Source organism: Parasteatoda tepidariorum, chromosome 7 (genome assembly GCF_982258835.1).
Source record: "Parasteatoda tepidariorum strain Cologne lab strain chromosome 7, Ptep-v5.0, whole genome shotgun sequence".
In the NCBI taxonomy this organism is placed as follows: Eukaryota; Metazoa; Arthropoda; class Arachnida; order Araneae; family Theridiidae; genus Parasteatoda; species Parasteatoda tepidariorum.
In genome coordinates, this window is record NC_141761.1 from 46439531 (window position 1) to 46583709 (window position 144179).

The 144179-nt window shown below is 28.6% G+C and overlaps 2 protein-coding genes and 1 long non-coding RNA gene across 3 annotated transcripts; all 3 read left to right on the plus strand.

Annotated features, from left to right (window-relative positions):
- The first annotated feature begins 401 nt into the window (after positions 1-401).
- LOC139426045 (uncharacterized) lies at positions 402-38674 on the plus strand. The gene is made up of 2 exons (XR_011637302.2): positions 402-568; positions 36909-38674. It is a non-coding gene; the product is annotated as an uncharacterized LOC139426045 (long non-coding RNA).
- A 1318-nt stretch (positions 38675-39992) lies between these two features.
- On the plus strand, positions 39993-72536 carry LOC107439813 (uncharacterized). Its single transcript, XM_016052525.5, has 3 exons — positions 39993-42193; positions 67167-67252; positions 70436-72536. The coding sequence occupies exons 1-3, from the start codon at positions 41478-41480 to the stop codon at positions 70660-70662; spliced, it is 1029 nt and encodes a 342-aa protein (XP_015908011.1). The 5' UTR covers positions 39993-41477; the 3' UTR covers positions 70663-72536.
- Positions 72537-80508: 7972 nt separating this feature from the next.
- On the plus strand, positions 80509-110825 carry cert (ceramide transfer protein). The gene is made up of 13 exons (XM_087167813.1): positions 80509-81103; positions 84675-84791; positions 88118-88367; positions 90795-90881; positions 92751-92926; positions 95562-95660; positions 96857-96946; positions 98610-98702; positions 105059-105220; positions 105358-105421; positions 106332-106534; positions 109129-109255; positions 110679-110825. Exons 1-13 carry the CDS (start codon positions 80867-80869, stop codon positions 110804-110806), a joined length of 1833 nt encoding a protein of 610 aa, XP_087023939.1. The 5' UTR covers positions 80509-80866; the 3' UTR covers positions 110807-110825.
- Positions 110826-144179: the final 33354 nt, after the last annotated feature.

Genomic DNA, 144179 nt, shown 5'->3' on the forward strand with positions numbered 1-144179 from the left:
TTTGAATGACTACTAAAATGTTTTCAAAATACCAATTATCGAGTTTTTAAAGCGGGTGAATAAAGGTAATACACGAAGCAATGCGGATTTACTTCGTGGAAATGGCAACAAAAATTCAAAATATCTTAGTTTCTTTCAATTTAAAAGCCTATCTAAGAAGAGGAAGAAAAAAACTATAGCTTAGCTTCATTTTTCACGCTAACATAACTGAACTAAAATGTCTTCTGGAAAAGTAAAGAAAATAAACCTTGAAATGGAGTGTCATATAACTAAAGAATTTTTTTATGTTCTTGAAAATCAAAAAAAATAATAACTTCCGTGGAGAGTTTAAAAGAAAAAGAAAAAAGAAAGAGAGAAAAAAAAATTCAAATTACTCGTCTTTCTTGTGTGCCGCGATGGTCGGAGTTTCACCTGAAGAGTCAAGTTCACATACAACATTTCGTTTCAGTGTATCTCTGGCAACGTCCAAGTGAGCAACTTTCAACCGCTCTTGCTTTCTTTTTTCTTCCATCCGCCAACTTTAACGGAAAACGAACTTGGATATAATATATCGTCTGCTTTTGCAAAGGTAAATTTCTTTTGTTACATTTTTGGGGGAAAATGTTCTTATGAAAAATGAATAATGCTATTTTTTGAAAGAAAAAAAAATTATTAAACGAATTTTGTTTCGAAATTTCAAGTTTTTCTTTAAAAAGAGAAAATAAAGAAGTTTTGAATTTTCGAACTTATTAATTACAATGCAGTTATTGAGCTGTATACTAATCTTTTAAAAATGCATAAAATCTGATAGTTGCTAAAAGAATTTGTAAGATTACCGGAATTATATTTGTACTAAAATATAGAAAAAAAGTAGTTTGAATTTTCTTCATTCATATTCAAAAATTTATCAAAATTGATTTATGTAAGTTAAAGAATTTTCATTGATGAATAACTGTTTCTCTTAGATATAAATAACTGTAAACAAGTGCAAATGGGAAAAATTATTGTTTGAAAAATTTTATCTTTTACGTAATAAAAGACACCGGCCATTCATGCTGTATTCTATAACCATAAATTGTTAAAATGTTAAATATAGTTTTTTTCACCTATTTTGATCTAAATTAATGCAAAATAATAAAAAAAATTATGAAAACTATGTGTAGTAAAAATTCTACTTCAAGATATTTTTTACACTTTATAACATTAAAAAGAAAAAATATAATTCTAGTTTAAATTTTTTATGTAAAATTTAACTTCAGTACTACGGATATTTCTTTACTTAATTTTTTTAAAGTGTTTTTTAAAAGTGATATAAATTATTTTATTTATTTTTACTTTTACTTCAGGGCACATACTACATAAATGGCTAAAATGCTTGAGTGTAATTTACTTTATTTAGTTTAAAACCAACCCAAAATCACTTTAAACATATTGATTTAAATTGCATTTAACAATCTAAAGAATAAACATTCTTCAAAAATTGTGCCAAATCTTTTTATGAGGAATTTTATTTAAAACTGAAAGATTGGTTTAAAATAATAAAAAAAATATATTTAATTGTCAAATTTTGGGAAATTGATTATTATAATTCGAAATAGTTTAAAATTATTGTTCTTAATGCTTCTAAAGTTTAAAGCTCTTACAAGTTTTGAAAGTACATTGCTGCGATTCTTTATTATTCCCTAACATCCAACTACATCACTGTAATTAATTTACAATATTCTATTAGTTCTTTCCTATCATTTCAGTTTATAAAAAATATTTTGTTTTAATATAAAAGCCGGCCTATTTATTTAAGCCGGTCTTTTTTAAGTGGTTTAAACTAAAAAAAAATCCCACCGGTTTCTTTTTTGTTATTGTTTCAGTTTAAATCAGACACCTCACTACAATATACTCTTTTCATATTTATAATTTCCATACATTTATTGCTGATAAAAGTCTACGATTTTAAAGAACATTTATAAATACCTTTCACCAGGGTGTAATTTTAATCAAATAAAATTTCCAATCTAAAAATTTTCTATCAAAATAATAATTTAAACACTTAATTTCTTAAAAGAGTAATTTATTTAAATCTAAGTAAAAAGAAAAGAGTAATTTGTCATGATTTTAAAAAAGTTTGAGTAATAGGTATTAAAATTGAAATTTGTAAAGTAAAAAATGAAATTAAATCTTATTAAGTAAACATATTGTTCAAAACGCATTGTTCTTATTGCTACATAAAAGTCATTCAATTATTAACGCCGTTTGTAATTTTATGCTCAATTATGCATACTTTAAACTCCAAAAAATTATCAAATTAAAACTTTAGTACTTTTTAAGACATGCAAAGTTTGACATTCTTTCAATAATTCTATGCGAATAGAGATTAACAAAAAATTCTAATTTAATAAGAAAAAATAATAAAATAAGTTTCAGTTCAATGTTAAAAAGAATCTTGACTGCCCAGCATAAAAAAAGCCAACATGTTTATAAATGTTTTTATTTTTCCTCCTTTGTTTTAATTTCGATTTAATTTTTTTTACTTTATCATTCTTGGATGTTTAATGAAAAATTATTTCGAAAAAATAATAACAATTTGAATCTTTTTTTTAAAAGAATGTTTTGATGATGAGAGACTATTTATAGTAGTTTTACCTACGCACTGTGGGCCAGAACACCCTGATCTTTGGCCAAAAGTCAAAATTAAATTTTCAACTAAAATATGTGTAGGCAGTTTTAATATCGCCCAAATTAAGTATTCATAATCATTCCAAACATTATAATTTACTTTTCGGACCGACGAGAGTACAATGTAGTGAAAAATATGTTTAAAAAAAAATTTTTTTAATGTAACTTTTAAATTTATAATTCAGTAATATATATAGGAATTTCACCTTACTGTTGCATTTTTATCAGAGTAATTAGTCTGAAATTATAGTACAATTTTTCAATTTGTTGGATTAGTTAATACTCTTGACAAACTTATAGTTTATATATTATCATTTGACATTTTACAATGTTTAATCACTTTCGAAACTTATCTACAAAAAGTTCCACGAGGAAATTAGCTAAACTTTTTTTTGTTGTCTTCTTTGATGTTTTTTCTTTCGAAAAAACCTGCCCCATTTTGCCCATATTGCAAAGGTGGACTAAATATACAGCAAAAATTATGTTTTTTTTTCATGTTTCCGCGTTATTTTGTGATTAATTCGCGTTATTTTCTAATATTATTTCGGAAATATAATTTGCTTTTCATTTTTAATATAAAATTACGAAAATTATTACATTTTTATTGCTATATTTAATTATTTAAACGTACTATATTATTATTATTTATTTATTTATTTTTTTTGCTCGCCATATTTCAGCCGCCATTATTTATTTTTTTTGTTAGTATTTTTAGTGTATTTCAAAATTTCAACTATGAATTCAATTTACCTGCACATGAAAACCGCCAAATTTTGAAACAAATTTTATTGAAATACTAATTTTGGCCACGAAACCTTGGATGCTGGCCCACTGTGCTACGCCAAAAAAAGGTTTTTCATTTATGAAAAATCAAAGAATTGGACTTTTCGTAATTTGTTAAGTTTTTCGTTCTGGAGCTTGAAACAGCGCAAGTTCCTTGATGCACAAATTCTGAAGTCAAATGATTGAAACTCAAAATTGAAAAGAAGTAAAAAAAATAAGACTAATCAAACGTTATTATCAGTACTTCTAAAATCTAAACAGTTTGAGTGATTGATTAAAATTGAAAGAAGAAAAAAAACGATATATCCTACATGTTTTTATTTTTAAAAACATGAATGGTGAAGACAGATTAAGCGTGTAAAGCAAGTATAAGGAAATTTAAATATCCAATTTTCTAATGTCAGAATGATTTGGCGTCAGCCCACCCCCAGTCATTTCCTTTTTGAGTTAAATAATAATACGCCTTTCGATTAATTTCACACTTCACTTTTTATAAAGAATCTTCTTTCCAGAAGGCGTTGTTTGTGGTTTAAACGTGGTAAAAAGTTGTTGATAAGCAGTGATGGGGGTCTTTCTTTTACCAATTAGTTTGAAAGAGGTAACATGATGTATGATGTTTCAAACTTTAAATGAATAAGAAAGAGTAAAGAAATTTGAAAAACAGAAATCACACAAATTGTTAATGCGTTGATAGAAGACAACAAATTCTTCAGTTCACTTTAAAAAAAATAATAAATAAATAAACTCGCTCATAAAAATCAAAATTTTCTTCACTGTGTATCAATTTGTTAGCAACTGCAATATTTTAAATAAAATGAGGCTTATTTACTTTTCTCATATTACATTATTACACAGAATCGTCTCTTATACATTATTACATAGATTCGTCTCTTATACATTATTACATAAATTCGTCTCTTATACATTATTACATAAATTCGTCTCTTATACATTATTACATAGATTCGTCTCTTATACATTATTACATAGATTCGTTTCTTATACATTATTACATAGATTCGTCTCTTATACATTATTACATAGATTCGTCTCTTATACATTATTACATAGATTCATCTCTTATACGTTATTACATAGATTCGTCTCTTATACATTATTACATAAATTCGTCTTCAATACATTAGTTTCATTTATTTGTTTTCTTTTATCATATAACTGATAAAAAGTAAAAATAAAAAGCTTTTAAGGTCTATGAAGATCTATTGCGATTATTATAAAGTACGTTTACATAATTTTTCTTTCAATTAAATCTTCACTTAAAAATGTAAGCTGTTTGTAATACCAAATTAAATTTTTCATTTCTGTTTAATGTAAGTAATTTTTAGAAACAATCATATGTGGGGGAAAAAACACTTTTAATCGCCAATATCTATTAAACTACGTCAACAATACGCAGCTATTTTATTTCAAAACTGGTGTTGAAAAGCCAACCCGATTCTGCGTTCAACTCCACTACCTTGGGATTTTGAACCCAACCCAGAAAACAAGGGATCTCCTAGATCAAGCATTAAAACAAACTAGCCTTCGTAGAGGATTTTTTGATGGAACTAACTCGCATTTGCAATACATAGAAAGGAAAAACGCGAAAACCTCCTACTGTTAGTCCGACGGCAAGAGAGTTCTAACCCATAATCCGTCTACCACTGAGGATATTGCACGTCAGCACTGTGGTTGGTGCGAGTCCAGAACAGAATTCGTACCAACCAGCCACCACTGGGATTCGAACCTGCGTCACCTCAGAGGCGAATACTCTATCCCCTGAAGCATACTAGGTCAATACGCAACCATTTCGTTACCATCGTTGAACAGCTGATCCAGTTTTTAGTTTACGACTACCAATGTTCAACTACTTAGCCTTGTAATTTTGAACCCAATTCAGAAGACAGGGGAGCACCTGGATCAAGTATTGGGAAAAATTTGCCTTCGTGACGGATTTTTTTATGGAACTTACCCACGTCTGTGTTACATATAGAGGAAAACCACGAAAACCTTCCACTGTTAGCCTGACTGCAAGGGGACTCTTATCCATGATACGTCAACCACTGAGGTTATTTTATGTCAGCAATGCTGTTGGTGGGAGCCAGGTGCGGAATTCGCATCGATTACATACGCAATCATTGATGAATTTACTACTAGGCGAGAAATGGGTTTTATAATAATTTATCCTAGTGGCGATTAATTCTTATTGGGTTCTCTGGTATCCCTTATATGGCTATAAGACATATTAGGAAAATGGATATTTCTTATTTCGTCAAAACACTCTCAAGTGATATGCTTTTTCTTATCCGGGAGTCATTTTAAGAGAGATTTCGGTATGTTAATGGATCCTTTACAAAATACTTCATTGTTGAAACTGACCTTTCACAAAATAGTTTATCGTAAAAATTAATCCTTTTCAAAACATTATTTCTCAAAAACGGACCCTTCAGAAAAGTTTTCGTTTGATAAACAGAGTTAATGGCGTCCTTTAATTCATAATTTTAAATCTAAATCTCCTTAAAAGATATGGTTTTTGTATTTTGGTTGCGCAATAATGGGAGAGTATTTGTAATTTTTTATTAATTCATTTATTTTAATAAAGTTATAAAATTATTTGTACGGGTTTTTTTGCCGCACCCCATTTTATATTGTAAAATTTAAAATAATATTTTGTCGCACAAATAGAGCCATCAAAATATTACTAAGATTTTAGATAATTATACAAATATTTAAAATACTAATAAACTATTGGGAACGTAAAGTGTTTGTTTATAAAATATAAATTTATAGTGTAAATTTTCGTTATAAAAGATTAATTTTTGTTAATAAATATAAATTTATTCGAGAGTGTAATGCATGCCTATGAATGAGTTGAATCAAAGTCATATGTTTAAATGAAAATTTATACTTTAATGCTTACATAAAAAAAATATTCTTATTGTTTTTATAAGAGAAATTTTATAAAAAAAAAGTTTATGAAGACCGTCTTTCTAAGAAATATAAAGATAACCAAAGTAAAAAAAATAGATATACCGATCTCTGACATTTAATGCAATACGTTTTTAGTTAAATTTAAAGTTAGTTTAGTTAAATTTAAAGTATGAAGTTAAAATTCATTACTTTTGTTCTGTATTGTTTAAAGTATAAAGTTAAAATTAATTACTTTTGTTCTTTATTGATTAATGCATTTCACTAAAGAGCGATTTTACAGTTTTGTTCCTTACTTCACGCCTAAAATTAATTAATATATTTGTCGAAAAAGCATGTTTTTAAATATGTATTATTAAATATCTTATATTAAAATATATATCTTATTATTAAAAACGAATGCATTAAAATAATTTTATTTCTTTGTTTGTCCCTGTGATTTGCAATCGTCTTAAGACTTAATTGAAAATTAAAGTTTTAAAACTGAAATTTATATTATGAAGGAAACCAAATTTCAAACTAAATTTTACTGAAATATTTTTGAAAATTCAGGCTTTAAAATAAAACTGTAAACGATTTAAAAAAAAACTTACATATTAAATGAAATTTTACTAAGACATCTTTGAAAATTCAAGTTTTAAAACAAGAATTTCTAAACTAATGAAACCCAAATATCAAATGAAATTTTATAAAGAAAGTAAAAGCATCTTTATTGAAAATAAATTTGTTAAATAAAGTAATATAAACGTTATGATCAAAATAAGGACCAAAACTTAAGGACTTCCAGCTTAAATTTTAAAATTTTTAAAAAAATTAAAAAGCAAATTAACATAACTTTTTTTTTACTCTTTAGAAATCAATTTTGTATACTTACATTCCCCTCCAAACTAAATTTAAATCAGCCAGTTTTTTTTCCTTTCCTTTTGTGTTTTGTATGCAGCATATAAGATAACTATAGCGTAAAAATTATAATTGAAAATGGAAAAAGTACTTACTCCTAACACTTGAAATATTTTTTATGCGTAAAACTTATTATCAGTTCAACTTCTGAATTTGAAAACATAAATGTAATTAAGGGGATTTGCGGGCACTTGTAGTATTTACCTTGTATTTAATGGTTAAATTAAAACTTATTTACTATTAACGAGGAAGTAATGCGATTTATTCGTCTCGCAATGAATCGGAGCTGTGCTCTAAATACTATTTGAAACAAAATCTGTCAAATTAGGCATTATCTCTTAAGCCAAATGAAGATACGTACATATGAATAAAATTAATGTCGTACAATATGAATAAAATTAATGTCGCACATATGATTAAAATTAATGTTAATAAAGCACAAATAATTTTACAAAAGCAGGCATACAGTATTTTCGTTTCTGAAGTCATAAACCTTCCTCAATGTCGAAACACAGAATAGCTGTGAACAAGAGAAAACATGGTTTTATTCTATCATTCTTTGTTTTGACACTGAGGAAGGTTCTTGTTATAGAACCGAAACCTGATTCCCTGCCATTATTTGTGCTTTATTCACCAACTCTTTAATTCTTTAGATTTAGTAGTATTTCTGCCACATTAGAGGTTATAATTAATTAATTTAATAATATTAATAATAACAATAAGGTCCCAAAATATATTCAGAGTATTCCGTAATTTCTACCATTACTCTTACATTACTGAAGTCTTCGTAAAGAATGAATTAAAAAAATAACGCCAAAATGGCAAATGGAATTTATAAAACTAAATAACAGTACTGGATGAACAAAAATAGAATTACTGGTCAGTTACAGTTAATAAATACTGGTGAAACAAGAAAAAAGTTGTACAAGACACTAGTGAGACTAATAGTTTTATATAGCAGTGAATGCTGGACAATTAACAAAGCAAACGAAGAGAAACTAATGACTTTCAAGATAAAAATATTAAGAAAATTTTTTTGTGCTGTAAGAGAAAACGGAACCTGGAGAATTCGTTACAACCATGAATTACAATCAAAATACAAAGAAACTAATATAGTAAAAATGATCAAGACTTCTGAAATAAGGTGGCTAGAAAAATTTTTATCGAAGAAAATCCTGTTCAAAAAATAACCTTCCAAACACCAGAGGGAAGAAGAAAAAGAGGAAGACCCAGAACAAGATGGTTAAATAGAGAATTGTTTAAATGACATGGGAGTTAATAGAGGGAGAAATATAGCATCGAATCAATCTGGATGGGGTAAACTGACTGAGACGGCCTCGACCGGTAACCGGCTGTAGTGCTTAAGAAGAAGAAAAAAATTTATAATAAGGGAATTTATAAAACTGAAAAGTATGAAAAGTTATCAAAATACGACGAATTGTTATCAAGGTTGATCAGAATAATGGAGGGACTAAAATCACCCAGAATCAATTTTTTTTGTCCAGTGTCTTGTGGAGCTAGAATGCCGTCATCTTTCGAAAGGTAATGCCTTTCAGCTTCATCCTGAAATCAAAATTTTAAATAAGTAATAATAATTTAAATAAAAAAATTTTACTTTTAATGATTGTAATCCTCATTTGCTATCACATCCATAATATTCTTCAGTGTTTTGGTGCTCTTCTTCTTTTTTCTTTTCACTTTAAATATTCTTTATCTTTTTCGAACTCCAATATTTGGTTTTTCACTATTTTGGCCATTGCAAAAGAAGCCAGATATAGTGAAAAATAGATTTTTATGTTAATGAAAAATGTGCTTTCTTAGGTATGGCAGTTAAAATAATTTAACAAATTGAATATAATTTTTTTTTTTCATTTGCCATTGCTTTTTCGTACGCTTTATGGTTAAATCATTGAAATAATAATGGTTACTTTAAGCCTTATCCCAGTAATTTATCTTACCCAGTAATTGCACTAGTACATATTTAAACCAACAATGCCAGTCCAGAGGTTTCTTTTCATCTTCTACACAAATAAAATTAAATTAAAAATCTTATTAATACAAACTACACTATCCTATAATAACTAATTATTCAAAGACTTTCGTTATTATCGTTCGCACATTTTAATTAACTTTTCATTACTTGGAAAGAAGTTAAACAAGTTTCAAATTTATGTCAGTGTAACTCACATAAGTTAAAGATCTTATTCCCGGCATATAATGCAAGAAAATATTTTTCATCTGACCAAACACCAGAACTGTAATATCACATCTAAATTTAGAAACTCGAAAGAAAAAGAACTACAAGAACTGTGACAAAGTGTTAAAAGAGCTTAATGGCTATAGAATTCTCTTATAATCGTACTCCTTCGAACATTTTTATTTCCACTGATTGTAGAACAGTTTTTGATGAGATCGTGAGGAGTAGCCGGAGGGTTGGCGTGATGGAAGATAAAACGAGAGCGCTGGGTAAGCTTAGGTGGCCCAAAATATGTTTTTCGCATTCTCTCAAGATATCGCGTGATGGTTAAAATAGTCATCTTCTTCACTCCCTTCTTGGAGTTATTATCTTTGAAACAAGAGTAAATTTATTCCCACATGATTAAAGGATTCTCTTAGATTACTTTGCTGGAGCCTATTTTTTGTGCTTCTTTTTTCTTCCTTTTACACACTCTAATCAGCGTAATTACTTTATATATATATATATATATATATCAAAGAAGCTACTACGGGGAGCTTACAACGTACACAGGGGCCTGTTTAGAAGAAAACGGATCCTTCACAAAATATCTTTTCATAAAAACAGACCCTTCACAAATTTGTTTATCTTCATTATTGTTTTGTTTACTGAATAAACCCTTCCCAGGGCAGAAAACAAGAAAGATGGAGGTAAACAAATTCAGTTTTGTCTTCGGCAGACGATTCTTCCATTATTCGTCCGAAATGAATATTCTGCGTTCAGCAGTATAGGCTAAATATCAATTATTTGTATGTTGCATCTCTAATTTAGAAGTATCAATTGCTGTTTATTTTTTAAAATTTAATGTTTTTTAATAATAATTTTCCGTGCTGAGGATAATATTGTATCTATTTACAATTTAAAAGCTCCTTGAAAAAGTTTTTTGAAATAACCGGACCCTATTGCACAAATTCATAAAAGCAGGACCCTGATTGAGTAATTTTTTCACAATTTAACAAAACCCGGACCTTTCACAAAATGTCTGGACAGACCCCTGGTAAAAAAGCTGTTCTGATCTAAGTTACCAAATGGCACGGGGTATACGGGAAATATTTACATTTGGTCTGATAGTTCTCTGACAATACCGGTATTTGGTCTGATAATACTGACAAAGTTAGATAATTGTCTAATTTGCCGAATGCGTTGTAAATAAAGAATGGACCAAAAATTCTTTGCAATTCAAGCAACAAATAATGCATCAATTTTGTAAAATCTCAAAAACGCTAGAAGTTAGAAAACAAAATGCTTTTATCAAATTTTTTGTCGCTGTTTCCACATACGTTTTCAGTATATATAAAATTTTATAAAAAAAAAATTATTCGTTCAATTTAGAAGATAATGAACAGTTTGTTGGTTATTTTATATTTTTAAAAAATATGATACAATATAGTTTTATTCCCAGATTACGAACCCCTTCCCTCCTCAGATGTAAGCTCGTGGTGGTTCTGAAAATGTGAAAAGTTTAATCTAAAATCGTTACATAATTTACGTTACGTGCAAAATATCAGCAACTGAAACGAACTACATCACTAGTAAAATAAAACTGAAACCTTATTAAAAAGCCTCCAAGTATGTCAGACATATGGTTAGCGTTTAATAGAACAACAGATGTTACTGATTCAAACAAAACTTGTCACCTATTTATCCAACCGCATTGCCAAATGGCAGTTTGAATCTATAAAAAGAAAATAAACAAAAAATGTTTAAATTACATGACATAATAGATCATTAAGATTGTCCACGTTTTAAGCTTATTTATATAATTTTTGACCACATTGAATTCATTAATAGTGTTTCAGATTCTCAAGGATGTTTGTCACAAATGCCTTCATATATCTGGCACACCATTCTAATAGTGTTAATTAAATTTCAGATACATTCTATTTTCTAAATGGATAATAGTAGTTCCTAGTTTTTCCTTTTTTTTTTCTTTTGAGATTTGTTTTATATGACCTGTGTTATTCAAACGCTTACGGTTTACAAAATGTTAAATATTTACTTTTTAATACACAAAATTTAATTAACACTAAATTGCCCATGGAAGTCATTTTGACTGCTTTTTAATTTCAATTAGAAAAACAATGATGACACAATTTCTTAGAATTTGGTGACTTTTTGTACAACATATATATTTTTTTTATTAATATTTACTAATAGCTTATTATATAACTGTAAATAATATAAAAAATTGTAAAAATTAATTTTAAACAAATATCTTTACACATTAGTTATTCTTTCACAATTCAGTCACTTTGACTGCTTTTAGGCAATGTAGGTATTTCAGTCTTTCTAGTGTTAAGAAAGAGAAAGCGACTTATTTTTGTTTTAAAATATTTTGACGTTCCATTGTTAATGTTAAATTTCCTTCCATATAATGTGAAAAATTCCAGATCGAATAACAGTATAAAGTACCGGACAAAAAACGTAAAATTCATTTTACCGTAAAATGCATTTTTACCAACAAAAAATATAACATACTTTTTACAGTAATATTTATTTAATTAGAGAGATTACGGTACAGTAATTTTAAGGTAATTATTACCGTAAAAATTACGGTATATCAGATGTTTTGTTCCATAACCAGGGGTCTGTCCAGACATTTTGTGAAAGGTCCGTTTTTCGTGAAATTGTGAAGAAATTACTCACATTCTTTCAACCAGGGTCCGCTTTTATGAATTTGTGCAAATAGGGTTCGTTTTTGCAAAAAAAAAAAAAAAATTTCAAGGAGTTTTTAAATTGTAAAGACATACAAGATTGTGCTCAACACTGTAAAATTATAATTTAAAAAATTAAATTTTAAAAAATAAACAACCATTGCTGCTTTTAAATGAGAGATGCAACTTACAAATATTTGGTATTTAGCCTATACTGCTGAACGCAGAATATTCATTTCGGACAAATAAAGGAAGAATCGTCTGCCGAAGACAAAACTTAATTCGTTTACATCCATCTGTCTTGTTTTCTGCCCTGGAAAGGGTTTATTCGATTAACAAAACAATAATGAAGATAAACAAATTTGTGAAGGGTCCGATTCAAAGAAAAATCATTTTGTGAAGGGTCCGTTTTTAAGTTAAAATATTTTGTGAAGGGTCCGTTTTTAAGTTAAAATATTTTGTGAATTATTATCCAAATTTTTTCTAAACAGACCCCTGATAACATGTTCCGGTAAAAATCGATTTTACGGGGAAAAAGTACCAAGCACCCAGAGTGCTGGTGCTTTTTACAGTAATTTCCTTACAGTGTGCACACCTTTGTCCTTGTAACGGAATTTTAAAATTATTTTGTGATTTTAATAACAATAAATATTAAACATTCATGAAACTATTCATTTATTTTTGTTTCATTTTTTTGTTGTTCCTAATGAGCAATGTCTACTAATATGAATTTACCTCAGTATGCATTACTAGTCAATGTACTACTACATATTTATCTGTATTACTAATTATATATAGAGGGACAATATAGTTGTAAACCATCGCGCTTTTTCCAAAGATTCATCGAATAAAATTTTAATTCCATTTTTTTTTAAAAATTAGGTCAGTATGATAATTGTTTTTTGTTTAATTAACTCCTCCAGAAATTCGATTCAAGTAAAATGTTATTTTATAACCTTATGTTAGTTAATGATAATGTTATATCTTTATTAATATTTGAATTATTAGTATAATTTTTGGTTTTCAAATCTTTGGATAATTTAGCTATTAGTTTCCTTAAAAAAAAAAAAAATTATTTTTTACAAGGAGGCTCCATTCTTTGTTCGCTCCTTTTACCAATCCCCGTATTTGCTTATCATTCTCCTACTTTTTTCTTTAAAAGTCCATATATTCAACAACAACAAAAAAGATAATTTTTTTAAGAAATCATTTATACTTATTATAATTTTATGCACGAAAATGTCGTTATTATATTAATGGTAGCGAAATGAACGATTACCTGAATTTAAAACATAATGAATTGCTCTTGAAAAAGGCATTAAACTTTAGGAATGCAGAGTGTTTGACACAATACGAAGTATTAAGTGAATTTTACTTGTTATCAGTGTATAATAATTACTTTATATCATATTACAGCTCAAATTGGAAACGGTTTTTATATCTCTTTTAAGTATTATATATTTTCAGAAATTTTGTTATGAATGTTAAGATTTATATATGGTAATATCTAACATCTTTTTCTTTTTTAATTTTATTTAGTTATTTTTATGTTACTTTTAACTCAATGTGAAAAGGGAGAGCTTATAAAATTAAAATAAATAAAAATGGTCCGTTCAGCTCATCAAATTTCAAGTTTGTATTTGCTTTCCTGCGGTCTGCAGAGAGGTCCTCGTCGGAATTTTTCCTATATGTTTACCAGCTAATATTTCTCGAACTATCGAACGTTAGTTTTTTTTTTTTTTTTTTTAATTTCTTTGTACGCCCTGTACACTTTTCTGTACGCTTTCATAATCTATATCTTCTAAGTCTTATGTTTTTTGCGTTGCTAAACAAAAGGTAACGTGAAGTGGTAGTAGCGCTTATGATGTCTTAACATAAAGAGATTTTGCACTTATTTTGCCCTTAAACAACCTTAACATTAAACGGGTGTTTGCAATGTAAGTCCTAGATGTTTTTATTTCAGTACTTATGTCAGCATTGTTTTTTTCCTTGACATCATTGTAAATTAGCTCACCATAATGTATTTATTTACATTAAAAGCAGGTATAAACATTAAGAAACAATCTAGATTCCAGGAACTAGAGCACAGGTGGATATACTGAAATACATAGAGAGTTTTATTTTGATGTCTACCCATAAAAGGAAGAAATGATGTAATATGATGCAAAATTTTATTTATCCTCAATGTAAGTAAGATATTAAATTTACACTAGTGGCCTGCGCCCCCTGCTCGCTAACGCTCGCCAAACCCCAAAAATTGCTACGCAATCTTATATGATTTGCTTCGCAAACCACGCTCGCTTCGCTCGCTACTAACTTAGGTACATTGCAAATGCACAAAGTTCTAAGAATTCAAAACAATCATTCAAATCCATATAAAAACTTTTTTTTTATTAAAAAAATTACATCTTTTTAGTAAATACTAAGTCATTAAAATAAATTTGAATTCAAATAAATGACATGTAATTCGTTAAACCTATTAGAAATGTGCTATAGTATAATTCGTGATATAAATCAAAAATCGTCAAATAAATTCGTATTATATAAATTCGTGAAAAAAAGCGCTTTCGACAAAATACTAAAATAGAGATCTATCGACAAAGACTACTCACTTCTGCCTAGCTTAATAGTATGAGATTGCCGCAGCTGATGCTCTCTGGTTATTTCAGTTTCCGGGTTTAAAAGCCCTATATGTTGAGCCACCTCACTAGATTTGGCATGTGACATTTTTAGCGGCAATCATTGGTCGATTCGCCGTGTAAGAGAAATAATAACGTAAACAAAACAAAGCAAACGTTGCCACCGGCGGAAAAGAAATACAGCCAAAATTTGGGAGACACGTAAGAGAATTATATATATTAGATTAAAAATTAACCGCTAATCGCTATTGTCAAATTAATATCAGCATAAATTGCAATTTTTCAAATATCGTTTAAGAGTAAAACTCGAGCATGATAATTATTTCGGTACAAATAAAAACACTTAAACCGGACAGTAATTGCTCTATAAATTAAAGAAACCTAACCAGACAATTACTAAGTATACAGTTATTCAATACAAATTTTTAAAAAAATAAAAAATTGCAATTATTACGCTGCAAATAGAATATGCAAAACGGACAGTTATCGCAGTGTAAATTAAAAAAAAAAAAATTAAAAAAATAAAAACTTGCCCGACGATTACTTTATATTTAGTACAAGTAAAAAAAACTTAATAATTATAGCGGTGCAAATAGAAAACTCAAACATTACGATTGCTACAGTAAAAACAAAAATAAATGAAAATAATTATTTAGGTACAAATAAAAAAAAAACAAAATACATCAGGGGTCTGTTTAGAAGAAATTTGGGTCCGTTAACGGACCCTTCACAAAATATCTTTTCATAAAAACGGACCCTTCACAAGACATTTTAACTTTAAAACGGACCCTTCACAAAATATTTTAACTTTTAATCGGACCCTCCACAAATTTGTTTATTTTCATTATTGTTTTGTTAATCGAATAAACCCTTCCCTGGTAGGGGTTAGGGAATAAAGGCAGATATAAACGAACTAAATTTTGTCTTCGACATTCAGCAGTAAATTCTGCGTTCAGCAGTATAGGCTAAATACCAAATATTTGTATGTTGAATCGCTAATTTAGTAGTTGCATTTGCTGTTTATTTTTTAAAAATTTAATTTTTTTAATTATAACTTTACAGTGTTGAGCATAATCTTGTATGTCTTTACAATTTAAAAACTCCTTTAAAAAGTTTTTTTGCAATAACGGACCCTATTTTCACAAATTCACAAAAGCGGACCCTGGTTGAGCGAATGTGACTTAACGTTTATTTTATATTCACAAATTACGAGTAATTTTTTCACAATTTTACCAAAAACGGACCTTTCACAAAATGTCTGGACAGACCCCTGTACATATTAAGTTCAAAAGAAAAATATTCCTCAGGTTCTTAAGTCATCGGGACAAATACTTGCAATTGAAATACTGAGACCAAAATAATAATCTACAACCGCACATTCAATTTTTGTTAAAAATTTCCAGCAAAACACAACTTTAAGTAAAAACTGACACGAGATTTAAAATAACGAAAGTCAGATAGTATAAAAACATATTAGCTTATAATCGCGAATAATAAAGAACGAACTTACTGGAAAAACACATTATGTTATCTTCAAGTGCTTGGCATTGAGTTTTGTTGACATTTTCTTGTGAAACATAACTACGTGAATAACGCGCACGAGTTTTAAAAATGGTCGAAAGTTTGCTCGTTAGGTAAAAAAAATAGGCATGGAAAGATACCGCTTTATTCTCGCATGTTAAATATTATACAAAATATAATTAGAGAACTCAGTGGAGAGACATGTTAAGTGATTTTTTGGTATTGATTTTTTGTTGACATTTTCTTGTGAAACATAACTTTACGTGAATAACTCGCATAAGTTTTAAAAAAAGGAAAGAAGTTTGTGAGTTTAAACAAATAATTCGCAGGAGTCCCTCCAGACATTTTGTGAAAGGTCCGTTTTTGTAAAATTGTGAAAAAATTGCTCGTAATTTATGAATATAAAATAAACGTTAAGTCACATTCTTTCAACCAGGGTCCGCTTTTGTGAATTTGTGCAAATAGGGTCCGTTATTGCAAAAAAAAACTTTTTCAAGGAGTTTTTAAATTGTAATGACATACAAGATTATGCTCAAACACTGTAAAAATTTAATTTAAAAAATTTATATTTAAAAAAATAAGCAGCAATTGTTGCTATTAAATTAGAGATGCAACATACATATATTTGATATTTAGCCTATGCTGCACAACGCAGAATATTCATTTCGGACGAATAAAGGAAGAAACGTCTGTGGATGACAAAATTTAGTTCGTCTGCCCCCCCCCCCATTCCTGGGAAGGGTTTATTCGATTAACAAAACAATAATGAAGATAGACAAATTTGTGAAGGGTCCGATTAAAAGATAAATTATTTTGTGAAGGGTCCGTTTTTAAGTTAAAATATTTTGTGAAGGGTCCGTTTTTATGAAAAGATATTTTGCGAAGGGTCCGGTAACGGACTCAAAATTTCTTCTAAACAGACCCCTGATTCACATGGAAACATGTCGCTTTATAATTGCTTAATAATGTTGACAGAAATGAAAGAAATGAAAATATTAGTGGAAAAAACATGTTAAGTGATCTTTAAGTGAATTTTGAAAAATCTGCTTTAAAACATATAAAAACATCAGGAAGCTATTTATAAGGCATTATTTTCAATTGAAAACTATTTTAGTAAAAGATTTGGCAGACAAAATTATTGTTCTATTCTTATAGTCGACCTTAACTTCTTCCATCTGAAAAGAGTGTTTTCAAATGGCCACTAAACATGTTCTTCCGCTAAGAATCTTCAAATATGAAGATTGTTCACACTATTTTTGGTAACCTAGAAAAAAAAAAGATTTATATAGGACTTTTAGAAACGTTTATATTTGTAAATGTTTTATTCAATAAAGCACTTTTGGATACCGTTTGATTTTGTTTCCGCTTTCGTGACACTACTTTTCTGTGATCTAATGACGAAATCGAGTCACGAAAGCGTGCACGAAATTTTCTCTTGTTCCAACTCTGTTGTCATCTTAATGTTTATCTTAAAATTTTGTATGTGTGAAATTGCAAACGAATAAAATTTAGTATTCATTTAATTTTTAAATTATTAAAAAAAATTCTAACTCAGCAGGGGTCTGTTTAAAATAAATTTGGGTCCGTTAACGGACCCTTCACAAAATATCTTTTCATAAAAACGGACCCTTCACAAAATATTTTAACTTAAAAACAGACCCTTCACAAAATGATTTTTCTTTTAATCGGACCCTTCACAAATTTGTTTATCGTCATTATTGTTTTGTTTATCGAATGAACCCTTCCCAGGGAAGAAAACAAGAAAGATGGAGGTAAACGAATTAAGTTTTGCCGGACACTTCTTTCATTATTTGTCCGAAATGAATATTCTGCGTTCAGCAGTATAGGCAAAATACCAAATAGCTGTATGTTGCATCTCTAATTTAGAAACAGCAATTGCTGTATATTTTTGAAAATTTAATTTTTTTTATTATAATTTTACAGTGCTGAGCATAATCTTGTATCTATTTACAATTTAAAAACACCTTGAAATTTTTTTTGCACTAACCGAACCCTATTGACACAATTTTTTCACAATTTCACAAAAACCGGACCTTTTACAAAGTGTCTGGACAGACCCCTGACATATATATATTTGAGAATAATAACAGTGCCGAAATAAGAGATCATTGTGACCTCCCAAAAATAGTCATTCAAACGAGAAATTCCTCCTGGAATTTGACATAATTAGACAATCGTCTAATTTGGTGAATGTGGTGAAAAAGGAACTAGAAATCCTTTATGTATTCAACCAATAGATACCCAAATGAAGTCAAGTCTCGAAAAATCAGAAAAATACAAAAATTTGCTTTTAACATCATCTTTTCTTTTTTCTATTCAACTATTCTTTTTTTTTTTTTTTTCATTTACTGTGCTGCTAAAGGCAAGCTTTCTTTTACAAAATTCAAAATAAAGGTTTATATTTATTTTTCCTTTATTCTTAAATTAGTATTTATTATTATTATTACCCTCTCATAAGTAGGCGAGATCGGGGCCAGTTTTGACAAGGGGCTAAAGTGGATTTCTTGAATAACTTTTTAATTTATTAATCAAATATCTCTTCTGTGAGATATCATAAGTTGGCAGCACTGGTGTACACTTCCATACGCAGTTGCATAAACACAATTTTAGTACTTTAGTAGAGATTTGCAAAAGAAGGTTTTTAAGATGCAAAAATAATTTTCAAATTTTTCTTTACTCTTTTATTAACACATTTTATTTTCAGAATTTCAACTGAAATTGATATTAAGTTATAAATGATACTGTTTTTTTACATATTTCAATATTAACTTTTGCTCTGTATGGTTTCAATTAATCAGCATTAGGCATAAGCAAGCATGTGTCTTCATGGTGCTCGTGTAAACACACAGTGGTGGGACTAGTGAAGACATGCTTTACGTAGAATTTTTCAGTTTATAAATAAACAACTTTAATTTTTTTTTTCATTTTTAAATCTAAATTATATTAAATCGATATAAATAAATTGAAACTTCTCAACAACAATGACTCAATAAGAGTTAACGAATTTATGCCAGTCTAGTTTTTTTTTTAAATAAAAAACAGGTGCATTATGTTTGTAGAGTGGGAGTTGATTTGTGTAGTGTGTTTGTAGAGTGGGAGGTTTGGAGATTAATCTGTACAATTCTTACGAGAGGAAGATAGATATAGTTATTCTTATCATGCATCTTTCATTTTTCAAAAAAAAAAAAAAAAAACATATCTCAAATTTTAAGAGAAAAATAGTTATCAAACTACTATCCCCAGTAGTTTTTAGAACTGCATCTCAAAACGTATTTAAAGTTAACATTTCAATTTTTTTTTTGATAAAAAAAAAATCTAAATATTTACTAAATGAAACAAGTAAATGTAAGAGTTTTCGAATACATTGATTTGAATTCAAAATGTCTTTCTTAGTACATGAAATCTACTACAAATTAGTATTTTAATTAATATATGTCAATATTTGTTCTCCAACAAGGCTTAGATTGAAATTAATTTCACTTTGGTTTTAAACATGCCTTTCTGAGTTATGAATGACAAGTTATCAAAAAGCATTTCTGGCTTCAAAAGATCGTTTTACAACATATCTAGTAAAAAGAACTCATATGGGACTATTTTTGGCCCATCAAAAATCCTTTCTGGCTTCAAAAGATCGTTTTACAACATATCTAGTTAAAAGAACTCATATGGGCCTATTTTTGGCCCATCAAAAAGCATTTCTGGCTTCAAAAGATTGTTTTACAACATATCTAGTAAAAAGAACTCAAATGCTTCTGTCTTCTGTGCTTAGAAAAGCCGAGTTATATTTACCCATCTATGTTAAACCATTTTAATTTCTGCATCTGTGGTATTTCGTGCTATTTGTATCGGTGCCCATACTACTTAGATCGATTTAGCAAGTCTATTTATTGCTCAGAAGTCTTATTTAATTACACATTTGCAACTCATGATGCGGATTCATCTCTAGAGCATAGGAGGGAAAAGTTTAGTTCTATCCATTTATCTTAATTTATTGTAACATAAAGGTTTTTAATTAAAGCAGTAACTTTAAAACCTGTATTAATTTCCTGCAAATAGTTCAATATCACTACCACTGATATTGATACAATAATTCTTATTTCAATATAAAATTTGATCAAGAAATGCCGATACGCCATTTATGCTTAGAACAGTAGAGTAATTATGTCCGAATGTGTTAAGTCATTTTAATTTTTAAATATCTCTTCTCATTTGCTATTTTATGCAGTACTACTGATAACGATTTTATATCTTGCACAGTTATATGCAACAAACGCTATGATCAGGGTACAGAACGCTTTTAAAGCGCGATGCAGCGAAGTGCCTTGCAACGACTAGTAGCCAATAAATTGGTAAATCTCAATGAATGGCAATCGACAGTATTTGTTCTGTTAAATACAACAGTAAGTTGTCAGGTAAGGAATAATTAGCCCAGATGATGAAACACCAAATATCTGAAAACGCTACTGTTCCTTTCATTTAGCTGCAAGGTCGTTTCTTTTACGAAGATGTATTCCGTTCATTATCGTTTGGTAAACAGAAATAGCCTTGGGTTGAGTTGTCATTTCGACGCAACCACCTCAAGCAATCAAATCATTTCCTCTTCCCATAGTTTTACTATACTGAATACTGTAAGAGTTCGTAAAAAAAAGAAAGTAAATAACTTAATAAACAGAATATAAATATATGAATGACATTCATCGCGTGACTAGCAAATTTATGTGGGGAATTTTATTTCTCTTTTTTTTTCTTCCCCCGATCAACTTAGTCGACTGAAAAAAATCACTTTCCCTCACTGTGTCTTGTCCATCTGGTATACTTTTTTACTTTTTTTTATTCTTTAATTTGTAGCTCGGTCGTAGAATCGAAAATCTTTTTCCGGTGTCGGCAGGAACATCATCAAGGGGATAGGCGAGGTCAGTGGAAATGTCACTGAACTGCATGAGAGGCTCTAAAAACTGCATACGTGATCGATGCGATATAAAAAATTGTATTTTCTCTGTATTTCAGTCGGAAATTTGTTTTTTCGGGAATCATCCTATTGTCCATCACCGAGAATAATTCTGAAAACAAATTCAATCTTTAAAGTACTGATAAAAGATTCGCTATAAACAATATCAATAATTTTTTTTAGCAAGAATTTTAAAAAAATCAACTGAAAACGATAGTTAAGTTTGAGAAGGCTTATATATTTTTAATTTCGAATCGTAATTAGTTCAATTCAGACTTTTAAACGAACAGCAAGATCAGCTAGAAATCTTTTTTAAGACTTCTAATTTAATCCTCAACAAGTTACCTGAAAAGCATAGTAATTAGAGATATCTTGAAATAATTGATTACCAATTTTTAAATTTGAGAAGGCTTATATATTTTTAATTTCGAATCGTAATTAGTTCAATTCAGACTTTTAAACGAACAGCTAGATCAGCTGGAAGGAAGGCTTTTTTAAGACTTCTAATTTAATCCTCAACAAGTTATCTGAAAAGAATAGTAATTAGAGACATCTTGAAATAATTGATTACCAATTTTAAAGTTATTACATGGATGTAGCCATGGCAAACAAACTATGAAACTAGCCAGGGCCGTACAAATTGTAAAAAGTGTGGAAATGAGTAAAACTGCAAAATTTCCATTTGTCTTCATTACTCTCATTGGCAGTCCATTTTATATAATTTTGTAAGGGTGATCAAAAGTAAATAATAGAAGATAATAAAATAATAGAAGATAATAAGTAAATAATTGATTATTTATTAAGCCTAAATGTAAATGCATATTTCAAAAAGGATTTTTAAAAAATTGTTCGAAAATAATCTCGGTGCAATATTTGAGAACCGCTGCTTTAAGGTATTAAATTTTTTGTTGTAAACGAGAGTTGTTATGAAAAACAACGTTATAAAATTTAAATATAAGAGCAAGAATGGAGCCCTGATACTTTAAACCCTAAGTGTCCAGCTATGAAAGAGAAGTAACCTTTCAAATTAAAAAACAAATATAAAGATGTCTTCAAAATATCTAGCACTCGCAGCTGGGATATTTATTAGTGTCCAATAACATTTCATCTCATAATACCATAATAAATCATAGATTAATTACATTTTATGCTATATCCTTTCTGAGAAAAAACTTAAATTATTACGAATTAGAATTAAAATATTTTTTTTTAATGAAAATTACTCATTTTCGGATAAATATATTTACTACTTTATCACTTTTGATTCTTAATTATTTCTTACGTCACATATCTATGCCTACATATTTGTCTTACATGACTTCAAAATCGCGTGTATTTCTTTAAGTAAATGGGCAACACTTCAGTCATATTTGTGCACTTAACACTAGGTTGCTTGAAGAAAGTCATTTTGACAGCTTTTTAACTGCTTTTTCATTTACAAAAAATGTACAAATAATAATGCATAAATTAATATTTTCTTTCCATGTGAAATAAATTTTTTTATTGTTAATATTTACTAATAACTTCTCATATAACTGTAAATAATATAAAAAATATTAACAATTAATTAAACAAATTTCTTTACGCGTTAGTTATTCTTTCACAATGACTGCTTTGACATTTTGACTGCTTTTGGGCAATACAGGGTTATTCATAATTCCCTTCGCCTGTAAACGCCATTTTTCTTTACTACAACTGGCTTCAGTGGTACATGTTATTGCCATCTACCGGCAACTGTTTAAATTAAAACTTGAATACTTTCGGAATAATTTCATATGTTCGTTTTTGCCATATCCGTCTTCCTTTTTTTACTATAACGCTTCGAAACCCCGGAGAGAATTAGGAATAACCCTGTATATATATATACTAAGTTTCAGTCCTTCTAGTGTTAATAATACATTTGCTTTTAAATTTGAAATATGTGTTAACAACACGTTCTCAATAAATACTTTATATTTATTTAGTAACTTTGATAAAAATAAGTTTATGTCTAATGTTTTCTATTCGAAATACTTTTATACGAACGTTTACGAAATGTATTTATTGTTATTTTTTCATGTACACTAACGCTTTCAACTAATTTAGAATTGAAAAGAAAGATGTAGATTAGATTTGTGAAGCATCAAATTAATTTCAATAAACATTGGTACGTTTTAGTGTGTGTGAGTGTGATTTAAATTTTAATTTTGTGACAACGTAACTTTTCACAGTAGTTTGTTTTGCTTTTAGTTAAAAGATGTTACGATTTATGTATATATATAGTAATCAAATTGGTCACCAAACGTGGCTAGTTCGTTTGTATCAGCCTTGTCTCACCCAATAGTGTTTACAAGACAAGTACTATTTTAAATAATTTCTAATATTAATAGCAAATTAGATTTAAATTAGAATACTTTGTAATCACGCTAAAACTAAATAATTAATCTAAACTATACCTTTTCCATGATTAAGATTAAATAGGTATTAAAACTTTAGCAGCACAGACTTTTGACATTCATTATTATAAAAATATGTTTTTCAGTTATTTTACTTATAATGTTTTTTGCCCGTTATATATTTTAAGATGCAGCTCAGATTTTTTTGATTTTTAACCAGAAATTGCACTTTATGGTTATTCACCTTAACTTTTAAAGAACTGCTTTAAAAACGAAAAAACAGGACAATATTCTTCCAATTTATTAATTTTATTCTCCTTTCAGCAGTGAGCTGTAAATACATCCCATCACTATATTCCATTTCGTAGAACTGTTGTTTCACACGAAGTAAAAATAAGAAATAAACGTAGAACAACTGTTAGACATGCAAAATTAAAATTCACACATAAAACACGTGAGAAAACATCATAGAATAGTGAAGCCCCAGTGAACTATCAATCTAACTTCATGGTTCGTTGGTTTTCTTCGTGGAACTTTTCATTTTCACGCTGCAAACGATTTTTAAGAAGGAAAAAAGAAAAGAAAATTCACATCTTTGTTCATAAAACATGTTTTTGTCTGTCGGGTTTCTTAATTATAAAATAAAAAAATCTCTAAAATTGTTACTTGATCCAGGAGTTCCATCGTCTTGTCTTCTGAATTGGGTTCAAAATTTCAAGGCTACGGAGTTGAACATTAGAAGTCGTGAACCTAAAATTAGGTCTTAATAAACATAAAATTAAGGTCAACGATGGATATAAAATAGAATAAAACAATTCAACTTATAGGCTTCAGTTGAACAAACTAAAATATGCCTTTCACAGCTCGGTCGGTCGTAAGTCTGGCACTTTAAAATCTTGTATATTTTATTATGTTTTCAAGTTAAATTTGCTCGTAATAAAAACGTCTCAAATTTTAATATAACACATCAATTAATAAAAAAAAGAATCAAAATATTCGTAACGTATATATTGAGTTGTAAAGAAAGAGCTTTTTTTCATAATTTCATAACTTATGTAGAGAAAAAGGTGTTTGATTTACGGAAAAGGGGAAAATAGTTATAATTAAGTTTTAGGTAAGCACTGCTACAAAAGAGATGATATTTACGAACTTAAACTGAAATTCGAAAAGAAATTTTAGAATTTTTTGGATATTAACACTATTTTTCATTTTTGGTCATGTATAATAAATTAAATATTCTGGAAAAACATAACAAATTCCACAAAAAGTTAAATTTTGAATACTAACGTTAAATATGTCCTACTATATGGATCTGAGACATCGCACTGCAATAAAAATAACGTGAAAAATCTGCAATTATTAATCAAGTATTCTAGGTGAAAAGGAATCTAGATTCCTTTTCATGGATAAGCGAATTTTATAATTGCGTGCAAATTTTTTTTAAATTCGCTTTAAAAGTTCCCGAGATATGGTGAAATACGCAAAAAATAAAATTAACATTAGGGGGCTCAAACTTTGGACCGCTCACTTGGCTAAACTATGGGGACCATATTTCTCATATTGCGGCTACCTCCCATATTTTGGGTGTCAGAAATCCGAATCCGTGGGGAAAAAATTTATGTTTATTCAGAGAAAGTACGTTTTACTGTCTGATTTCGTTACTTAAAAAATCGTCTTCACTAATTAATTAGCATATTTAAGGTCACCCCCTTGAATAATCAAGATTGAATTCCAAAACGTGAAGATCCGATCATTAAAAGTTATCAAGGTCATTCATCATCGAAAGTTATTCAGGGACGTCCGTTTTTTATTCTGCGCTCTGTACAATGTGGTGCCTGCACAAATTGTATATAATGTAACAGCCTATTTGGTAAGCTAAAATACGAAATTACGATTAAAACTCATAAAACAATAAGCATTTAATTTTAAATTTTATTTTAAAAAATGATTACTGAGCAAAATTATTTATGTTCACTAATAAATCTTAATGTAATTCTAAAGGAAATGTTAAGACGTAAGAAGTATAATCAAACACATTTCTTTTTAGTATGTATATAACTTTCGTAGAAAAAACTTTAGTGCCAACACTGTAAAAATTCTGGATTATTGGCGCGTTCTTCACGGAACGCGCCAACACGATTCAACGCGACGGAACGCGATTCAACCATTTTGTGGCAAAAATTAAATTTTAAAATTCTTTTTTTTCTTCTTCGTTTTGTTCTTGAATCTCCGATTAATAATATATTTTTGCCGTTCATATAATTTCTATTCGGCATTTTGTATTGATTTTATGTACTAAATCGTAATAAGCGAACCAGTATAATTTTATCTCTCTATTTGGCAATTGGTGCTTTCAAACATAACATAACATAACACTAAATCTATTCACACCAAAACAAAACAATAAAAAGGGATAAATTAATCACTTAAACGGATTTGCTTTTAGGGGTTCGATTTAAACAATACATAATTCGTTATATCTAGCCTTAATGTGGCCCACAGAACACTTAAAATCTTTTTTTATACAGTTTTAACTTCAGCCAACAGCATCTCAACAAAGAACAAAAGTGAGCGAAATGGTTCACGTTTCATTAGTATTCGTTCTTCCTCAGCACGTGAGAATTTTGATCTCAGAGCGATTCTGCTGGTTCAAGTTCCTTGGTAGAACGTTTTTGAATGTCAAGGGCGTGGTAATATCGTTCTTTTAACAGGCAGGGCACGATCAATGTTCTTCATTCTATTTTTGTTAATTTTTGGTTACTAATTTATCTTACGGCCTAGTTCTTTGCATAAAAAAGATGTTATAATACTTTCACTCAATTGATAGTCTGATAACAAGATTCACTGCTCATAAGTTCAATGATTGGTTCAAAAAATTACCATCGAAGTTTTATTTTCGTTACTGAAATACACTAAACGATAAGTGATATTTATTATTAACAATTCATTCTGTTGAAATCAAGAGTTGAAAAATAAATTCCTTGCAGAAGGGAAGTAATAGTGGGAGATCTGGAAGTATAATAGGTTCACAGCATATATAGTTCAGAGGTCAGTCCAGACATTTTGAGAAAGGTCCTCTTTTTGTAAAATTGTGAAAAAATTACTCTTAATTTGTGAATATAAAATAAGCTTTAAGTCACATTCTTTCAATCAGGGACCTACTTTTATGAATTTGTGCAAACAGGGTCCTGTTATTGCAAAAATTGCTAAACTGCAAAAATTGCTAATTGCCTGTTATTGTAAAAATTGCTAAAAAACTTTCTTTTTTTTTCTTTCCCTCCAACCGGGAAGGGTTTATTCGATTAACAAAACAATAATGAAGATAAGCAAATTTGTGAAGGGTCCCATAAAAAGATAAATTATTTTGTGAAGGGTCCGATTAAAAGATAAATTATTTTTTGAAGGGTCCGTTTTTATGAAAAGACATTTTGCAGACCCCTGTAGTTTATCTTGCTCTCTATTCTACACAATTTCACTTACAACTCGTTTTATTTACACATAGCTAACAACAGGTCATCATCTGTAGCAATAGAGAATAAAGTTTTGCTGATATGTTAGAGATGAGACGGGCTCAGCCTGGGTCCAGAAAAAAGGTTTCGGGCACTGGTGATCTCAAATTCATGATAAAATTTTCCTAAACTTTTTTACTACTTATAAACAGATTTGTTAAACTTTTAGACTACTTAATAGTTGATTAAACTTTTTTTGAGTATTTTTAACGTTTGGTTGTATTTGTAAAATTTATAATGTTCAAAATTCTTAGCTACCTGCCATTTTTGTTCGGTGCTTTTGCTTTGTGAGGCTAGCGCTAATTATCAAATGACTTTTATATAGTTTCAGATTTTGATTTTCTTTTTTAATTTTTGTTTTAGTCAACTTGGAGTTTCAGTTGGTTCAGTTTTTCTCTTGGCCTTTTCTTTCACAGGAAAAGGTTCAAATTTACCAATTCCCTTGTTTAGACCTCAAAGGTCAAGTGACGAGACAGCAAAATTTGGCATTTTTCCGATGTATTTCTCGGGCTCTGAATAATCCTACATATCTCGGGCTCGGCTCGGATTAAAATTATTCGGGCTTGAACCTCCAAAAGCGAATCCGGTCTCATCCTGTGTCCATATGTCTCCAATAATCGTGTGTGCTGAGATTCTAAAATTTAGACAACAGGTACGGGGGGAAATTTTAACCTACAATCCTAACAAAACCTAAAAAAATTTATAAAAAATTATTTTCAATTACAAAATGTTGAAAATTAGTTTTGGTGACTTTTAAAAATCAAAACCCTTGTTGTTCAAATGAAAAATCCTGAAACTTTCTCCCAATGTGTATTTCATACATTTCCCTTCAAAACGAAACCCCTTATCATTTCTGGTGACAAATATTCTATTTTTGCTTAAATAGTTCATAAAAATAATTTTTTGGGGATTCCCCTCCTATTATTTTTAAATTACTACGTACAAGAATCTATTATGGAGGTAAACTAGTATTTTTTAAAATATGGAGCGCTTTTTCAGCTCTATATTAAAATAACGTCCAGAAATAGTAATAATTCCATGATTTATTACGATTTTTTAATATATGTAGTCATTATAAGTGCTATTTAATTTGCCTCAATATGACAGCGAGTGAAAAAGATTTCTGTTCTTTTTATACGAAAATTATAATATTTTTAAATTATAAAACGTGTACATGGCTTATATAATGATTAGGAGCCTCGTGGATATATATGTCTTGACTAATTTATAAAAATGTTAATAAAAAATAAAATTCATTTCTTGCTTAAAATATTATAATTTTTATTCTTTCTAACTCTCTGCATATTTTTGTGAACACCTTTTTATTAACAAGTTTCTAATTTATTTATTTTTTTCGCGCAGCAAAACAAATTTTAAAAACGTTGAATATACAGAACAGCGGTTTTGATTTTTTATTTTATAATATTTTGAGTTATAGTATTTCAATTATTATTTTTTCCAAACTTTTGTTGTTTTGTACTTTTTTCAGAATTCATATGAACGCTTCAATCCAGTTTTTTGCTTAAAAGGCAGGACTGACCTCATTAACCTCTAAAACTGCAAAAATTCTCTTTGGGGGAAGAAATCCGCCCCCTTCCCTTTTGGGAATTCTTGTTTTAAAAGATCAAAAGCCTCTTTCTTTAACATGTAAAGGAATTTATAGAATAAGAATTATTTGAGTAAAATGGAAGTTTGCGAATAAGCAAAATGCTAATTAGCGTGTTAAAATGTTGTTATAAAACTTTCATGCTTAGAATAAATGAATATTTTTAATAAGGAATGCCAATGATTAATTTTTTATTGGAGAATAAAAATTATACAATAGCCAATTAGCTGAAAGACAACTATACCATCTTCCTTTTAACTGCGAAAGTAAATCCGAAAAGAAAAATATTTAATTACTAGAGTTTTAAAAACTTCCTTGTGTGTAGTTCTTTAATAGTTCTGTTGTTCATCGTTATTTATACCGAAAGCAGTATAAACAATATGCAAAAGGAATTACCTTCAATTGGAATTTGCAATGATTTTACGTTAAAGATACAAAGCTCATTATGATCGAAAAATTAATAATCAGAATACAACTTCAATCTACAAACCGTTTTATAGGTTGATGTTAATTCGACTTAAAAAAAAAAGGATAGTTTTCAATGAACTTAAGATTTGTGAAAGTGATTTAAGAACAAGCTATTCGCTTTTATTTTCTTGGTACATATGACAAGTATTTAGTAACCTTTTGTTTATTCCATGCCCCCGTCCCGTAATTTTAGCCTTTTTTTTTAGGCTAGGTTCCTCTTATTGGTAATTAATTACACTACGTCGAGAAGCTTCCGTTCATGCAGATTTTTTTTACTATTTATAGAAAGGAATAGCTTTAAACTATAAGTACTTCAATGTTTGTATAAAAGGATAAGAAAGCAATCCCATATGCTTTTCTTCTTACTACTTCTCGTTGGTACTTAACAACTTTTTGTTTATTCCATAATTCGGTTATTTTAGCATTTCTTGTTCGTGGGTTTTTGATAACACTCGTGTGATATATACTGAGAACGCAATAAAATATGTATATACTTGCCTATATATACTTCATTGCGCTAAGAAACTAATAAATAATATACAAATTCTATAGAATAGAATACAATACAACCTCTTTCATAGGTTTATGTACATACAATCTATAATAGGTCGGGATAGCCTGGTTGGTGGGACGTTGGGCCCATATCCAAGAAATCATGAGTTTGATCTTCGGCATCCAAAGACTACCCGTGTAGTAAATGGTGACTGGTGCACGCTAAATCTGTCGGATCACAACGTCCACCATGTTCCATTAACAAATCATACCTCTGGGATATTGAAATGTAGATTGATCGCTCTCTGGTTCAGATCAAAATTACGATCTGTGAATGGATTTATGAATGGGTCCATCCTATAAACAGGCTGTAACATGTGTATGTGACTGAAATCATATTCTTGGCCATAGATCGCACCGTTGAAAAACAAGAAACGCACCCTCTGCCTTAAATTCGCTTGGTTACACCAAGTAGACTAGCTAGTATTGACAAGTGGCATTAGAAACAACAACTTAAGAACTATATCTATAATAAAAAAGGGTTACTTTCAATTTTAAGAACTAAATTAAGAGTAGTTAAAATTATTTATTTTTTTCTGAGATTTTTGCTCTGTATTTCATAATTTTATCAGGCAATTTAAGCATTTTCTATTTGTGGACTGGCCCGGTCATCTGTGATCATAAGAAGCATGATCAAGCAGAGTTTCTATGCACTCAAAAAGCAATAAAATGTTGATTAAATGCTTAAGTTGCAAAGTTCGTATTTGAATAGTACATTAATATTTGATTATGAAATTTAAATTTTGCAAAAAATCATTAATGTTTTGGCCATGACGTTTGTGGAATCGCCATTATTGTCTCCTGGTTCCAGAAATCTCCAAACTGCGGTCTACATACCAAAACTGCAGGGTGAAGACGGTGAGAAAAAATTCTAAATATGCTTTTAATCCTCTTTATTTAATTATCACAGGTAAACTGATGGTGGATAATTACTCTATTTGAAAGTATATTTCGATACATGCAAAATACAATGCTAATCACAATTTGAGATGTAACACGCGCGGTATTTTAGATTCTCTATAAATTTTTTCTGACAGGATAATGCCAATACAGTTCTACAATCAATAGTTTTTGATGAGCAGTTGAATAGTATAAAGTTGCCTGTTTTTAGATTTTTGATAAGTATCTTTATTTTTATGCAATTAACGTTAAATGATTTTTTTTAGCGTCATCCAAATCGGTTTTAAGAAGTTTAAGCTGTGACAAAACTAGATTTCCAAATACGAAAAAACGAGTAATTTTAAACAGTTTACTCATCGCATCATTTTATTCTTTAAAATTTTGAGAGAAAATTCATAGAAGTTCTAAAAATTATCAAGCATCATTCCTCCAAATCTAATAAAACGGCCTCTTTATTTTCTACTTATTTTGAGAGGTACTGTGCTGTCTAATAATACTATATCATCGAAAGTTTAGGTACAAAAAAAAATATCAAGAAAGCGCAAATTAAAAATTTAACCTAAAATCCAAGATGGCGAGGGTGGAGGCCTCCTTTTGGATTTTTTTTTTTATCTGTTGGTCCCTTTTTCTTGTAGTTAGTATTTTTGAGTAATTTGAGGATCTCTTCAATTTGTTCTTTCCATCTGGTTTTTTTATCTTTCTATAGCTCTTTACCCTTCTGGTATTCCGTCTAATAAATTTTTTGGCATTTCTTTCCGAGTTCATTCTTAACACATATCCAAACCATTGAATTCCTCTTATTCCTATATTTAAAACAATATCTGGTACCTGATAATAACAATCTTTTTGTTTGTTCCGGTTCAAAGTCCATCCTCAGAAATTGCGCCGAAAATCTACCTTAAAATTTTCCTTTTCCCTATTAAGAAATCTGAATTGCTTTCAGTTAAAGTTCATGTCTCAAATCCACATAACGTAATGGGTCAAATTATAATTTCAGACATAAGAATTTTAAATTTAGATATAATATATCTTGTAGTTTAATGTTTATATATAATGTTATAATCGGAATCCTCAAAATACCTTATGAAATATGCTTATTTTTAAAAAAATCGTAAAAATGAGCTACTTTTCTTAAAATTTAAAAACTCATCTTTCCTAAATAACGCCTGTGCTGGCAGCAACTTTTACAAGATCTAGCCAGCACGTCTAGCTTTAGGTCTTCTTTGTGGGAAAGTCTAAAAAGTTTGGTAACCTGTGTCTTATACCATCACGATCAGTTTGTGATAGGTGCATTAAAACTTCATCAGAAAAACACATCATAATAAATAATACCATCAAGAATACTTTATTTAAAACAAATTTGTGAATTTGTGCAAAAGTGCAGCCAGCACGTCAAGTCTTAGGCCACCGTAGTGGGAAAGTCAAATATATAAATATATATATATTAATTTCTGAAAAGTTCACACGATTCATAAGTAAAAGTAAAATTCCTCTTGTTAAATGGAACTATTTTTTTATTTTTCTATTTTTCGAATATTTTTTGTGGAATTCTTTCCCAAATAAAACACAGTCAAAAGCCGTTTTTTTTATCCTACAACCAATCATATCGGCAGGATACCAGGATAAGAACAGCTGGAAATATTTCTCAGCAGCTGGTATACCTAAGTAACAGAAATATATAGCTTATTCTTTTCTTGTTGTGAGGCATTTTGATGGTACGGATCCCCACTGGTAAGCTGAAACCACTTTATGTTAGTCCAATTAGAGAAAGAAGGAAAAAAAAACGACACTAATACCCATTTAGTACAGAGAAACTTTTAATAGGCATTTTCTATAAACACGATTTGATTTTAAAAAGAATTGTAAATTAAGGGAGAATTTAGTGACATTTTATGGGCAAATTATCAGAACTGTAATAAATTACTTCCAAAATGGTAACAACTGTTTTTTTGTAGCTTAACTTCTTTATTTTGTCAATTCAGCAGCAATTTCATGACTAGCTGCACACTGTAAAAAAGTTTGGATTTAATTACGGTACAAAGAACACCCTGTGTGCAGCATCCATGAAATTTAATACCATAATTTTCACTGTAATATTTATTTAATAACTGTGATTGGATATATTACAGCAAAATGTATGGTACATCAAACTTTTTCGTTCCTTAAAACTTTAAGGTAAAAAGCATTTTCCGTAATTTGATCCGTAGTTTTTTACAGTGCTCATTAAAGTCCCAGGAAAGTTCTATAATATTGTGTTTCTGCGTTATTGATAAAGCTAATAACATTTCAAAAATTCGACAAAAAAAAAGAGATATCGGAAATGATACATAAAGACATTCTTTAAAATATCCGTTATTCAGCAACAGTTTATTCTGAAATTTTAGAACTAAAAAACAAAGGCTTATCTCTGTCCGATTTCAAAAACAATGTTTGCAACATAAAAACCGTTATTAAGGAGGCAAAAGGTTGTTTCGTTACTATAATGAGTATAATAGTACTTCAATTAATTTTATAGCAATTTCAGTATAATGATCAGTAGCTAGACTTTAATGGAAAGTTTGAATTTTTTTTTCTTTCTCCGTTATTGAGAAGAAATTATAGCTCGGCTGACGACATAGCAAAAATCTAAAAGAAAAGTTCATGGCAAAATATAAAAAATGCTGCATTAAACTTTCACATCTGCATTTGTTGCCCGGTGACATTTTATTCTGAAATCTTAGATTATAAAACTAGCAGAAGGAAGAAGGTTTATCTAAGTGCTGTAATAAAGATGAAAGCAACAATTAAAGCACAAATAATATGATTAAAGCAACAATTAAAGACAAGCGATACAATAACAAGTACTATAGTAATAAGTACAAAGAAACAGAAGCGAGAGAAACACAGAACTAATTAGTTTAATAATTATTATTTGGAACTGCGATGGCACAATGGTTAAGGCACTGTGCCATCGACCGACACATTGCTTTAACCACTGTGCCATCGATCTAATGCCGACCTCTTTTCCAACATCATACTGTTCCCATTAACCTCCATGATTCTTCTGGCTCCCAAATTGACTGTTGTTTTTTTTCTTCTTTTTATTTTAATAATTAAATTGGTTTCGCTTGATTATATAATCGTTATGCACAGTCGGACCTATATTTTACGAAGTCCCTTAATCCCGATAATAAGTTCGTTATATGGAAAATTCGTTAAATAAAAAATCACCTTTTGAAATACTTAAACAACACAAAACAAGTTTTAAATTCATAAACACTAGACATAGTTAAAATAGTAATTGATACACTTTTATCTTGTAAACTAGTATCTCTTATTTATTTTATAAATCTTAACCATAAAAAAAAACTGCATGGAATGCAAGAATAGAGCAAAGCATTATCCAGTGTTACACTATCATGCTTACATTTTCGACTAAAAGAAGCTAAAATTATGTATAAAATTATAGCTGCATTTATTATAAAAATAATTTTAAACATACATAACCATGTGCGTTCTTAAGTTTAATTGCTACTGATGCAATCCGTTAATTTTGAAATGCAAACAAAAAGGGAAAGGTATTTAACGGTTTTCTCTGATAGTTAAGTGGCTTCGAAAATCAATTTAAGGTCATTTTCCCCTTAAAATCTATTAACAAGTTTGAAATGTTCTGAAATATTTTGGGAAATAGGGAAAGTGGACCCGAAGAAATTTCCTTAAATTTTATTTGAAAGTTATTTTACGAAGAAATTTCCGAAATGCTCTTGGTTCCTCGAAAAAAAATCGCAAAATAGATAAATTCGTAAAATGGAAGTTCGTTATATAGAAGTCCAGCTGTATTTCTCTAACAAAATATTGTAGAAAATTTTAATTTCTGGAAATCATTTAGCGAGATTTCTTAGATCACCAAATTTAATCAATTTATACCTATTTTCATAGTACCTACCTCAGATATTTAATGGCAATAATAAATAAGTTTATTACCGTTATATTCATCTATAAAAGAGGCTTAAATTTAATAATTCATCAAGAAATGTAGGTGTTAAATTTTATGTGTTGGCAATTTTTTCCTACAATTACTAGTTTTTATTGTCAATGAATTGTCAAATTGAGATGTTTATGAGATATAGAGATGTAAATGTGAAAGAATCTAACACGTCTATCTAATAAAACAGTGCTGCTATGGATATAATATGTAGCAACAATTTATAGTGTGAAAGTGAAGTGATTGAAAACTTTTATAGAAAACTCTATAACATATGCACATAAATAAAAGAATATATTATATCTAGAACTCTAAAAATCAAAACAAAAAAAATTCTAGAAAATTATCTCAATTATATTAATTATTTAAGAAAATTATATTAATAGTGATATTTCATAATTATAATTAATGAAATATCATTATTAAATTTTTTACTCACATATTGAAAATCTTTAAAGTTAATTTATTATCAAATAGCTTATTATTATATATGTAATATGGAGTTGATACAGTTTATTTCTTTCCGAGTGTTAAATTTAATGTTCGTACAATTAATTATATTTTACTTGCACATTTTATAAATCATTTTAATTTAAAGTTATCATACTTATTATAATCACACACAAAAAATACCCCAACCGCGACAGATTCCATTTCATTTCATTTTTAAACACAACTCCTTTAAATTTCTTTTTAGTTCTGAAGGTTAAGTATAAGAATAACAAGTGATCCTATTTAATGTTTTATAAAAACAACTATAAAACTCAAGCTATTTTTGGCATTGTGAATGAAAACAACAAATGAACTCATGTCAATATTTAACTTTTGTGGTCTTTTCTTAAAAAAAAAATACTTATTAAGAATTGGTGGCTCAGAGCTATTCTACGATTGCAAAGGGTTAAATTTTACTACGTTACTCGATGTTTCAGATCTTAAATAGTGTACATAAATAAAGCAAAACAAACTCTTCTTTAAATGCAAACGCAAAAAACAACCTGCTAATCTTCAAATCATAATATCAACGCTTGACAGTAAGTCGTAGTTCCGCTTTTTTCCCCCTCTTCAACTACAGTCAAACCCCGCTATAGTGAACACGGTTTATAGTGAACTCCCGGATGTAGTGAACGAAATGTTCGGTCCCGTGCCTTGCTATACGCGGATAATGTTATTTTTTGTGGATATAGTGAACCAAAAAAGTTGGGAAGTTGGATATAATGAACTTTTTTCCGTCTTCAACTGATTTTTTTTGTAATAATTTCGAAATTTCTTCTTAAAAAAATACATATACCGATTTTCAAAACCATCTATGGAGGGGAACGTAGCGATAAGCATTTTTTCTTCTTTTATCTCACTTTCCCATCCCTAAACAAACAAAGCAGATGTTTCCAACCCAGGCAGACGATGCCAGTAAGATCAATATGCATTTTATGTCAGAGGGAATGAGCAATATTTCATTATTAGTCAAAGGGTTGGACACTAATATGTGTTGATAAAGCCCTCATTTCAACTCCTTTTTGCTCTCAGTTCAGTTTAAAAAATCCTGCAAACAAGTGTCTCAAATTTAACTATGGCGAGCAGTAAACGTAAAACGTTCTCCATTGATGATAAATTAGGCATAATCAGAAAATTTTTAAATGGATGCAATAGCTGATATTTGCTTGGAATATTAACTATCCAAATCTTCAGTTTGTAACAGATGGAAAAATAGGCAATTAATAATTTCTGCTCATGAAAAAAATTTAGATGGCAGAAAAAAGTTGAGAAAAGCAGATCACAAGGATGTTGAAGAAGCATTACTGAAGTGACTCACCAATCGAAGTATCTAAACAAATGTCGATGAATTTGCTAAGAGATTTTATGAGACTACTTTTATGTGCTCGAATTGCAGGTTAGACAGATTTAAAAAGCGGAATAACAGAAATTCAGGAATAATTATCTGAGAGTCGGGAAGTTTTTCCATATCTGATGTTGAGGATTGTTCATCAGCTAAAGATTACTAAATTTTTCTTATACGCAAGACAAAGAGAAATGGAAAATAACACATTTTTTGCTACTGCATAATATTTTTCAGTCATTTATTTGAACAATGTGTAATAAAAGGGAAGAGTTTGGGAACCATTAGTTAAATTACCTGCTTAACGGATATAGTGAACTCCCGGTTATAGTGAACAGAAATTTCCGTCCCTTGAAGGTTCACTATAGCGAGGTTTGACTGTATAACAATCCAAGCTCATTACTTCTATATTTTTTTACAGGTTTTGAGAGTCACAGATGGTGAAGATAGGAAGCAAAAAGGAACACAAATATTCAGCCACTCTATAACGCCAACACACCCTCTAAGTTACAGCACATCGCCAAAATCCATCTGAAGAATGCGCCGACACGAAATTTCGCCCATTGACTCCTGACCTCCGGCACCCCCTTCTAGCCAGCTCTTCTTTCCAGTTTGGAATCTGTATCTGTTGGTTGGAGGGTGAGGTTCAAGTCCAACCACCCATGGAGATCCAGAGAGGAAAAAACACAGTACCGTTCCATTCTTTCAAAGACAACAAAAAGGGTGGTAAAACCTTTGTAATTGCGCATCACTCATTGCTTGGTTGCGAATGGATTGTATTGCGTGTTTAGAAAGTGCACGCATTGTAGTTTTTTTCTTTTTTTTAAACAACGACGACAACTTGGTGCTCTCTCTCAGAAGTAATCCTTTTGTTTTGAAAATGTTTTAACTCAGTTGTATAATTACAGTCTGGTGGAATGTTTAAAACAAAAATTTGGTGGATGATTACAAACGATTACGATTTGAACGAAATTGTTTAATTTAAACGTCGTTCGTATGCTGTTGAATGGCAAAATTATGCTGTTGGAACGGCAATAACAAATGTGTGAAAATTATGTAAATTAGGCGAATTGATTACAAACGATTAAGATTTGAACGAAAGTGTTTAATTTAAACAGCATCTTTTAAATTAAAACTTTATGAGAAAATTATGCTTTTGGAATGACAAAAATAAATATATGAAAAATTGTGTAAATTAGGCGAATGATCACAAACGATTAAGATTTGAACGAAAGTGTTTAATTTAAACGTCATTTATATGCTGTTGAATTACGAAATTATACTGTTGGAATGACAATAACAAATGTGTGAAAATTGTGTAAATTAGGCGAATGATTACAAATGATTAAGATTTGAACGAAAGTGTTTAATTTAAACAGCATCTAAGTTAAAACTTTATGAAAAAATTATGCTGTTGGAATGTCAAAAATAAATATATGAAAAATTGTGTAAATTAGGCGAATGATTACAAATGATTAAGGTTTGAACGAAAGCGTTTAATTTAAACGTCATTTATATGCTGTTGAATTACGAAATTATACTGTTGGAATGACAATAACAAATGTCTGAAAATTGTGTAAATTAGGCGAATTGATTACAAACGATTAAGATTTGAACGAAAGAGCATCTTTTAAGTTAAAACTTTATGAGAAAATTATGCTTTTGGAATGACAAAAATAAATATATGAAAAATTGTGTAAATTAGGCGAATGATCACAAACGATTAAGATTTGAACGAAAGTGTTTAATTTAAACGTCATTTATATGCTGTTGAATTACGAAATTATACTGTTGGAATGACAATAACAAATGTGTGAAAATTGTGTAAATTAGGCGAATGATTACAAATGATTAAGATTTGAACGAAAGTGTTTAATTTAAACAGCATCTAAGTTAAAACTTTATGAAAAAATTATGCTGTTGGAATGTCAAAAATAAATATATGAAAAATTGTGTAAATTAGGCGAATGATTACAAATGATTAAGGTTTGAACGAAAGCGTTTAATTTAAACGTCATTTATATGCTGTTGAATTACGAAATTATACTGTTGGAATGACAATAACAAATGTCTGAAAATTGTGTAAATTAGGCGAATTGATTACAAACGATTAAGATTTGAACGAAAGAGCATCTTTTAAGTTAAAACTTTATGAGAAAATTATGCTTTTGGAATGACAAAAATAAATATATGAAAAATTGTGTAAATTAGGCGAATGATCACAAACGATTAAGATTTGAACGAAAGTGTTTAATTTAAACGTCATTTATATGCTGTTGAATTACGAAATTATACTGTTGGAATGACAATAACAAATGTGTGAAAATTGTGTAAATTAGGCGAATGATTACAAATGATTAAGATTTGAACGAAAGTGTTTAATTTAAACAGCATCTAAGTTAAAACTTTATGAAAAAATTATGCTGTTGGAATGTCAAAAATAAATATATGAAAAATTGTGTAAATTAGGCGAATGATTACAAATGATTAAGGTTTGAACGAAAGCGTTTAATTTAAACGTCATTTATATGCTGTTGAATTACGAAATTATACTGTTGGAATGACAATAACAAATGTCTGAAAATTGTGTAAATTAGGCGAATTGATTACAAACGATTAAGATTTGAACGAAAGAGCATCTTTTAAGTTAAAACTTTATGAGAAAATTATGCTGTTGGAATGACAAAAATAAATATATGAAAAATTGTGTAAATTAGGCGAATGATTGAGAACGATTACGATTGGTACGAAAGTGTTTAAGCAGAGTCCTCCACACATGCATGGTTTAGTGGAGTACAAATTTAAACTAAAAAAATTATCATCACTAATTTCATAATTGCAAATAATGTTTAATAACTATGTATGTTATCTTATTTTATAATAAGTTTTAGAAGCATTCTATATTCGTTTCTGGAGTATATTTTAATTGTGTTCATTTTATATTGATCTATAAGATATTTTTCTGGGTTTCTTATGGAAGAATTTAATAGTTGATGTTAAAAAAAGCACGAAAGATAAATACTGATAGATATCGGCGATCTAAAGATTGTCTAAATCTCATACATTCTTTTTAAAAATTTATTTTTTTAAGCTCATTCAAAAAGTTATATAGTCTACTTATCATGCAAATCAAGAAAAAAAATAAGAGGTATACCAAAAAAATTTAAAGGTTCGTAAAAAGAAAGGGCGTAGAGGAATTCTTTCCTGTAAGGAACTTGGTTTATTTTTGTATCTTTTATCGTTTGAAGTAGAGCTGTTGCCATAAAATAAAAGTATCTGATAACACAGTTCAGCTCTATTAACAAGAGTGTGCTATTTATTCCACGTATAGTTACTTCTATAACCTTTCTTCCGCCCTCACTTTCAGTAAAAAAAAAAATGTTCGAAGTTGAGAGGTAATAGTATGAAGAGGTGGAAAAAGCAGAACATTATCCACAGCTAGTTTTAAGGGTCGACAATAAATTCCGAAACGGAAGCATCTCAACGAGCTGTAACGCCCACCCCCTTTTTTTTTAGAATAGCATTATTAACTTTTCCTATTATTGTAAACATTTATTTTCGTCTCTGAAGTGAATGGATTTACATATTCGATGCACATGAAAAGATTTTTAGTTTTTGGACTATGGAACATAAAAAGAAACGTAAAAAAAAATGGAGATGAAGAGCTGTTGAGTTAGCATGTATACAGTTCTCACTTTTATAAAGAAATAGAGAACATAACGTGGTGATAAATAGTGCATGTTATGCTATAAAAGAGCTAAATATAGAGAGTAACTACAAGCATTTCTACTGATACATTTTTTAATGCTGATTTAGAAGAAGGAAATATCAAGCTCCTAAGTAAAGAAATAAAACTAAATATTTTGTGTATTGAAATCAATACGAATTATTTCACTGTTGTGTAGAACATTTAAAGCACAGATTGTTACACAATAATATTATTCAGCTTTTTTAAATAATTAATGCATATTAATCATATATTTTATGGCAAACTTTTTAGTTAAGGTATTTATGATACATTTGGCTTACAAAAATATCTGGATTAATCACATTAGATAACAATAGTTGAAATGCTGTTAATTTATTTAATATTCGGTGATACTATTTTATGTGCATTCGTCAAGAATTATCGGAACTCATTTTTTTTCTGTAATTCCATCTCAAAGCTGTACGACAACCTCCATACTTAGCTTGCAGCAAAGATAATACTTTGCGAACAAGCTTAATTCTTATTAAACTTAAAAATTTGATAGCGTCAGCACAAGGAGAATAAACATGTAAGTGCCAGTGTGCTCTAACACTCTATCTTGGTGACTGTCCGATTTCACGCTCAAGTTCTAGGATTGAGATCTAATCTAGGAGTGAGAGCAGATTTTGTGTCGGCGAACGAAGCCCTAGATCGACAAGTGAAGTGTTCGAACTTAGTAAAGCTTCAGAGGAGATTTATAATAGAAGCCGTACATTTTTCTTCCAAAAGGCGTGCGCCGGCGCTTTGCCTTCTTAAACACATAAAAAGGCGACTGACGAAACGTGCTGGATACGATTCACTTAGCTTTTGCCACGGTCGTGACAAACTGATCGTGATCCTATCTTCCTTTAGAGTTCGTCAAACTATTCCATCGTGCTTTTACTTCTGGGTTTCTGATATCGTTTTCTCCCGCCAAATAAAATAAAATTTGAAATTCAATTGGAACAAAAAACATTCATATTTTCTTTATTACTTGACTGAATAAATATCAATTGGCGACAGAGTGTGAAAATATGACTAATATTCCAGCCTAGCTGGTGCTTATTCCTTTGTTTGACATGAAGTGTCAATGATGTAATAAAACATACCTTCAGGATATTACAGCTGTAACAAAAGTATTGAGAATTTCGACAGAAGGTACAAATTATTTTATAAGGGAGATAATAAGTAGAAAATGAATAACATTTATTGTGCGGATATGATTTATTTTAATTTTAATTATGATCATGTAAGCCCATCATCATGTCAACTATAAGTGCCGAACCATCAACCTCACCAACGCCCTCCACTCACAAAGTGAATGGCGGTATTAACCAAAGACTCAACATCAGCACTCTTAGCTCATCCATTTCTAAACATCACCACACAGTTATCACACCAACACCAGTTGCTATGATAGGACATAGCTCGACGCCTGTGCATGCTACTGCTCAGAGCACCAGTACCATGGGCCCATCCTCTATCGCAAATATCACTCTCAACAGCAACGCCACTGCCAAGCCTTTGTTAGATATATCCAGAACTAGTATCCATCCTGGTTCGGTACTTGATACTTCGAGAAGGACTCCTAACATCACTCTTAAAGATGATGTCTCAACTAATGAAGAGCATGAGAGGAGAGCTATTTACCAAATGCTAGCCTCTTTAGCTCTTCTGTGCATCTTGAGCCTTCTTATGTCTTTTTTGGCATTGTTTTTTCTTCAAAAACTTGGACCCATGATGAGTGCTGTTCAAACGATTGAGCCGCCAACTGAGAGACCGTCTCTGAAATCGGCGGCAGTAACTAAGGTACCTCCCAGAAAAATAATAGTCACTTCTGAAGAGTATATGACAGTTTACCAAGTATCTGTGGCGCTGAGTACCTTAACGATATCTCTAGATTTGTGTTGCTTGTTCGTCTGCTGCATACAGTTTCTTTTTGCTATAAAGCTCTTAAAGGCACCTCAAGGGGATGAAAGGTAAATATAGTTATGTTTGTTTCTGTGATTAATCGTTAATTTGGCAAATCGTATTATTTCAAATTGATACACTAATGGCTAAATGTTTTTAATTAAAAAGCTGTTCGGCTAAATATATTAAGTAACATTTATAATTTACATTCAGTGTTCTTCATATGTTGAATAATATTCATTTTTCATCTAAAAAAAGGTTGAATTTCCAAGTTTAAAAACATTCTACGTAAGTTTTTTTTTGAAAGACAACTTGTAGGATAATAATACTTTTTGATTTTCGACTACTATAATTTTTTTTAGTTAAAACTCAATAAAACACGTCTTAGCATTTCCATCTCATCAGCAATTAAAAGCAATTTTCGAACTGCAGTGACCAAAAACGACATGTAAATAAACAATTTTGTATTGCATCATATAAAAAAAATCACAAAAATCCGATGATTCTCTACGAATATGGTGTAATTTTTATTACAGTTTAACACCCGATACATACAGCGGGATACGGATCTCAATGTTCTACTTCGTGACCTTTTGAAATTTCGTACCCAACCTGGAACACTATGGAACTCATTAATCAAGCATTTGGCTAACTTACCTTCGTGGAAATGTTTTTTATTTAAACTAAACGGTTGACTCAGCGATAAAGAAATGGTAAGTCGTGACTTATCATCAGTACAGCTGTCATGAGACCTTCACCTAACTGAAAGTCTGAGGTAGTCTTTAGTTATTGAAACAAGAATAAAACCATTTCTAATGAAGTTCCAAACATAAAGAAATGCGAAATGATTAACCCCATTGCCCTAATCAATTTTTTTTTCGTTACCATAGTAATCGCCAGCAATCCAGTCTGGTGTCTGGAGGAGTTCTCGCGATAGCCGGATAATATCACTAGGGATATTTGTGCTAGCTCTGTAGCCGATGCAAGCAGGAAGCGATGGACAAACCATCGCGTACTATTATTCGAATCTATCTATGAACGCCTAGCGACAAAATAATCAGTTATCTTTAGAGTTCAAAACTGAACTGTTTTAAAGAAAGTGCTTCTTGCCGTAGACGTATAATTTGTGTTACCGAAGAAAATGTCAAGATTCGAACCAAGGTCGCCTGTCTCAGAGAAATTATTCGTAGAGGCGAATAAAAAGTACGCTTATCTATAAACTCACAACTCAAACGTGTCACCCATTCTCTTAAATCACTAAGTTTAAGGTAAGCTAAGCTTATAGCTCTTTATTATCTGTAAATGGTTTCCCAATGAGAGAGCTATCGCCCCTAAGAATTTTCGATTGGCACTAGCAAGATTATGAGTTTTGAGGAGGGTTATGGATCTCTATAAAATTGTTAATAGACTGTAAATGAAATTAGTATTAAATACAGATTAAAATTCATAAATTATTTGGTTTGATATCAAAGAAATATTTTCATTTCTAACTCAGCATATAGTATTTGTTATTAAAGCAGTTTAAGTAGTTGTTATTAATGTTATAAAAATGCTTTTTAACGATAAAATATCGAAAATCCAATTTTACGCGATTTTATCAATGGTCGGCACCATGATCTTTGTGTGAATTGGAAATATATGTGCCCCTGTAGCTTCTTTAAACTACCCCTAACATGCTGACATATTTTTCAACTTAATAAAGCAGGCATGTTTTTTTATTTAAAAAAAGTGTCTGAAATTTAATTTGTAACAACTGTAAAGTATTTAAGTTTTCTCTCACTTTAAAGTTGAAGTTTTGTATACATTTTTTAAGTTAATTTATTTGCAAAATATACGTGTTTTCTTCCTTGTTTAATAATTCGAAGGGGGGGATAATCAAAATATAATTATTTTTGTATTTGTTTCGATTTAATTTAACTTTAATTAAATTTGATTTAATTTTTTATTTAATTTTTAAATATGTTTCACTCAGTATTAGCTGTACTAAAAAACATAAGGGTTGGATTGCAGCGTCAAACTGACGGTATTCAGAATCGTCATCGCTTACTTCATTATTTTTAATAATACGTTAAAAAAATAATTAATTAAATATTTGATTTAAGCCTGTGAAACTGATATGTTAAATTTACTTTTATGCAATTAATTTTATGTCTTAGTTATTCTCATCAAAATTAGTTTATAAAATGTTTTCTATTCAAATATATTGGTCATCGGGTATATTTTCAATACCTTAACCCTTTGACTACGAATTTTAAAAAATGATTTTTTTTTGTCCCTTTTATTATTCAAAAGGACAAAATAGGTCACAAATAAGGAAAATTTAGTATTTGGGATTTTTCTGACAAGCGGTTATCAATTTAGACGCTGGGACATATATGTCCCGGCCGTAATTAATGGTGGGATACATATGTCCATAAGTAATTTTTAAACATTTGTTGGGACAAATGAGTCCCGTTAGTAGCCAAAGGGTTAAAGACATGATCATAGAATTGTACACTGACAAAAATGTTTAAATACTTGAAATGGGAAGAAATTTTTTTTTTATTAATTTATTATAATTACTATTGTTATTTTAGTTTATTTATTTAATTTCATTTTGATTTATTTCATTTTTTTTGTGTATTTATTTATTTTTTAGGGAAGTTGCTAATTTTTTCAATTGCAAAGTGTACGGTAATTTAAAAAAAAGGTTGGCAGCCTATGCACTTACAAATCAGTGCTACTGATTCTTCTAAATATTTTTTTTTATTAATTTGGTGATAAATTTTGTTTCTCAAAAAATTCGAAAAAAAAACTGTATTCTGATAAAACCGCGTGGAATGTTTACGGCTTTAACTAGTAAAATGTAGACATATTTTTAACATAAATTTTGAAACTACTTAAACGGAATTATCTTTTATCCGTCAGTTTTTTCTAATTTCTTAAACATATCGCTTTCCTTCTGAAAAAAAATTCTTTGTTAGTGAATGAACAATATTTATCATTTGTAAACTCGTGAACTGCGTTTTTAGTTTATTAGTATTAACCTCGTGTCCGGCTGACCTAGAAACGGTGCCAAGGTCGATCCACCTTATTAACTTTCTCTTGAGAGAAAATTACGTGTGTTACCGTCATCTTCAAACACGGTATCCCATTTAGTTTTGTCTTGATGACCTTATTGGTTCAGAAACAATGTTATATCTCCTTTACTAAGTTACAAAAAGCAGTAATTTTTAAATTTAAGATAAAACATAATTATTGTAATGTTCATTTTTATTAATATGCAGAGCACGACATTTCCATTCGCCATCTGTGATTAAGTTTAAAGATTTAAAATTTTGAGTTTTATATTCTATATGCTTTTAGAATAGTGGCAGTTAAACTGTTTTGATCATCGACTCCCTCTATGAAAAATGATAAAAAAGAAAGATATATTTTTTTAAGTAATATATTATGTTTTGACAAAATCAATTTTTACATAAATCAATGAGAGGGATGTGCTTGATGACGCAGCGTTCTTCCTGAGTTTTTTTTAGAAAAGCGACCCGCCCTGCCTGCCCTTTGATCCCTATTAATGCGCCCTCTTTGCCCTTTTTGTAAAAATAAGCTGCCATTCTTTAAAATCACTGCCTTTTTATTCATAAGCCCTTTTTAAGATAAATTAATTTACTGTTAAAAGAATAATTAAGCATAAAAATTATCTGTGCTTTTAGGTTTAATTTTACGTTTTGCCTATTTCTTTATAGCTTGAAAACTTTTTAAGCGAATTGAAAAAAATTTGCCAAAATTATAAAATTTATTTAAGCAAAGGATAATTCCATTAAAAAAAATAACTTTAAGTAAATATTTATGATTTTATTTAATAATTGTTGAAAAAAATTTTAATTGTACCCAATTTTTTACATTATTTTGAAGAATGTAACTTTTCATGGCAAAATACGAAATTTGATCAAAATCGGTCGAATAGTTCCTGAGAAATCGAATTTTAAAAATGACTTTTTTAAAATTCGATTTGAAGACAAGACAAATTTTTGGGCTTGTGCTGCTTTGTTATGCTTGTGCTTTGATTTTGTTATACTATTTTTTAATGCATACATCTTCAAATTGATTTTCAACTGAGTTTTGTTTAAGAATATGATTGTCTTTCATTCTAAATAGTAAAAAATAATGATTTATGAATTTTTTTTATTTATTTTTTTGTGGCGCAAAATTGACACTGTGTGTAAAATAACTATTGACCACTTAATTTTTCGCATTAAAATGGACTCAATTAAAACTTTTCTGACTTTCCGGAAACATTTTTTAAATTCAATCTAAATCTCATTAAATTCTATTAAATTACGTTATTTTATATTAATTTAATTTAAAAATGTAAAAACTATTTTTTGGCGTGATTTTACAGGTCAAAGACCATAGATATGAAACACATTTTTTTTAAAAATCTTAATAATAACAAAGCAGATACTGAGTCACATCAAAATGGCTCAAAACAGAATAACATTTTTACTATTGTGTCATTTGAAGAAATTGGTTCCTTTTTCCGCAGGCCATCAACAAAAGCGAAACTAAAAATTAAAAAGGAACAAAGAAGGAAATGATAAGTAAAGCTTGTTTCTAAAAGAACTTATTCAGTATTTCATTCCTCTTCTTAAGGGCGTTGCTTTAAATATGATTCGACAATATAAAAAAACTTTCTTTTGTAATCTCTTTAATAACTAAACCAACAAAAGCAGCTTTCTTATAAATGACTCAACGTAAGGTGGTAACATTTGAGGAGACACTCTTTAATTTCAGCATGAAATAAGCAATATCGTTTTTCTTTATAATTCATTCGTATTTTTTCTTAAGCTGCAAACATTATTATTTGTTTATTGTGTAACCATAAAAATCCAAAAGTTCTTATATAAAATGAAATAATAGGATTAAAAACTGCGCTTTTCAAGTGGATTAAAAAGGCAAAAAAATTCCAAGCCTAAACGAAAAATGTTAGGCACATCACTTTCGAAAGACGTAAGGGGAATTTCCGGTCAGAATAGAGGTTGATTTCGAAAATGACACACGTTACTGATTTTGGTTTCGATCTGACAATGAAAAAAAATTATTTTTCACCCTTTTCAGTCTAATTGTACACACAAGTTAAAACCTAACCTAATATTTCAAAGAATTTTATTTTTCACAATTCAAAATTGTAAGTTTATAAGACTGTTCTAATCTTATAACACTGGATAATGGATTTTTAAAGTAACATTTTTTTAAAAGAAGTCCGCTTTTTATATTTCAGTGCATTATTTGATACTTTTCAACATTTATTTTTACCGCGAGGGTGTGTCTTATTTTTGAATGAAAAAAAAAAACTGCATAGTTTTTTTTCTTATCTCGAGAAAAATGGAATGTTGCGTATCATTCATCATGTTTCTAATTTGAGATCCAATTACCTTCATGTCATAGTGCTCTAGAATTCTTAATTTCAAAAGAGAATTTTTTGAGATATCTAAATGCCACCTATTGAAACAAAATATGTCATGCGCATATCTCTGATGCAACAAAATATTATAGAAAAAAATGTCTCGCGAAACAATGATAAATCTCATATAAAACATGATTTAACGATTTATCTTTATCCCAGATATGCGTTATTTTTAGATGTTTTCTACTCAAAGCTCAAAACATTTAACATGTAATTTAAATTTTTTTTTCTTTCTGTAGGTGCATGTTATCTTTCAATACTTTCCGCTCCAATTTTAAGTCACATCAAGTTACATATAAGTCCTTTTTAAAATTAAACATGATTCAACTATTTATTTTTAAATGTACGTGTTATCTTTCAATGCTTTCCGGTTCGATTTTAAGTTACATCAAGTTTTATATAAATCTCTTTTAAAATTAAACATGATTCAACTATTTATTTGTAAATGTACATTTTATCTTTCAATGCTTTCCGCTCCAATTTTAAATCCCATCAAGTGTTTTAAAAATCTCTTTTAAAATTAAGCAGGATTCACCTATTTATTTGTCCAGGATTATGTTATGTTTCAATGCTTTCCGTATGGTAGTACTTTTTATTTATGATTGTTTTACATTCTTGAGAAAAATCCACGAATTTCTAAATACAATCAAAAGGTATTTCTCCCATTCTTCTAATGATGCTCTATTATCATAAATCTGTTAAGTACAAAAGAAAATCAGGAAAACGAAAATCATAAAGTTAATTGAAACTCAAGATGGCGAAAGAAAAGGCCTTTGAACATTCATAAACAGTTCTCGTGCATAAAATAAATCAGTATAATTAAAAAAAAAATCTGATTACTTTTACTTTTGATAAAAATTTGTTATTTTTATTCTTTTTTAAAAAAATATTAAAAAAATAAATATAAGAGTATATTAATGCTTGCTATATTTTGAAGAACAAAATAAGAATCAAGGGTAAAATAAGATAAGTATTGTAGTTTTTTTCATGATTAACTATCTCATTAAACTTTTACTGAAGTAAATCAACGAATAAACAAAATTAATATTTTCGTATCAAAACTGACTTCAATAGAAATACCTTTTCATTTTTCATTAAAGCTCAAACAATTCTTTTCTGATTAAAGAAAATTCTCTAAATTTAAGGTAAGCAAGGATAAATTCTTTATAAAAATAAATAAATAAAATGTGATTAATTCAAGTAGAAATGCCTGTATGATGTAATTTTCCTCATTGTAAAGTTTCTGAAATGAATTCAGTTGGTTTTGAAAGCAAATTATCTCATATAATTTAATTTGACTAACTTAATTCAACTTAATATTTTTATAAATTGTGTTATAATCTGGACTCGAAAATTACATTGCCCGACATTTCCGAGTCATGTAAAAATTTCGATTATTTATGCATTTTTTACCCTTATGCGCCTGGCCGGGCATTTAATCAGAAATACCCTGAAATACCAAATCAATCTCCTAAAATTTCGATTGCAAATCAGAATAAATAAAGGAAAGAATTTTTGCTCTTTATTTCTACAGTTATTCTTACTTTTATTTTAAAAAAATGTTTACCCCAATCACTGTCCTTAAAAAATAATAAAAAATTTAAACGTGAAAGCAAGAGTTATATCATTTTATTAGTTCTAACTTAACATCCGCTTCAAATCTTTCATGAAATTAAACGATGTTAGAACAGGTGATTTTTGTATAAAACAACTCATTCCCATTTATTATTCGTATTTATTTTAAATGGTTGTTTTGTTTTCCTAGTAAGCAATGTAATAAGTTTCCTAAAATGAATCGTTTCATAATCAAAAAAGTAATCGAATGTTTTCATGAATAAAGTACACTGTATAGAATTCCGGATCAGATATATGAATAGATATTTTACATTGAAGAGCCATTACATTATGACCACCCTCCATCTATAACAATGTGCTCGCCCATTTTTTCATGGCTTCTCGACCAGGAACAATGTTTTCATGGGGCACATTAGGACCCATAATCCTCATAGAACAATCCCTGACGTCTGTAAGCTACTTGAACACAGTTCACCCATTCATGGCAACAGTTTATCCTGCGGGGGATGGTGTTTACTAACAGGATAATGCACCATGTCATAAGGGTCGAATCGTCATGGATTGGTTCGAGGAACATTTCAGTGACTTTCAAGTCATGCCCCCAAATTCACCTGACCTTAATCCAAGAGCATTTGTGGTCCTACTTGGAAAACCAAATTCGTGCTGCCACGCTACCCCCTCGCAATGTGAGGAAAGTACAGGACCAGTTGGTGAGCGCTTGGTACCAGATACCTCAGACTATCTATCAGCACCTTGTGGAATCAATGCCACGGCGAGTGCTAGCAGTTTTGAGGGCTAAAAGTGGTCCTACATGTTATTAGCAGGGTGGTCATAATGTAATGACTCTTCGGTGTGTATGAATAGATATTTTATATTTATATGAATACATATTTTGTATGTAAACAATAGGAAATAAAGCTAGTACCTTACCTTTGTTTCGTGTCCTCAAATTTCCAATCAGGGAAATCTTTATCGCTCATTTAAACTGTTGACATCTTAGTTTTAACACTTTTGTATCTTCTTCTACTACGATCTCCGGAATTTAATGATTTTGCAAAATAAATCAATGGTTTGAAGGTGAATAAAAATAAAATAAGATAATATTCCGAAAAATCAAAGTTTTTCCAACAATTTTTTTTATTTTTTTATTTGCAGAATTCTTTTTGTCTAAACTCTTCAAGCTAAACCATGTTTTGACCATATTTATAATTACGAATAGCATTTAACAAAAAAATATTTTTAAATAAGATTTTTCATTTATTAAAATATGTAAAAAAAAAATTTTTTTTCACTTCAAATTAGTAAGAAGCTTTTTTTAACATATCATATTTCCATAAATATATTTTTCCAGTAATCTCATAATTAAGTTTACTTCATTTCAATGAGCCAATAGTTCACGATTAAGTGAATATATATTATAAATTTTGTCAGATATACATAAATTTTCTATGCGCGAGGCCAAATTCCTTAACTTACTGAAGAATATTTTATTTTAATCGTTTCATAATTTATTTTTAATAGATTAGGAACAGTTTTAAAATAATCATTCAAACGCAACAAGGCATACTTCTGATCTAAAGAATGGCTATGTAAATTAAGTAAAAACAAGAAAGAAAAGAACTCGTTTGTTGATACATTGTAACTATTCAGTTCTATGGAATTGTTTCGCAAGCTGTCAGTCAACTGAAATGAATAATTATAGTCATGTCTTAATCTTTTATATTGAAATCATTTGTAAATTTATCAGATAAAATATAAATTAAAGATTAAACCATCTACACAGAGAAAAAAATATTCTGGTAAAATAAGAAAGCCAATTATGGTTAATAGAATCAACATGTATGGTATTTAAATCTTTCATTTGGTAATTTTCCCGTTCGTATAGCAACTGTTTACCAGAAATTCTGGTTTTTAAAATTGTAGTTCTTATTATCACGCGTTTAGTAAAAATACAAAACAGAAAAGTAAATTAAACCGAATAAATGGCTTTCATGCCATGCTCTAAAATATCATAATAAAATTACCAAATTTTATCAAATTTAACTACATTTTGTAGTTAATTTTACCAAAGCCTTTCAATAAATATTTCCGAGCTTTTTTCTGTTTCCATAAGAGCCAGAAACACGTTAAATTTTACCATATTCTCATAGTTTTGACCATGCTTTTTATTCTCAATGTAAGGTTTGAGTTCATGAAGATTTTTCATTCATGTTCTCCCTCAGAAATGATATAAAATTGATTTTTAAATTGTTTTTTTTTTTTAATATAAACGCATATATAGGTAGAAAAACCAAATCTAATCAGTTTTACACCGAATATAGTAATTTTTTTTACATAAATATTTTGTATGTTAGTTTAGTGAATTTTTTTAGACGCAGTGAATTTTAAATAAAGCTTCCAATGATCAAGGTTAAGTAATACTTCGACGCATAAGTTATCTAATTCTTCTTTTTAGTTTTTAAACCTTAAATTTTTTCTTTTCATTATATGATGTTATTGCTGCTTTGATGGCTAAAAACACTCTAAATATATCTTAGTTATTGTAACTTGCTTTAAATCAGACAGTTCCTTAAAATCGTACAAATTTATCCTAAGTATGCTCTAAAATGTAAGTAATTGAAAATGTTTGACCAGATATAAATAGTTGTTAATTTTCTGCTAAATCAACTCCTAACTACTCGTTGCTGATAATGTTTCGCCAAATCTATTCCTAACTTACGCATCGTTGATTTTTTTATTTTATTCATTTATTTATCCATTTATTTATTTATTTATTTTTTGATTAGCGAAACTGAACGAGTACTTGCTCAAAAAAGTTTATTTTTATTAAAATAGTAAAGGAATGGGTATATTTAGCTAAGTTTATATCATTGATAAATAATATTTTGTTGCATTGCAATTTCACTTAATTTTTAAAAGAACTCTCTGTAGTATAAAATTTCTCTAACTAAACTGTTACTAATTTTTCCAAAAGTGCGTACAATTTTTGATTCAAAACACCGAATATACAATTCCTAATACAAAACAATATCAAAAAAATTTTAATATCACAATATATCGTCAGTGAATACTGATATTTCACGATGCATCACGATATTTTTTTTATTCAAATTAATATAGTTCTTACATTTATTAATAGTTTTGCTACTCGAAGGAAATTTATCGACATTCAAGATAATAGCTTAATTATCTTTGTTCGTAATGCTAGTAATATTATTGTATTCGATATTTATCATTGCCGATAATGATCACACTACTGCTGCGTTGGATAATTATCATTATTGATGATATTAGCATGCAACGTTATCGTAATTAATATTAATTGTACATTCCAGACGTATCGTGAAACGTTGTATTCATGATGTATCGTGATAAATTTCTTTAAAATATCGTTATCGCGATGTATAAAAGACATCGAGAACAAAGATATTTCTGTAAAAGTTAATGTAAGTTTTAAGCTAATGCATACAATGAGCAATCATTGCTCGCATAAAAGAAACTTTTTTCTTTTACCACGCAAAATTTATACAAAAAAATTATTTTATTTCTTTTCTTTTTGATTTTTAAAAGATCTGGAAATGATATTAGCATGTGAAAAATCTACTCATAATTTCGTGAATATTTAAAAAGTATGTGGTGTTTTTATGATTAAAGATCTGGAAATAATATTAGCATTTGAAAAATCTACTCATAATTTCGTGAATATTTAAAAAAGTATGTCGTGTTTTTATGATTAAAGATCTGGAAATAATATTAGCATTTGAAAAATCTACTCATAATTTCGTGAATATTTAAAAAGTATGTCGTGTTTTTATGATTAAAGATCTGGAAATAATATTAGCATTTGAAAAATCTACTCATAATTTCGTGAATATTTAAAAAGTATGTGGTGTTTTTATGATTAAAGATCTGGAAATAATATTAGCATTTGAAAAATCTACTCATAATTTCGTGAATATTTAAAAAGTATGTCGTGTTTTTATGATTAAAGATCTGGAAATAATATTAGCATTTGAAAAATCTACTCATAATTTCGTGAATATTTAAAAAGTATGTCGTGTTTTTATGATTAAAAAAACACTAAAATCATATATTTCAAGGAGTTCAAATTTTAAAATTACGAATTAAAGACGTCGTTGACTTCGTTTTTTAAAGATTTATGAAAGATCATTTTCACAATAAAATATTTTCAGAAGAGTCCGTTTTTACGATAAAATATTTTATGCAGAGTCCTTTTTAACCATTTCATTATGGATACATTTTAACGATAAGCATTAGCAGTTTCCAAAGGTTATTCCAAATTATTTGTGAAAGATCCAATTTTGTGAAAAATCTACTCATAATAAAAAGTAGGTCATGTTTTTATAATAAAAAAAAACACAAACATATTTTTCAAGGAGTTAAAATTTTAAAATCGCGAATTAATGACGTCGATGATTTTGTTTTTCAAATGTTTGTGAAGAATCCGTTTTCATCAAAAAATATGTTCAGAAGGATCCATTAAAGGACCCAAATTTCTCCTAAAATGTTCCCTGATTGCACATAATTTTTAACACCCTTATGATATCAATTATTATTCTCAAAGATCAACAGAATATTTTAGCGTCCTCTGGTGTGTTTTTTTTTTTTTTTTTAATCTAAGAACTTGTTCTTAAAAAATATTTGATTAATTATGGTTCAATATTAACTCGTTTATTTTCTGGTATATTAATTAATGGGACAAATTTAAAAATTCTACACCCGTGATGAAACGATCAGTTTACTAAAATAAATTTCATCTGCTTATAAGGAATTTTTTCTTTTGTTCTTTCCCCTATTAAATTAATCATGATGTCTTTCATCTTTCTTTTTTAATACGCAAACATGAATTGATGATGGGATAAAAATATGGTTTAATAGCTTTTTTATGAGCGGAAGTTCAAATTGGATTTCTTTGAAAATTGTTTTGAGAATGCTTTTTTTTACTATAAGGACGATAAAACAAAACAGAAAAAATCAGATAAGATGCTGAACTTAGCAAGTAACTCTCCTATCAATCATTAACTGAGAAAATAAATATTAAACAACTTATTTAAACAAATTCGATGTTAATATTCAAATTAGTTGGAAAAAAAATTTTTTTTAATTATTTTGGGGAATAAATTTTTTGTTGCATTTATACAAGTACTTGATATTGCCTGATTCGGGTGTGGATATTTCAAATCTGAAATTAGTTACAGACAATCAGCTACAGATTTTTCTTAAAATGGGCTCTTTAGTATTTTTTGTCGAAATGTTTAAAGTTAAAAACGTTTTATATAACAAGGAGTTACGTAATTGTTGTGGCAAAGTTCTAAGGGAGTTAAGGACTGAAATAGCATAGTGCCCCATTCCAGGAAATGTCGTCGTACGCGACTAGTAGCTCCTGCATATTATGAACTGATCAGAGCACACAAGGAAGCAATTAATAATAGGGAAGCGCCCTTAGCAGCGTGTGTTGATATTTCTGGACATGGGTTCCAATGCAATTTTAGTTATTATGATGATATGCCTCCACTTCTTATAAGTGTGTCGCTATATTTACGTAATCCCCTGTTACATTTGGCGTTTTTAAACTGGTACATTTTGACGAAAAATAGATTTAAAATGCCCTTTAAAGTAAAACTGTAAATTGAACAGAAACCAGTTACAGATTTGAAATCAGCGATACGAAAGTGTTCAAGGTTTGTTTAAAAAAAATTTAAGCGGCAGAAAAGAAAAAAATTTACAAGTGTTTTTTTTTTTTTTTAGTATAAGAAATAGGTTTTCTTTGATGATTTTCATAAGCATTAAAATGACGCTTACTTTTATGCTATAAATAATTGTGCTAATTCTGACACGTATTATAATTGATGTATCATATTGATGAAGTTCATACATAAACTAAGGTTATCCTTTTAAAATTAAATACAGTAAACATATGTTTAAAGCTTTAACTATCAAAACTATTTAAAACATCATTAAATGAAAGCTGAAACAGGCTAAAATCAAACAAAATTAGAACATTTATTTTTAAGTGCAGTTTGCAATTATTTTGTGTGAACCAGTTTGAAATAATTTCTTTGTGCGTGCAAACATAAAAGTACTTCACATTTCTCACGAAATGAAATTGTTTTGTATGAACAGTGCGCAAAAAAAAAAGATATCACCCTGAATAACTTTCGTTCTAATAATCGGATTTTCCCGTACTAAGTGTCAACCTTATAGGTTCCAAGGGGTGACTTCAAACATACTTTTAGTTTAAGCTATTAATCAAGCTAATAAATCAGACACAAAAACATACTTTCTCTGAATAAACATATGATTTTTTTACATGGTTCGATACCTAGCCCTCAAACTAGACAATATTTCGAAATAATTGGGTCAAAAAGTGGGGTACTAGGAAGCTATATATATTTGTCGTAGTTCCAAAGCAACGCAAATGCGGATTAATTTCGTCTACCAAGAGCCACAAAGTCCACATTGTCCCAATGCTTGATCAAGAAGCTACCTTGTTTTCTATATTGGGTTCAAACTTACAAAGCTACGGAGTTGAACATTGATTGCTGTAAACCCAAAAATGGGACATCTGCTTATTGCCGGTTATAAACTAAAATGAAATTAAATAGTGGCAGAATTTGATATTATGCTTTATGCAGGGTATTTTTTTTTAAATCTTTTTCTAACATATTTCAATGAGAATTTAGGAAAATGTGAAGTTTTAAAGAATTTCATACTTCACTTTTTTTAATATCAATTAAAGGAAAATCCATTTTTAATTGAAATTTTTTTAGAAAAAATGTTTATTCTCAACGAAATAACGCTCAGAAAATTCAGTTGCAATAAATTTTAAGTTAAAGAAAACATTGAGCTTAAAAGTGACTTTTAAAAAAACATTGTTTAAAGTGAAGAATTTCGGGAAAAAAAGTATATTAGACTGTTTTTTGTTTATACGCTACTTATTTTGAATACTATTTATACTACTTATTATATTCTATTTATGCTACTTATTTCCTAGATTAACCCTTCATTCATATCGGAACTTGGCTGGTTCTGTTTATCTTTAAAATTACTAATTTTCCCCGAAATTCCGGTTTTATTTCCCGAAATTCCTGAGTTTTCGCATCTCTAGTTCAACTTGATATTTCACTTAGGTTATAGAACATTTTTATAATATTGTCTGAGGTCCCCGGAAGCAAAGGAATGTTAAGGGGGCGCAAGAAGAATCTAAAGGACAAAATAATTTATAGAAAAGGCAATTAAAATTTGTTCATAATTACAAAATCTTTCCTTCATTAATTTTAAATATAAATTTTAATTAGTTAGCGAAAATAAAAGACAGTAGTTTTAGTGCTTGAAAAAGTCATACTACTTCCATAATTATCCCCACTAAATAGTATTTTATTAATTGATAGGGGGAAAAAATCAAAAATACTACGCTTCTATTCTTCGCAAAACTGCTAAAATAATGTTAATAGCAAAAAGACAACATAAACCAATTGACTATAACTCCACTCGATCTAATTATATCGATTAATATTTTTTTAAAAAGATAAGAAATTAAAATATTTAACTTATTCTTTTTTTTTTTAATATATACTGTGCTTCAGGGCTGATTGTGCTCCGAAAAAAATCCGGATTTCCGAACTTTTCGCTAACAGTGATCCGGAAGTTTCCGGAGATCGAAGGTTCAGACGTTTCAAAAAATCATTGATCACAGAAATTTCCAGAAATCAAATTTTCAAAGGTTGAACTTAAAAACACAGTTTATTTTATTTCTTTGTAAGGGAGAGCCAGAGATATACTTTATAAGCTTATATTCATGATTAATATTCATTTTTTATCAGTAAATAGTTGTTATAATCATAAACTCAAGAAAGAAAGACATATTTGTAAATCTTAATTACTTCTCCAGGTCATCATCGATATGTGTAAATGGTATAGGTGTGTGTAAAATTTTAAAAATATTTTAAGTAAACTAAGAAATATCAAGAAAAAGGAAAAAAACCTTGTTTAAATTTTTTTCTAATTTTTCAATTTAAAAATTTTTTTTTCAACTCAAGAAATTTTCCGGAATTTTGAGTTGGGCTCACAATCACCCCTGGCTTAAGGAAGAGACATGAGAGACATTTTAGAGAAACAGCCTGCTTAATCGGACGTCATACCACGAGAGAAACTTTTTGTCGCAAATTCACTTTCACCTCTATAACTTATTTAAAGTATAGAAAAAGTGACTTCAGACAAACACAGAGTAAGCCATGAAATTTCAAATACTGAAAAGAAATTTTTAAAGTATCCAAATGGAGATAAATAATGAGAAGGTAACTTAGGATTGGATTACGCAATGGAGAAGTTCTCTTCCAACAATTTGTTTGCATTTTGATATTTTGAATTTTTTTTTTAAGATTTACTCTAGGTTTATCTGAACTCACTTTTTCTTCCTTTTAAATCTTAAATTAGTAATAGAGGTGAAAGAAAATTTGTAAGACGAAAAGTTTCTCCCATGGTATGGCTTCCTCTCAAGTCCTCACACAAAGAGTGTATAGATTTAATTTTGAAAAATAATGAAATATTTGCATGTTTTCAATTTTTTTAACGAAAAAAAAATGAAGATAGCAAAAAGGCAGTCTGCTTCGAATGTTTTTACACAGCCAAATAGTAACCAAAAGCAAAGCCAACTCCACTTAATTGATATTAAATTTGAAAAAAAAATCGCTATAGATTAATCGCCAAAAAGACATGGAGAATTAATATAGCACTGTAACTGAAGCATTTTTTTGGTAAGAGAAATAAAGTAACTTAAGGAATAATGTATTATAAACAGATTTTGATGTTTGATTTAGTCGCGACATCGCATTAAAGGGTTTTACATTTGCATTGAATTAAAAAGCTAGCCGTTACAATGTTTGTTAAGAAGAGAATAAAATATTTATATTTTCTTTTTATAAAATGTAATAAAAAATTAAATAATTGATTTAATTTAATTAAAACTAGATTAAGAAAGATAAATAAATTTTAAAAGCTAGGAAATATGTAGTGCCTATTATGCCATCACACTTTAATCTAAGTGCCTATACATTTTTTTCACTCTTTGGCATCTTGACAAAATTTAATGATAGATATTAATTCATTGTTCCGAAACTAAGCACATCTAACTCTAATGAAAAATTCATAAATGAGAAGATAATATATTTATTTTTAACAAAGATTCTTTAGGTAGAGTGATTTTAATACACAATCATCAACAACTGGAAAAACTGGAATCTAAAATGAAACTTGATGATCTTTCTGGTATGAAAAAAAAAATTCTGCGTGCAATAAACTAACAAAATGTATTCCTTGAGTGAGCTTAAATTACATTTTCGAAATAAGTCATCTTACATTTTATTGAAATAAGATTGTGACATTTTTATCTCCACCTGAATGCTTCTCAGTAAAAGGCGTGCTTACTTTACACCAGGTGATAACCAAGGCCAAGGGATCATTAAACCATACTAAAATGTGTGTTTATAACATCGTGGTTAAATAAACTTTTCATTCTATAAAGGCCATTTAAACAACAGTTATTTTTTGTAGATTTTATTATTATCGAAGAATATGGTGCAGGATTGTCAAACAAAAACAAGCTACCCGCGGGTCAAATCTTGGCAGCCGCATAAATAATAACAGATCGCAAAGATGCTGATTGAAATTAGCTTTTTTTCAAAATGTTGTATTCATTTTGCTTATTTCTCAAACAAAACTGCAAAATTTGAAATATACAATCAAGTGATATACATTGTTTAATTTTATTTAATATAAAAATGTCTACCTGTCTGTCTATCCGTACATCCGTCTTTTATTGACTCTTAAACCATCCAACCAAAAGCAATGAAATTAAGCTTAAAGTTCAAAGCACGGGAGCTTGAAATTAAGTTCAAAGCACGGGAGTGCCACTATCAATAATAGAACATTCTACTACGAACCGTTTGAGCAGGAAAAGCGAAAAACGACTTAGAATTTTCTGATTAACCATTTCTGAATTTTCTAAAACGTTAACCATTGTTTTAAATAAAATTGGCGATTCTATTTCATCAAATATTTTAACGATAACATCAGTGGTATTTACTGGCTTAGAGCTCTATTTGATCAAACAATGAAAGATTTTATCATACGTACGTTAATATTTAATTAATTTTTTTTCCGTAGGTCAGATGAATTCATCTCACTTAATTTATGTTTACTTAATTTAGGAAATAGATGCATATTCGCGATCGCAACGAACTATAGGGGGCGTTGTTGTATGAGACGCTTACCTGCGATTTCTACATGAACCGTCATTCAGTTACTCTAGAGACGTCGTTAATGTAGCATGTAGCATTGCAACGTTCCTTCTTTATTGTGACTAATTAAATTTAAAAAAGAAAAATGCTTGATATTCTTTCTTATGCAAACGAAAACAAAATGGTATCTCTTTTTATTAGAGAAGGAATATCCAAAACACATCGGAAAAATATTTGTACATTAACAGAAAAAAATATGCATATTCTTATAAGAGTTAAAATCTAATGCCCGAGAAATAGTTTTACTAAATTTAATGATATAACATGAAAGGCCCATTTAAACTTTACATTCTATAGTTTTAAGAATCATATTACTTCAAAAATTAAAATGAACAAAAAGTATACATAAGCCTCATAATTTTATGAAATTTAATTTTGTAAACAAAGTTTTTTGACAACAATTTTTATCAAAAAATTTCAAGTTTCAATAAAAATCATTATTTAGAAACTAAGAAACGTAAAATAAAGAATGCTGACGAAAAAAAAAAACAAAAAAACAATTCTTTTTTGTCGCCATTTTTAGTGCTGCGAAAATTCGTCTTTGGGATTTGCCAAAAACAAAACAAGATGCAATTGTATTTTTTTAGGAGGGAAATATTTTACCGAAAAAACGAAAATGTACCAATTCCCACAACATAAAACTTTATCTTGGTAAACGTTCGTTTTGGAAATGTTATTTCATTTGGAATCTTATTTATCAGAGTTCATATGGCGATATGATTGTTTTGAATCTTTGCTAAACTCTATATCGGCTCATTTTCCACCGAAATCCGATTGACTATTTTGATTTTAAATAAAGTGTTTTATTTTATGAATTGTCGCAAAAATTTTAAGTGTACATTAGCGGCACTTAAAAACCGCCAAATCTGTAGCGGCGGTGGCGTTAATAAGTAAGTACCGAATTTTTATTCCATACTTTTCTGAATCATATTACTTCAAACATTGGAATATACAAGAAGTATACATAAACACATAATGTTATACCATTTAATTTTTCAAAAAAAGTATTTTGAGAACAATTTTTATCAAAAAATTATAAACTAAAAAACGGAAAATAAAGAATTCTTAGGATAAAAAAACGATTTCAAGAATTCTTTACATTGAAATAAAAACTTTCATATTGTTTCTTTTTTTATTATTCTTATAGTTCTTAATCAGACGTAAGAAACCATTCTGTAGAGAACCATCATCAAATGAAAAAAAAATATTTACAGTCAAATTTTTTATTGTAAAAATCATTGCACTTACCTGATTTATAATTCCCGGAGAATTCCAAAATGATAAGTTCCTTGTTTGAAAACTTTATTCTCAAATAATAGATGCATAGTTTATCCCTTCATTACTTTTAGATAACATACTATACAGCAAAATTTTATAATAGATATGAAATTGAATATGTAGCTAAAAACAGAATAGCTGAATTCTAGTTGAACTTATTCTTTCAACACTTAAAAATACTTACCAAGAAAGCGATTAAAATTAATTAAGAATCAGCACAAATGGCACTATTTCAAGTAACTTGGATAATTTTTTATTGTTGTTTTCCGAATTATATGGATACAGAAATATATACTATTCTATAACGAAGAAGAATATGTTATAACTATTACAATTCTGTATGTTCTGAATTCATATTTATTCACTGGAATGACGAAAGCAATGTTGACTTCACTTTAATTCGTAATGAATTGAAGACAGAAGAAATGCATTTTACCTTAATACACACATCTGTAACAGTATCCGAAATCGGAAGTCATCAGTTGCAAGTTTGTTGATAATAGAAATAAAAAATTATTGCGGAATTTTTCTTCAAATGTTTGGCGTGTTCTGTTCCTGAAAGATTTACTAATATTCTGGAGATTTTTTTCAAGTTCTTCGGCCTTTTCCTTAGGGAAATTTTGTTTCTTATTTGCTGCTAAAAAATGGCGTCTGATTCAGTCAATGATTTCGATGGAACTAAATGAAAACGTGATAAATTAATGTCCGATATTTACAGGCTCCCGCTAGACGGCGTACTCGAGCGTTGCGATCGCGAATTGAAATAAAAGAAATGTACTAAAAAGCAAAATTTATTGAGTAAATGTGCTTTTTCGTTTAGGGGAACCATAAAAAATCGCTATACGCAGCTGACACTTCATTAATTTTGGTAATATGAATTACTGGTATTAATGTAATTGGTGAAGTTTTGATTAAAAAGCTGCAACGGATTTTATATAATTTCAGAACATATTTTTCCAGTGGTAAAGATAGTGCGCTCAGTTATTTTAATAAATAAGAATTTAAAAGAAAAAAAAATTTCTCCACCACAATTTATAAATATTTTAATCAGTATATTAAAGATTAGATAGAAAAATAATCATGCTATAAATTCTTTATCAATGTCTTATATAAATTCTATTTGTTTTTAAAATTTTGGCTTTATCTGTAATTCAAAACATTTTCAAAATGTTTTGATGACTGATTAACTGATTAAATTTTAAACAATCATTTGGAGTTAACGGACTCGAATCAACAGATTTTGATAAACAACATATTTATAATAATTAAGTGCGTATCTATTAATTAAATAAAATCAATACAAAATTTGTAGTCAATTTATTCTTATCAATAATCAGATTCGAACACAAATTTTATTAAATACGTTAAAATCAAAATATGTTGCTCAATCATAGTTTATTCAATCTTGAGAACTAGAATTAATTTATTCGAATAACTTTGACTGGAATCTATCTGTTAAGAAAGTTATTCATATTTTTTTGAAGTCGAATTTGTCTGATTTTGATGAAAATATTATGATTTTATGATGATTTAATTAGATGACTAAATTTGCTAATAAATTAAACCTTAAAACGATTGCCGCATATAACACTTTATATTTGCTATGCTTACATCATTAATCGATTTGCAAAATGAGCCCAATAACAGCTCCACCTGAATCAGCTAAGAGCATACACTAAATTTTGAGAAGTTATTTAGACGTATGTTCAATTAACCGGACTCCTCCATCGATTCATTTGTGGATTAATCTCGACCAATCCAGTTGGTTTTTCGAACTGATTCAATATTTTGATACAATGGTGCTGATATCTGAAGTTTGATACTACTGTTACGAGACTCTATCAGAAAGTAAAATATTTTGTCGTTCTCTACTTCTTCTCTAAATAATAAATCTGACTCCAACTTTTAGTAAAAAAGAACAACATTTTATTTACATAATAATTTTCAGACGATCATTTCTTGTTCCACAAAAAGAAGAATAAAAACGTTGCCATAGCAACTTGACAGTTTTAAAAGAAATCAAAAGTTAGCTTTTAGCTTACATAAAAAATAATTAACAACTTTAAACAACTACATCGATTTCGTTTTATAGCAAACATTTGTAATGAATCTCTTTGACTATCTTCGAGCGATGAAGTTAAAATTTTATTACGTGAGATAAAATTTTATTACATTAGATCTTTTTACTATGCGATCTGACCATTTTGATATTGTAATTTATTTTAGTAAAAACGAATCCTTATTATCTAATTTGTTGTCCTAAAAAGACCAAAGGGAATCAGCCATTCAGATGAAATCTATTTTAAAAACCACTGAACTAAGAGTATATTTTTGCATAAATACTAAATAACTCATAGACATATCTCCTGAATTTTAGGATTTTACTATGTTTATTAACATAAGATAAATTTTAATATTTCGTCGTCATCTTGGATGGATGTTTTTTTGACGTTCCCTTATGGGTGTGGTTCAGTTATTTTTGCTCACCTGACAAAACAAAAGGGAAGGAGATCATCATAAAATAATACGCGTTAAAAGAAGACGAAAAAAAATCATCCTTTCTATTTCCAAATACAGGTGATGTCCTCCATCTCAGAGCAAACATCATCTATACAATACATCGTTCATGTTTTGATACCTATGTAGGTCAAAAAAGCTTTTGTCAATATAATCGGATACCTTCAAAATGTAGATGGTTTTTGCTATCTGTAGCAGAAGTTGATAAATTAATTTTGAAATAAAAAGATGCATTTCAATTTATTTTTTATCTTCTTTCTTTCTGAAGAGGAAACAAATATTTTACTGTGACTTGATTCATACTTTACTACGACGTGATTTAATACATGCTTTTATGATTTCTCTTTTTTTTATTATGATGTAAATAAATAAAAATATCGACTTAATAACTGAACTTGAAAAATATTTTACTAATTTTCTTTTTTATTTATCATTGTTCTTAAACGCGAATTTTCATACAAAAGACAAAATTTTATTATAAAAAACAAATTGGAATAAAATATTTTGACGCAAAAAGAGAAAATATCAAACATTTATGCATATGCATATGTATTACCTAAATACTCCTTCCTCGTAATATTTTCTTCTTGTAATATTTTGCACTGATTTTCTTTTTTATTTATTATAAAACTCTAATTTTTATATAAAATGTAATCCGTTAGAAAAAGCGATTTAAAATTAAACTAGGAGACTTCGCCCCCTGTTCTCAGGCGCTCTCCAATCCCCAGAACTGCTTTCGCAGTTCATTTCGGATTGCTTCGCAATCCGATGCTCGCTTTGCTCGCTCATTGGATACGTTCTTAACGTCTAGCTTTTGTATACTTTTTTGAACACTGAAGTTCCGAAAACTTTTCACTGTAGAAAATTCTAAACCTGTGCATTTCAATATTAATTTGAAATCGGAAATCGCAAACAGTTCACATATTTTTCTTAATCACACTATTCTAAATTTCAGTTGTTGAGAAAAGTAACTGTTGTAAGTTTTGTTTTAAAGTCTTTCCCACCAGAGGGCTAAAACCATGTGTTGTAAAACAATATGAAATAGTACTGAACACCGGATGTAAAGCATCGGCTTCGATGAAGATAATTTTGTGAGAATTTTTTTGAGAATTCACCCGATTAGACATATTATGCTCACTATGTGCTCTTGCGCGCCGAAGCCTATCAATTAAAAATGAAAACTGTTGCCAACGCGAGAAAAGAAATATCATCGGTTTTATTGATACATACGTATTAGCGTTTTATATAATATAGATGGTTTGATACAAAGAAAAAATAAAACATGTATACATTATTTACTAGCTAAATACTCATTCTTCGTACACAGTTAATACAGGTGAATTTTTAATTTTGTGAAATTACATACTGAATTTCTTTTTTATTTATTATAATGTGTAAATTTTCATACAAAAAGCAAACATTTATTATAAAAATATAATTGTTTATTTATTAATTGGAATATAATTGTTTGATGCAAAATATAAAATATCAAGCATTTGTATATATGAACTAACTCAGTACTTATTTTTCGTACAGGGTAAATACGCGTGAATCGTTAATTTTGTATTTGTAATTTTCTTCTTGTAAAATTTTTGTAATCTGATTTTTTTTTAATTATTATAAAAAGTGAATTTTTACACAAAAGGCACACATGCATTAAAAAAAGCGAATTAGAATTAAATGATTTGATACAAAATGAAAAATATCAAATATTTTTTCATTATACGCTAGCTAAATATTCATTCTCCATATGGGGCAAATACAAGTGAATTGTTCAGTTTGTACTGATAATTTTCCTATAGTAAAATTTTGTACTGAGACTCTTTTTTATTTATTATAAAAAGAGAAGTGGAATAAAATGATTCGATTTAAATAGAAAATATCAAACATTTATCTATCTACTCTATCTATCTACTCTACTTGTTCGCAGAATGGAGTAAATACAGGTGAATTATTAATTTCGTAATTGTGCCCTTTTTACAAAAACAAAATGTGAACACAAATGTGATGTTAAAACAAAATGTGAACAGGAAAAAAATTGTTTGATATAAAATAAAAACTATCAAACATTTATTTGTTTTATATTTGCTTAACACTTCATCTTCCTACTGAGTACAACTTATAGTCAATAAATCGGTACCGATCCACACTACACTGCGAAATGTTTTGTGCATCTCAAAGCCAAATATGGTGACAACATACTTCACACACAAGTAGTGTCATATCCATACGTAACTCTTGGATTCAGGTGAATCAAGAATCTTCTTTTACGCTACTCGGTTTGAAGAAGCCGCCACAATTTTTGTTATTCTGTAACACGAAAATATATAATTACGTGTAAGGTGAAATATACATAAAAGTCTTTTTTTTTTATTTTATAACCGTCGTTGAACAGCCGACCCAATTTTATGGGTTTGCGACTACTAATGTTCAACTCCGTAGCCTTGTAATTTTGAACCCAATCCAGAAGACAAGGAAACTCCTAGATCGAGTATTGGGAGAAATTTGCCTTAGTGGAGGACTTTTTGATGGAGCTAACCCGCATTTGCGTTACATGGAGAAGAAGACCACGAGAACCTCCCACGGTTAGCCTGACTGCAAGGAGACTCTAACCCATGATCCGTCTACCACTGAGGATATTTCGCGTCAGCACTGTGGTCGATGCAAGCCAGATGCGGAATTCGTATCGACTGGGATTCAAACCCGGTTCGCCTTATTGGAAGGCGAACGCTCTATCCCCTGAGCCATCACGGCTTACATAAAAGTCATTAAAGTTATTTTTACAATCTAATATGAAATAGCCTGGTCGGCAGGGCTCTGGGCCCATGTCCAAGAGTTCGTGGGTTCGATCCCCGCCGGCCGAAGACTCACAGTGTAGTAAATGGTGACTGATGCACGCTAAATCTGTCTAGTCGCAAAGTCCTCCATGTTCCCATAACAAATCATATATACTGATCTAGGAGTTTCCTTGTCTTCCGGATTGGTTCAAAGTTACGAGGATACGGAGTTGAACATTAATAGTCGTAAACCCTAAATTGGGTCGGCTGTTCAACGACGGTTATAAAATCTAATATGAAGTAAGAATCTTGACGAATTCGATCTAGGCTTAACAGACCAGAACCGGATAGAAATTGAACGTTGCTGTGAAGTCATTGAATACGGTTCGCAGTTATTTAAAAATTAAAATGTAATTATCCTTATAACACTACTAAAAACATGCGAACATATTCTAAGAGTGAACTTTTGTTTCGGTTGATCTACAGTGCGCCAAAAAAAACGGACACCTGAATAACTTTTGATCCAATGATCGGATCTTCACGTTCTAGGACTGGTTCGATGGGGTGATCTCAAATGTGCTAATGTTACAAATATGTAGATGTTACTTATAACTGGAAGACTATTAAACAACAACAGACCATTCCAAAGGAAATATTTGCAAGGTGTCAGTTGATTTCGTCCCCAGATTGCAACACATTATTGCTGCAACTATTGTTATTTTGAAAACATTGTTTATAAGTTTTCTCGGTTAACTTCAATAGAGTAAATTAGCTGGTTTTCGAAGAACGCCGCAGCAATCCGAATATTTCTATCGCTTTTCGTTTTCTTTCAACTCATTTTTCAAATCTTCAATCATTTTGGGAGACACTTTGTATCATCTTTTTTTTGTATTTTTACGTCATCATAATTTTTTTTCTTTCATAACGGTAGATTCCCTGAATACATTTTTAAATGATCTTATTAAAGTTCTTACTTATTACAGGAACAATACACAACCAGCCTAAACTTAAACAGAAAAACTGTGACCGATTAATGCATTTTATTCTGAACTTAATATACTTTTAATACAGTGAATGCATTAACTTTATTATATTCTTAAAGTTATAACTTTTTCTATGTCTCTTTCAGGACAAACAAGTTCTTGAAGAGAAGTGCCCACACCCGAATTCTAGCCATTGGTGGATTTTTTCTATCTATACCTCTTTTTTTCACTGGTAGGTATTTCTGAAAGACTCTTTTTTTCTTCTTTTTTTTTTTATCAGAGCTGAGAGGGGTTAGTTTGGCATTTTTTATAAATTTGCCAAAACGGATTAGTTTTAACAAATCTAGTATTTTTTTTAATGAAATTTGAACGTTTCTATTAATTTTGAATAATACATTAGTTTATTTTGATGAATACTTTTTAAATAATCTTTATTTTAAAAAAAGTAGAGGTTTTTGTCTACACTAGCACAGTGATATGAAGTAAGTGGGGACAAATCATAAAGCCAACCATTTGATCCATTGTTACTTATAAAAATCAAAATGAAAATAATGTTTTTAAAAACCACGTTTTTGTAGTGGAGAATAATAATTAAGAAACAAAAATTTGAAAAACGTGGGGAGCATGAAATACATAACAGTAACAGTATGTGTGCTCATGAGAATATGTGTATGTATATCTGTAATTGTATCTGAATGTGTATGTGGAATATGTTTGTGTACATGCATGTGGATGTGTATGCGGTTGTGTATGAGTAAGAAAATGTGTATATGCACTGTTATGTGTTTCATACTCCCCACGTTTTTCAAATTTTTGTTTTTTAATTATTCTCCACTACAAAAACGTGGTTTTTAAGAAGATAATTTTCATTTTTATTTTATTTTTTGTGCACATTTTCAAAATCTCAATTTTTTCACTCACTGTGCACAAAACTTTTCACCTGACATGTGACACTAATTTGAAATAATCGAATCAACAACAAAAGACAATCGCGAAAATATTAATTTTTCTTTAATTTTATTTTACTTTGTATGTCCTTTTTCTCTTCATTTTCATGCATTGTCATCCAATTCTGAACTATGTGCCAAATTTGAAGTCTGTAGCTAGTCGGGAAGTTTGTTTGAAATCGATTACAAAACTCCACCCGAACAAACATACACGAAGGCAAGTTGATATAAACGTGGTAAAAAGCGAGTAAAATCAAAATTAAACTATTTTCAATCTAAAAATAGTGTCTTCAAATTATAAGAATGTTTATTTTAAATAATGATTAAGCTTAATTTACACATAAATGCCAACTTCACTCGGTTTAACGTGAGATTTTTCTTGAATATAAGAAGTGCTAGCATATGTAATACTTTATCATTTGATTTTTCATATTATGTAATTGATTTACATTGATTTTAAGCTCCATAACTTATAAACAACTTATATATATATATTATTTTACAACCGTCATGAACAGCTGACCCAATTTTTGGGGTGAATTTAGTACTTCTCCTTTTTTCTTTTCTAAAACCGCGATTTTTTTTTTCTAAAACCGTGGGAACCCTGATAATATAGATAGGACCAAAACAACCAGTGTAGTCATTTGTTCAGTTTAAGCTCATTATTCATTAATTAAAGAAAGGTATATCAAAAGTAAGTGTTAAAATGTGTAATAAAAATATTCATTCATTACAGAATATTTCCTATTGTTAAAGACAATAAGTAAAAATACTTTAAAAGTCAAGCAGATTTTAATTGGTTACTTTTCAACATTAAAAATATTATTTTTCAATTTTCTACTTAATTATGTGTTTCGGCTTATAACAACAACTTTTTCAAATCTTCCAAAGTTTACAGAGTGTTTGAACGATAAATACGTTAACTCTCACTTCTCTATAGAATTTTTAATTAGCCTCCGAAACGCAGAATGAGAGGTCCACATTTTTCATTTTACACGATTTTCCAGGTTTCCACACTTTCCCCCTCTGTTACCATGGTTATGGAAAACCTTGCTTTTCCCCCAAGGCACTACGCTTCAGTAAAAAGTGAGAATACACTGGCGTAAGGAAAAAGCAAGAACTGCGGATAACATGGTAACGGGGAGAGGAGGCAAATCATGTAACCTTGAGACGTCTATTCAGCTTATAAACATGGTGCGTAGTGTTTTTAAAAAGTGCTTAAAGGTGCTTATTTTTGATTTTCGTTTTTTAAAAGCCCTTAAAGGTGCTTTTTTCATTGGGTGTTTTTAAAAAGTGCTCAATTTTCCCTTTTCGAAAATCAGAACTTTTTTTTACCATCACATTGTTCTATTCAACGTTTTCCCAATTCAATCAACTACAATCTATTTTGGCGTACCGTTGGTCCATAGCGTATGAAAGCGCCAATTATTTTACATGGTTGATGAAATACTTGCGCTCCGCATGTGTTTCTACTGAGCTGGGTTCGGTGACATTATTGCACTCTCATGTGCAACGCTGCTGCATTTTGCAAGATATACTCAATTTCAAGCTTCATTTTCCAGCCTCTGATATCGAACTGAAAAATCTCTTGATCATTTTATAATGACTAATATAATCAAGTAAAGAGTTCCTTGTCAGATACTAGTTATTTTATCATGATCATGTAAAGTCTTTGAAAATTATTTTGCATTTTGTAAATGTATACAGGGTGCCTCAGTTAAGCGTTTCAGAACTTCTAAGAGGGGTAGGGGGCATCCTGAGGACTCGAAATCATATAGCAATGTGGGGTCGGAAATGCTTTCCTGAAGCGGTGACGTACACAGAAGCACCACAAAGAAAAGAGACCGTAAGTGAAAAAACGCTATAATACATTGAAAAAATTATATGGCCTCCTCGGTCACCCGACCTATCATGTCTTGATTTCTGGAGTCATATGAAAACACTGGTTTATGACACCCCTGCTGATAATGCTGGTTGCAAGAATCGCAGTAGCTGCCGGTGAGATATGCCTGGAGTATTGCAGAATGTTCGAATGTCCATGCGCCGGAGATATGAGATGTACATTGTAGCCGATGGCAGAAACTTCGAACACTTACTTTGGCCCATGTACCATATAATTTTTTCAATGTATTATTATAGCGATTTTTCACTTACGGTCTCTTTTCTTTATGGTGCTTCTGTGTACGTCACCGCTTCAGGAAAGCATTTCCGACCCCACATTGCTATATGATTTCCAGTCGTCAGGATGCCCCCTACCCCTCTTAGAAGTTCTGAAACGCTTAACTGAGGCACCCTGTATAATGCTTAAAAATATTTTTTAGTGCATAAAAGTTGCTTATTTTTTGTTGAAAGATTTGGCTACGCACCCTGAAAAAGAATATAGATTGTTTTTTCTCTCCTGTAGTTCATTCTTTATTAAACACCCTATATAATTTCATTTTCATTTCACACAATTTTGTTTATTTCAGGGGTCATCTTGTTTACTTTTATTCATTTCAACGAAATACCCGCCATGGCAACAAGTATTGTAATAGGACTTGGAATTGTATTTTGCGGTGTTGCAAGTGTGCACAATGTGTACCTGTGGCAATGGGAAAAAACCAGAGCCTGCAAAGACCTTCATCAAAGTCGTTTGAGTCAACTTGGGTTGGATGTAACTACTCAAAGGGCAACAGAATTGTCAACACTTGTATAAGCTTTAGGCAATTTTACAAAGCATTGTCATTTTTTTTTCTTCATATGTATTTATTATTTTCAAGTCAAATTTTTCCTGTCAAATCTAGCCTTTTACTTTTTCACTATTTTTTGTCAGAGTAATGTGTAGCTGACCAACATTTATAATTTTAACTAATAATTATAATAACTTTTATAATTTTTTCCAAGATTAAATATTACACTTCAACTCACCGTTATCTCACTAACTTCTTTTCAAAAGCCATAAAATGTTTTATCAGCTTTTGAGGTCCTTTTATAGTTAGTATCTTTTCTTTCTAAAACATAAAACAGTGATTCCCAAACTTTTTCGATTGATGGTTAATTTCTTACTACTAATAAACTCAGTGGCACGACAGCTCATAGAGGGCCAAGGCCTACTATGCCCATCTCAGTTTTCTTGACCTTGGGCTCTGGGCTGTAGGAGTAAATGTTCGGTTAGGTGGTCAGCCGAACGCGGAACCCCCAATGTTTAGTTCCCAAGCATGCTTGGTACTCATTTATCGACCCACTGAAGGGATGAAAGGCTGAGTGAACCTTGCCCGGTCCGAGGATCGAACCCAGGACCTGCGGCACAGGAGCGCGAAGCGCTACCACTCAGTCACCGGGCTTCCGTTTTAATTTCTTACATCTTGGGATATTTTTAAAGCGTTGTTGCCGTATATATATATATTGTAAGAGTACAATTTTGCAAAAAATAACACAATAAAAGCGCATTTACAAACAATAAACTAGATATGTTAAATTGTTATAATTATAATACGTATTTAGTTTCCATTCCGCCTTTGTTTCAGACGTGATGCTACCTAGCATTTGCTTTCCATCGAATACTTAGGGAATCACTGCTCAATATATAGATAAATATTTGAGATTCTTGTAAACTGCTGTATTAGAGGCTTCCTCAAAAAGCTTAGTAGCCAACTTATTAATTTTTGCAGTAATTAACTAATGAGATGTTTAAAATAATAAAGTCTAATGGATATATTGTTTCTTTCTATATTTTCTGATTTTTTAGTACCGTCTGTGTGCATGAATTTTTAAACACTTACAATTTTTTGGTTGCACGCTTGCAACCAAAAATAAAAATGAAACGTTAATTTTTATTCTATTCAATTTTTATAAGTCAGCATATTTTTATTATGAATGTTATATGCTTTGTAAATACATTCTTCATACACTGTTTAATGTGCAATTCACTGTTTATTATTTACATATCATTTATAAGTCGAAATTATTTATACTTTTTTCTCTTTATGCAGAATTATGTACTTTTTTGCATGAGATTAAGTTAAACAGGGAGTTTCTTTATAAAAAAAATTTAAAAATAACATCAGAAATTTATTATGTCTTACATTAGAATGAAGGAAATAAAACCTGGTAGAAAAAATTAATAATTTTTATAACGCTGTTTCATAACCATTCTGTATATATACTAAAAATCAGTTCCAAGTAAAACACAATATTTTTTCTAGTTTCTCTAATTGAAATGTACAGTACTTACGAATAAAAATACATATCCAGAAATTTATTAGTTCAATATAATTTAATAACTGCTATATATTTTTTTTTTATCTTTCTCTTTCTAGTCGCTATATCTACTCTCTCTTTGATCATTGTTTGTAAATAAATATGAAAATGTAACGATGCAATATTAAAATTACATTACTCATCGCCATTGTATTTTTTTAATATAATTGTGTATATAGTCTTTGCTGTAAATATAAATGTTTTTATACTAAGCAAGTTTTTAGTTTGTAACCACAATTTTCATTAATTACTATTACAGTGCTTTATGAAATGCAATAAAAATCAAAATGCAATTTTGTGAGAAAAAAAATGCATTTATTGAAACCTTTATTTTTGCATGTATTTAATGGAAATCATCTGTAGTTGTTTGAGTTATTTTTGCAAGTGTCCCAAAAAATTAATGTTTTTATTGAGATTTTTATTGCCCAATCTGTTAATCATGGAAAAACTATTAAACATTTATAAATATCATACGCAATGGGATATATAATCTCTGTTATGTGTACTGTTCATCATTGATTACATTATTTACGCTAAAGGCCGGCCAAGTGGCCGAGCGGTTAGCGTGCCTGACTGCGAAGCCAATGGCTGCGGGTTCGAATACCGCTCTGGGCATGAATGTTTCTCTTTGTGTGTTGTGTGAATGTGGCCCACCCTATGAACGGGTATCTGTGGCAATGGTAATGTTGCGCGCCTTCGATAGTTACTTCGATAAAACGATAAGTTCAGTGTCTGCTGTTAAAAATAACAGCAGACACTGAACTTATCGTTCTTGGTCTTATCGGTCCCCATGAAAAAAAAATAATTACCCAAATGCTACACAATTTCTTTATAATGCTAAATAGCGCAGCAACATTTCTTAAAATATTTTAGTGCCTTAAGAAACAAGTTTCTTCACGAAACAATCGATAAGACAATTGTTTTACCAACAGTTTAGTTCAGAAACTTGTCTCAGCGATAGAAATTGCATTTTAAAAGAAATCATTTTAAATTACGTTTTAAAATTTTTACCAATTTATGATACATTGAAACGAATTTTTCTTAATTCACTTTCAATATTTAGTTGGATTTTTTTATACTCAATATTTAGTTGCGTCTTTTGGGTTCTGCATATTTTTATTAAAATTATTACATTAAGTCTTTTCCAAAAAGGTAAATATTTTAAATTAATTTAATTACTCATGTGGTAGTCGCACAATATTTTACTTTGCCATAAATGCGAGCATGTTTATCAAGTTTTTAAAATGAGACTTTTTTTGACGCCCAAACGAGTTTCCCAACAAATTAATGGAAATGATAAATATATCTTTACTGAGGAGAATTTATATAAATTTTGATACCTTAGAAAGTCAGCCCAGAAGAAAGTACAGAGATTTATATATTTCCTCTTACTCTCTTTTACTTCTGCCTAACATTACCACAGTCCATTTTAAAATATCATTCAACTTCCATTTTAAGTTTTACTTTTACTGCAAGGATTACGTTTCGATAAGAAAAAGTATGTGCTGACATTTCAAAATTCTTTCACTGTAATCATTATCGTGAGTGCTGGACAAACGCTCGTTCAACGTTACACTCACCAGCAAGTCATATGTTTGCAAAGTTAATTTACAGTTAGCCCGTATCCTAGAGTATATAAAGTATACACAGCATAAGGAGCTTCTAATCTGAAGTTAGATCATATAAAAAGACAACGTGCTTTTTAAAAGATGTCTGTCAAAATGGCAACAGTCTGGATCAAACAGTTTTAGCACCACGCTACGGCAAAAAGCTTAACTATCAGACAGATTGATGAGTTTATCGTTTTCTTCTCTTATTTTAATTGAATTTATATAATTATTTATAATCATTCAGTCAAATGTTTTATTTTAGTTTCATGAAATGCTTAGATTTTTTTTTCGTTAAAAATGTCATTTGTTAAGAAGACAAAAGTACATTTTGCAAAGCAAATTACTATTTTTTATTAAATATGTTGATATCTCGCAAATTCTTTTCATTATTAAATTTAATTCAATGTTGAATAAAATACATATTTATATGAATGTACCAGTACTCCTTTTAAACTGAAAAATAAATTACGAAAAGCGCTATTAATATATATATATATATATCTTATTTTCACTGTTTATAGTATAATTTACTTTAAGAAAGATTGGAACAAGCAACCGTAAATAAAACAGCGAGGCGTAGCTACCACTACTATTATTAAATTTTGATTCACTTATATATAAAACATATTAACTCGATTCTATCTAGATGTAACTTTTGATAGATGGAGGCTGACATTGTCAAGTTCATTTCCCCATATTGTTAACCTTCGCAAGTGATATGATCACGCAAACTTCAATGGATGGTCCACATTGAACAGTTGACTTATTATTTGTGACTGCGTCATAGCCCTCCTCACGCTGTTGCTTCTCAGTCTCAATTACTCGCAACTGGATATTGCACGTACTCGATTGCTAATAGCAACACAAGAGCGATCAGGAACTTAATACAGCTCTCACGGCTAATGCTCAAAACCCGGTAAACTTAATACAATTCTCCCGGTATTTCACAAAAAAGTCAATGAATCAAAGAGTGGTATCCGTTCATCGAATTATAACCCTGATAAAATTCTGATGGAGTAGTTTTGTACCGTAACTACCACAACAATTATTAAATACCGATTCACTAGTATATAAGACATGTTAACTCGATTATATCTTGAGGTACCTTCAGATAAATGAAGGTTGACATTGTCAAATTCAATTCCCCACAACAGAAATACTTTTTATATATTATCGGACTAAATGCAAAATAAAAGATTTGGAGTTGATTAGAAAATTTTATGTTTCCACATGAATGCACAATAAATAAAAATTTCGAAATGTTAACATAAATTCATTCAATCCAATATTAATTCAATAATTTTAATTGAAATGAAGCATAAGAACTCAACTTTAAAATGCTACTACATTTTATGCTTCAAATGTAATCGCACAAATGTAAATAAAAATATAACAGAAACACTGCACGCCGTTAAGTGTCAACTATTCATACCTAGTAAAACAATATACCATTTCCGTTAGATGTCGCTAGAAGGCGTTGTAAGCAGTTGGATCAGGAGAAACTTCAGGAAACGCGTCGTGATGATATCAGAGTGGATCATCCTTATGTATTATAGTTCATGGGTCATATATAATTCTAGTCAGAAAATTTTCAAGAGGTGGAAAATTGTGTTTTGAAATCCTAGAGAAGCTCCTTCGGTTTAAGGTTCAGAGAAAAAATAATTATTTGCGTTGTTGCCCAAAATAGAATGGAAAAGACAGTTGCTTACATGAAGAAATGCCACGTTTCAGCAGCCAATTAGGATCGTCACCCATGATGACATAGCTTGCAGGTCAGGATTTTAGAAGCTTAGGGAACATTCTTACTGAATCTGGTTAGAACGTTCTGCTTAAAATGCACCAATCAAATTCTCAATTTCTGAATGTATATTTCATATGAATTTTTATCTTGATGAACAAGTTAGAATAAGAAATACAGTTGGTGTAGCATTGAAAAATGTTTTGTATTGAAATTTTTTCCCTTTTTTTTTTTTTTTTTTTTTTTCAAAATTGTTTTTGTAAGCGTCTGTAACAGTTTGTGGTGGCTGACGAAAGAATTTTATTCAAGCTAGAAGAACTGAACGAGACTTGACGAGGAACGAGATTGGTCAGTGAAATTTTAGTCTGAGAAAGTCTGAGACGGTGTTGAATAGGAAATGATTGCTAAATGAATCTCAACTATGATCTCATATGAAATGAAAAAGAATTTGTTGTCTTAGTTCATCTATCAAATTTTAAAAAACAATTTATAAATTTTTTTAAGATTTGTCTTTCATCTACCAACATCATCAACAATAATCTGCCTCTCGAACATGAAGACACCCGTCACAGTTCGTTTATAATAAAAAGGGAAGGATGAAATATCTCCACTCTTCTCTTAAGTCAAAAACCAAAAAAAAAATTTTTTTTTTTTGTTTTTGAACTGCTGCGTCTGAACTAGAACATCATGGAGCGCGCTCCAAAAACTCCAAGTCAGGAAACTCACTCAGTATTAATGCGTAGTAATTGTGTTAGATTAATACATCTGAAATTTATTCTGTTCGTTTCTAATGCCTGCGAAACAAAATGTATGGCTATTGATTTTTATGACTGGATTAACTTGATAATACTACTTCTCCCTTTAATATTTTATTTGAATAATTGAATACATCTATATGTCATTCACTATATGAAAAATGTATCCTCTGTTATTAAATTTTCTTCTGCCTATTGTGTTATAAGCGAAAACGACACCCTCACTGATAACAATGATTATCCGGCACTCAATTTCCATATACACTTGACTATACGGCATCATCGCATTTTCTACAACAGCAAGAATCCTGCTCAAAGCTGTTATAAAAAATTCTGAAAATACATTTCATCAAATACATTAGAAATAAAATGTACAACATTGTACACACTGATAAATATTTTACGTTAAACTCTCGTATTTTTTCTCATTCCCCTGGCAGCAGATATCCTACAGCTGCCGCAGATTTAATATAGCAGCTGCGGACTATTTTTCATCTCAGATTGAAAAAGCAAGCCTTAAATGTTACTAGGCCATCCCCTCCGCAGAGGACCAAAATTGTGATGGCATGTCTTCGGATCATCCTCCGGGATGTTTCCCAGACCGTCGCCAATAGCCCATTGTGCAGCTCTAGTGCGACGCAAATTAACAACAACAACAAATGTTACTAGGAGGGGAAAGTAAAAAAAAAATAATAATAATAATTATTATATACAAGAATCAAGGTAAATCATATTTTATTAGGGAGAAGGTGAGGTTTACATCTTGTTACGTTTTTGGCTGAACAACAACTAACTAGCGCGGGATAACCAATGGTTGAGTTGAGTTGTTGCAAGGCATATTTACACTGAAGATAAAATGCATGACAATAATCATTATTAACACTTAAATTTACTCAATTACTAAGTGTTTCAGATTCTTAACAATATTTGTTTGTCAATCTGCAAATATATAAACAACAACAAAAAAGTTGAGAATATCAAAAATTCCAAACATTATTCTTCAATTAAAGAAATTTTGGAAAAATATCGAAGACCGCTTACTGTACACACGTTAGATTAAGTCTAATATTTAAAATTATAGTCTGTCTGACTTATGATAGGCTCGCAAACAAATTTGAATTTATGAAGATAATGCTGCAGATTAACATCTTTAGCAGATTGATAAATTCTGCTACCGGGTTCATTCCTTGCATAATTCTACAAGAAGTCCATTCGCAGCACTACTATAATTATCAATAACTGGCCATAATGTAGTTCGCGAAAAAAAAACGAACACCTTTAATAACTTTTGATTTAATTCTCGAATTTTCGCCTTCTGGTGACTCAATTTCTATAGTTCAAGATCACAACCTTAAATATGTAGTGTGGCCCTGGTTAGAGCTCGGGGGGTTGAAATAAAGAAAAGCTTAATGCCAAATATTTTTATTAATATTAAATAGCAAACGGACAAACATAAATTTGAATAATTAGGAGAAGGAGGGAAAAAGAAAGAAAAAATAGCAATATAATCCAAAATAAAATATCCGCAATTTCGAAATATCTCCTGAATTAAAGAAGCGAATAAATAATTTTTGCATATAATTATAAAGATTTTCTATCCAAAGATAACTCCATGTAAAAAAAGGATTTTTTTCAGTTATTTTTAATTTATTCAGCTATGTTTAATTTATTTATTAATGGTTAAAAAAAATTTAATTGTGAGATATTTAAATTGTTGCACCATTTGATATTTACGTAATTTTAAATACTAAAATCCAAAATTTGACGGGAATCACTCAAATAGCAATTGAGAATTTAAAGTTTAAAAGTAATATTTCTCTGTATTTGCGAAATACGCAAAAAGCAAAATTAACATTAAAAAAATCCAAACTGTCAAGCACTCTTCTGCCTAACTATTAGGATAATATTTTCTAGCGGCTACCCCTTCCCTCGTTTGGGTTGAGAAGAATGTTTAAAATATTGTCTGCACAAATATTTGAACATATTTAAAGTTAAACAATCGAAAAATTAAGATTTGCTTCTTAGGACGTGAAAATACGATGTAAGTATTGTGAATTTTTTTCTTCTTTTTTTCGGTCTTCCAAATCAGATAAGTATGTCGAATAATCTTACATGTTGCCCAAAAAATGCAAATGGTCCTATCACCTTCATTGTCATAAAAGTGTATTCTTAATAACAATACAATATTTTAGCGTTTTCAAAACTTAAAGTTTTTTCTTTCTAAAAAGAAATTGAATTGTTGAAATTTAGTTGGTTTAACTAAATAATTTTCGTACAAGGAATTGAATACATTTAAAAGAAGAAGAAAATCTATATTATTCGGGGAAAAAAATCATTTTCAATAAATTGCTTGCTATCTAGGCCATGGTTTATCCTATTAGCAATTAGTTACTGCTCCGTTTTATTAATTATGCCAACTAAGATTTTTTTAAACAAATTTTAGCTTTCAACTGGAAAAAGGTTTAAAGTATAGATAAAAACGTGCAAAAATTAATATCTTTATCGATGTAATAATTCAAAGTTAATAACAAAATAAATTCGTTGTAATCTGGTAAGGTATTTCAACAAGTATTGATAAAACCATATAATGTAAGAAAATGCTGGATTTTAAAAAGGTAATAACTTTTAGCAACGTTGAATTATAATTATCTTATTTCATCACAATTTTATCTGCGTAATTATTTTCTTTTAATCGGTATGAAATATAAATAACAATTTCAACAAAATTCACTCTTTGTTTTTCTCAAACATTCCAAAAGTGTAAACATTATATGATAAAAACAATTCGAAAAAAAATAATTTATTTCTATCTATTTAAAGATTTATCACATTGGTAATACTAGTCCAAGTAGAAAAATAAAATAAAACAACTGTATTAAGTCTATTTACAAAAAAGATTAACAATTTCAATAAATTGAGGCCAAGTTTTGGTAGCAAGTATATTTATAAATATAAACTAATCAGCATAGTAAAATATTCATTCACTTGCTAAAAATATTAGAAAATTATCTAGTTACTCTTTTGCTTGTGGAAAAAAAATTGATAATCAAAAGTAACAATAATGAAAAATTACTTTCAAAATTTAAATTTTTATGTACTTATAAACCAATGTTAGTTAAAAGAAAAATAATATATATATACATATATTTATGTGTCGTACTTTTATTAGTAATTGTCATAATCGGTTGCAATTATTTGTATTGAGCTCTTTAAATAATTTATAATATTGTGAGAATTTTATTTTACTTGATTAGAATTAGTCAGAATAAGCTTTTATTATTTTGCTGTTAGCAAAAAATTATTATTTTTTCAAATAACAGCTCTCTTTGGATTAATTTCTAATAATGAGTGATATTTATTTCTAAATAGTGTTATTATCCTTCGTAAAAAGAACTCAGTGCAAAATTTTTTTAAATATATCATGTTTGAAAAACTTTAAAATTTAACTGTGCTTCATTAATTCAGTTAACTTGTCTTTACTTTTGATTCATCTGATATAATAGTATATGACTTAAGTATTTTGTGATGACTTTATATTTCGAATAAACGATGATTTAAAGTACGCATAAATACAAGATTATTAAATTTAGAATTGTTACAGATTATGCTATACAGCCAAGATGATTACACTATTCAAATAATGTGTTTATTTTGCATTCTAAAAAATAGAAATATAATTTCTTTTGAAAAGGCGCCTATTCAAGATTTGGCCCAGGCACTGTTTCCCCTAGATACGTTTTTGGAACTCAAAAATTGGTGAAGGGGGAAGCGACTTCTCGAAATTTATTTATTCGAATTTAGAACTTGAGCTCACTACAAAAAACGTCTTGTAAACCCGCATTATATTTAAGAGCAAATAGCACGAATTAGAAAAGGACAACACAAAAGGTGGAATTCGAACTCATCACTGAGAAATGTTTGGCGGAAAGACAATACGCTTCATTCACGCTTTTCAAATTTAAATCCAAACGTTTTCAACTACCTATTTTTGGTTAACTTAAGAACCAATTAACATAGGATCGCTATTCCACAAATCATTCTTTAAGAATCATATTCAACGCATTGTCCGGAAAGAGTCGAAAAACATCCAACTACATATCAGTTCTTTTTCAATTTTCGTTCGTTTATATACTTTACGTTCTTTCAGTTTACAAAGTTAACTATACATTTCATCTCAAGCTAATAACTTGAGATACTTTAAGTCACAAAAAATTATTACCTATTGTTTTATTTAGAATGTTTTTAATTAATAATAACATAAAATTTTATGTGTTCACTTTATTACGTCACTTTACAACTTTTTGTCTTTATTACAATTATGTCTCACGTGATTGGGTGTGTTTTGCCAGAAATAAGCCACCAATGTTTACAGTTTCAGGTAGTGATTTCTCAAATAAGATGAAATTGAATTAAAATGACTAATACAGCATGAAAAAGTTTGTATAACTACTGCGCCAATGCAACATGCCTGATATCACGTTTTTCCATCATATATTCTGTGCAATACATTTTAAAAACTGATTTTTTTCATTCTCGTATTACAAAACTTCTAGATAAATGCAAACCATGACTGATGACCATAGTGTCAATTTAAGTGAAGATGAAGATGAAATTGATAACAATTTTGCACAGCCTGAATTACACGGGACCCTTAATAAGTGGACAAATTATATTCATGGTTGGCAAGATCGTTATATTGTGTTGAAAGATGGAACTTTAGCTTATTATAAATCTGAAGATGATACAGCTTATGGCTGCAGAGGTGCCATAAGTATATTCAAAGCAATTATTAAAGTGAGTTTTATGTGCAAAAATGACTTAATGGAAATTACATCAAAACTTTAATGGGTAGTTTCTATAAAAAATTTCATAATTAGTTTTTTTTTCTGAAAAAATAAAGTTTGAGGATATATCCCCTAATTCGGTTTGATTTCTCAATGTTTCTCATTTCCAAAACTTCTGTTTTACTTGATGTATTTTATTACGATAATTGTCACTTGCCTCAGACATGCTTTTTAAGAGTTTTGTAAAGTTTGTCTTTGTAAACAATATTTATTGTATAATATGTTTCCTGGATTATTTTAAACAGACACAGCTTCAGATACAGCATAATCAAAACTACAGTAATTTTATATTTCTTAATATTACTTTTTGATAATATTTTTCTTTCCAAAGTTATTGAACAATTACTTTGCTAAAAGTAGCGCAGTATATTTCTCCATTAAATTTAGAACCAAAAACCAGCCATAAATTTATACAAAATTGTATCTACTTACTTTACTATAAGATTGTTAAACTTTAACCATAAAGTTTTTGTCTCATTTTTTTTGTATACAACTTTGGGGGTTTTTTTATGTTATGTTTTAATATTCTATTGTTTTAGATGTTTCAAACTTCCAAAATGATACGGAAATTGAAGTCAATTTGTAAACTAGTAATAATGTCGGAACATATGATGATCCTGAAATATCAAAGCATTATAAACAATGAGATAGTTATGAATAACTCTGATTCAATTTACGCCTTTCACAAACTATTTTTGTTATTTACAAGTAACTTTACATTTTCTCTTATCACCTTTTCTTTAAGTATAAAGGTTTTTCTTAGAAACAATCCTTTGAATTAGGTTTAGGAAAAAATTTAAGGATAAGTAAAGTTAAGATTTATTTGAGAATATTTCAAAAAATATAACACAATGACAACTTTTAAAACATGCTATTAAGTTTCAAATGTAAAGATTCAAGAACATTTCCTGCATCAGACGTAAGAACGCTTGCATTGTTGTTATACCGATCCCACTCTAGCTTGTTTCCGATATCTTATTGAGTGTTTTATAAAATTTCTTTTTAAAGATTTCTCAGGTACAAGTTTTGTTAATTATAAAAGCACAAATTAAGCAAATAAACCAATTGTAAAAATAGTGATTTTCAATTTTTGAAGTACTTATTGTTTAAAAATATATATACATAAATGAGAATAAATAGCTTAAGTACAGGAAAGATTTTAAAGACATCTAAGCTTTAAAATAGTTATTTTTATTTATGTATTATCTGGAGTGATCACTAAGAAATCAGTAATCTATATAAAACTGGGTAACTAATAGACGCATAAATGAACTTATACTTAAATTTAAGCAAGTTATCCATGAAAGAAATTGTTTTTCTGTTATGCTTTGAATATTTTCATATCATGGTTGATTGTTAGTAAAATTTTATAAAAATTCACATACAGTAGGGAACCGATTATCCGGAATGATCGGGACCATCGCTATTCCGGATAACTGATTTTTCCGGTTTTCTGAAGCGCTACAAAAAGCCGTTTTTTATTGTTAAACCCAACTAAAAAAAAAAATTTGGGAAATAATCTTAAAAAAGAAGAAAAAACAATGAAGTAATACACTAATGATTATTTCCAAAATGATGGTAAGGTAAACATCTTTCAAAAAAGAAAGAAAAATCCTAAAATCTTATGAGGAAAAAAATTTTTTTTTTTTTAAAATGGCGGGAAAATTAATCGAATTTCGTTCCGGTTTTTTGGTTTTCTGATTTCCAGATAACGGGTTCTGCACTGTATTTATTACCAGTGATGGTTTCTTATTTTTATGTTTTAATTCTTATTTTATAATTATTAATTTCTTAACAGAATTTCCATTTTCTATAATTTATATTTTTTACTTATTGATACCATATCAGGGGTCTGCCCAGGCCACATTTACTACCGTTTAGCGGTATGTTCACAAATTCAACTTTAGAAAATACAGTGTTGGTTCAAAAACGGTGTTGTTGGGAAAACAGTGTCGGTTAGGAAAAACGGGGTTTGTTCACAAAATACATACTTTTTCTTAAAATTTTATTTTTTTATCCCGTATGAAACGATAAATCCGTATTTTTACCATATTTTTGTATTGATTTTTTTATTAGAATTTTTAATTTTCACAAATTATTTATAAATTTTCACCAAATAGTTACCTCTCCAAAAAACCTAGACTAACCCCTGCCCTATGTCATTTTCCTATAATCATTGACTAAATAATGCAAAACTCTATCAATCTTAGATTTTATAAATGAATTATTGTTCATGTCAAAATGATTCGTCAAAAGATTTAGATAAAAGGAAATACTTTTTGCGAACACATCTCAATTAAAAAGTTTTCTGCATGCATTGATTAACTCTTGTAATTAGTCTCGTCCTTGTTGTCGCCACCTCATTTTGTAACAATTTGTTTGAAAATTGTGAATATTTTTTAAAGATATTTGATTTTTATAGAACCCTATATTGTTTCATTCCATATGGATGAGTTTCGTAATTAACCAAAAAATTTGGAAATAGAAATTCAAAAATTTTATGTGCAAAAACACTTTTTAAATAATCGAAAAATTGCCTACAATTTGAACAAAAAAGTATATGTAAGAAGCATTTATCCACAGAATGTTATCAGCGTTGTTTTAATATATAGGTATATCAATGTGAAATTTTATTTATTTATCTAAATTGTGTGAATATAAATCTGAATATTTGATTTTTAGAATCACGCAAATACTAGTCACGACATTTAGTTTTAAGCTTGCTTGAATAAGAATCTTGGATGTTTAATTTTAAAATGATGATAATATGAATCTCGATGTTTGATTTTAAAATCGTGTGAATACGAATCTCTATATTTGATTTTATAATCGTAAGATAACGATGTTTAATTTTAAAATTGTGTGAACATGAGTTCCGTTGTATAATTTTTAAGTCATTTGAACACGAATCATAACTCTGGCTTTTAAATTGTGTGAATACAAAGCGATATTTTTGATTTTAAGAAATACAAAACAGGATGCGCAATCTTAAATTGCATAAATAAGAATCACGGTGTGTGATTTTAAATCATGTTAATGTAATTTTAAATCTTGTTGGCATTTGTAGGAAGAAGCGTAAAAATGAATCGTTTGTTTCTCGAAAATTAAAAAAAAGAGAGAACTTCCTTTTGAAGAAGCAGATTTTTTCTTTATTCTTCTTTAGTGATTGTAAAAAAAAATTGCTAATTGCTCAAACTGTGTTTGTGTATATTATACAGGTGATCTGTTCCCCATATATTTGTTAATTCAATTGTATCACTGTGCATTCTCATAATACTTTACATGCCAAGCCTAAGTTCTTCTTTGCATAAAGCTATACTTAACTAATATTGATACGAAACATAGACATTTATTTTTCTGAAACATTGAGCCAAAGGCAAACTAAGATACACACAGATTCTTAATATGCTATAATAATAATCCCCATTGATTATCATAATGTAATTGCTTGAATTCTTTTTAGTAATTTGTTAGTTGAATTAAAAATAAAGTATTTTAATACCTTAATTCTTATGTTTTAGCCTCATGAGTTTGATGAATGTCGTTTTGATGTTAGTGTCCATGACTGTGTTTGGTATTTAAGAGCTGAAACACCAGAGGAACGAAATCGATGGGTTGAAACGTTAGAAGCGTATAAGGTAATATTTTTATCCGTAAAAATTCATAGCATTGATTTGATATCTGACGATTTTTGAATATTTTGTTTTGCTTTTATAATTCATGTTATTTATAAAAATTTGCAATCACAAATATGAAGATCGTATGTTTTATTACTGAATTTATTATGGTAAATAATTATATTATTTACCACAATATTACTTGGTAAATAATTATAAACTTTGAGTGAAATTCATCATATGAATAATTCTAAGTTTTTTATTTGTTTTTCTGTAACACTGCTATTCCAAAGAAGCTACTTTCAATAATGCAGATATTATTTTTTTTTTCCAAAAAAAAAATGTCATTTTAGATGCTTAAGTTGAAAATAGACAATTCAAAAGTCTTATCAATAGACATAACTCAGAAAATATTAAACATGTTACCAATCAGAATGTTACAATGTAGAAGAAAAATTATTGCTCAATTTTATTATATTTACTTTAATTTTATTATATTTAGACTCTTCTTGATCCATGAATCAGAATTTATTGTCTAAAAAGGTGTTAAAGTGACATGCTGGTTTCATGAGTTATTTAAATATTAATCACTATAATGCTTACACAATTTGTTATTCCTGTCAATAATATATTTTTTAAAAGTAAGGAAAAGGTATGATTACTTGATATTTTATCTTAGTGGATCTAATATGATGATGACAGATAAACCATGAATGCATAATTGGATTGGAAAAATTTTGATTATTGTGAAAATGTTCATGTACAGAAGCTGTAACTCATAAATCACATTAAGTGTGAAACATGTTGCAAAACAGCTCTAGAATTGTTTACAATTGTTTCTGTAGGAAATCAAAATGTGTTCTGTCAAATTTAAACAGGAATTTAAATTTTTCAGACTTATGTAGTGTAAATGTTTGAGATTGATTATGAATATTATTTGGCTAATAATCGCCATTATCAATGAAGTGCACCATTATCAATGTAATTAAATACCATTATCAATGAAGTGCGGAAAACAAAAATAAATCCTTAGATAAAGAAATTAAAATAAGAATATGGAGCTTTACGAGACATATATTAAGAATGGCTAGTTTAGTATCATCTTCAACTGGGCTCAAGAAGAGACGCCCGAAACTTGACACAGGATAATGGAGAGAGGAATGAAGCTGAAGTAAACTAGTTTATTGGACGTAAAAGTAGCTGCTGCTGACAAGGGAGTGTAGAGGGCCTTATATGCCACTGGGCATGAACAGAGATGAGAATGATATATTAGGCTTATTTAAATCTAAAATTTTTATTAATTTTACTTAGCAACAGTTGGAAGTAATAACTTGTTAAAATATATGTTGAATAAAAGCTTTTGTTCAACTATTAAATTATAATTTGCTTAAATTTTAAAATTTGTTTTATAGAATTTTGACTGTGTCAAATGTTTCTCTTATATCTCTTCTTTCTGGAATTTAAGATCTTTCTCTTGCATTTTTTTGACTAAAGGCTGGTTATTAGAATATAAGATAGCTCCGTCATTTGCATTTTTCTTGAGAAAATTATTACAATTAGCTTTAATTTTTTTTTTTTTTTTTTTTTTTTTTTTTCAAATTTCAAATAATGCTGTGAAATGTTTTATTTCCCATAATGTGTCTTGATTATTATTAATTTTTTTAAAATATTATATTTTCACTATAAGGAATAGTATGCATTTTTTAAAGCTATTTTTTAAAATCATTTTCAAAAAAAGTTTAAAAATGGGCCCCTGTTATTGTTTGGTAATAAAACAAGACATGACAGGTAATTTTTGTTATTAATGGGTTAGTTCAAATTAAAAGTTTGTATTTCTTTTATCTATTTTTAATTTGCTATTGGCCATGTTTTGAATGAATCCAGTCCTTTCTAGATATCCATTTTTTTATTTTAAAAAAATGATGCATTTTATGTGTAATTGTTTGATGTAGTTAAAGATAAAAAAAATTCTGCAAAATCAGTTGTAAATATTTTTGACTTCAGCTTAATCAAATGTTTTGAATATTATTTTTAATAGTAATTTTTTTTATCCATTCTACTCTAATTATCTGTAATTTATTTATATAGATTTATGTACTATGGGCAAGAGAGAGATATTATTTATGCATAAGATTATTAAATCAATTGACACTAGCCAAGTTTCAAGCAATTACATGAATGGTTATAAACAATTATATATATAGAAATATTATAGGCAATTGATGTGGTGATACGTCATTTTTACAACTAAACAGATCTTTTGTATTTAGTTTATTCTTGACTCATAGGCATAGCTAACGGAATGGATAGAAATTGCTTGACTACAGATTGTTTTTTTTTTTTTTTTTTTCAATGTTCATTGTTAAACTAGAAGAAAAAATAATTTTTTCTGGGCATCATCACCATTTTGAGCCAAATCATTGGTACAAAGGTAACAAAAAAATTAGGGAAATTGAAACTTTTAACTTTTACAATTTTTAAAAATTTGAATTTTTTTTTTTTTTTTTTTTCTTAAAGAAATTATTATTTTGAAATAACTTAGCCATGTTGTGTATTTCATAAAAAACTGAATGAAAATAGATAAAAATTTAACTCTGTATGTCAAATAATTCTCAAATTACAGCTGTTTAAAAATTATAAAACTGTAAAAAATAATGAATTTTCAAAATTTCAAGCATGTGTGCAAAAACTATTAAACTTTTTCAACACAGATTATATATAATTGATTTTTAAGTCTATTGCCTTATTAAATTTATTAAAGTCTGCACATATGAAGCACCCATTTTATGTCCTCTAAAGTAGTTTATAATAATATGAAGTACAAAAAGTAAATTATATTTTATTTGTATTCAACTAATAATTTAGTAAATACAAATATGACAAAACTGTTTTATGTCTTGAAATTTATCGTTTTTTTTTTTTTTTTTTTTTTTTTTTTTTTTTTTTTTTTTTTTTTGGTCAATTTGCTTTTTTTTTTTTTTTTTTTTTTTTTTTTTTTTTTTTTTTTTCAAGGAAAAAATCATTTTTTAAGCAAAATTTTTTTTACATTTATTTCATGAAATTTGATCCGAACATACAAATTATTATTGAAAAATTAGGATGTCTTGGGTATTAATAACTTAATTACAATTGAAATCAAAAGCCAGTGTTCATTTATTTTATACCTAATATATATTACTGGTCATGTATTGACTGAATCCAGCCTTGCTTAAATGTCCATTTAAATATGAAATAGAAGTGAGACATTACATGTGCAAGAATTTAATGAAATGAAATATAAAGCTCATCTACGAAAAAGTTGCTAATTTGTTTGCTTTTTGTTTAATGTTTCTAAATACTCTTTTCAGGGTGATTCTGCATATGGTAGTGAAAATAGTCTTCGGAGACATGGCTCGGCTGTATCTGTTGGATCCACGAGTCTTTCCAATGCTAGTATATCTTCTTTCAAAAAAGCTCGTGGTTTAAGAGTAAAACTTGCTGAGATGGAAACATTCAAGGATATATTGTGTCGTCAAGTGGATACCTTACAAAGTTATTTTGATGTCTGTGCAGAAATGTTGACTTCTGATGAAAATCATAAAGATAATGATGTTCATAGTAAGTGTTTTTTTTTTTAATATTCAATTGAAATGCAATTTTAATTTTCCTGTAATATTAAAACTGAAATCATGATCACGAACATTGGTAGAGGCTGCTGATAGAGTTAAATGTTCCCAACTTCAGTAGATTTATATTGGTTTATTCATATTAGTTTTTAATTCATTAAAACAAAAGCTTTTTACTTACTTTTTAAAGTTGTTCAGAATCCTTTTCAATATAAAACTGACTCACAATTCAATATATTCTACACTATATTAAGAGGATGTGCTCTTCTTCATATATAGGGGCCCTAGTTATGAGTTAAAATTAACAATCACCACTGGCTACAGGGCTAGTAAATATAGCAAATGTTGACAATTAAAAAATTGCTTGCTGATTGCCGCATTTATTGTTGAAAATTCGCCTAATGTGCATTTTATTATAATTTTTCCTTGATAAACATGGAATTATTATAATATTCTGAAAATTTCTTCATTTCACGCTTAAAATGAACAGCTGGTGCTCAAAACCTTAATACATCTAGGGTATCCGCGCACCTGGAAAGTCATGAATTTTGGTATTGAACAAAATTTGTCATGATTTTAAAAAAGCAATGAATTTAGGCGCCAAAAAATCTAATTATTAAACTGGAATTTACCCCTTCCCCAATTTGTTGGTGTTCGGAATATCTGAATTCGTAACAAACTCCCAACTCCCAGTCATATTTTATTAAAATATAAAATGTTTTTATCATGCTCTTTAAAAATTGTGTTCTTTCAAAAAATGAAAGAAAAAAAACATCATTTCTTGAGCAAATTATCTTTTAAACTTCTGTGATTTCAGAATTTTTTTTTTTTTTTTTATCAATTTTAAATTCTAGCTGAAGCAAGCCAGTGATTGGCGAATTATTTTTATTCCGAAATGAGAACAGAAAAATCAGAAGTATTTCTTTCCTTTCCCTTGAACAAGAAAAGTATCTTTAGAATATAATTCTGCGGAAAAAGGAAAAAAAATTACTTTTGAGCTATTTTATTGCTTGAAATCTTTATTTTCTCTGTTTTTTAAATTAAAAATCTATAATTATGAGGATGCAGAGTATAACAGTTTTTGTTACACCTATAATTTCAATTAATGTTATGATGCTTTTTTAAATTTACTATTGTGTTTTTGTCGGAGAAAATAGTAGCTTCGTAAAGTCATGAAAAATTCTTGGAATTAGTCATGAATTTGAAATTCTAAAATGTAGCTATATCCTTGGAAGACGAAACACTTTTAGATTATCTTCTAGAAGAGGGTGCAAGTGGTTAACGAATGTCTTTTTGTTTTTTAAAATTTATTTGTGTTATTTTCCCAGATAACTTTTCTCCTTTTTTGAATAAATTATTCATACGAAGTGGCACCTAATTCTGAATCATATTAGCTGATTTATAAATTTTTCAAGTTGATTTTATTTATGTATAATTCTCTGTAAGCTTTGTAACACTTGCTCCAATTTCTACTCACAGTAATTAAAATGCTACACTTTTCTTGAACTGATAACACAGCTTGCTTCCATTTATAAGAAGTGGAAAATGTGTTGATTAAACTAAAATAATATTCTCCAAATGAAAAGATGGATGAAAGAATGAAAATTATGATTTTTATTATTAAGCGAAACTAAGGTAACCAACTTCACTGATTAACAAAACATTCATTTATTACCCACATGAAAAAATATAGAATTTTGAAGGGGGGGAAATAAAACTAAGTATGTGTGTAAAAAAAGAAAATATGGAAAGTACGTCTGTAAGAGAAAAAACACACACCTACTTTGGAATTAAATTCAAAGTATTTGGTTGAAGAAAATTTGAATAATCTAGGTTCATCTACACCTAGTTTATTTCTGTTTTCTTTTGATTTCATGATATCAAGATTTGATTGTATAATCTTTGAATTATTTTTATGATTACACTCTTATTTAAAATTGTTGTCTCAAATTTTATTAATGAATAGTTATTTTTGTTTTAAAAAAAAATTATTTTTGAGCATTTGTGTTTACAAATTATTAAAAAAAGAATTTTAATTCAATTTTTTTTCTGTATTTAGTAAATCTTATCTATAGCTTTTTATCAGTAAATGATATAATTCCTATGCTGTAATAAAGAAAGTAGCTACTTTTGATTCTTCATTTATCTTATCTAAGTGCTAAAGTCTTCTTCAGGTGATCACAAAAGAATATTGTATACTCAAATTCTTTTTTGCTGTGTTATGCAGAAAAGAATAACTGAAACTCTATCAACTTTTTTTATTCTATTTATTTGCTTAAAAAGCATTTTTACTAAGATTTGATAAAAAAAGATTTAATAAATTTGTTCGATTTTTACTTTGAAAAACTACACTGTATTTTAATTCTTTAAATCAAAACAACTGTATTTAAATAAGTTATCATTTATTTAATATTTATAGTGGATGATATTGATGATGATTATGATGAAAATATTGCCCTAGGAAGTGATCAAAAGAATAGTGATTCACCTACACATCGTTTTAAAGGTAAAAATAATTTGTTCCATTTGATTTGGAAAATTTTATTATAATTTAAAAATTCAATTTATATTAAACTTGAGATTATTAGATGATAATCATCTTAAATGATAAGATTATAAAATGTTGATAATTGTGGTTTTGAACCAGCAATCTTACTATGTGATTTATTGAGGCAGCTGATTTGAAGTGACAAACTTCAAATCAGATTTCTTTTTATTTGGGTGTTTAGTCTAAGATTTAAATTTTGCCAGTTCTTATCTTGGAGACTGAATTAATTGATGATATTAAGAATCTTATTTAATTGGAAAAAATTTTTAGTCTTGCTCTTGCTACTCAGTGTTATCAAATTTGTTTAGAATGCATTTCGAACAAATCACTTTTTCTTTTTTTTTTTACTTAATATTGTTTTATTATATATTTTATAAAGTACACCAAAACTGATTAAATATAAAATTACCTCAGCAGTATTTTTTACACAGTCTCTGTATTAACTTTTTAAAACAACTGTCAACAAATGTTTTTAATTACCTATTAAATTTTAATTTAAAAATGTTATTCTGTATGCACTTTTCTAAAACTCTACATGTTAATTAATTTTTGTGTATAAAAATGTGCAATATTTTGCTAGGGTATAGAATCCCTTGTTTGCAATTATTCACCAAAGAATTGCAATTGTTAGAGATTATTTTGCAATCACCTTTGTTTTCTGAAACAAAACAACTGCTTCTTCAAAAACTGAAATTACTCTCCTTTTTTTTCCTCTCTTTTTTTTTTTTTTTTTTTTTTTTTTTTAAGTCAACAAGTTTAACTATCCCATTTATCATGCTCTCAAGACTCCTAAGTTTAATTTTAAATCAGGGGCTTAACCTTAATTCATGAATTAAGAAACATTGATTAATCTTGTTCTTCTGAATATAATAAAAATAATATAATTACTTTCACATAAATAATATAAACAATTTTGATTAAATTGTAAGATTTTTAGAAATATCAGTGTATATAAATAAAAAAAACTTTTTTTTAAGATTTTTCCATTCTTAATTTAAATAAAATTCAGTTTTAGCTGAAAAATAGAATTTACCTAAGATGAGTTTTATATTAAAGATGCATTTATTAAATTTGATTGGAATACAAAAGAAAACTTTGAATGTTAAGACTTATATTGTCTCTTAATGCATATACGTACAGTATCATTTGTTCTATATTTGAGCAAATACCAGCCTGTTTTGATAAATATTTACTGCAATGTACTGATGATTGACTGTGAAATAATGAGTATTCCTCACGCTGTAGGATATGTGTTAAAATAAACCTTTCTAAATTCTTGAAAGATAAATAGAAAACATTAATGTTTCTTTCAATGTCATTTTTATTTTATCTTTATTTTGTTTATAGCTTTCTTTTTCTTTCTGTAGTATATATAGGTCTGCAATTTTAAAAAGCACTGAAAAACATATTATAATATTTTGGTAGTTTTTCTTAAAAAAATTTTTTAACCCTAAATTATTTTTATTAGGAAACAAAAGTTAAGTTGTTATGGATTTTTGGTTCTAAAAGGTTTTAATGCATTTTGTACCAAAAATAATTTACCTTTTTCATTGGTGCAAACAGCTGTAACTTCACAAAATTTATAAAAATAACTTTTTCAGATGTGACACATATTTTTATGGAACGTTACTACTGTTATTGTAACTGGTAATTGTTGTTATACTGACTAATAATTGTAAAGTATTAAATATTTAAGCTTCATCCTAATCACTTTATTCTGCATTAATAACTTTTGCTCAAACGGTAATTTGTAAGACTGTTTTAAATGAACTGGCCAAATATTACTAGTCTTTTTTTTATGTAAACAAATACTTTGTTTTTTGACAGGACATCCACCTATAATTACCAAAGAATTGCTAGTTCAACATGGTAAGCATGCTGTAGATTTCAAAGGAGAGGCAATTACTTTCAAAGCAACAACAAGTGGCATTTTAAATACGCTATCTCATTGCATTGAACTTCTTTCACAAAGAGAAGAAAATTGGAAAAGAAGATTGGAAAAGGTAATTTTCTTTAATTTTGTTTTGTAATTCCATTGTGGTTTGATCATTAGACAGATACTCCAACTACTATGGATTCTCTATAGTTTCTATGCAATTTTGTAGTTTCAATGCATTTTACAATGTAATTTTTACATGCAAATTTTGAATTTGAGTAATCACTTTTACCGCACTCGATTTGCAATGATTCCACTGTAAGTTAGCGTTATTTCCTGGGTTTTTTTTTTTTTTTTTTTTTGCGGGTATTCATTGTTTTTTCTTGCCATTTCGTCAACTTTCAAATCCAATATATTTTCATACGATGTTTAAAACACACGAATTTTGAACTTGAGTAGGCATACTATTCCTACATGAGTCCACTTTGTTTTCCGATCATTTTTCGGCTCTTGTCACAGTTTGTTGTTCTTTTTTTAACAGTTATTGTTTTTTATCTAATATTTAAAATTTTAATGCTTTATCTGCAATATTATTATGACAAGAAAAATGCACAAAATGTGAAAATGCTATTTTTTAATTTTATTGCTAATTATTTCTTAATGTCTTATATTTCTCATAACACGTTTTGCTGTAACACTACTAAAAGGACTAAAACTACTGAAAGTTTTCATGGATATTACTGAATACTCTTACCAGAGATTGTAGTTTCTACTTAAGAATATAATAAAATATAAGCACCACTTTTAAACACTTGGTATAGTTGCAATAAAAATTTTCTTAATCAAAGTCTTCTAAAGTTATATTATATTAGTAGTGAAACTCTAAACTCGGTGGCGTGACACCATGGAGGGCCAAGGCCTACTGTGCCCATCTCAGTTTTATTAGTAGTGAACCTAAAAATAAATATTTTTACTGCATATTTTTGAATGTAAGCCGAGAGTACCCCTTTTTTTAAAAAAATTTACGCAAAATCTAAATTAAAATACTTTTTGTGATATTGATTTTTGTAACCTGTTTCAACACATTTTGTCAAGTTTAAAAAATTACTGATTTTTGTAAAAGTGTTTCTAATTTTTATAAAACTCTTAATTGGTTATTATGCATTCAAGCATATTTTATTTTAAATTTAGCAGTTTTTGAAATTGTAAAACTGGTTATTGACTCAACTTTAACTTACCTTTAGAATAGGAGATTAAACAAATTTTCCCCAAATGGTGTTAGTGTATATTATATCTGTTTATTTGCGTACCTTTGTTCAGAAATAAAAACTCATTGAGAATCCTCTACAAAATTCATTTATTGTGTGTATAGTAAAAAATGGTGACAACACTATATTTATGAAGTATTAAGTAGAAAAATATTAAAAATCAAATAGATTTGTAGAAACACTGATAACTACTTTCATGTCAAATTAAAATGTAAATTTTATTACAAAATAACATTTCTCTGTAATTTTGATTCGGCACTTATTAAAATCATGCTATGATTTATGTACCTTTTGTTTTTATTTTTGAAGAATAAAAAATCTAATAATGTTTTTATTTATTTGAAATTGTTCATCGTTATTTTGTATGAATTTAAGGCTCTATGGTGTGTACTTTTGAAATGGAATTTAATCTCCATTTGACACTCTTTAACTTTTTAGTATATCTGGCTGTTTATTTAGTATAATAAGTTAAAGTTAGGAATCCAGTAATCTTACACTTGACTCGTGTAATTATTATTATTTATTAACAGGGTTCACATGATTTAAATTTCTTTAAAAAAATAATGATAAAATATTTAAGTTCAAAATACTTTTGCTAAGTCCTATTTTATTGATATTGAAGATTTTATCTAGAAAAATAATGCCTAAGTTATTATTTGACTTTAAAAATGGAGACCAAATGTAAATAAAAGTTACTAACATTTTTAAATAGTAATTTTTAACTTGTTTGTAAAATAATTTGTTGTTTAATATACATATTTTTAACTATAACCCTTTAATTGTATGTTCCTTTAAATTAAATACAATTATTTTTGAAACTAAGTTAATATGCATTTGTTTATATAAATAGTGAAGGAAGAGTTACTTCTACAAATGTAATTGTGAGCAATTTACATTTTTTATATTTTCTGATCTAAATTAATGTATTCTTCATATGAAATCTGACAAATTGGATTTCTTTTTTTCTTTCATGTAGGTGTTAAGCTTGAATAACTTATTCAGTACTTATTTTATTCAGTGATTAATTTATTCAATAACAATTTTAACCATTTTGGTTCGAAATATTAGCTATTTTAGTTATAATATTGTTTTAAGATAATATTAAGTATTACTACTGCATCTTATCAGAGCTTTAATTAATAAATGCAAAGTTACATATGATTGTAATTTATTTTTTTTCTTTACGATTATGGTTTTTGAAAACCTTGTTTATTGAAGTGCCATATTATACAATTTCATAGTACATAGTGAAGTAGTACAAAGCTTTGTATTTGTGCCATATTTATATATATATTTTTATATAAAGGTTATAGATAAACATTAATAACAGCTATTGATAACTACTTATTGTATTGTAACTTTTTTTTCTTTTTTATGTTATTTTATATATACGTATATATAGTTTAAAAATTCCTTGAATTCTATAACTATGCTTAAAGAAATTTAAAATTGATTTTCTAGAGTATTTACACTACACTTGTTTATTTTACATAGGAAGGTGAAAAGCGGAGAAAAATTGAAGATGCATATAAACAAGCTCTTGCAGAAATCAAATCCATGAGACCTATTGTTGTTGGTGGTCCTGATTATGAGGTGGGTATTTCGAACTTTTCTATTGTTGTTACTCTTGTAATTTAGAAAATAATTACTTTAATGTATCTAAGATAGGATAAATATTTTTTGAAACAGTTCTTTTTTAAATAAAAAGAGTGAATACGTTTTTGTATCTGCCTGATACAAGACGGATAGAAAATAACATACTATCTTTTAAAATATGTAGCTAAAAGCTCTTCTCAGTTAAATGTGAGGGAAAAAGATTCAAAAATTCTTTTAATTATATAAATTTTTGTAAAACTTGCTAACTTTGAAGAAAAATTCTAATTTAAAATTTTCAGAATTTTTTAACGGTTATTTTCCGCAGTTCCAAGAAACTACTGATGTTTACATTTATGAAGAATAATTGTTAAACAGTATCGAGAATTTATTTGCTTCACTTTTTTTGTTGTTGCATTGCTTATTAGTTAATACAGTTTGCAAATTGTGTTACAAAATCTGTATTTATGGAAACATTGTCTTTTATGAAAATATATTATCTCTCAGAATGGGAAGGTGAGACACTATAGTGAAAATTAATACTTTTTATAAAGATTAGATTTTAACATTTAACTGTTCTTCAGCATTGTTTCCAGATAGGTACCAGATTTTCACAGTAACAGCACTGTACACGGAAACAATTTTTAAATCTAGCTTATCCTTCCATTTCCCCGAAAGTCCTTTAACTGCATTAATTATCTAATCTTTTTTTCAGCAATACAATCGTGAGTACCTGTAAAAAAATACTATCTTATTTTATTTTAGCAATTTTTGTAAATATAATTATGGATAGTTTATTTTTATTTTTGCAAGGGCAACTAGATTTTTTTTATCAATGAAAGAAACACTGACAATAAAAACAGTTTTAAAATTTAATTTATTGAAATATAAATATATTTTTTAAAATAAAAATGTAACTATGTTTCTCCTAAACTCTTTTGTTTAAATGTTAGCTCTACTTTTTCATATACTCCTTCTTATCTAGTTTTTTTTCTTTCCTTCGTATGATTTCCCTTTTAAATGTATGATTTTTTTAAGCGATTAAATTTAAAGATTAATTCTTTATTTTATTCATTAAAATGAGCATGTTTGCCTGCTTAATAAAAAGGCAATGAAATTGTTCTTTTGCATTATTGTGTCAAATATGATATAGTAGGTAAGCAATCTGTGTACAATAATTTTTATTTCTGTTGCAGGAAGGTCCTCATTCCATGATAAATGAAGATGAATTTTTTGATGCAGTTGATGCTGCTTTAGACAAAAGTGAGCAGATAGAAGAAGATAGGGTTAGTTATTTTTTTCGTCATATAATTAATTATTATATTCAATAAAATTTGTTTAATATATGCATTAATACAAACATGCTTATTTCGTTTATTTTGGTTTTTTTTTTTTTTTTTAATGCAATGTTTTTAGCCTTTTTTCCCCCTCAAATCATCTCTTAAATCCCATTGACGATTCAGAAATGTTGTCGAATGTCTTAAACTTTAATAACTATTATGAAGAACTGTTATTTTTACTTACCAACTTTGCTAACTTTCAAATGTCAAAATATTGAAAGACCAAAAACTGATTTAAAAAATTGAATGCTTAAGCACTTAAGACAGCAATAAAAACTTTGACTATTAAATGGCGAAAGTCCTGGGAAGAAATCTTAAATGTATTACATGAACTGGTTACAATTTGTGTTTTTACTATTGTATTTTTTTTTTTTTTTTTTTTTACTGTTTGTTTCTGCTTTTTATATCATTATCATAAAGTTTTTTCTTCTTAATATTATAGTAAAGGGATGAATTAATTTTATTAAACACTTTTTAAATGTTTTAAAAATTTTTATTCAAGATTTAGTTAAAACAGGACGAAGGAGTGTTAAGCAAGTGGAGTTAGTCCATCAATTTAAAAAATTTTGTGCATTATGCATCAATTATTAATGCATCAATTCATTAATCTTAAATTATTTTTCAATTACTATTGCAACTTTTAATATACAGTTCGAAGAATTCTGTTAAGTTGTCCTCATCGTTCCATAAGCTGTTAAGAAAAAATATGTTTTTCAGTTTCATTTAATTAAAACAAAATTGGAAGCTAATTTTATATGTGTTATTCTTTGTAAGTGAATAAAATTTAATTGGCTATAAGGAAGTTAAAGTAGCTCTTCATCCTATTCAATTGCAAATAATGATGATAAATCAATTACGACTGTGTCTAAATTTTATGGTACGATTATGGCTGTGTCTTGAATAATACAAATTAAAAGAATAAAACATTTTGTTGTGATAAATAGTATGTTTTGTTGTGAGACTTCCTGTAATATCTATTTCAGTGTAATCCTAATTTTTATGATTTAGAGTACTTAAATAAAATAAAAATGTATTGTTTTTAAATAGGTATTATTTTTTGATCACTAATTATAATGAGTTGAAAATATAGTAAATATAAATTTTAGTGAGGGTGAGTTTGACTCTAAAGAATGTCTTTAATAAAAAAGAAAATCAAATATTAAACGGCATTATTTAAATGTCAATTGTGACAAAGGCCTCAGGCTGTCGTCATCGAATGTGTTTGTTTTGTTTTGTTTTTTTAAATGTTTTTTAAGTATTAATAAAACAAGAAATTTCTGTTGCCTCAAAATTGGTTTCATTGTGCAGTACAATTATACACCTTACTAATATTAATTAAAACACCTATTAATCTGAATCAAAAATTAAATTTTGTAGATGATATTCAAGGGTTGTCTTCTTTGAATAAATATAGGAACCTAGTAACCATTTTTTCCCTCTCTCTTCCGACTTTTTGTATGCAATCCTAATCTCTTTTGATTTTCTTAAATTATATAACTAAATTATCTATAAAAAAAAATTTGCAATAAATTTCGTTTCTGATATTTTATCAATCATATAAATTGAAACTTTTAATATCATTGTTAATAATGATTTTTATTTTCATTAGAGACTGGTAAGAAATTACAGCAAAGACGAAAGTAATGTTATGTCTACACCATCAGTAGTCTCTCCTGCCAGTCAACATCCCTTGTGGCCACATGTAAGACAAATCAAATATACTATTAAAATTTATTAACTGTTAAAAGAAACTTTTGTAAACTGAATTAATTTGTAAGTTACGAAATGAAATTAGAATCGCCTTTTCCTTCTAAGACATAAAACACCTTTTTTCTAAAGTAGTGATATTTTTAAGGGGGAAAAAATGAATGAATGTAAGTAAAAGTTCTCCCAGTTTAATAAATCTTTGTTAAATTTGACAAAATAGAATTTTTGAAGAAAATAATTATCGCTATTTGCTGTATTAATGTATAAAAACATGTTTTGTATTAACTTTTGAAAATATAGTTTTTATTACTATTAAAGCTGAAGCCTATTTTCTACTCTTTTTTTATATGTTTATCTTTATAAATGCAGTCTTTAATTATTTATTTTTTTTGGAATGAAAATGAATTGGCTTATTTTCTATTGTATTGCTCATAAATAGGAAATTAATCAAACATTTTTAATGATTTTCGTAAATTTAAAACTTAAATTACTTTTTGAAGTTGCATAAATTGATTTAAATTATTTTCAAAGTTATTAAGAAATTACTGAAAAAAATCAAATAATTCATACTGAGGCTTCGTAGTTGTTCTGATTTTCCTAATAAAAAAATTTTTGTCCTGATATTCTTGATTTTTAAGTGGACTCAAAGTATTCAATTTTCTATAAATCTGAATGCGGATTTTAAAATAACCGATTTGAAGAGTGAGAATCAAGAGATTTATATTTATGATCGAATTTCTTTTTATTCTAATAGATTAGAAAAATCGTAAAATTCGATTCTTTGAATTTAATCCATTATTTTTATGTATGTTTTAGACATATAGTTTCCAGCAGGATTCATTATTTCACACCTTTGAGTATTCAGTCATTTTATTAAAATAAAAAACTATTATTTTACATTATCAAATTTTTATTGTGACGAATTCAGGAGGTCATATGCTTATTTGTTATTTTCAGCAATCCATAACACATCTTTTTGAAAGAGTTTTGTAGTTCGCAATTATTGATTTGTCTCTTTTATATGATTTTAAAAATGATCGATTCCAATCAACGGATAGTAATTATATCATAGTTGTATTAAATTGGAAGATAATCTACTAATTATGTATGTATTTAAAAATTTAAAGTGTGTTTTCAAGATTATTAAATCCCTACTTTAAAATTATTTAACTAAGCCTATCTAGGGTTCCAGAAAGATTTAAAAACTGGTAGGAAAAGATCGAGAGTACAAAATATTTTATTTAATAACTATGGCCAAAAAATATTTGAACCCTAAACAGGGTTCCCACGCTCCTTAAAAGTCCTTAAAACTGCTTAGTTTTTATTTTGAAAATTAAGGGCCCTTAAAAGTACTTAATTTTAATTCAAGGTTCTTAAAAGTTCTTAATTTCTAGTATCACTAGTTGGTTGGAACAATTTTTATATCTTAGAAAAATATCCACAGTTAAAAAGTACGTCTTTCGCCTAGAATGAGATCTTGCATCGAGGGTAGAACATTTTGAATGCATGTGAGGGTAGGGGTTACGAGCAAGTGGAAGAAAACACGCTCTTATTATTTTTATTTTATTATTAATTTTTTTCATTAAAATATTTTTTCTTTCTGGATCATTCTGAAAGAAAAAAATTTAGTGTGGGGAGAGGAGAGCGTGATATTGCAGGTGGGTAGAGGTCTTGACTTATTTTTAGACAGTACTTAGATACTTTATCAGCTTTAAGACCTGCATTGACCTTCTACATCCATAGGATTCGAGAAATTCAATTCTTCTGATAGCACACGTGGTAGCTTTCATATTTCATTCAAATGTGAAATTGTTAGAGATGCCAGGATAGTGTGTTTTTAATAATTTATGGGCACTTGATGAAAAATATAAGGAATGGCTAACAGCATCTAGTGATCGTCACAAGGCAAAGTGTATTTTTTCATTGTGTCATATTTTCTTCTGAAGTTCAATTTTATAAATGACTCCATTTTTTAACATTAAGGATATTACGAATATTCGGCGAAGTATAATTTTAATGAGGAAAGTCATTTTTGTAGTTTTATCATCGACACTTTTTGATTTGAAAGGAGTTACATGTTTGTTTTCTTTTTTCACTTTTGCTGGGTTTTTTTTTAAAAAATGCGGCATTTTAACAGCTTTTCTGATATATTTTATCTCCACTTTTTCTTTTAAAGTTATACAGATAATTGGATAACCAGTAAAATAGAAAATTGATTTTCTACGTTGCAAGTTTTGTTTTAAGAATTTAGGAAAATTTTTTGTTTCTCTTTTGCTTTTTTGATTAATTGTGTTTTTTTATTTTGATAGCATATTTTAAAGAGCCTTCTTTTTCATCATTTTTTCTAAAGATCCAGTTGTGAGAAACACTCAAAGCATAATCTGCATCGTTAAATTTTTCTTATAAAAAACGACAACGATTTTTTGTTTTTATTTCTGTTTGACATCCCCATTTAAAAATAAAAACTCTTGTTTTTGTTATGATGCAGCTATTTTAACGAGCACTACCCTTAGACATTTTTAAATGGATGTATCGCGAATTATTGACTTAACGCACATATCGGCAGGCCGATATGATAACTTTTATTCTAGGCGAAGCATCAGGAATCTGATTTAAGACGATGCTTGTGGTTTAACGTGCGAGGATTCTTGACTATGCTAACGCTATCACCGCACTGACGAAGACTAGTTTGATTTCGTCTAGCTGCGAATATGTTCATTAAATTTTTAGCTACGAAGATGATGTTCGTTTCGTGATATTGAATAACCAAGAGCGAGGATCAGCGTTGAAATATAGAACGTGATGCATAGTTACTTTATGCACCATTTTTTACCTTTGGATTTTACGTTTCTTGACGATTATTTTCAGCGGGAGTTATTTTGCGATTGCTGCGCGTTTTATTTCGACGGGATATAACATTTCAAGTAAGTTTTTTTCAGTGAGACTTTTGCTAGTGAGCGATCGTTGTGCATTATTTCGTCACTTTTTTTTTCTGGCTGGATTTAACATGGTCAGTTATTTTCAGCAGACCTACTGTTACTTGGCGATCGTTGCGCAATTGCTGTTGTCTTAAATTTTCGTTCTGAACTTAATATATTAAAGAAAAGAAATCATGAATTGAAAAAAAAGATTCTTTATTGATCTTTTTAAAAGTGATACAATTTAATATTTTATATATTTTGTATTTAAATAATTTGATAGAATTCGATTAGTTTTTAAGCCAATAAATCTTCAGTCGCTTTTAGTTTAAAAAAAATTAAAACAAAGCCTACATTTAATTAATTTACTTTTATTTTTGAGGAAATTAAAACAGAGTTTGCGTTCTTTCTTTTTTTTTTTTTTTTAATTTGACTGTTAATTAAAATTAATAAATTTTTTAAAATTAAATAAAAAGTTAAGCAATGTTTTAACGCTTTTCAATAATTTGACAATAGTGCTCTTAAATATAGAATATTTTTTTTATTTTTTTAAAAATTCCTTCAATATGTGTTCGTTTAATAATTTGTTAGATAGTCAGTATTATTTTTAAACATTTAAATTAGTCTATTTCATTTTCAAATAGGAAAATAATGATAAATAAATAAAGAAACTTACATGTATTTTTACATTAAAACCGTTTGACCATTAGTCAAAACAACTTTTTTATTTTAAATAATTAATTAACAAAAGCCTAACGATGTTTAAAATGCAAATTTTTTTTCAACAAATAATTTTAAAAATGTTTTTTTTTAAGTGGACATTTCTTTTTTTTTTTTTTTTTTTTTTTAATTTGTAATGTATGTAAAATATTTTGTAACAGTTTTATTATTATTTTTAAAAAATCTAAGTCATTTTTAACTTTAAAAAAATTAAAAATAAAGTTTGTGTTTGTTTTTACTTAAGACTAGTCAATCTTTAAGACAGTCTTAAGTCAATCCATCTCTATTTTAATTGAAAAAATTAAGCAATGCTATTGATGATATAGAAGCAATTTTTTTTTAGAATTAACATTTTCTTTTGTTATAGATTTATTTATTTTATTTATTTTTGATTGATTTAAAGATTTCTGATTAATAAATTTCAAACGTATGTTAAATTGCAATACATCGCGAAGTCTGACTGACGATCTATCATGCTATAAAATTTCTTACAACGCCCTGGCCTATTTTTACGTAAACAATAATGATTCTTGAGGATTTTTTAAAAAAAATGTTATTTGATCACTATGTAGGCAGTCACTATTCGACCACTAGATCACTATTCATTATTCCCTATTTTATAATAATAGTAATATATATATATAATCCATATTTGCATCCAATTTTCATTACTTTTGATTTATTTGACAAATTATTGTTTTATAATTTCAGACAATACTATTACAAGCAAATTTTTTTTATCGTTGATTATTTTAGTTCCTTCAATATCTATACAAGACATAATACTTTTTAATTGATTAAATTCTAATTCCTCAAAGGTGCAGTATTGCTTATCAGTGTAAGCATACAATTTTTTATAATTAAAAGCAGACTATTTTATAAAGATTTTTATCTCCTTTTATAAATGATGTGATTCCACTGCGTTTTGTTGTTTTTTCCCCTTCATTCACAATAAATTTTGAACTGAATTATTTCATTATATTTTCAATTTTTAGATATGGAATTTTTTCATTTTTATTTCAATTGTTCATTACATCCTGCCTTGTCCTGTGTTTCAATATTTATGTTAGCTCTTATTTTAACAATCATTTCTGTTTCTCAGTTCTTAATTTTTAAGTTTTCCTTTTACTTTATGTATTTCTTTTTTCCTGATTGTTAGGTACTAAATATATTCTGATTTTAATCATTAAATTTTTTATATTTTGTGATTTTAATAAATCTTTAGCTTATTATAATTAGGTTTTACTTAGTTTAAAATAATTGTCTTAACCTCAATAGAGTTATATTTGTTAGTTTTGTTTTGCCTTTGAGTTTTTCTTTATATTCTTAAAAGCTTGCATGAGGTGATTAAATACAATTTAATTTTAATTAAATACAGATTATTTGTATTAAACATTTCTTTATTTAGTTTTTTTTTTAAAGGATGACTGAGTTGAAGAAAAGCTATTCCATTTTTTAATCTATTATTATTAATCTATAATGTTTTATTTGATGATAAATTATTGATCATTATGCCATTTTTAAGGTCCTTAATTTCTAGAAAAAAAGTCCTTAATTTTTTTGTTAAAAGTCCTTAAAAGTGCTTAATTTTTGCTTTGATAAAAGAGTGGGAACCCTGCTAAATATCCTTGTTACAACTGTCCAAATGAATTCTTAAAATTGACGTGAATTGAAATCCTTTGAAATTTACGATAAATTCATGAAACATTTGTTTACATTTTTCCAGACTGTAGTCACCCTATTCTCTTGATCTTGATTACTAATTTTAAATAAATATTAAATTGTTATGAGAAAATATTAACCAATGGATACTAGCTATATTTTTTACTGTAAAAATTAATATATATTAAAAATCCTAAGCATTGATGCCATTTTTTTGGATGTTCAAATTTACACTACATTTGTTTTATTGTGCAAAAATTTGATTTCCACAATGTCTTACAAACTCAAAATTATGGAAGTGTGCGAAAAATGTTCTGAGAGTACAATGAAGTTAAAAAAAAAAATTATATTCAATAATTAACTCTAGAATTTCTGACTGTTAAACTGGTAGTAAAAAAATAATTTTGCTGTCTGCAAAAAGGCAATTACTGAGTTGAAATTTCGAATGTTAAATGAGCCATTTTCATTTATGAAAAATCTGAAATTTAATTTAGTTACAAATTTATTGCAATTAACTACTTTTTCAAAAAAAAAAATTCTCCCTTTTTTGTTTTAAATAATGACTATAATTAATGGCTTTCTCGAAGTCTTCATTTTATGAGCTAGCCCTGGACTTGATGTCAGAAGTAACAAAAGAAAGACAGAATTGATATAAAACGAAAAAATGGAGAGTTAGATGATTATTGAATAGATGCTGATATGAGAGAATTATAGAGCTGCCAGTTATAAATTTTAACACTTCATATGTGTCAAAATTTTTAAAAATATAAATAAGGCTCATTAGAGATGTAAAAAAAGATTCCAATTTGAACTGTTATGTGAAATAAGGTTATCTGTAACAAGAAAAATTCTTGATTTATTACTTCTTTTTGTGTCGCCTATTCTGTATTCCTAAGTTTAATAATTACAATTTATAACTATGATTCTTTCCCTTGTTAGTTTTGAAATTAAGTTTCTAAATAAACAAAAGAAGCCAGTAAATAACAGAGCCATTATGATTAAATTTGTATTTCTTTCACTGTAATAACACATATTTAATTTCTTATTTTAGATAAATGCCATAACTTTAGAGCAGCTGAAATATGCCAAAATGGGTCTTGGTGAAGGAGGATGGCAACTCTTTGCAGAGGATGGAGAGATGAGAATGTATCGTAGAGAAGTTGAAGAAAGTGGAATTGTGTGTGATCCACTGAAAGCAGTTCACACTGTTAAGGTAAAGGATTTGATCTCTTTATAATGTCTAAACACTAAATTACTAACACTTTTTACACACAGTTTTTGGTAAATGCAATGTTAAAAATATTTATTATTTTTTACTGCTTCCTTACTGATAATCTTTTTAAATTTCAGGGCGTTACTGGTCATGAGATGTGTCATTATTTCTTTGCTCCTGATTATAGATTTGATTGGGAAAGTAAGCAAAATACAATATTATTTAATGATTTTTGATTTATTTATGATATATATATCACTGCAATCAATATCAATTCTTAAAATATTGCTATAGTTTAAATGATGTTAACTGTCTGTCTTTTTTTTTCTTTTTTACTTTTAAAAATTGCCAGTTTTATTACAATTGGGTTATTGGCATTATAATGAATCTTAAATTCTAGTTTTATTTTTAAGGATTCATCGTGCGTCTTCAGTATTTATTTTTAACCCTATTTTCATTGAAAAATAAAATGGTTTTAAACTAAGGCATTTTTGTACTTAGATTATTTTTTTGTTAAAAACTTTTAATTTTAAAATAATGATAATAATTTGTTTCTGAAAATTTTTTAACTATAAAGGTTTACTAATTTTTTAACAAATGACTTTAAAACAAGATTTTTTCTTTTTTAATGCATTGGAATTTTGCGGCTCCGTAGAAAAGTGAATGTGCTTTAGAAAGTTATATCTTTGTGTCTACTTTTATGTGCGTAAGAAAAACAAATATAAGAAATATCAAATGAAGAAACAATTATGTGAAAATGATAAATACCATATATCCCGGTGTATAAGTCTACTTTTCAAGCCCTAAAACTTCACGAAAATTAAGGGGCAGACTATCCACTAGTAATGAAATCAAACATTTATTATATTCATTATCAATAAAAGTTTTTAACCTTTAGGTCAATAAGATTTTTTTACCTTCTTCAGATGCAGTAGAAAAAAATTTAAGTATGTGTTTAAGACATAAGACTTGTGAGCTAATTAACCTGAATTTTATGTTAAAAGTATCAAATTTTACAAAAAGATTAAATTAAATATTTTTTTTATAAAATCCTTAAATTTCAGAAAAATAATAATACAAAACTAAAAAATCTCTAATTTTTATTTTATAGCAACTGTAGAAAATATGAAAGTTGCAGAAGAAATTGATCCGAACACTCTAATTTTCCATCAAATTCACAAAAGAGTATGGCCAGCCACACAGCGAGATGCTCTTTTCTGGTCCCATATGCGTCAAGTGCCCAATGATGAAGACAAAGATGCCCATGACATATGGATAGTTTGCAATAATTCCTGTGAACATGAAAGCTGTCCGGTAAGTAACTTAAATAATTATCTTAACTTAATTTCTAGTTTGTTTGTTTTTATCCGATTTCATCAAAGTTATTTCAAAATATTTTTACTTGTGATTGTACTACTATTCTAACTTTTAAGTTAAAATATAATGTCACTAAACCTTTACTTTTTAAACAAAAAATATATTTTTCGTTTCAGTATATATTTTGTATCAATATCAATGTATATTCGTATCAATATTTTAAAAAGTTTTCTGATTATCTCATTTTTCTCTAGCTTGAATTACTATTTATAACCTTTCTTGTTTACTGTTAATTTTTATTAGTTATTTTCCCTGAGGCAAAATGTTTTTGGGCTTTCTGCGACAAACCTCTCTCGTACTAATATCTTTCTGCAAGACACTTTTAATAATAAAAAAATACAAGTTACTTAAATTTAAAGTAACAGAAAAGTTGTGTTTACAAAAAAAAAAGCCTATTTCGATAAAAAAATTTATATATTTTTTAAAATGGATGTGTAATATTTTTTTTTTATTCTAATATCATGGGCGATATTCTTACATTTTGTACGAGGAAAACTCACTAATTATTCCTTTTTCGCCATTTCGTAAATCATCATCACATCAACAAAAAAAAATAATAATAATAATTTATAATAAATAAGAATAGAAAAATCATGAGCATTTCTTTCCCTTCCTTTTCCGAAAAAGGCATCTTTTGAATAAAATTATGGAGAGAAAAAAAACATCTTTCAAACATTTCTACAGATGAAAAATTTTTACTTCATTATTGTTTATTTTTCATTCTTCTCAAATAAGGATAGAAAAATTACGAACATTTCTTTTCTTTCCGATGTGCGAAAAAAAGGTATCGTTTAAGTATAATTTTAGGGGGGGAATTTCAAAAATTTCTGCAGAAAAGAAAACAAATTTTTTTTACTTTCTAAACAAACATTCTTTCTGCAAGAACTATGTAACGTTCTGCGACAATGTCGCCGTGTCACTGCGATTCTACCACAGTGGTTATTTTTATGTATGATATAAAATTATTTTACTTTTAATTCGAAGTTTTAATTAAATATTTTCAAAAAATAGTTAACATTGCTGATAATAATTTTAAAAGACTAGTGTAAAAAATTTGGTCATGAGGTAATTACATTTTAAATCAAGTTATAGTTTTGGCATCAGTTGCCTTAATAAAGCTTTCTAATTTTCTTGTTTTTTTTCAACCTTAATTACTAGGTATGCAATGATTTATGATAGTGATGCTAATTCTTAATAAAGTTTGAAACTACTCCCTTAAAACCATTTTTTTTTTTTTTTACTTTTAAACAATATGTATAATTGTTTTCTCTTGAAAATTTATTTGCATAAAAATCTTTAATACTTTCATTTTCTAATTTTGATAGTCATTGGTATATGCTACTTAACTCCGTACCCTTTTAGATTTTAGGTTAACTTTTTTTATTTTTGTTTCTTTTTTTTTCAGCAGCACTATATCTTTCAAAAAAGGGTCAAAAATTAAGGCTTTGCTCAAATTAGAAGAAATAGAGCTTGATAATTTTTAGAACTTCAATGTAATTTTCCTTAAAAATTTGTGGTTTTTAATCAGTAATTTAAAACTACACTTTTGTATTTTTGAAATTTAGTTTAAACTGATGAAAACCAATTCGGATGATTCCTTTAGCATAAATTGCATGAAAACAAAGATGTATGTCAAAAATTTAAAAACAGACAAATGTGTTTTATTTAACTACCTTTAGAAAACTACTAATTGAACTGTATTGGTATAGTTTTGTTAGAAAAAAGTAAAAGGGAATCTAAATTAACACACACTTTATATCTCATATTCTGATTAGGTGGTGGCATTGTATTTTACATATATCAAAATATACTGCCGAATAAATTAAATATTCGCCATCAGTTTATTTGAGAAAATTAACTAAGGAGGTTAAAAAGCAGATTTAAAATTTTCCTTACCCGAACGCACCACTCGGACAGTTGAGTTTGGTCGAGGGGATGAAGTATTTATTCTAAACTTCAGTATTCGGGGGGGGGGGGGAATGTAAAGCTAGACAGAAGTGAAGTATCCAATGAGCAAGCGAAGCAAGCTTAGATTGTGAAATAATCTGAAGGGAACTGAGAAGCATTAATAAACAGAGGATGAAACCTCCTAGTTTATTTTATTTATATTGATCGAAAAATATGTATTGTAAAGTATAAAAGAAAAAAACTTTTTATTTTTAAGTGTCTGAAATCCAGAATTTGAGATAAATCTCATGAATATTTCATAAATAAATGTTCTGAAATGTCTAAATTCATATATTTTATATTTTTTCTTTTACTGATTCTTAAATCTGTGATCTTAATTGTTTGCAGAAAATTAAAGTCATTGTTTAAAAAAGATATGAAGAAAGTGCTTAACTCTAGTGCATTTGTACTGCAAAAAAAATTAATTTTGAACAGAATAATTCTTAAATGCATAAAAATACATCAAATTCATTTGATGTAAATAATATAAATACATCTAAATAATTACAAATAAATAAATTTTATACTTATAAATACTTTTTGTCACTATTTTATTGTCTGTTAATAAGATTAAAAAATTTTAGGTTGGGAAATGTGTACGTTTGGTTATGACTGTGTGCCTCGTCTGTCAAACATTTGTTGATCCACCTGCTGCAAACAAAGAAATCTCTAGGGAGAATTTGACCTGCCGAATCACATACTGTTCTAGCAGTAAGTACTTTGTTTGAATTTAATCAGTATAAGATTTAGTTGGTAGGCATGTACCAGTATTTAATATGAAAATATTTAAAATTCATATAATATTAAAAATTATAAACTATGTCAAAGACTTTTGACTCTTTTCAAGTTATCTTTAATTTTATAAAAATAATGTATGCATAATTCATTATTAATTTTTACCCTTAAAAATTAGAATTATTTAATTTGATAAAATCAGATATTAACAATTGTAAATACTGCAATAAACACATTAAAATCCTGCATGAGTGATATTGTGATAAATTCATCAAATACTTCTAGTTAAAACTTCAATTTAAATGTGAGAAAAAGGTTTACATAGAGTTTCCAGTCATTTTTATTTATAATGCATCTTAGAACAGCCGTGCTTCTGGTTTGTTAAACCATTAGATGGTTTTGTAATAGGTTTAAATGCTGTAATCTTCCCTAACAGTGAAACTACTATTGAAATTTATCAGTATTATTATATATTCAGTGATGATTTTGTGTTTAGTTACCAATATTGATGATAAATTTGCTTATCCGGTACACCATTAGCAGTTGCCTATCATCTCATCGCTAACTGCTCAACTTTTTATTTACAATGACGAACCAATAATTTGTATTGCTTTAATTTAACATATTTGTAGCTTTATTTTTATGGTGGAAATTCTACTTCAGTTCAAGGGGCACAGCTGAAATAATTAGCAGTTCCAAAAAAACACCTTCAGACTGTGCCAAAAACTACATGCCCAAACTATCAAAATTTTGGTTACAGTTACATTAAAAAAAAGACATCTATATTTACTTTTATTACTGCAAGCCATCTAACTAGTTTTAAAATGGTTTATGTTCATAGCATTTGTAAATGCCCTTGATGCCTGCAAAATTAATTGATGCAATATTTGATTAGAATTTTGTAGTATTGTATTATTATTTTTTTATCTTGTTTTATATAATAATTAATAGCTTTGTGTTAAACCTCACAAAATGTTTCATAACCTTATTTAGTAATTATTATTTTTAATTATTTTTTCGCACATTTAACATTGTCTACTAAAAATTAAAAGCCTCCATGTGCTATCAAACTTTTGAAATTTATTTGAAACTAATATTTTTTTTTTAAACATGTAAATAAAAAATGCAATTATAAAGTTTGCATCGGAAAAAAAATTTAAAAACTAATTCCTTTTTGTTGTAAAGTAAGTAACTACTTTTTCAGATTTATGATTTTGCCTTTTAATTTATGAATTAATTTGTCTTAATTAGTTTTAAGAAACTTAATTATTAGGGTCATTGCTTAATTTGTTTGTTCTTTTAAATACCCTTATTTCTTAAATGTTGACTTTGAGATGAATGTTAAAAAACTCTTAATGGTTTTATTATACCAAATGTTTTTTTTTCCCATGTTCTGTAGTTAACCCTGGAGGTTGGGCTCCAGCTTCTGTTTTGAGAGCTGTCTACAAGAGGGAGTATCCCAAGTTCCTAAAGCGTTTCACCCAATATGTGAAAGACCAAACTGAAAAGAAACCTATTATGTTCTAATAAAACTTATTCAAATTTTTCTGTGTGCCTGAACATAAAATATTTAAAAGCATTAATTCCTTTTTTTTTTTTTTTTTTTTTTTTTTTCCCCTTTTTATTTCCTCTTCTAAGAAACTTACTACTGGAAGTTTCATCCATACCTTAATACTTTAACCTTACTTAAACTATTATCTATTGGTTGCGGAACTATTTTATTGTGATCTCTTGTAAATAGTTTGCACGGGTAATAAGAAGAAAAAAGAGAGCTATTTCATCTGTTTGCAATTTTTTAATGTGTACAGGAGAATTAATTGGGGAAACTTGTTTTGCTACTCAGCCTATGCAAGAAATATATACAATGGAGAATTTATTATCTAGAATTAACAACAATATAAATTGCCTTTTTAGCATTATACTGAAAAGATTTTTCTAACAAAAGTACATAATTTGGGTTCATATATTGCTTTTGTGAAATCTTTTCAGTTTATTTGCACGTCTTCTATTATTAAAAAATACAAATATATCTCAGTTGAAGAACTTATATTCTTGTATGTTTGTCTGACTTTTTGCTGCACTGATTCATTAATATTTATTCGCCTCTGAAGGATAAAAATCACATATTGCTTTAGATTCCTTGTAATGGTATTTGATCGTTATTAAAGTTTTGTATTTTATTAGGAAAAAAACTTTGTGACTTTTGATGGTAAAATACAACGAGTTATAATATGCAAATGAGTTATACTATGCAAATGAGTTATACTGTGCAAATGAGTTGTACTATACAAAATAGTTGTTCTATGCAAATAAGTTATGTTATGCAAATGACTTATACTATACCAATGAGTTCAACTATGCAAATGAGTTGCATTATACAAATGAGTTAAACTATGCAAATTAGTTATACTATGCAAATGAAAATACTGAACAAAGTCATGGTTAAAGAAAAGAATTGAGAAAATTACTCAATTAATTTATTATTTTCACACTTCTTTGCTTTAACTAAGATTTTGTTTAGCTTTGTTTATATTCTGTCCTATTTAGGCTGGTTTTAATAGAAAACTATATATTTTGGTTATCTGGTGCTATCTTTATCAAATATATATTTTCCAAGATCAGTAGTATCTTGTAAAGGACCATCTATTTAAAACTTAAAAATTGCAATAAGTTTTTAGCACTCCAAGTTTTGCCAATAAAGACTTTTTTTATACATATTACTCACCTATTGCATCATTAATTTTTGTGCAATCAATTATGTGTATTAAAACTACTGTATTATTAAAATCCTTTTGCAAATAAAACTATACATATTTTCAAAAGCAGGTATTCACAAATGATGTCACAGCTTGAGTGAGAGGATTTTCATGAAACTGTGAGAAGGAAAAGTTTGTTAATAGTGTGACAATGCACATTTTTAATTTTTTCATCTTACGTTTATTTTTTAAAGTTAAGGAACGTTGATTTCACTGGGTCTTCTTATTTTCATTTGTATTGAAAAGTATCAATGCTAATTAAGGTTTATATTAGATCCTAATTTAGAATTTAGTTTAGTAATAAAATTAAGGATGTGATGTCGGAAAAAGTGTGGCATCATTTATGAACCATATGTAATTTGTGAAAGATTAAATTAAAACATTTTTTCTTGCAGTTGACTGTTACGGTGTGCAATATAGCAATAACGCATGCCTATAAACAATTGATTATATCAATCGTTTCTGTGTTTTTCTTTTTGATCCTAACCATATCTATTTGTTTCAACAGCAAGAAGAAGAAAAATTTTAATCTTATAGCACCAGATTCAATCCAAATAATAATTGTTACAAATATACTGTATTGATTTTAGATGTCTGTAAAACAGATTTAATGCTGTATATAGTTCACTAGTGAGATTTGCAGTGTACTCTCAATTTTCTAATGGCTGGTAAAGATAATTTGATTGTAATGGTTGATGTACAGGCTGTTCCATTATTTAAAGTTTACCTGCTGAATCATTTTCAATCCAGAGGGCTCTTTATTTAGAAAATGACTGACTCATTTACACTAATTAACAGGTTGGATTTCAACAAATCTTATGAAGTTGAGTGTTACAACAAAAAAAAAAGATGAATCTTTTCTTGCAGGGGTATTTAAATTTCTGCGTTTTACTTTATTGCTAATTGTTTCAATGTTTTCTTATTGAAAACTCCGTTTTTTTTATTTTGTCTGAACAACAAAATATGTATATTTCTCATTACATAAGTTGACTTTGACACTGCACAACTATTGACTGAGTGCCTCAAATAGCTTCAACTACTGTTTGCAAGGAGGACCTTTTTCACTTTATGGAAGTAGCCTTACTTTTGTGATAAATTATACAATATAGTCAGGTTACTGATATCGTTCAGCCTTTATTTTACAGTTATACAGTTTGTATGTAAAGGAAATGGTTAAGAATATTTTAAAATTATAGTATCCATAACATTGTGTTCATTTTCATTTTTTTATAGTGAAAATGGTTTCAAACTGTTATTAAATGCAGACAGTTTGTGCTATGTTGTGAAAATATTTGTTGATTTTTTTTCATGCTAATTAATAAAAAAAATTAAAAAATCATTAGTACTGTAGTAAAAGAACTCATTATTTTCTTATATTTGTTTAATCATAGTATATTTTTTAATTAAAGCATGATTACTTTACACTCAGGTAATTGAGAGTATACTGTATAGTGCACTTATAGAGTAATAACTTTTTGAATAAAGAAAAACTAATATTTGAGTTGTGTTTGTGTAGAGCTGGGGGGAAAATAAGATGTTGTAACTGCGACGATTTTGACAGTATATATTTATAAATAAAAACTATGTATAAATTGTAAATATGCAATGTTGTAACCTAATTGTTTTGTATGCATTTGCTTATTTCAATATTCTTTTTAATTCCTCTTCAAATAAACCTTTAATTCTTATCTTAGCAAAGAAGTTTCAACAATATAGTATTTTAAATAAAAAGATAATAATTTTTAAGTATTTTAACACACAGTTATTGTTAAATTTCGTACTTGTACACATTACGAAAATCTTTTTCCTTTTCTTTTTATTCTCTTTCTTTTTCACTTGATCGTATTTGTGAAAGTATGTATCTGTACTTACTGTGTTATACTTGTAAGTACTGTTTAACTCTTTAACTGTCTGTCATGAACTGTGTTGGGAATCGCTACCTCGTGCAGTTAACTGGTTTTCAAAGAGGAAACAATGCGTTTTGTATAAGTTTTCAAAAAAACCAGGACAGTTAAAGGGTAGTATTGGTGAAGCCGCCCTTAAAAGCAAAGTACTATTTTAATGTTTTAATAATAGAAAAATTTTATTCATAAAACTCCATGTTTTTATATGTATTTTTATATGCTAGTTACAGTCATAAAGCAGCGAATCCTCATAAGCTTGAGAGTCAGCAATCTTTCTTAATTAACAATTATACTATACTTAAAATGAGTTGTTATGATTAACTATTAAATATCTGATAACTTTTATTGTAATAAGTAAAAACTTACACATTTAAAAACATCATTAATTAACTAAACACGGAGAGATGAATACTTCTCATGTTTTCATAGCTGGAGTTTACTATTGTATATCAACAACCGTAGACCAGCATTTTAAACTAAAGTTATGCAATTTGCTTAAAATAAATCAATTGTGAGTCTGGTATAGGCTATTACCATAGATATGCAGTTATCTATGGTGACTATTTGCAGTCAATATTTATAAAATGCAGTATGTTAATGATTTCAGATTTGTAATTTATTTTATTGAAAGTATTAACTAGAACAAAATGTTTCGGAATGGAAATGTGTGTTCTGAATTTTTCCTTATTTAAAGTTCAATTTAAGCTACTATTTGTAAGAAGTTGAAACTATCATAAAAGTATTTTTACATTTTCAGGATTGTGTTATCATTTTTTTAAATTTTGGTTTAATATGCTTGTGTTTATATTTTATTTGTAAGCTGTTGAAAGTTTTGAAAAATATTCAAAATCAAAGTATTCTGAAAGTTTTTGACTGAAACATTTTGCATTCTTTTTGTAAGTTTTATTTATTTTTCAATTTCTTTACTGTTCATTTTTTTTTTCAATTATTAGCTGCTACTAATATGCTATTTTAAAATTTTATACTGCTGGTCATTGCTCCAGAATTCAGTATCCTTTATAAAGAAATTGCTTTCTGGTGAATTTGGGACTGGGGAAATGTTTTGGGGACTTAAAATAAATGGACTTTTTAATGTTATGGTAGTAACTTTGAGCTTTCTTTTTAAAATTTGTAAAATTTTGTAAATCTGTACAGTTGTGTTTTGCAGTAATACCAATACTCATTTTAATTTTTTTTCCTTGTTTATAAGTTATGTATATTTGTTTTATATTTGTATATCAAAGTAAAACTCTTATTTTTTTACTTTATTTTTATTGAAATCTGATATATTTATTACTTTTATGAAATATTGATGGTAGTCTACCAAATAAAGAAAGAATCTGTAATGTAATATATTTCAAAAAGTTTTCAGTTACTTTATGTAATTTCTGTTTTGAGAAAGATGTTGTCTAGAGGAGGTTTTATAATCACTCTTAATATATATTTTTATAACCCTTGTCTAAAAATAAATATGCACATTTGGAGTCTTGAATTAGTGCTTAAGGAGAGCGAAAAAACTTTTATGAAAAAATACCCTAATCAAATTTGTCAGAAGCGAAAAATTAAGAAAATAGTCATTTACCTGTTCTCCTTACATTAATTTTTCATCTGATAGTTTTGCTTGTTCTGATTCTGATTATACTCTTGGAAATAGAATAGACATCTCAAGGTTACGCAATTTCCCTATTCTCTACACTTTTCCCCTCTCCATTTTCATGGTTTCTGCAAATCTTGTTTTGTTTTTTCCATGGCAATACAATTTAGTAAGAAGTTGGAATGTACTTCAATAGAAAAAGCTCAAGATTTGCCAAAACCATGGAAACAGAAAGGGGATAGTGGGGAAATCATGTAATCTTGAAACACCTAAAGTGAAGATAAGATCTGAAGGACAAGCAAAATGGTTTTGTTTGTTCTTCATTATGTTCATCTTTCCTTCATTTTGATTGACCTCAATACTGAAATGTTCAATTTTTTTTTTCAATTAAATATTAATTTGCAACCCTTATTATGCAAATATAAATTCAAGGTGGTGATAACAAAGCATCCTATAATTGCCACTAAGCTGAGAATTAGTCAAAATTTTTAAAAAATGGTTTGTTAAGTATACGTTATGTTTTATTCATCATAATCATAAAACCTTGTCATTTCTTTTTGTAGAAATTATATAATTTTGAGAAGAAAAAAATAATAACAATAATTTTGCAATGTGGAAACAATAAACTGTTTTTGATATCTGTTTTCACAGAAATGCTTTACTGCAAAATACTATGTGTTTGAGAGAAGGCTATGACTTTGTTGCCACAGAATAAATAGTTGAATACTGTTACTGTTTGTATTTGTGTTATCCTTTATTTATCTAAGCCTTTTGGCAAAATGTGGTAAGTACAAGGAGATTAAAACTCATGTGAAATTCTTAATTTGTTAATTAATTAGGTAGTAATATACTATATCCATTTACCCGGAATTGTTACGCTTTTTTCATAGTCAAAATAAGTCTTTCTGTTGAGTAATGAAAATTGCGGTTTTTGAGAATTTCCATAATAATCTATTTAAAATATCTATGTATCTTTTTTACTTAAACTACCAAAAGTTGCAAAATTTTGTAGTTTGCAATTAATCTGTGATATTTTTTTTCTACTTCGTAAATAATTAGAAAAGTAATAAATAAGACAAAAATGATTTGATAGAAATCAATAGATCCTTTTTCAGTGAAAGGCAGCAACCACCAATTTGACCATTCAAGGGTTACAGATCGGGATAGCCCTAGTTGGTTGGACGTCAGACTCGTGTTCGTGAAAACGGGAGTTTGAATCTGTTGGGGTCACTAAGTCCTCCAAGCCCATCTATAACAAATCGATACCTCTGGGGGTTCTGAATTGGAAATTGATCGATCTCTGATGAAAGTCAAAATTACGATCTGTGGGTGTATGAATGGGTCCGCCCTGAAAAACTGGCTGTGACAACCGTGCGATCGTATTCTTGGCCTTAAATCGCTCCTGCCTTAGAGTCCCTTTGTTTCCCAAACAGGCTTGCTGGCAATGGCAATAGAAACAACAAAAATGGGAAATAACGTTTTTGTTACCTAAATAAAAATTTTCCATTATATACTAAAATTTCAAATTTTAACAAATTCTTTCTCCTCTGTAACATTCGGCAATTTAGTATTGTGTAAGCGTTTAGCAAAACAGTTAATAAAATGGTTTTTCAGAAACTTAGATATCACGCTATTGACAACGTGTGAAAACTTATTTGCAGTTTTTTAAAAAGAGAAAAGTACGAGTGCCCTTTAAATTATACCGTATAACTGGTGATTGATAAGTTATAAGTTGTGACGTTCAAAATTGGGTATAACCGTGATTCTACATGTCTCATTAAACTACTATACTTAGCAGAAGTCCTGTAACTAGTAGCTGACAGACGCCATGCAGTTTGAAGTCGACGGAAAACAGAATAGGCTATTTCTTAGTCGACTCGAGCTTTTTTAAAAATTTTATTATACAAAATTAGGATTTTAAATATTTTTGTGTGGAACTATATTTGGATAAACAAATCATATTGTGTGCAAAAATTTTCAATTCACTTAAAAATTCCCAACTTATAATGGAATACGCAGAAAATAAAATTGATATTTAGCTGTCATCAAACTATAGGGACCATATTTCGCAGATTGCAGCTACCCCCTACATTTTGGGGGTCAAAAAAAGGTATGTTTTTTTTTTTTTTAGGGAAAGTATGTCTTTTTGTCTGATTTCGTAACTTAAATTATCGTCTGCTCCAAGATTAATATATTAAAGGCGAGATTCTTGGATCATTAATTAAGTCCTAATAATTTATGCCATTAGATCAGAAATTATTCAAAGTGTGCCATTTTATTTATTTTTTGTTCTGTACATTATTCAGTGTGTTCCATAATCACATTCATTTGGGGTCCTAAATTAATATTCAAGGGGGGGGTGGAATCTAACGTTTCACTGCCGAGGAAGGCGGGACGAGGATAATCAAATCCTATTTGATTGCTGGAAGAAGGAATTGAAACGCGTTAATTCGAAACAAATTCAACTTCTATCCCGCATGTAATACTGGATTTCGAGGAGTTTAATTTTCTGCCACCTTCCTCACTAATTAATCGGCAGATTTCGATAACGGTTTTGCTATTTTCTTTCTTACGATTAATTTATGCCATTTTATTTGCATAAAATTTATATATTATTTTATAAATTGTTTATTAATATTTACACATTTATCTAGTTTTGGTACTAGAACAGCCATTTTAATAAATAAATTTAATAGTGTGACCTTTCTGCCTTCGGCAACATCAACATTGCTCTGACTCCTATGAAAGGAAATCGCCTTTCAAGTGTACCTTATAGTTTCGTTAATCTTATGAGGAAATATTTGTAAATTAAAAAATTGTTACGAATAAATTCTAATCGAAATTTCGGAAATTGTTCTTCCAGAAAAATGCTCGAAGTTTTGTCACAGAATAAAGATGTTTACCTTTTAAAAAATTTTGAACCAGTGCTGTAGTAGGGGAACGGCAATGTGCGAAATTATTGGTTTGTTGTATTGAAAATTAAAATAATTGAAAAAAAATTTAACTATCTTTTTATATATTTTTTTAAACTGAAACAAGAAAAAATTTCCTTCTGTCAGAATAGCCGATTACAACTTTGTTTTATAATCTGTTCGATTAAATAATTATGTTCAAGCAATAAAAAAAAAAAGGGCTCATGGAATTCACTCACTTTTTATCTGTATAAAGACACTTAAGGAAAGTACCATGAGTTATTACAAATGTAAAATTCTCTTACTGTTAAACTCTGACAAAGCGAATGTGTTTTTTGTTTTTTTTCTTGTATTTGCATATATATATTTTTTCTACCTTCTATCTATCAAGGCAGCGTGTTTAACATATAAGTTGTGCATAGTACTTTTCAAGTGGTATTGAAGAATTGTGTACTCACTATATTTAATCGAAATTTATTTAGTTTATTACATTATACAATTATTTTATCTATAGCTTTAATGATGAATACACCAAAGATAAAAAAGAATGCAAATTGGCAGAATTGTTTATATCTATCCTTTTTTTAAATAATGGTTTGCTTTTTTTTTCAATTAAAGCTAGCCGAATAATTTAAATTATTGTTTTTTTTTTTTTTTTTTTCTTAACAAAAATCAGTAAATTGAACCCTAGAAAATAATGAGTTTCCCCAAATATTGTTTTTCAATTTCAGCACTGATTATGAAAATTATTATGAGTTGTAACAACCACCTTTTTAATAAAATTATTATACTACAGTAATGAAGAAAATATAATATTGTGATTTTTGACCCCTGTTAAATTTATAATAAATTTCAAACCAACAACAGCTGCTTTAAAAAAAGAAAATTTGAGGGCCTCAACTAACGGAGTTATTATTCTTTCGTATAGATGGCAGCACGCATCATAAAATTGCTTTGAAAATAATTCCAACGAGAAACAGAGTGACAACGAACAGAAATAGTCCACCAGCCAATCGGGTGGCTCAAATCAGAAATCTAGACATCTGATTGGTTAACTTCCTTCTCTCCATCCGAAGCTTGTACTTTTCCTTCTTCATTCTCTCTTTTTTCATCCTTCACTCGTTTTCGCTCCCAGCAATGGCGGTTGCTTCAGGGTAAAATAAAAGCTTGAAAATGTAGAAATAGAATCCCACACACGCGTCTTCAGTTCAGCACTGTCTAATAAAAGAGCCATGTTTGAACGACCGTGACCTGCTACTTTTCCTGCAATTTTTTTTATATCCTCTTCTCCTCAAATGCATGTATTCATGCCATGTCCTCACAACTTCTTGCGCCATATTGACTATTTTCCTTTACTCGCTCAAATACAGATAGAATAAAACTCAACTACATTGTATATAAAGCTGATTTAGTTTTCTTAAATCTAATTTCGCTTCCTGTGGTCATTATTTCTAGCTTGGTTTCCATCTGTTATTAAGTCATACTAGAAAAATATTACTTCAACAACTGTCTATTCTTTTTATTGAGCGAAGTACGAGTTTTTTTATCTCTTTTCAATTTAAAATTGATATTAAATAAGACGACTTTCAAATTTCTGGTAGGGGGCTTTTGATTTTAATATTTGTGGTAAGCTCCTTCTCTTTTCGAACTACCATTTTGTAAAGTTGCAGATAACTCTCAGGCCTAATATTTCTCCCAAAATTATAACGTTTTTGTTTTCTCCATTTTTTTGATTGCAATGACTTTTTAAAATTATTTTTACAAAGACGTTTGTGCCCTGTTAAAATGTTTTGATAATAATTTTTTTCTTTAACAACGAAAAAAAATGCATTTGATTTTGCACAATTCTTGAATAAACTACCATAAGTATAAAAAATAAAAATATATTGAAATACTAACAATTGAAAAACTGAATTTAAGATTCTATTCATAAACCTAAGGAATTCAAATTAATTAAAAAACAAATTTTCTTTCGAAGCTGTTAATGTTATTAGAGACACTTTTTTTTTACCCTTTACCGCTTTTACGTATACAAACGTGAATTTGGATTTTCGGTTTAACATCTTTTTTTTTTTTTTAAATTTGAAATGTTAGTAAAAACACAAAATTTGATAATTTGTACTTAGGGATAGTCTACGAATTAGATACATAGTTCAGACATTTAGTCTTACATGTAAAATATTATTGCTTTAAATGATCGATTCTAATCAAAAATACAGTATTCATATCATAGAGATTTTAAATGGGAAATTGAGGGATTATCCGCTAAATTACTTTTATACAAAAATCTTAACGGCATATTCACTTTATTTTCGTTTCAAGATTATTGAAACCCATTTTTAAATCTATTTAATAAAGGAAGCTTTGAACTCCATAACTAGATTAAAGATAGGTATGAAAGATTATTAACAAATAGACACCGGTTACTATATTTAATGCCACAGTACTGCTAAGAATTTCTAGGTATTGATTTTAAACTACTACTATAACAAGTTCCGTGTCCCTTTAATTAAATCATACTGAAGATTTTTAAATTATCAGTTCTGAACAAAGCAACTCCGAAATTAAAAATAGTGTATTTTATTAATCTCTCGTGAAAAACTTTTCCTTTATTGTACTAAGTAAAGCAAAAAAGCTCTTAATTTTTATTTATACAAGGTATTTAATTAAATAAACAGTGAATTATAAGCTTTCGAATTTTGCATAGATTCAAACAGTTGCCATCTTAAAGAAAAAAAATTTAGTGTGATGCCCTTTTATTATTTTCAAAAATTTTCCATTTATTGAATCGTTTGCTCAATTGTCATTTTTTTTTCCAACACAAGAAGAAGAAAAAAAATTAGTCCCCATCTAAATTTTTGATTACAAATACGTAAATAATAAAGAGTCATAAATTCAAAGTGATTTTACAGTAGAAAATGAAGATAAAAGGGAGAATCGAGATTTGTTTGGTTTCCAAATTTCAACGTTAAGTTGCACATAAATTTCGAATCGTTTGTGATTGATAAACTATTTAACGTAGTATTTGTTTGATTATACAGTAAGTAGTAAATATTTTACAATGCATATTAATCACTGTATTACAATATGTTTTAAACATACGCATTTTCTAATTTAACCTTTGTTCCTTTTTGTTTCTCTAGTGTTAAAATAAAAATGTAGAACTGTTTGTGCAAACGATTTAATCAATGGCGAATTTTATTCACAAAATGTAGGCGTACATTTTGACACCTTATTCATATCAGAATGTTAATCATATTCTTTAAAAAAAATAATATTGCGGAAATATTTAAGTTCCAAACTTGTCAAATGAAAAATTATATAAGAAATCGAAGTACAATAATTAAATCTCAATCTATACTTCATACGTATGAGCTGAATGCAGTAATTTTTTTAAAGAAACTTATTATTTTTATGTCCCTTCCAACTCTATGTGTTATTTTATTATCTTTATTTCTTTCCTAAAACCAATCCCTGTTTTGAAAACGTTTTTTTATATAGTCAGAAAAAAAAATGCGAAGAAGCAAATGATAAAAAAAGAACCTGAAAATTATTCCCCTTCTTTCTGTCTCCCCGGGTTTGGTTATACTATTGAGAAGCCAGGTTAAAGGTGTGCAAGTTACGTTGGAGGATAAATTACTAGTTTTTTCTGCTGCCTTCCTTTTAATTTTTTTCCCCTACGTTTCCAAAGAACGTTTTAGTAATCTTTGAAGGTGGTAAAAGCAAGAAAAAAAAATGGCTAAGGGCAAAGGACATGACGAAATCGCTGACTGGTTCCAAATGGAATTTGAACCCGCAGTACTCAATTATGCTTCTTGCAAATGAAAATTTCTCCGAAACCGTAACCATGCTTCGTTCGCTCATTTGGCTCTCTTCCAGAAAATGTAAACGCTACTTCAGCATAATTATAATGATTTTTTTTTTATACTTATTCTGTTCTACACGATCTACAGAGTCAACTGTGAAGCTATTATTTTATTTCATTGAAGTGTGAAATTTATTCTTAATAGTTTTGATTGTTATGCTTCAAGACAGCAAAATATTTTTTTTTTTTACTTGTGTTGTAAAAAATGTTTATTGGTTTTAGCTTTTAGTTAATAACTTACATTATTTGGTCTGGAGCAACATCATTTGTCAGATTGATTCGATTTATTAATAGAAAGTTATGTTATTTATGTTCCTAAAAATTCTTTTTTTTTTTTTTTTTTTTTTTACATTTTGATCTTGAAAGTTCTTAGTTTTCGGGTTAAAAGTTAAAAACTTTTTGATACGGTAAATATCAAAAAGTGTTTAACTGCAATTTTTGAGGAATATGGCCGTGTTATGGGATTCCATTTCGATCAGCCTTAACAACAGAGACAAATTGCAAGACTATTCTGAAATATCTCTTTTTATGATCCACTCTACTCAAGCTTCCCAAAAACAGACGGCCATTGGTGGCGTGCACATAAGCCAAGTTTCTGTGCATGCACAATTGCGCACGCACACAAAGAGGTTTTGAAACTGTAGTGGTGCCGTGTTATTGCTCTAAAATACTGCTTCAACAAAAGATGAGTTTCTATACTCTCTGTGCTGTCATAATAGAACATTTTGAGATCACTCGTGTGTGTCAAAAGTGCGGTCACATGTGCAAGCGGAACATTGTCAGATGGATCTCCCTCCCACTCTTCAGTCGTTGTTGCTATGGGAACCTTCGAACCTGACTTCACTCTCCCGCAAGCTTCCGAAATGGCGTTCTGTTTGCTGAAGATAGGAATTCTATTTCAAAGCACAAAAATTGTGTTTCTGGAGGCGGTGTAGCTTGTTCAAACAGCCAGTCCGTCAATAAAATATCCGAGACTATTTATTTTGGAACCTAAATAATAACTTTTACTGACAGCATATTAAATTTTTTGAAATGGTTTAAAAAGCTTGAACTTGACGAAGTAAAAACATCAATTAATGATTATGAAATAAAAGTAAATAAAAATAAGTTCAAATATTTATGAAGATCTCTAGGTAAACATGATAAGTTTCGAATTCTATTCTGGAAAATTGATTTATAAGTTTTATCAACTAGTTAAATCTTTTCTTTTTTCATAAATTTTTTTTAAAAAAAGAAACATTGATTTAGGGCAGGAAAGAATTTTTGTTCTTATACAGACAACTCATTGGTTAAGAGCAACTGTAAAACCATATCAGCATTAAGTTTTAAATCGTCATTAACATAAAATGTTAAATCATCATGCATTATTAGACATTTTATCAAAACATTAACTTAATACGTAATGGGTTAAAAGTAATGTAAACAATCATTGAATTGGTATTTGTTATACTACAAAATATAACTGAAAGACTTTCGACGACACGATTAAAAAATGTAAAATTATTTAAATTTTTATTATTATATTTGTTGTCCTTTCCAATAATTTTACATTATTAGATAAATAAAATTCTAAGCCAAAATTTTAAAACTAATTTTTTTTTTTTTTTTCATGTTCGTCAATATAAAGTCTTTAGCCATTTGAAGCCTAAAATCTTAACAAATCTAAGGATAAAATCTAGAAGTATATTAAAAACCAACACAAAACGTGAGACAACAAAAACATTATTAGATATAAAAACATTTCTACGCAAAACTTTATAATTTTTTATATGCCCAATCTAGAGATTGTTTTATGTTCGTCAATATAAAGTCTTTAATTGACGAACAAATTAACAAATTTAAGGATAAAATCTTGAAATATATAAAAAAACGTGAGATAACAAAATTCTAAAAACTGAACTTGTCTAGAATTTTCAGTAACTTATTTTGTACTATGGATCATCACTTGAAATATTTTGCTCTGTAATCGATATCGCAAACTTGAGTCTTTAGTTTCAGGATCATAGTTTTACTACTTATTTTTGAACATCAGAGCATAAGATTCTGTGAAGAATATCGGATTAAGTTTTGAAGATTAGCGGGAATTTCACTTATAAAAGGTTGTGTATGTTAATATTTTTTCAACTAAAAATTAGTGAACAAAAAATTACTCACTATTTATTTTTCTTTTTGAATCTTAAAAATTTAATATATACCTGGAGAAAAAAGGAAATTTTTAAAATAAGGAACCTTCTTCCTACTCCGTTTTTATTTATTTATCTTTCATTTAGAATTTTTTAACCAATTATCCTTTTAAACCATCAAAATGAAAATGTGATTAAATTTGCGAGACTCAATTGTGCGCTGAAATTACCTTATAAATCTTTACTGGATTACTTTTTTGTCATATAACTCTGTCCAATTTTTACTGTAAAATATCAGGCAATGCCTTTATTAGAGCATTGAATGAAGAAAAAGAAAAAACATTCTACTGTATGATTAAAAAAGTCCTAGCTAATAAAAACTCCCCTATATAACATTAAATAGATATTAAACCAGAAAAGCCTCTAACATTCGAATCTTAACTTAAAAGAACATTAATGTCACTAAGTTATTCGTCCTCTTAATTTCCAAACATTATTAGCGGGAAAAACTCAATAAACTGGAATTAACGTCATTTTTCGTTTCGATTCCCAAAACACACCAAACGTTATCTGACAAGGATAAATCCCATTTCAATCAAACTCTCTCCTTAAGTAAACGAACGTGGTTAAAATTGCAATCAACATCCACGCTCAACCCTGGCTTTGCATTTGAAAGGTTGCTATCCATATAAACTCCGTAAAATTAAAATAAATCGTGCAGAAGGAATTGGGGGTGGCAGAAGTACCCTAAACCCCCTACGGGCCTCACCACAACAATAACTGCTCCCAAGGGGTCTTCTGCAGCAGAGCATCTGCCTCCAGTCCCTTCTGAAATCATACATCAAAGGGGGGAAAGCAGTAATTGACATTGTTATCCGAGTATTGTTGTCAATGGGACGGGGGGGACGCAATGCTAGGATTAATCCGTTTTCTTCCCTTCCTCCACTACTCTACCCTGTCAGGCACCTGGGTTATGTATGGTAATATCGTTTGAAATAGAATCACTTTATGAAGGACTACCCTTGTCACATGATACAGATATTCCCTCTGCAGGTAAAGTTGAAGTAACAGTCATTCTTTTGCTCTGCAGCAGATGTGCAATCACGTGTAAATGGAATTATGAATAATGGTTCGAAGTATGGGAAGATTGAAATCTGTATTTGAATTCTTTTTTAAAGGAAATTTGCTGTTTGCTTTGAGGATTTTTTTAAATTTTGGGTTTCTGCGGATTCGAACTTGGAAAAGAAATATTGTTTATAATGTATTCCTTAACCTGAGAGAGTTGGAAGAATGGTCGATGAATCATTTTATCATCGCCTGAGAAAGGTTTCGAATATTTATCGCAGCGAAGAGGATTTTTTTTTAAATTATTATTTCAGCTGTAAAATATTTATGTTTTTAGAACAACAGATATTTAACTCTTGTTTTATCGTACTCCATTTATTTTAAGTTACATTTCTGAAAACTTAGTTCATGCCTGGAAGAAAAAGTTATATTCCAACAATAAATAATTTTTTTTTTTTCAAACTTGGATTGAGATAAAAAATAATGCTTAATATTAATTAAATCAAACGAATTCTATATAACTTGCTTTAATAGCAACAGCTTCCCTATTTTTTTCCTCAAACATTTTTAAATTTACGTAATAAAGTATTTAAATTACGCTAATTTTGATTATTTTTTCCCAATGGATAAAATGACAAAGGGGAAAAAATTCTTTACCTTGTACTATGCTTGTGTAGCTCTATATGAATATACAGCACTTTATTATTCTTCATTTATACGTTACATATATACATTTCGAGCTATAGCTGTTAGCAAGTAGTTGCTTTCCTATTTATTTCTAAAAGATTATTCTTGATTTTCTACATAAAATAATTCAATTATGCTAATTTTCCTTTCAAATGAATAAAATGCCTAGAAATAAATTTTAAAAAAAGCAACAATCCTTTTTATCTGTCATGTGAGTGCTTCTTTTTCATTTCATTTTTTTTTTTTTTTTTTTTTTTTTTGATTTTAAACTTCTGACGTTCACATTTTTTCTTCTCAAACATTTTTTATGAAATGTCTGGTGATACGCTAATTTTTATTTCCCTTCAAATGAATAAAATGTCTAGAAATAAATAAATTTTAAATAAATAATAATCCTTTTTATCTGTCATGTGAGTGCTTTTTTTTTTTTCATTTCCTTTTCTTTTTTTTTAAATTTTAAACTTTTGATCTAGAATTTTGACAACTTTCATATTTTTATTTTCAAATACTTTTACATATTTTTCATAAAATATCTGACGCTACGCTAATTTTTATTTCCTTTCAAATGAAAAAAAATAATAACAATAATCCCTTTTCTTTGCCATATGTGTGCGTTTTTAATTTTTTTTAAAAACTTTAAACTTTTGATCTAGAATTGTTATCTTGAAGCAGCTACTTATTTAGCAACTATTGAAGCAACTACTTAAAAAAAAAATTTCTGAAACATTTTTACATATTCTTAATAAAATGTCTGAACTACGCTAATTTTTATTTCCTTTCAAGTGAATAAAATTACTAAAGCAATGAAAAGTTTTTTTTTTTCTCAATCTCCTTCAGCTGCCTAATATGAAATTCAAACTTAAATAATCGGTAGCAAATATCGCAGATGTTTAACATCCTATTGACAGTTAATCCACGAAACGCCTCTCTTATCTCCTTTTCACATGCTGTAACCGAATGCCGTGAATAGGATTAAATTACCATAATCCCCTCGGCAACTAACAATGACGATAGCTCTTTTGGATGCTGCCTTACACTCAACTCAACTCGATTCAATTATACTAATTTGTATGAGGCGGGTATTTGCCTCGAGAATAGATTTAAAAACTTATAAGTATTAAAAATCCCATCTTTGAATTTCTTAAATAAACATCTTCTATTTTCAAATATAAGGAAGAATATGTCTTAATGTGTATATTAAAACTTTTTCGAAAGTAATCAATGAAATGTAAAGAATAAATTATATAGAATTATTCTTGTATTTGTGAATGATGTGTTCCTTATTTACGTCGTTAAATGAAATTCACTCTTTTAGTTTCAAACAAAAAAGATATCTGCATTTTATAATTTAAAATTAATCCCTCTACATTCCTTTACAAAAATCGATTGTTTAATAAACAGTTATCGCTTGTTAATTAGTGTTTAATTAAAGAATCCCGTTGATTTACCTACAATCATTTACTGTAAATACTGAGATTAGTATTGTTGCTCCCTCTCATTCTAAAATTAAAGCTTTAAAAAATATGAAATATATACAAATAAAAGGAGCTGTTTTAGTATGAGGAAGTAAGCATCATTTTTCTAATTGAAAACTTATCTAAAACATAATTTTTATTTACTTAAACAAATTTATTTATTTACTTAAAACAAATAACGCTATAGTAAATGAAATAGTATAGTATAGCTGAACTGCCATCTTTATCCCATACATTGGGCTTTGAGAAGTCAGTATTTTTTAAAAGACGAACATAAGAAATAAAATTCCCTGTATTTTTCCCGTTTGTAGGGAAAAATTCAAAATCCCCTGCATTTTCCCTTTTATTTTGGATGATTTTTAAATTCCCCGTATTTTCCAAGTTTTCTCCATTCTACTTGAGGAGTGGCAGTCCTGATTCGACATAATATTTAAATAATAAGTTTTACGGTTGTAGTTAAATTCTCAAAATTACCAACTACATTGTTTATTTTGCTTTAAAGTTTCGCGAAAAAGTTCCTTAAGTCATCATGTGTTGTTTGTCCCAATCTAATAATTTCTTACTTTTTTTGACGAATAAAAAAGACCAGAAATTTTTTTTTAAATTTAAAATCCAAGGTGTGGTGTGGGTAGAGGAATATTGCTTTTTTTTAACAATAGACGTTAATGTGCACAAATTTTGAGAGCTCGTTTTAGCATAATGTTTATAAAACATACGGGCTATATCAAGGAGAAAAAATTTTGTAACTTGTCAACCGAGGGGGAAATAACATCTAGAGTTTTATACAGATAAAACTGTTAAACGTTATAGTTATTCAATATCATTATGGATGTTTTTAAATTTAAATATCTAACCGTTCTTATTTCTATTAGCATTATTTCATCATTTCCAATAAGCACTTAGAAACAATTATCTTTCGGAGAATCTTAGGCTTTCGATAACAAAACAAGACACTTATTGCTTTATAAACATCTGCCTTTTTCAACGATAACAAAAGGAAAAAAAAAGATGATGATGCAATGTTAGAAAACTCTTTTATGCATTGCTTCGGCTTCTAATACTGGAAAGCTTCTTTTTTTTTCACAATTTCTCCCTCTCCTTTTACCATTTTCCTACTATTCCACAAATTGTTGCCGACACAATCTTCTTCCTGAAAAGAAAGCTGTCATTTTTCTGCAAACGATTTTCAAAAAAAAAAGAAGTGAAAAAGTGTGCTTCAACACTCTTTTTCTTTTTATAAAATCCTGCTGAATGGGCGCTGCAGTGTATGGAAAAGGGCTTTCTCGATTCAGTTAATCCCCACTCTCCGCCTGGATGACAACAATGCCAACTCCAGAAAACGAAAGAGGAAAAGAATTTGTTTGAAAAAAAATTTAAAACCCAAAAAATCGTTTGTGTATGAAAATAACGTTTGAATACAATAAAAGTAAAAGAATAAATGGCAACAGTTTTTTTTTTTTTCTTCAGAAGAATATGCTATTGTAAGAATTCTACCGATACGTAAATATATTATTTTATTAACAGCAGTTTACATTTAAAAGCCAAATGGTTTTAGGTATTAAAAATGTATTTGTTAGGAAAATTTATTAAAGTTCGTTACTTTTAAATTAAAAATACTGAAAAGTTCTTTGATAAATCTAAGCCTAACTTCGTAATAATTCTTCACTTCAAAAACTTCATTCCCTTTATTATCATACGGTAAATATATATATGAGTCGCTCAGAAGCCAATGCGGTTAAGTCCAAAACACAACAATTGAGAAAATTAATGTTTTTTGATACATTAGTTTTTAAAATTCTTGGTTTATTAATTTAATTAGAAAAGTGTATAAAGTCTTTTTTCGAGGTGTAAACTCTGCAAAGAAACAAGATATGTACAGGATGTGTAAATAAAAACGTAAGTATTTATTGAAATAATGACAGCATCTTAAAAATTTTAGGACTTATACCTTTTGGCAGCTGAAAAAGATAAGAAATTTATGTCTACTAGTATAAACGAACTTTTATTTTTCCCAATCCTCACTAGATACAGTGACTAATAGAAAATAAACTGTTGGATTATTTCAAAAATTGTTTTTTACTTCAAAACTAGAGTGGCACTTTTCTCTGTTTTATGAAATGAAAATAAAATAAATAAAAAAAAAAACCACATTTTGAAAAAATACTATGAAAAATAACTTACCCCTTTTTTTGGTGAAAAAATACTACCGTAGTATTAAAAATACTACGTCTGGCAACCCTACAATGAATTTCTTGTTTTTCAGTGTTACCAACAAATATCGAAAGAAGAAGAAGAATTTAATTTTTATTTCAAAGTTTATGTAAAAAAATATTGATAAAAGGTGGACTTATTCACAATGGCTTCTGAAATTATTATACAATATATTCAGAAGCTATTAAAAAAAGGGCTGTCTAACCTAGAAAAAAGTAACCAGCGAGTAAATCCTTTAATAACTAAGAAGATTATTATTTATTTCATAAAAATTTCCAAAAATCAGAAAATATCAAAAAATGGACTTAATCGCATTGGCTTCTGAGCGGCTCATATAACAACTCGTGCTAAATTTTCCATACCTATTATGGACTAAACGGAAAAAAAATTGGTGGATATTATTTCAGTAGAAAAATAACTCCTAATAATTCTAGCATTTTATTTAATGCATTTTTTGGGCTAAAAAAAAATGACGTTTGGTTTTTGTTTTCATGTTACAGTATTTTTCAAAGCTCTTTCGCTAAGAAAAAAAAAAAGGGCACAGTAGTTTAACTGCGTTACACTTGAAGCAAAGTAATAATTTTAAATAATGTTTACCATCTTTCTGTAAACAATTATCTGGGCGTCAAAAAGAACTAATGACTTGAATATTAAAAATTAAAAAAATACAATTAAACTTTTTAAAAATTGCTAGTTTGGCAACATTTTTCCACCTCTATGAAAATTATGAAGAAAAAAAAATGCATAATTATTTTTTAAGGAAATAATTCTTTGCAAATTTTTATGAGTTCAGAAAATACAGCGTTGAAGTTACTTTTTAAATATTGTAAAATTAGATCACAAACCTTTTCATTTTCACAGAACTGTGGCATTTCTTCATATTAACGTTTTGTGCCGTTTTGTTTTCAGAATTAGAATAGAGGACATTGACTAAACTGGATTAATCAGACGTAAAAATCCGTTAAAAACTCACAACTGTTATGAAAATAGCATATTATTCGTGTCAGAGCCTTTGTTTCAAAGAATTTTCTTATTAGTAGGAATTTAATTTTAATTACTTATTTTTAAATTGCTCATAAATTATTATAATTTTCTGTAATAGGTAATTATGCAAAAATAAATGAACGTATAAAAAATCTAAAAAGCAAACTGACCTATGATATGGAATTACTTTTCTGAAACTGCAGTTAATTAAACTGCATTCGAAATCAAATGAATAACAATCATAAACTTAACGAAAAGACCAAAATTAAATGAAAGGGGGAGGGGACTAATCAATGTTTGCAATTCTTAACCCTTTTTATCTGGTTTCCGCGATTACTACCATTTATTTCCTGTAAATAAGTTTTTCTTACAGTATAATGAGACTAGTAGAAAAGCAAAAACCACTTAAAATTTCTATTTTTTTCTCTATTTGTCTGCTACTTTTTCTTCAAGTAATTACCAACTATTAGGTGAATCATTTTCTGAAATATCTTTTGCAATACCAGACATATATTTTATTTGAAATTCGTAATATAATCTTCTTTGGTATTTTGTTTTAGCCCAAAGAACTTAGAGAAGGACCCTAATTTGATGCAAGTAATTAAATTACGTATTTATATAAGTTTATGATTAGATAATAAAAAAATATTTACTTAATGCCTTTAATATTTAAAAATTTGTAAGAAGTGATTCATATTCATTCAATAAAAAAAAATTTTTTTTGCATTATATGAATTTTGAATTTTGCACTAAGCAGAATAAGAAAAAAAAAAAAAACATGAAATAGAAGAATAATTGTTTGGTTGTTTATAAATATTTACTGATGCATTAGAATGCACTTTAAACAAACTCATAATAATAATTTTATCTGTTTTTTATTTTATTTTTATAGGAACTATTGTTTACATTTAGGAAGATTGTATAGAATGTATACCGTGTCGATAATTTCATGCATGGCCTTTATGAACATAATTTCAAAGAAAATGTTATTTAGCTGATTCACACAGCTTCAAGTAATATTCGATCTCATTATATGCTTGCAATTTGTTCAGTAGATTTCGCTGTTTGTATTCTCTCTTCAAATTTTGTGTTTTAGTCTATCATTCTGTTCGTATTCGTTTAAAATTTCTTTGTTGGCCATTAGATTTTTATGGGTCATCAACTAGATGTTTGTATTTTGTGTGCGGCCTGCTGTGTTTGCTGGTTGGTTTTTATGTGTTAGCTATTTGTTGTTTAGATTTTGTAAATAAACTATTTACTTTCAAGATTTTACGTGTTAGTTATCCGTTCTGTTTCGTATACTTTATGCGTAAGTAGGTATCTTTTTAATTACTTAGATGTCGTTAGGTTGCTGACTGATGTTTAAATTTTAGTTATTATTTATAAGAGTTTATGTAATGAACAACATTAATTATTACAACTAAGTACAAAACACATGTTCACAAATTGCTAGCTTTGTTTCATTGAAAGTTGTGGTAATGCATTCAATTTATTTGTTAATTTTCATAAACTCAGTGCCTGATTTATCATAAGGCGTAAAAGGTCCAGACCTAGGGTCTCCCCCCCCCCATTACTAGGGCCTCCATAAATGTCACCAATAATTTTATTATTTATTATTTTTTTTAAAGGATTGTTTATTAGAATGAGTTAACAAAGATTTACTAATATATCGTAACCTACTCATGTTATAAATAATTTTTAAAAAATTATTTCATTATTAAACAACAGATAGAAATTTTTGTTTCTCTCCCCGCATTTATATATCAGGCTTTACATAAACTTTTACGTTGATGAGTTCTGTATTTCCTTTATAACAGTATTTGAATATCAATATTAACCTTGTTATTTATTTAAACAGCTCTTAGACTTCGAAATACTGAGGAATTAAATAACAACGTAATTATTACATAACCAATTTACGTAGCATTTAATCGTTTTGAAAATAAACAATCAAACCGGCTGTCACTCTTTAAATATTTACTAATCAACGTATTTAACTCCGAACTGTCGTTTCAACCGGGCTGGTATTTACGATTTACTAGCGGTGTTAGTAAAATCCTTATCATAAAAAAAGCATAATAAAAGGTTATAACTCTGAAATTTTGTATCTCTCTCTTATATCATCGATTACAATGTTGCTAAGCTCCTATCCCATCAGTCGCCTTCTCGAGGTCATCTTCAACTGCGCATGCGCCGATCGATTTTGACGTGGGTGGTTGGGGGATAGGGACAAACACTACTGCATTCGAATTGTATGGGGTTGGTTCGAAATGGAATGGGTCACCCCGAAAGAACTAGAACACCGAAGTTGAGTACTTTCAAAACCCAATATTAGGATAGACTTTGGCAAGATAAACGAAGGAGAAAAATATAGGGCAAAATTTAATTTTTCTGTATTTTACTTTCTAGAATCTATTTTGATCAGTAAATACTTCTTGTGTACAAAGTACAATAATTGTTCTATGCAAAGAAGAACAATTTGATAACATAACATATAATTGATATAGCATATATATTAAGGTTAAACTCGGTTATTAGACTGAAATATAGAAGTTCAGAAGAAACGCAAGTAATTATTAAACATTAAGTATAACAGAAAAAAGTAACGTATTTTTCGGTTATTTTAAAAGTAAAGAACAGTCAGTGCATGTTTGAGCGAATCTACAATTCTTGGTTCTCGATAATATATATATATACACATATATAAATACAGTGATAGAATTATAAGATAAAATGAAACAATAAATTTATTTTTTATAGGAAAACACAGATTCTCGTCAGGACACATTTCTTTAAGTAGTAATATATACTTCGAAATTAAAGTATAATTATCCTAAGATAAAAATTGCATTTATATATATAGTTACCACAGCAAAGATAATAATTATTTTAAAAAAATTACTTTTCGTCTATGATTATTTTTTTATTCGTTTTCATTTCCCAAGCTTAAAGTTAACATTCGATTGGATGAAGACGTGTAAATAACTGAGCGGATACATGTAAATATTGATGTATATAAATTAATTATTTGTTTGCTAAGAATTTATATAATTTGTGAAATTCTTGAGCTCCGAAATGGCTAGCGTTACGAAAATTGGTTAAAACGCAATAAGATTTTAAAAATCTAAGAAAATTACAAAGAAATTATTAAAACGTGTTTATTAATTCTGTAAGTTTTTACCTAACGATAGAAAAGTAATAAAATTAAAATTAAAATTTGAAAAGTAATGAAAAAAAAAATTAGTTCTCCATGTAAAGTAAAAAAAAAAGTAATAAAGGAAGAAAGTTTACTTTTTTAATTGTGAGGAAGAGTAACCATTTTCTATCTTATAGCTTTTTAGTTAATGAGATAAGAATATTTTTGTCACTGAACTAAAATAACAAATCAAAATCCTTTCGCCTTTTTTTATTCATTTATTTAATAAGATTTCATATAGTGTAAAAAACCAGCGCCATATGTAAAAGCTATATTTCGCAAACCATTTTCAAACGATACAAGATTCAAGACTAGTTAAGTTAATTTGAACATAATGTAAAAATTTTCTAATTTTGAATCTCATTTTAATTAATTCAAATTGAAGAAAAAGTAATCAGGTAAAGTAAGATGAGACAGAATTACAAACTACATTTTGCTTATTAATCGTTTTTATCGATAGTATTTAAGGAAAGGGAATATTTTTATTAACATTTTCAATGAAATGATATCGAATCTACGAATAATATCATTTAATGTCCTACAGTACGGTGGGTAGAATTCTCTTCTAAATACCGGGAAAGTGAAAATGGTATATATAAGGATAGTTCTAAATGGAAAACGGAAATAAATATTATTGCTATTCAAAATAACTAGCTATGTAATACCTTACGTTGCAGAAATAAAAATTAAAAAAGAAAAAGAAAAAATTCCGACAGACACAACAGAATCTTCGAAAACTGCCATCGATTTAGCAATTTCTGGAATGAGGCCGGCAGTTTCGGGAATGCTATTTCCTGTAGAATATCGATTTTTCTTCCCTTTTGAAGAAGTGTTAGGTAATAAAGTTAGCAATAATAGATTCGATTAGACTTGAAAACTAAATGACGTTCCTTAATGTAGGACGCCTACTGGGGGAAAAAAATAGTTAATATACGTTACAAATTGATTTTTTTTCTAAAACTGTTTCGTGGTTTATGTTTATAAATGAGAAGAAGAAAAAAATATTTCCCCTCTTCATAGGCTCTTTAAAGCAATATTATGTATAATTCAGAAAAGAATAAATAACTATAGAAAAAAAAAATAAAGGAAAAAAAAAGAACATGCTTTTTAATGATTTTTATGTCACTCAAATGCTGACGGATTGCGCGCATTTAAAATTGCTTAATTTTCATTTATTTAGTTTCGAATAATAATCAATAAATATTGTTTACTCACTTTCCAATAACTTTATAAGAATTTGAAATTCGAAGCCGTTTATCAAAAGACAATAAGAAATTTTGTATCATAGCCTATTTTTTAATTATAAGTTTAAAGTTTAAACATAAAAAAATTCTGACAAAAATGTATATTTTTTAAAAAATTATTAAATTAAATGCTATTGGAACTTATATAAATAACAAAAAAATTTTGAAATATTTTGCTCTAAATCAAAAGAGCTACTCACAATAGTAAATACGAATTTTCCATTATGCATTTTTAAGAATTTTTACGAGTCGACGTTTTTACGTTAATATTTATAGTTGTTTGTTTAATCACGAGTTTTTGGTAAAAACAAACGGTGTTAATCATAGTTTTGTTTTCGCAGAAATTCTTTCTAAATGTAACTATTATTAATTTTAAATAAAGTTAAAAAAAAATGAAAAATAATTCGAAACGAATATTTTCTTTCATTTAAATAGCAGAAGCTTAACGTTCCAATTATGTTTGGAAAGAAACAAACTAACACGAAATCGTCTGCGTTTTGGAAACACCAAAAAACACAACTCAACTCTAGCTTGAAAATTTCAGCGCAACTTTATTTTTCCAAATGAGCTCGGTTTTGGAAGAGAGCTGAGCTAAGATGCTTTAAAAAAAGTGGGGGGGGGAAGAGAATGAGGGAGAAAGTAGTTAAAAAGAAGCAACAGAAGGGGAATGGGGAAAAAAAGAAACAATAAAATAAGCAAATCGCCTGCAGAGAGAGAGAAATCGTTAGGAGAAATGAAAAGAAGGTAGAAGCGACGAGAAAGGACGAAGAAAGTAATGGCTAGAAGAGAAGAGGCTAGATAAGTGAGAATTAACGTCATCTTGATGGAGTGTTATTTTGTCAGCAGAGCTGGAAGGATAGGTAGGGGGGTGAGAAGAAAAGGGAGGGAGCAAAATGATGGAAAAGGAAAGAGAGAAATTATTCCACCCTTACGTAAAATTCCAATCAAAAGTACTCCTGGTGGATTTTCCAAACTATGTTTCATTACAAATGCGAAGCAGTGCACATATAAGACTCCTAAATCCTGTTTCTACCTGGACTTAAGTAATCGCCATTTAAGAAAAAAGGAAGAAGAAAACGCTTTTTGAATTATGTGATAAGAAAGGATGAAGAAAATTTCCATCATTTATAAAATATTCATAGAATCTTTAATGGCGGAACAGCGCTCCTCAGTAACTCTCGTCTTGATACTTTGATTCTTCTACGCTCTTATGATGCATTCTGTTCAGTTTTTTTTCTTTGTTTTGCCTGATTAAAGTTAAAATATTTAAGAACTTTTGAAGACTTTTTTTGCAATGATAAGTAACCTCGATTTTCTGATTTATAAATATTAAAATATCGAAACAGGTCTTGTCAAAGTAATAAAAGCTCCATTGAGCAGTTTGTTACAAAGTTTTAAAAGCTTTACAAAGCTTTAGCAAAAGTGTATTAGAAAATATCTACATTTCATGTAAAAATGTATAGTTTGACGTTGCGAAATCTTTTAATGAATAAAATATCCTTCTACACATGGTAGATAGTGTGATAAAATAGGTTATAAGATTACTTAGTTTTTCACAGTTAACATTTTTCTTCTTTTCCTTTTTTTTTAATCTTTTTTTCACTAGCAAAACTGTTCTCTGCTTCGATAAAGATATCATTGTATTCTGCAATTCATAGCATCATTTTCGCAGAACTAGTCCAAAACTTGATATCTAATGAATAATATCCTTTTTGTATAAATTTTTAATCGTTAAATTTTAAACTCTAGTTAAATTACAATCAATCAATCAATCTATCCAATCTGATAAGTTGTTACAAACAAATTATTATTTTCTGGGGGCAGTGAAGAACTTCAAAATTTAATTTTTTTGAACAATATTGAACAACAAGTTTAACCCTTTCTGGACAGGTGATTTATAAAAGCATTCGTACAAAATCAAAATCGGGATGAAAAAACATAAATAAATAAAAAGCGGTAGTTAAAATGTGGGCATTGCTAATTCGAACAGACTCATTTTGCTTTGACTTTAAGCAATGTTAGTCTTATCACATAAAGGTTAATGAATTCACATACCTTGGAATAATGATCAATGACCAAAACAGCATAAAAACAGAAGTAGACAACCAAATTAAAATGGCAAACAAGTGTTTCTTTGGACTAAGAAAGCAATTAAGATCAAGCCTAATCAGTCGAAAAAACTAAAATTAAAATTTATGAGACTCTTATTCTACCTGTATTGCTCTATGCAAGTGAAACATGGACACTAAACGCAGACACTCAGCGTATTCTTGGTGTTTTTGAAAGGAAAATCCTTAGAAATATTTTTGGCCCAGTACAGGAAAGAGGCTGTTGGCGAATCAGATACAACTTTGAATTACATAGACTATGGACAGCCACAAATAGTGCAGGTCATCCGAAGCAATAGATTAAGATGGCTTGGCCATATCTGGAGAGGTCCAGAAAACAATGCAGTACGAATCGCCACCTTTAAAAATCCTTCTGAATCTCGGACCAGAGGAAGACCTCCAACTAGATGACAGGAGGACACTACTAAAGATCTCAAAGTAATAAAGATTAACAACTGGAGAAAAGTCGCCATGGATAGGAGGCGTTGGAGGCTACTCGTGGTTGAGGCAGCCAAAGCCTGTAAAGGGCTGTCGTGCTGAAGAAGAAGAAGTCTAATCACATATCTAATCAATGCTTAGGTTTTAACTGTTAAAGAATTAGATGCTTAAACTGTGCTTAAAATGCTTCAACTGTTCAAGAATTAGATTGGTTACCAGCTTTATTTTTTAAATCTGATTGATAACGTTTCATGCTGGTACACGTATTTGAGACAGCTGGCGCTAAAGGGTTAAAAAATGGGGTACTTCCCATCAAAACAAAATGAAAAATTCCTTTTTTTTTTAATTTATGAATTAAGTTGGTGCTTATTTTTAAAAGAGAGCTCAGCTTAAGTAATTTTATAATTGCTGAGATCGTATACAAAACTTAGTTTAGTTATTCAAATGTAAAATGAATGCTGTTCGCAAACGTGATCCCCATTTCCACAAACCTGATACATTAATTTTTATAAGTGTGTAAGATTTTAAAATCATTTTAAAAAATAAAAATAAAAATAAAAATTTTTTTAATGATTTTGCATGAAAAAGTAAGAAAAAAAATATTGCTTGCAACTTCTAAGAGTCGAGTTGATATAATCTCAGTTAATTTACAGTTTTTGTGTTAATTTATATAAACAGTATTTTAAAATGTGTCCTTCCTTCCTCAATGGCACGACAGCCCCGGGTGGGCCCTGGCCTTCTCAATCAACTTCCTCCAGGCCTGCCTCCGCCTGGCAGTTGTCTTCCAGTTTGAGACTTTTAAGACTGAAAAAAAATGTGATGCAATAAATGTGTTGCAATACTTAATTTTTAAGGAAAGCAAATGAAAAGTTGTCGGTTTTTTTGATGTTATTATTTGTTATCTAAAAATCATCGACTTTTGTCTGTTTTTTTTATTTTTTTTGAAGTTTCATAAGAAAGTCTTGCGACACATTTTAAGATTAACTTCGCATAAAATGATCAGAATGCCTGTAAAAGTAGCTGAAACTATAACAACTTGATTTTTATAAGTTACGCGCGATTTAATTCTTACTTTTTTCGTAAAAAATTATAGAAGAGTTTTTTTTTTTTTTAATTTTTTTAAAATTATTTTATTTTATGCCTTTTTTGTCTTAGGATTCGTTCAATTAAAAAAAAAATGCGCTTCATTTCTTCTCAATATTTCATTATTTTGGTAAATTTATAACTAAGAGTAAACTTCGCCTCTATTTAAGGTCAGGTGTGTTTTATTGCCTATAACTAGAGAAAAAAAAAACTTGAAATAAATCTAATTATCTCCTCTGTTAATAGTTGATTAGATAGTTCGGATAACTAAAGATAAAGGATTTTTTTGTCTTATATTAGCAATTAAGTTATAAATTAAATTAAAATATTATAAAATTATTTTTAAAAAATATGATATTGTAGCAATTAATACTTGAATTTCGATCGAAGTTTTAATTGAATATAAGTGGTTAATCGAGCTCACAGGAAAGACCGTTGGACCGTTTTCGAGTTGGATTCGAACACTTTAACTACCTTCTTCACATCTCTCAACACTTAGCAATTATAAACAAAACTGAAAGACGTACACCAACAAAATTAATAAAGCTAAAATATTTTAATTTTATTTATTTATTTATTTCCATTTCCGGTAGCTTTACGTTATTAGATTAAACAAAACACTTTTTTACAAGTTCCTCCCATCAAATTAATGATCGCTCAGCGTAATCAGAGTCATTTGCATGATGATGCTCGGGGCAATCTCATTGTAGTCAAAACTTCCCAAAATTAAGCAATTTTCTTAGTTACTTATTTATTTTGCTGAACAGTGAAAAAAACTATAATTACAGTGCCTGATGCAGTACTACCTATATTAGTACATTTGGTGCCTATTAAAAACAGCACCAGTTACCGTAATAACAGCAGTAGTAATTACCAAATATATTTAAGCATGATTGGCATTAATAAACGAATCAGTACATTTTTCTCCATTAACTTAGCTTTTTAGTACGTAATTCTTTTTCATACCCTAAAAAAGACGTAGAACGCATCGTTTTGGAAAGATTCGGGCAGATTTTCGGATTTATTACGATAGTGATACGTCCTACGTTTTTCCTTTCAAGTGTTATTTAATTAGAATTATTTGCTTCTTTAGCCTACTTGAAATACGTAGTTTTTAAAATTTTTGTTACATTGAACTCTTCTTTATACTTCTCTTGTGCCTGTAAACTTTCGAAGGCTTCGTCGTCATATGAAATTAAGCTTTTTTGCGAATAATATGTTATTTTCATAACTGCTCTGAGTTTGCTACAGTTACTTGTGACTGTTACGACAAGTTTAGTATATCTATAGCCAGCAAGTTTAGTATATCGATAGTTAGTATATCTATAGTCAGCGCTGTCTATGCTTAGTCTAAAAATGGCGCAAAGCGTTAATATGAAGATAAGCCTCAGTTTTGTTGAAATAAAAAGCTTTTGTGGTCTAATTTTTTAATATTTAAAAACTTACTCCAATGCTGCGTTATCTGAGCTTATAAAAATTTGCAACAACTTAGAATAAGGCAGTAATTTTGATAATTTTCATCCAGGTTGAAAAATGTCGCTAAATTGGCGATTTTTGGAATAACTTTTAAAACATTTAAGTTATTTGTCTCTTCTAAAGCCCAGATAATTCTACACGGCAAGATGACATGCATAGTTCCAAAATTATCGTTTTGCTTCAAGTATAAAACACTTAAACTGTGACTTTTTCATTTTCCTTGGCGACAGAGCTTCGAAGAACCATATTTAATTTTAAAGCGATCAAAATGTCAATTGGTGTTAAATGGAGCTAAAGTTTTGCTAGCAGCATTTAGGAAACGATTGTAACTTGCAACTTGGTAACCAAATTTGAGAACCTTAGCTTGTCGAAAAATGGTCGAATTGGCTGTTGACTATTTGGGCACCAATTCCGTTTGTGGTAGTCAGGGAACGATTGAATCTAGTATTTTCAGCAAGAACAGAGTTCTCGTTGACATTTTGATCTTTCCAGCTTGTCGGAAAGTGTATAAAACTTCGATTGGCAATAAATTCTATTTTGGCGATGAAATGGTTAGTCAGGCTGCTAGTCAGGAAATAATTTTCTTATTGTCTTTTATAAAACTTATTAATTGTAACTGTAATGACTAAACTTCATCACACAAAGGGAATAATGAGAAAGGGGACACAGTGTTACGTTTGGGGATTGAATCCAAGGCTAGACACTGGTTTTTACTGACCCCAGGATGAAATTTATGCACTGTGAATGTTTCGCTGTTAATTCTTCCTCACAGCACAAAAAAGTCATATTTTCATCTTTTGAAGAATTTATAAGACCCTTAATTAAAATTTTTAGTTTTCATACAGATATAAAGAAATCCTTAGAAATTTCATTTTAATAAATCTACTGAATATTACATTTATTGTGAGAAAATGTCAAACCCACCAGTTCTTGACCCTGGGACAATTTTATTTTATAATTTTATTACCGTCGTTGAACAGCCGACCCGATTTCATGGGTTTACGTCTACTAATGTTCAACTACGTAGCCTTGTCATTTTGAACCCAATCCAGAAGACAAGGGAACTCCAAGATCGAGTATTGGAGGACTTTCTGATGGAGCTAACCCGTATTTGCGTTACATGGAGAGGAATAGCACGAGAACCTCCCACGGTTAACCTGACGGCAAGGGGACTCTAACCCATGATCCGTCTACCACTGAGGATATTTCACGTCAGCACTGTGGTGGGTGCAAGCCGGATGTAGAATTCGTATCGACTGGGATTCGAACCCGGTTCGCCTCATTAGAAGGCGAACGCTCTATCCCCTGAGCCATCGCGGCTGACCCTGGGACAATTGTCTTTTACTCCTCTTCCCCTTTAGTACGGCCTTGGTTGGGTTCACAGAAGATGAAAGCACAATTTCCCATGCCTAAAACACCAATACAACTATATTCTATTCACCAAACAACTATATTCTAAAATTTTTAATAATTAAATAGTTAAACATATTATTTAACAATCTTATCAAATTATGCAGATTCTGTTGTCCCTAGAGGCGTGACGTGTTGACCTCCACTCATATCAATAAATTGTCAAAAGCTTAAAAGTAAATAATATCCAAACATGAAGCATACGCCTGCCTTTGTAGCTCTAAACAAAATTCGCTTTGTGACAATAGATTCATGAACTGTGACAATGCTGTCCTGCTTTTGGAAAGAATTTATAGGTATGTTAGTTTCGTTCCCTGACGTGACCTGTAACTCTGGGTACAGGAAACTAAGAGTACATTAAAATGTATAATTTTTTTTTTTTTGTTATGAATACAGTATTTTAAGATATTCGAGAACAATTTAACAGTTACTGAGTAACAGTATTTATTATAAATGCGAGATGAATTAATTAATGAATTAAGAATGCTTATTTTGGGATGTAGAATCTAATGTTCACATTTTTAAAATAATAAAATACTTTTTATAATTATTTTTGCTTTAAATATTTTTTTCAAATACTTTTTTTTTTAAATATTCATTAAACTACCTACACGGAGGGGAAAAAAATGGCAAAATTACCAGACTTGTATGGTCAAGACACTTCTGGTAAACGAAACTATAATTCTGGTAAGCAAACCAAAATGTACGGCATTTAAATAATTCAGTTGGTAATTTTAACTTTCGCTATGGTAACAGTTATCCGGAAATTCTGGTTTTCAAAATTATAGCTTTTATTACTTTACATCGAGTAACAAATACAAAACTGAAAAGTAAATTTAACCAAATAAATTATTTTTATGCCATTCTCTAAAAGTATCACTACAAAATTATCAAAATGTTCTTCAGAACCGTAACTCATTTTACCATTTATGTGGTAATTTTTACCTTATGGAAATTATGCCTCTTATCAAATGGAATAGTAATTATTTGTTTTTATTGCTAAAGTGTATTTAAAATAAAGATTTATTTCATGGTTTATGGGAGATGACGGTTAATTATTTTTTATTCTGATATAATTTCTCAAATATCACAAGGGGTGAATGATGGTTGTTGTTGTTGTTAATTTACGTCGCACTAGAGCTGCACAATGGGCTATTGGCGACAGTCTGGGAAACATCCCGGAGGATGATCGGAAGACATGCCATCACAATTTTGATCCTCTGCGGAGGGGATGGCACCCCGCTTTGGTAGCCCGGTATATCAAACTATGATGATTGTTTTAATTTTTTTTTTCTTTTTTGGAGGGTTAGTGTTATTTATTTACATGCATATGTGGGTTTCCTTGTAAATACAAAGAATGGCTTAAAAACTCTTTTTAGCTTGAAAAACAAATAGCACGATTTTGTAAAAGATAGCAAAAATATACAGAATATACAACTAGTAAAACAGCAGAAATATACAGCAGAGGCCTCTATTGCCACGGGGTGTTGTCCTTCTGCCTAAAGCTCTAAAGTGTTGAGGTAGCGGGTTCAATATCTTTGTGCTGTTTTTCTCATTTTTGTGCCATCTGTTCTGTAATTTGACAAGAAACAAGCCATAAAAAAGTTAAGACAAGACAGACCATGCTAAGTTATATACGAGCCTGTATGTGTATCTAAACCAAATTTATTTATTTACAGTGAAAACCTGAAATTATTTATTTATTTATTTTTTTAAAAAGCACTACTATTCCAAGAATTTATTTATTGTTATGCATACATATGCTCTGGCTTGTGTGCTCATTAAGAAAGTACGATTTATAATAAGCTCTTGTCAATTTGATGAATAGATTGCTTATATAAGATAAAAAAGATGCATCTATTGTAATATGGAGACATCTATTGTAACCAGAGGGTTCAAATGAGAGTTCGAGAATTGAGCCAGAGGGTTCGAATCTCACTGTGTCCGAGAATGTTTGTTTGTGCTGTCTTTCTTTATCTTGCGCTATCTGTATTTCGATTTGACAAAGCGTAACTTTATAATAAGCGCACAAGTCTGCGTATGTGTGCGTAAAAATAAATAAATAAATTAGTACATAAATGGGTTGCGGTGGAATTCGAACCCTCTACCTCCACGCTTCCATTTTAGGACGTTGGGACAGCCTTAATGTTTAACAGTTGTTTAGCTTTGTTCAGAAGCGGGGCCATTCCCTCTGCAAAGGATCAAAATTGTGATGGCATGTCTTCGGATCATCCTCAGGAATGTTTTCCAGACCGTCGCTAATAGCCCATTGTGCAGCTCTAGTGCGACGTAAATGAACAACAGCAGCAGCAACAACAACAACAACAACAGATATTTGTACCTTTGCAATTGCAGATTTTTTATAGTTT

What these genes read in the sequence shown, in the direction of transcription:
- LOC107439813 (XM_016052525.5), top strand. Translation starts at nt 41,478, where the DNA reads ATGTCAACTATAAGTGCCGAACCATCAACCTCACCAACGCCCTCCACT. An exon ending in GCACCTCAAGGGGATGAAAG is followed by an intron (nt 42,194 to 67,166) that starts GTAAATATAGTT and finishes TGTCTCTTTCAG; the next exon opens with GACAAACAAGTTCTTGAAGA. An exon ending in TATACCTCTTTTTTTCACTG is followed by an intron (nt 67,253 to 70,435) that starts GTAGGTATTTCT and finishes TGTTTATTTCAG; the next exon opens with GGGTCATCTTGTTTACTTTT.
- cert (XM_087167813.1), top strand. Translation starts at nt 80,867, where the DNA reads ATGCAAACCATGACTGATGACCATAGTGTCAATTTAAGTGAAGATGAA. An exon ending in AAGCAGTTCACACTGTTAAG is followed by an intron (nt 105,221 to 105,357) that starts GTAAAGGATTTG and finishes TTTAAATTTCAG; the next exon opens with GGCGTTACTGGTCATGAGAT. An exon ending in GTGAACATGAAAGCTGTCCG is followed by an intron (nt 106,535 to 109,128) that starts GTAAGTAACTTA and finishes AAAAAATTTTAG; the next exon opens with GTTGGGAAATGTGTACGTTT.